The following is a 144,179-nucleotide window of genomic DNA, read 5'->3' as shown; positions in this document are numbered from 1 at the left end:
CAGTAGTATTGCCGTGCCAACAACTGTAGCACGTTTTATATTTTATATTTCCAAAGTCCCTGATTCTTGAAGTTACAGGAGAATGCAGAAATGTCTATTTCCTTGCAGAGGTTCGGGTTACACAAGCTCTTGGGTATGTAAGCTGTCTGAGAGGTCAAATCCAGCCAAATGCTTGTGTGGCTTATCTTGTATTAAATATTGCAGTAGTCATCTTATCTATCTGAGAAAGGTGAAGGGTTCAGTGACCTCAAGACTTGAATCTGTGGTGCCAGGGAGTCGGGGAATTTTTCAAACTTGGTGTATTATGCTTATCCTCTTAAAGTCAGACTTTTTTAAAAGGTGATGTAAAAGATTCCAATACAGTTAAAAAAGCACTGTTAAAAAAAATATATCTGTGATTGTATTAATTCGTAAGCTTTACTTGTGCTCTGATCCTACAAAGCACCAAGCACCTCAGGTAAAGGGGATTTTAACTTCTGCTGGCTTCAGTGGGAATTTTTGTGCTCTATGCTCAGTCAGGGTTCAGAAATGTCTTTGGAGTTCACTCATGGCAACACTCACACCCTTATCACAAGGTCAAGACTTTTAAGAGCTTCTGCAGCTCTCGGCTCCCATAGCTGTGGTAACACAAGGATATTTGCTATCATTATACAAACAAACAAATGTCTAACCTTTGTGGCTGAGAAAAATGTAAAAACATTGAATCTATTTATCTCATCACCAGCAGACAAGCGAGACAACTGAAATATCACAGGGCCCTGAAGTAATTCTGAAAACAAGCTCACGGTGCTTTTAATGTGTTGAGGGTTAGCAATCTTGGGATTTTTCAGGCTTATTTCCTATTTCACTATTGTGCTTTTTATTTCAAGTTTTGGACAACAAAGTTCCTACATCTGTGCACATGGGAGTAAGTTAATCCTCTTAAAAACTTCTGAGACCAAAACTGTTTGTTTTAATATAGTTTCTAGTGGACAGGCTGCTGGGTGCCTACTGGCCCGCTCAGAGGTGATACTAACACCTGCTGTGAAAGGGCTTTCACTGATTGAACAAGCCCTGCTATGTGTTACAATATGTTGATGTTTTCTCTACCTCTTCTGAAACCAACAAAATCATTTCACAAGCGGTATCTGCAAACAGTGGGATTGGGTTAATGTAAGAAGCAGCACCTTCCCTGAGAGCCCTTAGCTACTATTTCATCCACGTTCTTTATATGCTTAAATGACTAGCAGTATTTTTTAATAGCTCTTGGCTATTCTTTTTGGATGGAAGCATGCTAATTCCTCAAAACTTTTCCAAGCAGCTACTCTAAATGACACTGATACACAGAAAATGCTTTTCTGATTGCTTGCCCAGATCGTGTAATCTCATATCTGAACAATGTAATTTATTATCAATATCTGAAGCGGATTGCTGCATCTTTCCCTATACATTAATAGTTCTATCCATTATTTTTGAAGAAGAATCTCTTAGGACTTTATTTTGATATAGGCATTACTGCTAACTGGGTAGCTGGCTTGAAAGGATGCTGGTGTCCCCTGCTACTATAAATCTAGTGAGCTCACCTTTAAATGTCTATCTTTATTCTCCCCTTTGGGCATTGCTCCAGTCACTTTTTGGCCTTTTAAATAAAAATCCTGTTCATATGGTTGAAGGAGGAGGTATACATGCCCTCAGATGCAATTAACTCATACATGTTCTATACATTTTGGAATCAGACTGCCACTGTGCAGGAGGAAAAAGAAAAAGAGCTGTCTTCAATGCAAAACTAAATTAGTAGCCTGCATGCTTCAAACAAGAATAAAAGTTTGTGCTAGAGGATACAGTAGATCTAAATATGCATGCTCTCGTTCATGTAGACGACCAAACTCTTTCAAACAGAAACATAAATTGACCTATGAAGTAATTAATGCCACGATTACGGGGAGGGAAGACACCACAGTTCAGGCTGCAGCCAGACTGCTTTCCATTAATAGAAAGCTTTATTACCCCCTCCCCCAACACACATACTTGTCTCAGCTTTAAAAATTATGTTGCCTACAAAATTTCTCTGTTTTCTCTGAAGGCATAGCAGACTGCTTCTGCAAAATTTCAATAAAGTTACTGTGAGTTTTTCAAGTTACCTGTTTCTAGGTTTTCCCTCCATTATTTGAAAAAGGTTGCTTGCTTTTTCAGTCTTGCCATGTAAATCCCTTTTACTAGATCTTTGAGGGAGATAGATTGGCTTCAATTAAAACATATGCTTTTTTTTGTTTGTTTTGTTCTAGGTAGTTTTGAGACCAATCTCCCACACACCAGTATCAATGCCTTTTTTTTTTTTTTCCTGCTGGATTTAGCAGGGAGAGGAATAGCGGCACATACTGCATTATTTGAGGGGATACTGTGTCAGATCAAGAACCAGAAGATGACTGATATACTTTTTTTCCTAAGCACTTCCTATCTCTTTGTATTGCTGAAAATTATACTACTGTAGATTAAAATGCAAGACATCCATAAAGAGGCAAGGATAGTGATTTTTTAAGAAGTTGTGGTTATTTTTATAAGTAGATGTCTCTTAATTTGTGCAAAACTGGTGGAAAAGGATAGGGGATTTTCTTGTGGTTTTAAGCTCAGCTGTTCTCTCTTTTTTTTTAAAAAAAAAAGCAAACCTGTTCTAAAAATACCTGTGAAAACTCAAAGAGACCTCTAGGATATAATCAATGGCCATCCACTTCCAAAATGTTCCTGGCCAGGAACAGTCCGTGGCCAGGGCCAGGACTAATGCCTCCGTTCTTCCACTGAAATTCTCCATCCTCCGTAGGCCTTGCAAGGACTGTATTCATATCATTTCCAAAAGGTCAGACCTGTTCCATTATCTCCATTTTCCTGTGAGGTAACTGAACATCTTTCCAAGGGTCACTAGAGAAGCCTGCTGCAGTGCCAGGAATGGAAAACTAGTATCATAGGGTACACCTACATCCTTGATAAAGCCTCATTTGTAAACGGTCCCTATCTCTCCACTTAGGACAGCTATAAAATCAAGCTAATAACATTTATACTTAGTTTTGGAAGGAGCTTTGAGAGTTGGAAATAAATGCTTGCTCTGCAAACACGAAGATTTATTTTTCACATGGAGTAATTGCAACTGAGTAAAAATGGGAAGATGATCAAAAACATTTAGAGGACTTGAGATCACCAATGACTGCCACTGACACTTGGGGTTTTTTTGTATCTTCTAGACCGGCTAATCTACGTCCAAGAAAAGCTTTGGCATTACATTACCTAACTCTTTGATGTCTGGCCCTAATGTGCAGTTCAAAACCTTATGTTAGGCACAGCATTTCTGGCTGTATGAATATTGAATAACTTTGGCCAACAGGAGAGCAATGGAGCTGCATCAGAACACTGAGCTTGGAGGCAAAGGCCTTCCGCTCGGTGGAAATTAATTTTTAAAAGGAGCAAAGTGTCTACTCTTACACAGATTTTGTTGGGACTTGAAGATACTAATTCTTTCAGGCAGCTACTTCTTCATTTAGGGAAGAACTATCCCAAATGCCTCAGACACAAGACAATTAAGATCCCCATTTTATAATAAGCCCTGTAGAGTAACTACTGGCTCTGGCCAATAGCATAATTTATTGCTAAAGTTTAAGACTATTTTCCTTGAAGGTGTCCAGAGCATAAGCTGGGCATCTTCAAGCTATGACAGGGCAGAGATGAAGGAGGAGAATGCTGGCTGTCAACCACCAAAGATGACCACAGAAAGAGAGAAGTATGATGCATTATACCTTGGCCAGCTCGCACTGTCCTCACTGCAGGCCACTCTACAAAAGATATGTAAGGACAAACTCATGATTTGGAAAAAGCCAAGGCACTGAAACACAGCAGCCCAGGACCACCCGTAAATTAAATGCCATCCTCTGAGGAGGAACAAGCTTAGCTAGACACAAAATCAATCTGTAGTTAAAAATCCATGATATTTTCAAAGTTTTTTAAGCCAAACATAATAGTGGAGTCCAAGAGCTGGCTCTGAGAATGTAATGCTTTAACACAGGGGTCCAGTCTCTGTACCCTGGAAGCAAAGCACTGGCTTACAGCATGGTTAATCCATCTTCCCTCTCTGTCTCCGCTGTCTATAGTTTCTGCTCTTTTGAACTGTCGTATCCTTCCTCCATTATGTAATAGCCTAGAGGTCACATATGTTCCTCTGCTTTGAATAATACATCTCTATGAAGCCTTAGTATCTCTGTTTGAAAATTTATTTCTTTCATTTTAATATTTTATCAATTTTGTCCTAAATGGATGACCTTAACTGGTTGCAGTTCATTTCATTTCTTCTCTGCTTAAATATTTTAAAGGTTCCAGAGTACAAACATAATTCATGCAGCGTGTAACAAAAATGCTCAGCTTGAGCTTTGGATTATTTAATTGTAACTGTCAAGCTATTATTAAAATTGATTATTTTTTCTTTTTGCAATTTATTCCCCTTACTCCTTCTCCCCATTTCTAAGTTTCTCTGTCACATCCTTTGTGCTGGTATTTAGCTACACTTCCCAGTGCTCAAAGAAGACTTACACAATCCATTAGTACCCTTACTTGCAAACAACAGACAGTCAAGAGTCAAAATCACTGCTCAATGGGAACAAGCATTGTATTCAGAAAGTACCTCAGTAAAATAATTAATCCAGTACAGAATACAGTATTTGGTGTTAGGTACAAGTAGAGTCTCTTGCCCTTTATTTGAAGAAAAAAGAACCAAAGTTATATTTTATAAGTTTCAGTATCAGTTGGCTGTGGCATTCGTGCTTGCTGTCCTGAGCAGCTTAGTATCACTACATGCAGCTTCACACTGACATTTGCTGAGTTCCGGGTCTTACTGACCCTTCTGATGTATAAAATGCTTTGGGTTATTTAGAAATGAAAGGCAATAAAAGCTAGAAAGCACAATTTAATTTCATGATTATTATTCTGCACTTATGCTATGAGAAAGCAAAACTAAGATATATGCAATTCTCATGGTGGCATTTTTATTAAAAACTGGTATGATGACAATTTGAAGGGATCTGACTTATGTCCTTCAGTGCTTTTAAAAGAAATATACCTGTTCTGTGTTTGCAAAATATAAAAATCAGTATACAATGCATTTTTTATATTGAAAGGATTTGATTATTTGGGATGGCTCTGTATTTGTGCTGATTTTTACCTTTCTCATTTTCTTCTATCATTCTAGTCTTGCATAACTCTATCTGTATCTGCAGTATTCGTAAGATGTGGATGCATGTATCATTTCTGACATCTCTGTGTCTTGTTACAGTGTCATAACCTGTGTTCTGATTTGGTTATGCAGTATTCCACACCAGAAAGTCACATGAAATCTTTTTCTTTCCCTCTATATCTATAACTATCTTATTAAGGAAGGCATAAAGGAAATGTTACCAATTCTCCTGCACTGGCTGTAGGATTTTGTTTTACCTTGTATCATGTCACCACAAGAACTGTCATTCAGGCCATCAAAAGCAGGCATCTCTGTGCCTCCATGTGAGTAAATGGAGACGTCTTGTTTTCAAGGGAGTCCTGGGCTGTACACAGAGCTGAAAATGAGCTTAAATGAGTGAACGGATAAGCAGGATGCCTCTTGTTTGCTCCTGGAATGGAGATCTGAATCCTTGGGCATCAGCCATTTAGTCCTGTAAGATGTTTTTATGGCAACTCTGTTTTTCCGGAAACTACAGAAAAGGTGTACTAAAACTAGAGTAAATGCTTTGAATGGTTCTTTAAAGAAACTTCAAAGACTTCTTACATATTCTTTGCCCTGTAGAAACAGCTCTCCTAGTTTCTGAAAATGTTGCTGAAGGTAACCACCGTTGCTTCCGTAACTGCAGGGTTTTTCTTATTCAGGCAGCGTGGCAGGTGAGGCTATCTTGCCTCAACAGGGACTACGTTAATATAATCCTTCAGAAAGTTTTTGTGAACACATCCTCCACATCCCTAATTATATAATTAAGAAGTATAAGCATTGAAAATCCTTCTAAACATGTATTTAAGTCCTAAAATATCTCTTTAGTCTGGAGTATTACACTAGATAGAAAGCTTACAAAGGAATTGTTACCAGGGACTGATCCATTACGACAATTATGATCACGCTCTCTTCATTAACTAAATGTCAGTAATGGCACTGAGAGTAGTGCACTTTGTACTTGAATATAAACAGATTTAATACACTTGTAAACTGTATTTCTGGCTAGTAGACAAGCCAGACAAAACATGGGGTGGGGAGCTGGCAGGGTGGTGAGGAGAAGGCTGTACAAGAAGACCAGGATCTGAGGCACAGAGACAAAAACCACTGAGACAGTTCAATCTGACCCTGCTACCTCATGGTCAGTACCCAGGGATAGATACCCAAAAGAACATAAAAGAACTGTGGCATTTTTCCAGAAGCAGATTTCCCTGGGAAATATGTCACTTTAGCCAAAGTGAAAATGCACTGCTACTCTTTACCTCAACAGAGTAAACATGCTCATGAATAGCAGCATTTTCGTGTGACTACAGTTGCTCTTTTTACTCTCTGGATAAAGACCTGAATTTGGGGAGCTAAAGGTTATGAATTCAAATCCCAATTTCCACTTGCAGATGTGTGTGTACATTTGGCTGTAAACAATGCTATCTGTATATATACAGCTATGGATCACTGCAGCAGCACAAGTCAATTAGCCTTTGTGACACTCTGTCGTACTGTGAAATAATTTTATGAATACTTCAGGGGATGTTGTCAGAAGGACAGTGCTGAGAACTACAGGACACAAAGGGTATGGCTAGCAAAATAACCACCTTTGCCACAGGTTACCAAATGCTTCTGTGTTTACATACACCTGAACTTCTCTACTTTTCTTTGGTCTCTCATGGGAAAGACGAAGGATAACAATTAGCCTTTACTTATTACAAAGCACAAAAAGCAATAGGAGAGTCTCTGAGGTGATGTGCTTCATTTGAGCCTTTCCGTTGATGTCTGCATAGATAGATATGACATGGAAGTCAAGATAGGTAGAGCTGATCCTGCTAATTACAATGTATTTTTATAGGACTCATTTTGCTTTTAAAGGCAGCAGTACACAGTAGTCTTCAGCTTTGACCTGCAGTGGAGGAATCAGACCAGTATAAGATAAATCTCCAGTCATTCTTCAGCAGTTCCATTTCACTGGAAGGTATTCTGTGGAATAACAAAAACCTACAGGTAGTTGTTCTCTTTTACCACTAAATTGTTCTGGGTTTGGTTGGAGTTGTTTTACATTTTCTATCTCCATCCCTCTCAGAAAGTCTAAACGAGTCTCTCTTAAGAAACACTAAAATTTTGTAACATTTAAAAAAACATTGCCAGTTACAAATTTAACAGCCATCTTGTCTGGATTTTTGTTCATTTGAGGGTTTTTTGCCTTGTCCTTTTTAAAAAGGAAAAGGTGTATATGAGGAAAACTTCATTTTCCTTGTAACATGACTTGAAAGTTGAAAAAAATCCAAGTTTCTAGTTTTAAATTTTGTGTTTTGAGTTTCTCTCTAATCAAAACATGAGAATTTTTTTTTTAACCCCATTGTTCTGTGTTTTGTTTGGGTTTGCAGCTTTTTCTTCTACTGGAGACATATGAAAAGGCTGTTTTTCTGAATAAAACCAAGTTTAAGTAAAGGAAAGTATCACTTTTTTTTTTTCCAATTATCCCTCCTGCTCAATTTTGAAATATAAAAGAAAGTTTCCATTTTACAGGAAATTATAGTTCTTTTTCTTCCGCTTTATCCACTGTGCTTTCCTTGCCTTTTCAATGTTTTTCACTGAAGACTCTACATGCGACATAGCACATTGTTAGGAGGTGAAATTAATGTAAAGATGAAGTGTTAGACATGTGGGAGGCTTAACAGGGGGCAACAGATGAGAGTAGAAAAAGAAGAAAAGAAAATCATTGAGGGAAAGAGCTAAAGACATAATTGTTTTGTTACTGTTTGACATGTCTTGGAAAGAAATTGGGAAAAAATATAGGATAAAATTAAATGAAAATTTATGCTGAATTGAAAAAAAAATGGGTATTTGATATAAATAAACATCCCCTAGTGTAAAAACTCTGCCTTTTCCCACAGGAGGCTATGAGATGGATGTCAGGCACTGGCCAGCCCCATGCCAGCTGCATCCAGGTCCCCTAGCATCTAACAGAAGTCAAACATTAGACTGGGCTGGAACTGAAGAACCCCAACTTTTGATTAATTCACTTTGTGGCTGCTTACACAGTGGTCCTGTCGACTGCCCTCCCCTGCAGCCTTAGAGCCTCTCAGACCACATCTGGGTGCCAAACTTTCCGCTGTAGCTCTTGCTGTTTGCCACCACTGCTGTGGTTCTGTCCTGCCAGACCTCACTGGAGGTCTCCTTGTTCCTCTCTTCCCCAGGGTTTTGGCATCTCCAGCTTCACAGCCTTGGCATGGCTAGTGCCTGCTGCCTGAACTCTGTATTCCTTCACCAGCTTCATCTCTTGACATTGCTGAAGCAGACAAGTCACGTCTAATCCTGGCCCACATTTCCAACCCCTTGAGATACATAACTTTTCATAGGGAAGTGTTACTGCTACCTCCTCAGCTTTTAAAATTTTACTTAAAGCAAAGGCAAATGATAGGTCTTGCATGCCACAAGCATGACACAGTCTAACCACAAATTAAAAAGGAGACATTGTCGTTAAAAGCCTAATATTATACAAGTTTTGATAATTAATTATACAGAGAGACAAGCAAGGTGATTATTCTATTTGACAGTCCTGTGCAAGCCTCATTTGTAAGGTTTAGTCCAGTTGTGGAGACCAGGTTTGAAAATTACTTCAGGATGTTGGAAAGAGTTCAACTGACAGCAACAAAAATACCAAGAAGTTGAAAAATGAGGCCTATAAAGAGAAGCTAAGAAATTTTGGCATAATCCGGTTAGGAAAAACAAAGCTGGAGGGAAACATAATATTTTTTGAAACAACTAAAAAGGGATGTTATAAGGAAAGAAGGGCTCAGTCTCACCAGTGAAGATGAACAGGACGAGTCCGGTCTAAACTGTAGATTTAGGTGAAATGTAGGTGGTATGTTGAGGCCAGCTCCGTCTGAGGGTTGTGCCAGAGAAAACCAGGTAAAAGGTTGGATATTGGGCTGAGGACTTTTGTGGTGACACAGTCACCTTCTGTCTTTCAACAGAACTTGGTGAAGGAGGGCACAGGGAGTCCAGCTGGTGGGGGACTGGGGGTTGGGATGGAGAGAGGAGGAGAACAACACTCATGCCATGGCTTTTTTGGACTACTACCCCAAAGTTGCCCCTAGCCAGCAAAATTGAGCTAACTAGCTTTCCTTCTTCTGAATCCACAGGAGACTGAGACAGTTTCCAACAGAGCTGGCAGGTATGGTTTGATTCTGGCCCCACTTTAGTTCTGTAGCACTAGAAGAGATTGTCAAGGGAGTGTGGAAATGGGTGTCTTATGTATGGTTGAGGTGAGATTTGCTGTCTTTCTAGTAAGAAGAATTCAGGAATAATGAAATCAACTGCATTCCTTGCAGAAGAATGAAAGTAACCTACTAACAATCCTGCGCCACAATATTGATTTTGTTCTTATATTTTCAGTGCTTTGAAGCTGCTATGGTCTGTTGGTTCATTAAGTTACATTTACAGGTTGTCCCTAAACACTGGCTTTTGCATAGTCTGCATTTTAACACTCTTTAAGTGCATATCGATATGTTCTGTCCTCTGTGCAAACCACAATCAAAGAAATCCCATTTCTGCAATGGCTAATGAGGTACCAAAGTGGTAAAGTAAACAGAAGAAGGACTTACACAGAGTCAGGAAGCTCAACCAAAGAAATGTCACCTTCAGAGAAGCAGCAACTGAGAAATGACCTTTCACATTATTACAGTGTGCCAAATTTGGCTGGATTTAGACAAGAACCTACAATTACTGAATACTTCAAAGTGTGTACTCTTGTTCATGAGGAAGCTGAATAGAACTGGGGGGGCTTATGTCATAGAAGCATATATTATGAAAGATGTGTTTGACACAGTACCATGACTGAAATTACAGTTGAATTACACAATTAGATTTTATTAACTATACATATTATTAAGGATTTTTCATTACGCAGAAAGGGATGTCAGGGTTCTGGTGATTGTACTGACCTCTTGTGCTACTGGGAAAGATGTAGAGAGGCTTCCAAAACAGCAATATAGTTCCTATTTAATCTTTACATAAGAAAAAAAAGTCAAGGAACCGTGGTTTTACTTCTCTCAAATCTTCACCAAGGAGGCATCCCACTTTAATGTGCATTGCCTTAAATTTATACATATTCCTAAAATATAAATCAGTGATGCATTGCATACTTTAGAGTTATACTTACGCTGTATTTATACTAGAATTTACGAAGTCATTGTTAGTAGTATTAGTCGTTCGATGTTAGTTAGCAGTATGCGCGTGTATATCAATCCTCAAAATGATGTAACTAACCTCTGGAGATTTCTCACTTTAATTCACTTTATTTGTGATACAAAAATAAAAATGAGAAAAGAAAAACCTCCAACAGATTACTTAAGATCTTCGTAATATAAGATCTTTGATCATATCCATGCTAATATTCACTTATCGTGCCAAAAGAAGATTAAAAGTTGGCAAATTATACTTACAATGTAGTTTTATTTAAAAATTGTACTAATAATTGAGGAGAAGTAAATTAAGTTAGGCATGCAGAAAACAGTTAGTTCAAGACAGGCAAGAGGGAAAAAAAAGCTGAACAATATTGCAAGCACTGGTGCAATTACAGTATTTTCCTCTCTGCTGCTTGAAGTCCATTAGTTACTCTGCAACTTTGGCAAGAAGTCTAATTGTTCCTTAAAACTTTTACTTCCCTTACAAATGGGGAATAATCCTTTCAGAGTAGCTGCAGCTCAGCTTTTCCAATGCCAGATTGCTCAACAGCAACTAGAGCTGCTCCTTTATCACCATCTTGATCTGGCACATTTCAGTAGGTTGAACAGTACAACCTTACCCTTCTTCAGCCTCCACTGCTGCAACACGCGGAAAGCTATATTAAAAGCATGCTCAATTAGATTCTAGTATTAAGCCTGCAGGGTTTAGGAAGTACTGGTTGCTGTAATACAACCTTATCTCAGTCCCTTGAGCACGTATGCCTTATGATAATCTTAAATGATACAGTTGTTATTTTTTGCAGTGAGATGCAGCAAAGGAGCACCGATATTTCAGTGGAAACACATAAAGCAGTGTTTTTTATTTTTGTGTTTTTTATTTCCAGTGTAGGTGTGTAGAAAATTTAACCTCCTAGAATAAGTTTGCTTCTTTGAATTTCGTTTTGCAGTTCCTTTAGCTCTCTTTGAGTGCTGCAGACCACAGGTTGATAACCAGTGCAGAAAAGGTATCATCTTGGAAATTACCGATTTCTAGATTCTTTCTGTAAAGTGTGAGCAAATCTGCATGGAGACTGAACAGATTATAATACCAATGATCACACTGTAGTAATATTTCCTTTTGTAGAGCTGAGTAATTGTACAATGCAAAGTCTACTTCAGGGCTTAAGTTTTTAGGCAGATGCTCATCTGTTTCGAAAAGCAGGGGGAAGGCTCCAAATGCCACAAATGATCTGCCATGATGGGGCATCTGTTCAGCTCAGACGTGCAAGGCACTGGGTTGTCATCATTCGTGAAAGTGGGTTGCAAACCCAAACAAAATCCTAGATGGTGAAGCTTATGTATCAGGAAGTATCTTGGCAGGGTTTGTTTCTCCAGGGTCTTGTAAGGATAACTATCCTTATCTTTCTTTGTGATTCCTAGGTCCTACTGCACTGAAATAATGAATGCATTTGCTTCCCTTTCTCTGAGAGAGAAATCCAGTTAGGCTATTTTTTCCTCTTAATACCACTGCCTTATCACTTTATAATTCTGAAATTAAAAACTTTTAAGAGAAGCAAAACTTCATTATCCTGAGTCCAATCTGCCCCACCCCTTCTGTAGTAATTTTTGGCCCTGCAAAACTTAATGATGTTAATCTGTTAAAACTCTATACCATCTTTGTATAAGTGTTACTATCCCCACCAAGATAAGATGGTAAAATCATATCCAGTGGGCCCATTTGCTTCTATCACTCATTGAAAAGCATGTGCTCCTGTGTATTGGTGTACACCTATTACTGATACCGTAAAACTTCTGAATATTGAAATCAACATTGTGGCAATTCTGTTTCTTTTTCCTTCTGTCCTTGCCACTCCTACTCTTCTCTTAAATCTTTCGTTTCCTTTCCTTCCATCGCTTTTATATTAATTCTCTTTGCTTATTTTTCTTTTCCTTTTTTCTTTCTACATCATCATCCTGCTCTTATCCCTTAATATTGCAGTTCTTCAATGTTATTTTTTAAATGGCCAATATACTTACTATAACACCTTAAATCGATTTCATTTAGGACCCAATTATGATCACCACTGATCTGAACACTCCCTTGGCTTGTGAAGGCCAAGGTATGCAGCAACAACTCTGTGTGACTAAAGTATTGTAATCTGGACCTTTGCATTTAAACAATTATTTCTCAGACTAACTCATTTATCATTTGAATTGTATTTTGTGTGAGAAAATTTATGGATGGCAAATGGTTAAAACATGAAGGATGACTCTTCAGAGGACTAATTGTTCACAGCCTTTACCTTTTTTTTCATACATCAGCATGCACCTTTTGTAATTAAATATGTGAAATTCCTTTGAAATAACATGGGCCAGGGTGTACATCCCAGATACGCATCCTGGTAAGTGAGATAGTCTGGGACTTCTGGAGGTGTTTTGGGACTTGCTACTGACTCAACTGCTGCTATTTAGCTTCCTGAGCTCTTTTTCAGAGTATGTATTCTTTTATTTGACTCATCCCTAAAAGCACCTTGGTTTTACCTAAGCTTGAATGCAATTCATTGGCCTAAGGCAGGTTGACACACAGGGGCTGGAGCAGAACTGGTCAGTCTTGTGCCTCTTGAGCAGGCAAGTGGCTCTCTAAAAATTTAAGTACAACTCCTATCCTGGCTTGCATGGGAATTGTGGTATAATACTTGCTCTCAGAAGCAGTGAGTCAGCAAGAGCTTCCAAGGCCAATTTTAATGGATTTCCCTGGCCTCTGCCTGTTTGTCTAGCTGAGCCCCAGCCCAGAGTTCCTTATGTGAACTCTGCAAAGCCATAGCATCACCAGCTTCTCTGAACTGTTCCCATAAGCTCATTGCTCCAGAACGGGATAGGCACCTTGAGACTTTCAGCACAGTGGGATTTGTGATGAGGCGTTTGGAAGGCTGAGGAGATCAGATTCTGGGAAAAGACTGTGAAATAGTTGGACAGGTTATGTTCTTAAATTATACCAGAGTAAATTTTTTCCAAACCATATGATCCTCAAATTACCAATACAAATGGGAATACAATTAATAGTGGTGCCATCTCTTCATAGGGAACATCACATTTCTATGCCAGAAAGGTATACCTTTTGTTCTATTAAACTGAGCAAAAGTCTTCTCCTGGGCCTCGTCTTCTCTGTATGGTGCCATCTTTTCAGGAATACATCATCATCAGAGTGCTTTGTCCCAGTAATGTATTACACTAATACATCTGTTGCTCTAATGATATATTAGTGTAATACCTTATCGGAGTGATGCATACCAATGATCTATTACTCAAAAGGTGGTGCCATTCAGAAATGAAAGAATTCATGGATATATTCAGGATAATTATACAGATAAAAGCCAAGGTATATTACTCTGGAAGCTGCTTTCACGTAACCAAGAACACCAGTATTATGCTACCCCATTTGGTGCCATTTTCTACTGCCATTGCACTAGATTTGTAATGCTGAGGTTGTTACATCTCTTTTAAACCTTTTAAATATACCAAGAGCAACTACCATTAACCTTGGGTCACTGTGAAGCAGACTGTATCCAGTTACATTATTTTTACTGTATAGTAGTACAGTACTTACTTATCCATAACCATATGAAACCAAGTAACATTAACCTCCAAATAGTCTGAAGAACATATCATATCTCATTATAATAATCTGGGCTTCATCCTTTGCTTGACTTTAATTATTGTCCATTCTCAAACATTTTTGATTACATGACAGTTGAACTTCAGCCTGTCATTAACTGTAAGCCTCTTTAATCTCAACCTTCATTTTCTTTACCATTACATTTTTTACATTACTTTAGCTACTGAAAAACAGATTAAGTCTGTCTGATTTACATTGTTTTGTGTAGTTTGCTAATTAAACGTTTCTAAACACTATCCAAAGACTGTGGCAAAAAGACAGGGTCTACTTTCTATTTTTTAAACTTCCACTGTGAAGAAGGGTAAAAAAATGTAAACCAATAATATAAAAAGCTTAAAGCTTTTTCACCTCTGCCTTAACATCCTCACTAATTGGGTCCAAGCTAAAAAGAAAGAGAATTAGAATGACATTTTGGCTTGTGGTAATTTAACTCAAGTACAAAGTATTGATTAGCTTATTTACGTTTCCTCTAATGATGCTTTACACCAAAGCACAGAGAATGTTGCTTAGTAGAACACTAAGGCCTCCAACTTGTTTCAGTTCATCAGACTGGGGAAAGATGTGTAGGTATCGCTAGAAATTTTGCCAAATAATCCAAACCAAAACAATTAGTAACACAAATGAGAGAGAAAAGGACAGGCAGAGTACTTATAGTTTGCAAATACTGGATTTGGGGTTTTGGTCTTCACTTTCTCTTCTGTTATCTTCAGCTTCATTGCTACTGACAGGTATTATTTCAATTTGCAGAGAGAGTTGTAAAGCAACTTTCAGGAATGTATTTAGTTGGGTGGCAAACGGAATTCACAGAAGCTGGAAATGGGGATATAGTATGATGGACACAGAACAGCCTACTCTTTACATTCCTGCTCCTCCAAGGTCACTCAGCTGAGCTGTGACCTTTTAGTCTGGCGACTGCTGACCCAGATCTTTCCCCTGCCCTGCTGAGGGGATGAAGGAGAAGCTGCCTTTGTAAGAGTCTGGTGCAAGAAGTAAACTGCTCTCAGAGGCAGAGCAAGACAGAGTAGAAGCTTGTGTTAAGTGTTATGGAACGCCTAAAGCAGAAGGTGGCGTAACAGGTTACAGCAGAGGGTGAGGTCTGTGGCGGTGCAATAGTGGCAGCAAGATACAGATCTGTGCAGAGTTTCTGGGGCAGCAAGAGGCAGTGGCGCCCTTTCTATCAGAAGGCTTATCAGAGCCAAACAAAGCCTTGCCTCATAAAGCATCAGGGTCTGACAGGAGGTTCCAGTCATATAGCTGAAGGTTCCAGTCATTATCATATGAAAAAAAAAATTAGAGGTTTTCTTTCCTTTTGTACTATAATCTCATTTATAATCTGGGAATTCATGAGTGAGGCTATGTTATCTGATTTCTGTTAGAGATGGAAGCAGCCTGCTAGTACAGCAATGGCTGCAGTGAGAAGTGGGTACTTCAGCAAGAAATAGTGACAAGTTTATCCTCATCAAGAGACCTGCAAGTTACCTAATTGCATCCGGAGGGAAGGGCTGGAGGGAAGGCATCCTCTTTACCTGGCCTGAGAAACCCTAAACCTCAGTAAAACTCACCTCCAGGGCCAGGCTAGAAATTAATATTTCACCTGAAAGCATACTTGCTAAAGTCATTGTACTAGGATATTCACAACCTTTCCTGTTCCTCTTATATGAGGAAACTGGTTGTTTCACTGATTATTTACTAGAATCCATCAGTCCTGTAAATCTACTAGATCTGGCAGCTGAAGTTTCTATAGTGTTGGCCTCCTGGCCGAGGTGGGGCCGCTACGTTCCTTGTAGAAGTCTGATCTATGACAGAAGCCTTCAAAAGCATTATTAGCAAACACAGTAACTGTTAATTCTGATAAACTGCAAGTGAACAAATGGACCTTTGTGTAACTTGCCTCGTGTGCTGAGCAATTGGAAGGGATGGATTAGGTATGTGAAAAGAGACTAGCAGGTGGGCTTCTGATACTGTTGCTTTTCTTGTGTACGTACTTACAGAGCTTATGCAAGAACATACACATTAACAGCTCACGATATGTAATATACTTAGGGTCAGAACAGCCTAGTAAGGTAGGGGGAGTGTTAGTCTTTTTTTAAGAGATAGAGATCTGCATGGAGAAAGAGAATAGAGTGAAATGCTTAATAGGGTACAGCAGCCTAGGGGACTGCAGGCAAAGTGTGTGGTCTTACCCGACCTGGCTTTAATAGCCATTCACTCGTAGGCAGCCCTTGCTTTCTGCTTTAGAGGTACAGTTTGTGGGGTCTTTGGGAACCCGCCTGAATGAGGAGTGACTTTGGGTTTTTGTTTTTCTGAGTTAATTTTAGCAGCATCTGTTGTCCAATCTTGTTCACTGTGTGCTACACAAATGCTTTTGCTAGTGTGGTGCAGAAAAGGAGGTATGATAGGCAAGGTGGGTGGCAATTGCTTACATTTGCTCAAAATGTACTGCCACTGAATGTCAAACCACGCTATGTAGCTAGGCTGTGTCAGATCATGTGTGATGGCTTAGGACACAGCACTCCTGTTAGTTCAATGGCATTCCTTTTAGTTAAATGAATGATTAAATTGCAAGTGATTTGTAAGAGTTTTGGTTTGAAGCAGTCTTTCAGTTCCCTCTGTAGTCCATGGAGAGAGTAAGGCTTCTCCAGAGAAATTCATCCTACCTTCCACAGGATGGGGAACAATTGCTAACTGCTATTACTTTAACTCTCTTGATAACAAGTAAACAGAAATCTAAGTTACTTTAAATTACTGTCTCTCTATCCCAGTGAAGGCTAGCAGAATTTCCATTTGGTATCTAGCACCTAAAACTTCCCAAGGCCAGTATCTTCCATTAATTTCAGAGAGCTTTGAAACAAAACTTGACACTGCTGGCTGTCTGAAACTCTGTCAACAACAAAGTGGCTAGATTAACTGGAACTAGTTTGAGAGGGAACAATTGTGAGGTGACACAACCTCTGACAGCTTACCCCTTTTTCCTCTGGTACAGGCTGTTATCTACATAGCACAGTCCCTGGAAAAAGCTTAGTATATCACACTATGTTTTGTGTTTCTTAAAATAGGGGGGGAAAAAAGCCCCTAAAACAATAAGATTGCAAATCTAAACTGGAAAAAGGTAAGGCAGAAAGTGAAATCAACAGAACAGAAGCAGAAGGAAGGGTGCCAGGGCATCAGAAATGGGTCAGCAATCACTTAATATGGAGCAGCTAGCTGAGTTTGCCTGTGTCTTAACATCTGGACTGCAAAATGTAGTGGCTAAGGTGAAGGTATATGATTAATTCTGCTGACTCTCTTATGGGAAAATTGACTTCTGGCAAAGGGATGGAAAGAGCAGTTGGGGCAGTAAAGCAGCTCAAGCCTTGGGACAACTTGCTTTGGTTCATGAAAGCCAGAATCATTAGCTTCTACAAGCAAAACCCCAGCCACGAGCAGATCATTGAGGATTTTGTCATTGATTGAATTGGGATTTCACTGTAATTACTAATTATGGCAAATGTGCAACAGTTGTGCTGCCACTTAGAGCTGAGCCATTTACTTCTGGTTGTTTCTGGTTTTTTCATTGATAGAAGCTGGTCCCTTCCCTCTCTCAGCTTTTCAGCACGGGAAGCAGGGCTCATAAATCCCTGGGCCACTTCCTCTTAAAATGTGTGGCTTAAAAAGAAGGAGTTGGTTGGTGAGGACAGATGCGTGGAGGACCATTCAAGGAAAAGAACGGTGACTTCTTTCTTCTTCAGCCCCTTAGGCACTGCTTTCTGACCTAAATGTGTTAAATAATTGCATAAAATATTTGTGGATGTGCATTCAGGTACGATAGAAAAATCTGATTTGGTTTTTTTTTTCTGTTTTCAAGGAGGAACTCGTAGCAGAAAAGGGTCTTTCTGTAAAATGCAGGTCCTATGTCAGTGATATTGCAAGCATTCTCATCTCATGTTTAGAGATACTTCTTGGGGAGAATTTTTTTTAAGAACAGCTCTCTTCTGATTCTATTCTAGAGGGTCTCAAGAGAGCTGTGACAGTCAGTAAAAGACATCTAAGCCTAGAAAACAAGTTCACAGAACTGGTGGCTTCATCAGGACTGTTGAAAAGACACTGATGAAAGTTGAGGTTATGCCTATTAAGAAGGCTGAGGAAAAGCTGGTTTTCATTTGGACAAAAAATACTGTTTGGGAAAAGGGGGTAGAGGACTATTGACTTATCAAATGTCAGTTTTCTCTATCGGCATAGTCTTAGCTGATCAGCTGAATACTCCAAACCATTTTTGAACAAATATAAGGTGCAGACCCGAGGAAATCATTCCTAGTTTTCAGTAGTAAAAGTAGCAATTTCCTAGATGCTCAGCAAATGGTCATCAAAAAGGTGAGAAAAATGGTAGAACTAAAAAGGTTAGTAGTGATAACTGAAAACCTGGCTCTTGAATCCAGGATGAGCCGGCACATTCAGAGTGACTCCTTTATTTCCAGTATGTGTCCTCAAATTCAGAACTTTAAAAACCCACTGGTTTAGGATTGTACTGACTATTGCAAGCTATTGAGTTCCAATTGCATAATGAGATAGCTGACTGCACACTTTTCTCATCTCTGGCACGTTTGAAGTGAAACAAAGGTATTTTGGTCTAACACGCTGTACCTGCCATTATAACAGTCTAAGAGGGTGCACAAGAGCAGTTAGGGAAGCTCAGCTGGTGAGCAGCAACTTATTAAACCACAGTAACTTACCACATGGGATTGTCTATATCCTAAATTTTATGTCTAATTCTTTCTCTGATGCTACTACTGAGTATGTGTGTTTTAGCAGCAGTTGTTCTGTGCTTTCCTGGTGGATAGTAACATTCATAAATACCTTGTAAAGAAAGGTCTGAGGTAGAAATTGCAGTACTAGAAAATGTTTTTGCAAGTTGAATGGTTAACAGCTTCAGTATTTGCACAGTTGACTGGTTTGAGATAAATGAGTGAAATTCATACCCCCTCTAGAGTCTCATTTGCATCTTCTGTGTTACTTCACTTCTCCTGCATTAATAACAAGCAGTTCCACAGTTAAACCCACGTGAAAATGGCCCAAATGAAAGCTGCTACTTAAGTCCAATGGCAGATGCGATATGATAACAGACTGGGGAAGCCTGCAAGGTGGGGAGGTGTTAAGGGACAGAGACAACAGCTTTGGTTCACCAGGAATCTAGTGGAGTGTATGGAAGACTTTAAAAGTGCAGGTGGATGTGCTGTTCTACTATGTCATTTTCTTTCAAACATTGCTACTCATTTTGTATTTTTAATTAAGCAAAAGGGAAAAGTTGGCTGCTAAATAGAGCATCTTTCAGCACATGGAGAGGCACAAATTGAGCCATGCAAACTACCAGCCAGCTTGAGTTATTTTTGAGATGGCATTGACAAATTCTTCTCAGCTGGGTTGTTGTTGTTTTGGGGTTTTGTGTTTGTTTTCTTTAATTCTTGTGTTAATTTACTCAAAGCTGACATTACTACAGTTTCCACAACATGGTAGCTAAAGGCCTGCCTGAAATGTTTCTTGAATCATGGAATCATAAAATAGGGTTGGAAGGGATCTTAAAGATCATCTAGTTCCAACCCCCCTGCCATGGGCAGGGACACCTCGCACCAGATCAGGCTGCCTGAGGCCCTGTCCAACCTGGCCTCGAACACCTCCAAGGATGCCGCAGCCACAGCTTCCCTGGGCAGCCTGTGCCAGTGCCTCATCATGAAGAAATTCCTCCTTATGTCTAGTCTAAATCTGCCCCTCTCCAATTTATACCCATTGCCCCTAGTCCTGTCACTGCAAGCCTTTGTAAACAGTCCCTCTCCAGCTTTTTTGTAGCCCCTTCAGGTACTGGAGCTTCACTATAAGGTCTCCTCGGAGCCTTCTCTTCTCTAGGCTGAACAACCTCAACTCTCTCAGCCTGTCCTTATATGGGAGGTGCTCCAGCTCTCCAATCATCTTCGTTGTAGCCCTCCTCTGGACCCGTTCCAACAGCTCCTTCTTATATTAAGGATTCCAGAACTGGACACAATATTTGATGAGGTCTCACAAGACAAGAATAGAGGGGCAGAATCACCCGCCTCGACCTGCTGGCCACGCTTCTTTTGATGCAGCCCAGGTTGGCCTTCTGGGCTGTGAGCGCACATTGCCAGTTCACATATAGCTTCTCGTCAATCATCTGATCTTGTTAATCATCTAATTTTCAATGATTCAACATAATTAAGGAGCAGAAATAGTAACATTAACAGACCCTTGCAAGTGTTTCCAGGGGACTTGGTTTTTGTTGTTTGTTTTTTTTTTTTAATGGCACTTTTTTTTATCACAATGGAAACCAAACATTTCCTTTCAATAAGAATGTGTTTCCCCCAAAATCACATTAAGAACCACCCTGTATGACTTGGAGATAAAAAGGAAATGTGAAGTTAGGGCTGGAATCACCCTGACAGCCTCTAATATCACAACACAACAGGGCATATCTTTAACTCATGTCTAAAAAAAACCTGCCTGTCGTGCATGCTGAAGGTACCCGCATCCTGGGCTGATTGAATGATGGGCTTGTCCTCGTTTAGTAAGATGTAAAGTCACTTAAATTGGCATAGGATTTTTATTCCTGCAGCCGTAAATGAGTCACTATCTTATCTTCAGTATTCTTAACCTTATCACTAGGAAGCAAGCATTGGCCTGTAACCTCCATCTTTCTGCATTTATGACTTTGTCATCCTTTGTATATTGACATAGCCTTTTCCCTCAGCAGACTTTCTTCCTTTTGCAAAAAGGATTTTGAATATAGGAGTTAGGATGTTGCCTGTCTTAAAGGACAGTTGAGCGAGGCCTGAAGAGTTGCTTGGTGCTTGGATGTGGGCCAAGAAAGAAGTACTTTCCCCCCGAGTGTCTGGTAGGATAGCTGCCTCGGTCTGAGGTACAGTCCTTTAGGACAGAGCTCTAAAGGCCTTTGAGGTTTCTTCAATATCATAAATATTTTTCATAGAATCATTAAGGTTGGAAAAGATCTCCAAGATCATCCAGTCCAACTATCAGCCCAACACCACTATGCCTACTAAACCATAACAGCAAGTGCCACGTCTCTGTGTTTTTTGAACACTTCCAGGGAAGGAGACTCCACCACTTCCTTGAGCAGCCTGTTTCAATGCTTGACTACTCCTGTGGTAAAGAAATTTTTTCCAATATCCAGTTAAAACCTCAACTTGAGGCCACTTCCTCTAGTGCTATCGCTTGTTACTCGAGAGAAGAGACCAAGAGCCACCTCACTACAACCTCCTTTCAGGTAGTTGTAAAGAGCGATAAAGTCTCCCCTCAGCTTCCTCTTCTCCAGGCTATGCAATTCCAGTTCCCTCAGCTGCTCCTCTTAAGACTTGTGCTCCAGCCCCTCAGCGGCTTTGTTGCCCTCTTCTGGACATGCTCCAGCACCTCAGTGTCTTTCCTGTAATGAGGGGCCCAAAACTGAACACAATATTCGAGGTGCAGCCTCATCAGCACCAAGTACAGGGGGACGATCACTTCCCTGGTCCTGCTGGCCACACCATTTCTGATACAGGCCACGATGCTATTAGCCTCCTTGGCCACCTGAGCACACTGCTGGCTCACATTCAGCCAGCTGTCGATCAGCACCCCTAGGTCCTTTTCTGCTGGACAGCTTTCCAGCTTTCCCCTCCTAACTATGGGGCAAAATCACATTACCGCTTTGTATCCAAGATGGCTTTACTGTGCTGGTTGTACAAGGAACAGCTACGACGAATAAAACACTCAGTATGGGAAGCCTCACTGGGGACAGTGTCACTGAGATAACAGGAGGCTTTAACAAGACCTGGAGATGCGCAGTTTGTCAGAGAAGATCAGTTTTTAAAAGTATAGGCAGCCCATTTTGAAAGACACTGCACAGAGAAGTCTTTGTAATACAGGAAGTAGTGGAAGCCACAACAATTTGGAAATGGGAAAGTTTGATAAAGATCGTTAATTATTAGCAACAAATTAAGGTCTTAGCTTTGAATTAGGTAGGATGGTTGATCATAGGAAGAATACAAAGTTCAGGTGTTCATATAGGTTAGAAGAATGTTCTGAGGCAGATAGAAGGGATGGGTTTTGCCTCGGATGTAAAGACAAGATGGGAGAAACAGAGAAGTGAATAACTGGATGAGGCAATAGTTCAGAGGAAACTTGGAGAAGGGCCCCTGAGTTTAAAATGTTTACAAGTTAGATGTTGTCTCTTATGACATGATGGGTGACAATTTCAGTCAGCTGAATTGTTGGTGCTGTCAAGCCTGAAAGTGTCAAAACTTCCCTTGCAACTTTAAATATCCTCATCTTTTTAGCATGAGGGGTTTGGGTGGTTTGTGGGTAGTGTTTTAATTTTGTTTTTCTTTTTTTTTTTTGTTTTGTAGTTTGGAACCTGGAGTATCTAGCTCCAAGTACCTTGTTGGACTTTATTATTTTTAATAATATATAGGCACTGACAGCATAAAGCAGGACCATGTGTTGTGAAGACCTTCAGTGATGTCAGCAATGGAGGATGACAGTCTGTGTGTTTTTATATTCTCCAGTGAAGTGTGATGAGCTTTCAAACTTATTAATAAGTTGATTAAAAGCTAAGGAAGGGAGAGAAGTAGGTGGGGGTCAGACTTGACCCAGCTTCCTTTATACACAGTTGGGCAGCAGAAGTAATTACATCTGACATGGTATCAAAGCTGTGGGGACTGGCGGGTTGAGTGAATCCTATAAAACTGATAAGTCCTGAACAGGAGAGTTCCTGTCACATTTTTTGTATTACTCTTCTCCACTGAACACTTTTTTTCTTTTTTTAAACACTAGAAGATCGGAAAGATGTTCCGCACTGTCTCTTCCTCATCTCAGCTCCACTGCAGTACCTTCTCCGATGCTGTTTTCTCTTGGAAAGCTACACTTGAATACCTTCTTGGCCCTCTTCCTAATTATTTTGCTACTCTGCTGATGATTTAAAAGCCACAGATTTTACTTGTTTTCCTCATGTAAATGAAAGCATTCCAGTACCTCTCTCCTGAGTTGACTTGATAGGACTGTTGTAGGGTTCATGAGGCATCCAAAATGTTTTGTCTCTGAAGGCTACCATTCTTGGCACTGTGGGTTAGAGGCCACCTAACTTAATGGTTATTGAGACCAAGGAGGCTTGCTTGTGTTCTCATGAGCTGTCATTCAATACATGAATGAATAAGACCTCCCAAATATAATGAAGATTTCCAATAAAACCCCAACAAAAACATCTTAAATCAGACTTGCACAAGTCACCTGCCTTGCTGGACCTCTTCTCTAATAGTAATTCACTTTGATATTTCCCTTTCATCCTCTGCTTGATGACCTTCACAAGACTAAGTGGGAGATCCTTGCCTTTTCTAGTTAGGTAGGGAATACTTACTGTTCAGGCTCCTGCCAGCTTCCATCGATTTGGCTTGTGCAAAATCCTCCCCGCGCAGGAAATATGGAAAAAGTACTCCTCTCTTTAAGAGCACTTCAGCTTCACTTTTCCCCGCTTTCTCCTTTACTACAGAATTGTGAGCGCTTTTTTGTGGGACATACCCAAAAAGACCAACAGATTCTCTCAACTGCTTTCTAGTATAGTCTTCCAATTTCTTACCCTCAGTTCTTCATTCATACGGTTCCTTTTCAAGGAGGGAAGCACACAGAGGGGCAAAACCCCTGTCCCACAACTCCTTCATTTTGTTTGTTTGTTTGTTGCTCCAGCTGGGGGAAAGAGGTGTGCAGGAACGCGTTGCGTGGGAGCGTCACTCCCTCTGCAGGCAAGAGAACTTAGGCTTTGCCGAGAGCCGCCTTCACCTCGATGAAGTGTTGAAGCGCTTTGGGTCTTGAATAGAGCTGCTGGGGTCAACGGGTGTTTCTCAGTGTACAGCAGTAACCGCATCATCCCCAAATCCAAACGAGAGTAAGAGTAACAAGAAGCCAGATTATACGTGTGCCTCATGAATTTTACTTCCATGAAATAGGAACCTTTAGGGCAAGCAGCCAACATATATAAGGGGCTATCCAAGTAAACTCTATGCTTACTGATAAAAGAAGAGAATTGCACAAGGAAACAGAGGTGCAGGCTAGCAAGAAAAGCAATTAAACCCTGTGGCCACATCAGGTATGTGTTGGTGATAATGGTTTGCTGGGAACAGTCTACATTTAGCATTGTTGGTGAACTACCGTGTGCATGCCCTCAGATGAAAAGTGGAGGTAGTGATGCTTTGTAAATGTCTAAGTAAAAAAACCAGCAAACTTCCAGTGCATGCATGTTAGAAGGGTTAAAAATACAGTCTGTCTTCCACCTGCTCTGCCATTATCTTACAGCTTCACTTAGTTTGTAAAGTTTTGGGGCTAGGAATTATATTGGGTGTGGAAGAGTGAGGGAGTAAAACAGCAGCCGTGGCTTTGGAATGATTAGTGAGCTTCTATTAGGAGGTAGCTCACAAACCAGTAGGAATTTTAAAATTAAGTATTTGGACATTAAAGAATCCTGGATATCATAAGGGGGTTGTCAGTGAAGTGTCCTAGTAACTAATAAAGCAGAGTGGAATACTTGCATTCTGTAAACAACTGCCCTGACACTAGGCATGGATACCATGTTTAGGAAACAGTAAATGATCACGTTGCGATACTTCCACAGGACAATTTAAGTTGAGAGGGTCCTCTTGAGATCATCTAGTCCAACCTCACTGCTCAAACAGGGTCAGCTAGAGCAGGCTGTTCAGGCAACCTATAGCAGTGTTTGGCCTACCTATCAATAAAAAAATGTTTTCTTGGGTCCAGATTGAATTTTCTGGGATTGCAGGGGTTTTGGGGGTGTGTGGTATGTGTTTGTTGTTTTTTTGGTTTGTGCGAATTGCCTCTTATCCTGTCAATGACCACTGCTGAGAAGAGTGTGTCTTCTTCAACTTCACTCCCACCCATCAGACACTTGTGCTAACAGATAAGATCCTGAGCCTTCTCTTCTCCAGGCTAGACAGTCTCAGCTCTTTCAACCTTATATGACAGATTCTCCAGTCCCTTAATCATCTCTGTGGCCCTGTACTGGACTTGCTCCAGTAAGTCCAGATCTCTCTGTGCCAGGGAGCCCTGTATGAGATGCAGCACTCCAGATGCAGCCTCACCAGTGCTGAGGAGAGCTGCAGGCTTTCCTCCCTAGACCTGCTGGTGACAGCCTTCCTAATGTTGCCCACCTTGGTTGCAAGGGTGCATTGCTGGCTTGTGGTCAGCTTGTTGTCTACCAGGATCCCGAAGTCCTTCTTGGCAAAGCCGCTTTCCAGGTGGTGGGCCCCCAGCATGTGCTAGGGGCTATTCCTCCCCAGATGCTGGACTTCGCATTTCCCCTTTTGAACTTAATGAGATTTCCTTCTGCCCACTTCTTCAGCTTGTCAAGCTCATAATTCTTGAAAGGGGGCATAACCATCTATTGTATCAGCCACTCCTTACAGTTTCATATAATCTCCAAACTTGTTGAGGGTGAGCTCCTCAGCTTTTTTTTTGTGTGGAATTGCAAGCTGCTTCCTTTCAGGCACTACCTCTTCTCTTTTCTTCCTGCTCATGACGTTTTATACTACTGTGTTATTTTTCACTATTATTAGTCTACTTCTTATGGACAAATAATTTGCATCTTACTGTAAGCTACAGACGTGAAAACACTGAGTGGTCTTAATGTTGCTGAAAAGCAGGGACTAAAACCAGTATTTTCGTGCAACTGCGTCAGCAGGAGTTGAAGTGACTAGACTTTATCCCTAGTATCTCAAAAAACAAATAACCTTTTCCTCTGTGCTGTTTGGTGCAATGGGAAAGTGCCAATGCAAGGAGATATTCCCTACAGGAGCGGACTGGCCACATGACTTCATGCTCGGCAGGCAGTGGTGACAGCAGGCTGACTTGCAGCCCAAACCCTTCTGCCTGCCAGTTGGTGAGGGCTGATTACTGAGGACATGCAGTATGGCGAAGCATAGCTGAATGCCACGTGAAATTCATCACACCAGGCAGGTGAAGCCTGCTAGAAGTTTGATCTCCATGTACTCCTCCTGTCCCTTACCTTGATGTGTTTCTTTTCCCACTGAACGTAAGATCTCAACACCATCATGTTTTCTTGTTTCGTGTTTGCCCTTCTACTCCATCTCACCTTTCTTTAAGCTGTTAATGGATCGCAAAGAGGGCATAGTTGGCATCAGGACCACTAATGTCCACTTCTGTGCCTGCCTTCCTCCTGCTGTATTTCTGGTAGTGTGCTGTGTCAGAGAGAGAAGCGAGTTTGGTGTGCACTGTCCTACATGAGCTTCGTGGGATCTTGCCAGTTCTCGGGGTCCAGAGCAGTCTTGGTAGTTTACTTACTCTAGTGCTTTAACAGAAAACCAGCTACTGAACTGAGAAACCAAAATTGATTTCCCTGAGGAATTTGCCACCTCGCTGGTGCAGTAGAGACTCTTCCTCTCAAGGTATATGTAACAAGGTGTTTAAGAACTTAGACACACTTTCATTTAGCAAACAGCTGTGGCTTAAAATGCTGTTGCCTTGCTACTTAACTAAGCTGTGAGACTTCACACTGACAAAACAGATGAGAAGGCCAAACGCGTTCTGTCTTGGGGGTGGAAGCAGTTAGCTTCTCCAGGAGGATGGTAACATCTTAAACCATGGCAGGTGTTTGCTAATGAACATGTGCCTAAACCTTCAATTAACCAGTGACTAACAATGTTAAGGGGAAGCAAACTCAGAGGGAGCACTCTGGGTCTCGCTTTGATTTAACTTAAACCATTCTTAGGATGGGGTAAAGTGATTTCAATGGATTTAAATGGAAAATAAAAAATGGTGCAAAAAGATCAGGATTGGAGCAGATATTTATCCTTTTTTATCTCCGTATTCATAACTGTAATAGCCCTGAGCTAAGTGGTTCCAGTCCCTAGTTGACTAAAGAAATTATTCTCATCAGTTCAGAAGTTGCTTAGTATTTTATGTTGTAAATTATTAATTTATTTTTCTATATTTAATCTATGCTGGGTAAAGTGTTGCCTGGTCAGATTTGGGGGAGAAATTCTGCATTTCAAGTATCTGTAGAGTTAAATCTATGACTATTAGACTCAAGTGAGGTTTTTTGCCAGATGAGCTTACAGCAAAGGGGTGTGAAGAGGTGATATAGTAAATTATGGAATTGTTTAGAATCATGAGACCTCCTGGGTAAATGTGAAGAAACATCCCATAGTATTTGAGTAGCAACAAAAAGATATAGGCACTAATATAATCCTTCTCCAAACCTACAGGAAATGTATTTCTGGTTTAAGGCTATGCAGTTTTAAGTATTGTGGCTTTGGGTTTTTTTTTCCACTGAAATTAGGAGCTGTATCACCTTTCCCTGGGTAGTGTGCTGTACTAATAGCTGGGAAATATAAACACTGGTTCTTCTGAAGTATTAACATGTAAATTTGCATTTCAACTAAAAGCATCTTATGTTGACATTATTATAAAATGATTATGGCTAGTTTGTTTGTCAGGATTTAGACAAGATTCTAAGCAAACCAGTTGTGGTTTAGCAAAGACATGCAGGACATACTGCATCTTCTTCCTTGATGCCTCTCCACTCTGAGGCTTCACGAGTGTAGTGGAATTCATGAGAATCCTGGTCTTGAAGAACATTCGTGATTCAGTTTGCTCTCCGTTCATAAGCACGACATAGGCAGCTGAAGATGTGGGAGAGCACTGCTAGTGATTTCAAGGACTGCAAAAAGAGTTCTAGTCTAGGTTGCTGTGATAGTGCACTGACTGTGGCTCCTTCGTTTTAAGAAGGAAGATGTTAAAAACTTTGGAGAAGGAGAACTCGGTTGCCTTTTAGAAAAGCCAGAGCCTCTCTGCCCTTTAGGATTGACTGGTTGTGTGATTCAGCCTCCCACTTTGTAATTGTTTATTATCTGTCCCAAGGTAATAATCATCAGATAATCATGACTTCTGATCGTTGTTTCTTGGCCATTGTGAAAGTGGTTGGTGGCCTTGCCAGTCACTAACTTGTCATTATTTATTATTATTACAAATCTGTTTCTTACTGTTATTTGTTTACAGAGTATTTGCAAACATGGGTGATGGCATCCATAAGCTGTTACCCTATGGATTTGTTCATTCTCCTGTGTTTGCTTCTCAAATGCTTTAGAGCAAAGATAAGTTAGTAATCAAATCTTGTTTGCAGGGTTTAGTCATAGTTATTGCTGAATGTAGAAATCGTGACATCAATTAAAATAGAGGAGTAGTTTAGGCCATTCAGGGTATCCTTCCAAGAGGTAGGGGGGAAGGGGGTAATTCTGATGAAAAACAGTGTGCTTCATATTAGATACTGAAGATTCAGAGGCCATAGGCAAATATCTTCTCTGTTCAACAGGAAATTAATCTAAAAATAGGAGTACCATTAAAGAGCGTCCATGGAGCCTGAGTAGCTCCCCTTTGCATGCTCAGGGACAGGCAGCTGACCCAACTATCACTTCGGTTACGCAAAGATAGTGTAGAACCATAATTTGGGTTTGAAGCCCAAGAACTGGTTAAAATGGTCCCATTTTTCCCCTCAGTATGTTCTTTTAAAACATCTGAGCCTGGGAAAAGGAACTCTTTACAGTTTCAAAGAATAAAGCAAGGATGTCAGCTAAATCTAAAATTTCTGTTTAGCAACCTTTTCAAGTATTTGTTACATTATCTAAAGATAGTTTGGATGCCAGACACTCTGCAAAGGTTTTAAGAATGTTTCATCATTTATTACTGTGTAAAATCTTATTTACTCAATTTGTTTCATTTTTCTCATGTGTAAGTGAAGAAAATATTTACTTTGTTCGAAAGTGGTTTCTGAGGCTGAACTTAATTCATATGTGTAACTAGGTTTGGTGTTTGGAAGGTGCCATACAATCATTACTTATTAATAGCAGGACCTGCAGAAGCAATGCATTATTTATATTATGTTATCTGTGGGAGACTTGCAACCATTTTCTTGTGTTTGGACTAGAAATGTTCAAACGTACGGTCAGCTGACAATTCTTTTTCATACTGTACCAGCAAACATCAAACGGAAGATAATTTTTTGAATGGCGTTACGCCCTTTGTCATCTTCCTTAAACCAATGTATAGAAGAATGTAAAGTCAGGACTGATGTGTCTTTGATTTCAACGTGATGGCTGGATATGATCTATTGACTAGGACAATATGTGGAGTAATGCAATTAGCCAGGATAGATACGAAGAATCAGGTTGTTCCCGTACAGAGTATTTCCAGGTGTGGAGTTAGGAACTCTTCAAAGCTAGAGTATATAAAGTTTCTCCCTGATAATTCGCTCAGCTACTGGGATTTCTTTCACTGCAGAACAGGCTTAAGACTTGGCCAACAACAAACTGTTAGGCAAAGTGTTGGGATGTCTATTGAAGCCAAGGTCACCCTCAGAGAGATTTAGTGCTGCTCTATTGCTTGCCAGTCCCTGTGGCCCTTTCAAAGAGCTATGTTCCCATAGTGTCTTTGCTGCAGCCACCTCAAGTCCCCTAAAGGGGGTTTCAAATGATGGAGGGAAAAAAAACATACACAGCATATTGTAAATTAATGCTGACAATGTCAACATTAATTTCTGCCAGAAATGCATGAGGATTAGAGGATGGAAAGAGTGATGATGCAGAATGCAGTATTTGCTACATGCTGTTCTCCTAGAGCACCTGAAGAAGGGATGCCACAGCAGCAGTGGATGATAGCACAGAGGCAGTACCCTTTCCCTTTCTGAAACGGCTACTTGGTGGCCTCCTGCACATACAGGATTGTTGGGACAGACAGAAAGCCGCTGCTCACAAAGCTGGCTTAGTTCAACACAGTTTCCAATAGAGATGTAACAAAAATACTGAAGAAGGGTTTAGCACTGCAACTCTTACTGGGGAAAAAGTTCTGTTGCTCGTCCCAGGCATGTCAAAATTGAGGTTTGTGAACAATAGCAAAGAACATTTCTGATATTTTTGGTTATCATTATTAATGCTATTACAAATCTCCCAAACCAGCATAATGTGGAGAACTGAAGGAAAATACAAGACCTAAATATTCTGAGGGAATTCTGACTCTGGTACTCTCAATGCAGAGTAAGTGTAAGGTAGCTGTTTGGATTAATCTCCAGCCCTGTCTCTGTCAGTTGTACATTTTGGGTTCTATTTCTGGATGAAAAATAAGTAAATCTCTCCATGAAAAAGAAGTATTTTGGCTGTATTGTGACATAATAAACTGGCTGAGTCAGGAGGAGTCTCTTTTGTCTTGGTAGAAATGTGCTCTCTACACGTGGTTTTAAATGTCAGAATTGCACACACATGCTAGTGAACCTGAGATTCTCATATATATCATCTTTAAAATCTTATTCAGGTGTTTTCCCTGTAGAAAAGATAATTGTGGCTGTAAAATGAGCGTAATATTATTGGAAACTGTTCTAACTTGGGGTAATTAAGGGTGTAAATTTAAAAGATATTGGTTGTAAATCTGCTGGTTTGTGTTTTCCTTGACAGTTGTTCCATTAAAAATATATACATTTTCAAGTGAGGATAAAAAATGATGAGTCAAGTTGTTAAAAGCAAAAAATTCTAACACGGTATATATGCTAGAATAAAGCATTTTTTAATTTCTGCAACATCTGACTCATGATTTTGATGATGTATTCTGCCAAGTTCAAAGTTTCCTTGCGCAAAGAGAGAGTTATATGAAACAACCGTACTTCAACCCATTTCACTTCAATTGTAGTAACAGGTTTTAGAGTTTAAATCATTAACAACCTCGGTGTGAACTTTTATCCAAATGACTGCAAGTCACAAAGAGAGCACTTCTCTTTCACGAAGTACCTTTTGTGCTTTAGTGAGACCCAATCCCTCTTCTGTGTTTTTTTTTCCCTACCTTCATGTCTGTCTTTGAAGAAAGATGTGTGATTTGTGAAGTAATGAAAGTATGAGTCGGTTAATGAAAACTGCTATCCTGGCGTCCTAATGCACGCTGGAATTGCTTCAGAATAAAGCTTCATATACGTGCATTACAGCAGGAAAAAAAAGCAAATTCTAGAAGTCCAGGTTGCTGTGAGCACTGTAAGAGTAACATGTAGCAGTGAAATCAACCATTTGGGGTGACCTAATCTTGATTCCCCCTCAGCCCCCCATCTCAAGGAGCTGTGATTTTCATACTGCTTGTATGCTTTCCCCTTCTTACAGCTTGTGCTAGAAATGGTCAACGCTGGATACTGGAACAGTGTATCCACATACTAACTTGCCCACTTCCTTTCTTATTTATTCCATAGACTTAATTTGGCCCAGAAGGAGTTGTGTCTAATCACCGTCCCCCTGGTACCGAAGTTCAGTTCCCATGAGCCCCTGTCCTGTGGGAGGGAATAGCTCAACACATCCAAGGAATTCTGTGGGGTGAGCTCTGCACTGGTACAACTTTTTATTTTCTAACATGGGAAGGATCAGGGCAGCCTGATCCAGTGGGATGGGCCCCTGCCCATCGCGGGGCAGTTGGAACTGGATGATCTTTAAGGTCCCTTCCAACCCAAACTAGTCTATCATTCTAGGACAAAACATCTTAATTTTTTTTTTAAAAAAGGGGCAGTTGTTATTAAAAGAGTGGTTGTTATTTTCTTTCCCCACCAGAAATGAGGGGATTACAGCATGAGATTCACCAATTGCCCCATCTCAAGGAGTTGTGACTTCATGCTGCTTGTATTCTTTCCACTTTTTTAAAACCTGCACTAGAAATAGTCAAAACTGGATACTGGGACAGCGTATCCACATACAGACTTGCCCCCATTCCTTTCTTGCTTATTAGTTAATTTGGCCCAGAAGGAGTTGTATCTAATCACCGTCCCCCTGCTACCGAAGTTCAGTTCCAATGAGAACCCTGTCCTTCGGAAAGGAATAGCTCAACACATCCAAGCAAGTCTGTGGAGTGAGCTTTGTGCCGGTACAGTTTTTATTTTCTAAGACAGGATGGATCAGGGCAGCCTGATCTAGTAGGATGTGTCCCTGCCCATGGCAAGGCGGTTGGATGTGGATGATCTTTAAGGTCCCTTCCAACCCAAACTAGTCTATAATTTTGTGATTCTAAGACAAAACGTCCTATTTTTTTTTAAAAAGGGTAGTTGTTATTAAAAGAGTGGTCGTTATTATTTTCTTTCCCCCACCTGAAACAAGGGGATGACAGCACGAGACCCACAAATCCCCCCATCTCAGGGAGCTGTGATTTCATGCTGCTTGTATACTTTGCAGTTTTTAAAACCTACACTAGAAATTGTCAAAACTGGATACTGGGACAGCATATCCACATACTGACTTGTTCACCTTCCTTTCTTGCTTTTTACTTGATTTCGACCAGGAGGAGATGTATCTAATCACCGTCCCCCCTCGTACCGAAGCTCAGTTCCAGTGAGCCCCTGTCTTTTGGAAAGGAATAGCTCAATACATCTAAGGAATTCTGTGAGGTGAGCTTTGCACTGGTACACTTTTTCTTTTCTAACATGGGAAGGATCAGGGCAGCCTGATCTAGTGGGATGTGTCTGTGGCCGTCACAAGGGGCTTGGATCTAGATGATTAAGGTCCCTTCTAACCCAAACTTAATTTGGCTCAGAAGGAGTTTTACCTAATCATCCCCCACCCTGCTGATGCTGAAGTTCAATTCCAATGAAACCCTGTGTTTTAGGAAGAAATAGCTCAACACAGCCAAGGAATTCTGTGGGGTGAGATTTGCACTGGTACAGTTTTTATTTTTTAAGACAGGACGGATCAGGGCAGCCTGATCTAGTAGGACGTGTCCCTGCCCATCGCAGGGGGGTTGGATGTGGATGATCTTTAAGGTCCCTTCCAACCCAAACTAGTCTATGATTTTGTGATTCTAAGACAAAACGTCCTATTTTTTTTTAAAAAGGGTAGGTGTTATTAAAAGAGTGGTCATTATTATTTTCTTTCCCCCACCTGAAACGAGGGAATGACAGCACGAGACCCACAAATCCCCCCATCTCAGGGAGCTGTGATTTCATGCTGCTTGTATACTTTGAAGCTTTTAAAACCTACACTAGAAATTGTCAAAACTGGATACTGGGACAGCGTATCCGCATCCTGACTTGCCCACCTTCCCTTCTTGCTTGGCCCAGGAGGAGATGTATCTAATCACTGTCCCCCTGGTACCGAAGTTCAGTTCCAATAAGCCCCTAGGTGTTTTAGGAAGTGTTTTAGGAACACTCATTGGTGTTTTAGGAAGCAATAGCTCAACACATCCAAGGAACTCTGTGGGGTGAGCTTTGCACCAGTGCAGTTTTTCTTTTCTAACACGGGAAGACAAAAGGTCTTAATTTAAAAAAAAAAAAAAAGAGTAGATGTTTTGAAAAGAGCGATTGTTGTTATTTTCTTTCCCCCACTATAAACGAGGGAATTACAGCGTGAGACCCACAAATCCACATGCACACACACACCCTCTTTTTCCTTTTCCTTTTTTTTTTTTCGCTTCCAGGAGCCGGGGCAGCGCATCCTCCGCCCGAGCGCAGCGGGGACACCTTCCCCTTTGCTCTGCCCGGGCGTGTGCGCGCTGTGTGTGTGCTCCGTGCTCCCTGCGGGTGTCCGTGTGTCTGTCTGTGTGTGTGTGTGCGTGTGTCTGTGTGTCCCTGCCTCGCCTCTCGCCGCCTGCCGCCCGCGGGCGAGCCGTGAGCGCCGCCGCCGCTGCCCTTTGATCCCGGCGTTAGTGTTAGTTAAGGAGGAGGAGGAGGAGGAGGAGAAGGGGGGGGTTGGGGAACGGGGACAACCGGGATCCGCAGCCCTCGGGCACCGGCAGCCCCTTCGCCCCGGCACGGTGCCCGCCGGGAACAGCATCCCCGGGCGCTCCAGGGATAACTGCGACCGGGGGGACAAGCCAGGTGCACGACCGGGTTGGAGGGGGCGGGGGGGGGGGGGGGTGGATGGGAAAGGGAGGGAGAGGTGAGGGGGAAGAGAGAGAGAGAGAGAGAGAGGGGGAGGAAAAAGGAAAGAGAGAAGGGGGAGAGGGAGCCACGGTGAAGCCGGGAGAACCGGCTTCAGCCCCCTTTCCCCCCTGGCGAAGAGGGACAAGCCGCCCCGGTTCGCGGACTCCCCCGGGGGCCCCGGCTCTTGTGCCTGGCTGTGCCCCCCCGCCCCAATCCCTCCTCCCTCCCCATCCCGGTCTTATTTGATCTCCCGTTAAACCAAGGAGGAGAATGTGAAAAAAAAAAAAAAAAAAAAAAAGGGGGAAAATGCCCAGGAGGAAGCAGGAGCAGCCCAAGCGCCTCTCTTCACGTAAGTGCCCCCTCTTTTTGCCATTTTCTCCTTCCTCCTCTCCCCCGTCTCCTTCCCCCTCGGCAGCCGCCTCCGTCGTTTCGTGCGTTAGTTTAGGGTTACAGAGGTGAAGCTGACAAAGACACAGCCCGGGTTATTCCTCTTTTAGGTCTGAGCTAAGGCAGCCATGTTGGTGATGAACAGCCTTGTGCCCTTTTAATTTTTCTCTCCCTCTCCTTCCCCCCCCCCCCCATAACCCCCCCTCCCTCCTTCTTTCTTCGCGTCTCTCGCCCTTTCCTCCCTTCTCCCTCCCCTCGCCCGTGATTGTGCATTTGGGGGGGGGGGGGGGTGTTTCTTTTTGGGGCTGGAATGGGAAGGAAAAAGGGGGTGGGGGGGTGTTTTATTGGGGTTGGGAAAAGGGAAGGGGGGGGGGGGAAGCGGCTGCTGGCGTCTTGTGCGGAACCAGCCCAGAGGTCCGTCCCCGGCTAAAGGTTGCGGCGGGGCTCGGGCAGCCCGGGAGAGGCGGAGGGGGAGGAAAATAAAAAGGAAGAAGAAGCGAGGAGGGGGGGGATACAGGGCAAGGATGGAGCGCGGGGGATGCGCCCCGCACCGAGCCTACCGGCTCGGTGCGGGGCGCATCCCCCCCGCTCCATCCTTGTCGTGAGGGGGTGAAAAGGCAAGAGCGTGGCAGGCGAGGTCCCTGCAGAGCAGGGAGAGGCGGCGGGTCCCTCGTGGCCGCAGCGAAGCCGAAGGGTCAGGGCGAACCGAGCGAAGACTCCGGCGCTGCCGCTGCCCGAGCCGAGAGAGCATCGCGCCCCCTGCCCCGCTCCTTCTCCTTCCCTCCCCGCCTCGTTTTTCACCCTCTCTGCTTATTTCTTTGCAAAACAGTTAACTTTTTTTTTGGTTTGGTGGCTTTGGTGGGGTTTTTTTTTCCCTCCCCAACCACCACCACCTCCCGCTCGCTCGGCGGCTCATTGAGAGCCAGGCGGGGAGGGGAGGGGAAAGGGACCTAAAAATACCCTGCCCCTGCTTGGCCCCAGGGTTGGTTTAAGGAGAGAGAGAGAGAGAGAGGGAGGAGGGGAGGGGGCGAATGGTGGAGGGGAAGGGTCATTTGTCTGCCTCCGGCGCAGCTGCTCGGAGCGTCCCCGCAGCGAGACCGGAGCCGGGCTCGGTCACCGGGAGTTCACCGGGGCGGCCCCTGCCCTGCTCGGGGAAGGACCGGGGGGGGTGGGGTGGGGGGGGGCTGCGGGCGGAGCTCAGACCCCCGTGTCGTGTGTCACCCCCCTCCCCCGCGTGTCGTATGCCCCCCCCCGCTGTGTCGTGTCCCCCCCTTCCAGCCACGGGGGCGGAGGGGCTGGGGCAGCGCTGCCAGCACCCGCTGGGATGGGATTGGGGAAGGAAGGGGGGGGGGGGCGGCGAGTGGGGGGGCACTTGCCGCCCCCCTTAGACGTTTCACCCCAACGGAAAGGACGCGGAGAGAGGAGTCAAAGGCTGGGGTTGTGGCAGGGTGGGCTTTTTTTAATTTATTTATTTATTTAATTATTTTTTTTTTCATTCCCCGCTGGCGGGTGGCACGGGGGGAGGGCCCGCCTCTGCAGGGCCCGGCCTGGCCGTGAGGGGCGGGCGGAGGGGCGAGCCCCGCTTTGAATGGGAGGCGAGGAGAAAGGAGGGGGGAGAGGCGGCGGCGGGGCCGGGCTGACCTTGCCCTCGCCCCCGCCCCGGTGCGGCTGCCCTCTCCGCCTGCCTCTCGGGCTGACGGCGAACCTGGGCTCCATTTTAGCTCCATTTCAGCTCGCCGGGGCCTCCCCGCCGCTGCCCCTGCCCCCGGGGGGCGGCCAGGGCTCCCCCCGGCCCAGCAACCGCCTGCTTTGTGCCAACACCCCCCCCCCTTACAATTTTCATTTTTTTTTTCCTAAACACCCGGCCTGATTTGCGGTTCTTTCTGATTAATTCTTTTTTTTTTTTTTAGTTCGATTCCTGGGAGTTTTTCTCCTGATGCGTCCCGCGTGGATGCTACTTTTTTAAATGGGATTTATTTATTTTAATTCCTTTTACGACTAGATCGCGCTGCACCAAAAGCTATTATTTGACAATAGTTATAATAACATGTTAGATAATTTGAAAATATAAACATTAGACGTTATATCCCAGCCTGCAGTCCTGCAGAAAACACTCTGGAATCCATTGCATTCAGTGTGCAAATGCCATAAATAGTGATTTATGGTTTTTTTTTTTTTAGCAACGTGTTGCTCTCATGGGTACTTGGTGTAAAATACATTTTTATTCTACTATTCATGCTGGATTTAGCAATACGTTTCTTAGTGTGTGTTTTTCTTAGTGTGTGCATTTCATTTTGAAGTATTAATGACGGCAGTAGAATGTAAAGTGCACCATGTGCATCTAGAAGGAAGATGGCTAATACTCTCTTCAACCTTAACTCTGCTCCATTGCGGGGATTACACTGTGTTTCACTCCTAAATTCTGGTTCAGGGCGCTGCTGGTGCGTGAATGCTCTCCAGGACACCTAAGGGATGTAGCATCTTGCTGTACCTCTCTCTGGTGTTTCGGCTCCTCTTGCTATCACAGTTTTCTGAGAACTCCTGAAAAGTCTGTTTCCTCTGAACCGCGCAAATGTGCCTTGGAAGAGTTCAGCCTGAAAAGAAAAAGTTTTGAGGCGCTCCAGTAAATGTTTAAGATCTAGACCGCTACGTTGCTTCGAGTGTAGCAATCGATACTCCTTGGGGTTTGATTCTATCTCAAAGGCTTGTAAGCAATGCAGTTTGTGAATGAATGCCACAGTACCGCTCATAGGAAGCTTACATTTGTTACAGAGTGTAGAGCAGAATTAGATGCTACATTGAGAAGTTTGAACTTGTACTAGTTCCTCAAAAACGTGATTAATTCATTGTTGACAAGAGGATCCATGTAGGGAAAATTATTAGTCTGGGTATGATTAGGTTATTAATTTCATTACTATAATGATGGTTGTCCTGGTGGTGCTGTAATGCACCTTGCAAGTGAACAGCAGACTTTTGGTGGATGGAGTAGCATTGCTCCTCCTGAAAACACTGTTCTTATTTTGTCCCCCTTGTGAAAATGAAGTTGTCATAAACTTTTCAGAAATACTGTATACGTTTATGGGGATTCTTTCTGACGTGTAAAGTCTCTGTCTCTTTAAATCTTTATGCTTTTTTTTTTTCCATTATACCTAACAAATCACTTGTACGAAATCATTCAATGATCAACGTCTGAAAGACACACGTTGGTTTAAGACTATGTCTTTGTGTTTCCTAATAGTACAAAATATGAGTAAATCATACTGGAGTGTAAACTGAACTACCAAAGAGCCAGTGTTGTGCTCATTAAGCTTTAGGCTTTTATGAGATAGGGGGGCAGGGGAACAAAACCACAAACTTTTTAGTTGACCAAACAGGAAAACCTGCAAGTAGAGCAGTGGAATGGGAAATGTAAGGACATGCAGATGGACTGCAGTTTTACTTCTAAATTTAAAAAAAAAAAAAAGTTGTTACTTAAAGACAACAATCACTCTGTTAGAAATATTTTCATGTACTAGAAGGCAGGAGTAGAAGGAATTAAGTTTAGGGAAAAAAAAAAAAAAAGAAGAGGAGCCAGGAGGAGCTGGCTGTTCAAAGTGAAGTATTAGTAATTTCCTATAATTTAATCAGACCAGATCCCAGAGCAAGATAATGAGAGCATGACCTACAAAAGAGGACTTTTTGGAAGTTAAAAGGGTTTCTAACATGAAGCTTCACAAGGCGTGTGATTTGTCATGAAGCACTGTATAGAGGACTTTTTTCTTTCACATTGCAAAGAAATCGTAATATAAACATTAGTTCAGATGGTTAGAGAGAGCTAATATGGCTTATGCCTGGAATCCTGTTACTGTTACAGCTGTTACACTCCTCAAGCATGACTCTGGAGTAGTTTATCTTCTAAATAATATTTTGTCCTGGTTTCTAGTATGCTTTTTCGTTGTTGTTGTTGCCTAGTTTGCCATTGGTGGTATGAGATTTGTATCATCTAGGTTTACAAATACAAAACTCTTCAGGATGTATGGAGGTTGAAGTATTGTGTGTTTTATAAAAATAATAATATGCCAAAAATCTGGACTACAGAGTAAGTAGCAGTATATGATAGAATTCACTTTTCAAAGTGTATGTGTGAATTCTATTCATCTGGCTTTCTGCCCCCCGAAGTAAAAATTTTTATTTTTGTGCCATTTCAAAAAAAAGTGTTTCCTATGAAGAATAGTAAATTATATTGAACTGAAGGAAGAAAAACCCTCAAAAAGGTGGATAATACCCCCTTTTTTTTCCAAATTTAGTTAAATAATAGAACACAAACTTGACCTATACTTGAGTTGAAAGGCTGCATGGTGCAGTCAGCGTTGGTTCTGCACATGCATGTTACCTTGTGTAGACTTGAATGAAGGATTCAGCTACGTGTATCTGTAACCTCACCTCAGAGCTTATCTTTCAGTTTTCCTTTTTTTACATCCCAACTTCAGGTTACAATTATGAAAGCATTATGTGTCCAAAGACAACCTCTCTTTTCCTCACATAGATGAGCATTTACAGGCTGGTATCCTCTTTGGTCTAGACTCCAAATATTTTCCATACTTAGTCTGAACCGTTTGGCTTAGTAGTTAGTTCTGTTCCTTAAAGTTTCTCCTGCCTTCCAAGGGATTTCCTGCTTGTGGTGTAATTACGCTGAGTAGTGGAATCCCAAGTTAAGCCTAACAGTAAGACAAACCTGTTCCGTTTTGCAGGCTAAGAATTCACCCAGAATCCAAATTTGATTAATTTGGAATCCTGGAAGAGTTATGGGTTTTTTTTCTTTTCTTTTTTTTTTTTGAGAAATGTGTAGTAAGGCAAGAAAAATCGGGCTGCATAAATAGTCCTTTCCCTTGTTCTTTTCAGTACTTAGGCAGTAGATGGGAGGCTGGGGGGGAAGGAACGACTAGTGCTGATAGTACAGTAGATTGAAAGAGAAGTTTTTATGGAAGACTGATGAATTAGCTGCTGTTTAGAATAAGTTACATTAAAAATGAAAGGATTACCAAGTGGTAGAGGTCTTGTAATGAATGGTTTAATCGGGAGGTTCAGAAAGTGAAATTAGGTTCCAGATATCTGCACCGTTCCATTTCCTTTATTTGGGATGCTCTCTCACTAGTGTAGAAATAAAATTTTTGAAGCAACTCAAAGCAAGCTGCTGTCATCATCTCTTTGAATTCTACGTGGCCCAACCTCTAGGGATTCCCTTCCTCAAAAAGGGTTTATAGCTCTGCTGGCCTTCATCTGGGGTTTGCTGCTTGGCTGCATTTTTTCCTCTGTTGCCAGGCTTTCTATGCAGGTACAAAGAATTCTTCCCTGCATGGTCTTAAGTTTTATCTGAAAGTTTCTGTAAGGGAAAAGATTTGGCACAAGCTTACTTTAAAATTAAAACTTCCTATTTTAAGTGAGTGTTTTGAGTGTATCCTGGATCTTGGTGCTTGTTAGAATTTGCAAAATGCTGTATCAGGGCAAAAATGAGAACCACAGTGAATTTTTAAAAATAAATGCCACATAACTTATAGAAAAATGCGTTGAAAGAATTGATGGCTTTAACAAGTGTGTATTTAGCGCAATGGGTGATCCCCATGCATGACTGTTAATGAACGTGAATTCTTGGCAAGCTACTTCTAGACTTCACTTTCACTTGTGTAGTAATACAAATAATTACTTACCTAAAAAAAATTTTAAAATCTCAAAAAATAAAATAAGAACACATCTTCCACATCTAGATGATCACGTGGTGAAAAGTGAGTAAGGAACAGAGAGGGTGGTAGGCAAGTGGATTTAGGTAGCAGCTGGTGGTGTAGCTGTGTTTACTCGCTTTCCTGAAGCACAGCCAGTGTCTCTCCCCTTACAGACCACCATGCAAAGTCTAGACCTGGCAGCTAGGGACTGAGGACCTATTTCTTTATCTGTGTTTGGAGCAGAATTTCTTGTTATCTACCTCTGTATTTCTAACACTCTGAGGCCATGAAGAGCCCTTCGTGGGCATGCTGTAAGTGTAACAGCCTAGAGCTGCTCTGATTTCTGCTGCTCCCAGGCTCTAGCCCTGCTCCTTGATTTGGAAGGGAAGGGCTGACAAAATCCTTTTGTCAATTCTGTGCTGCTGAGGGGAGTTCTTTGCACAGCAAATAACTGTGAAGGGGGCTCTTCTCTCCACCTTGAGGTACTTTTACATTGCCCATAAGGTCTAAATAGACTTCACCGTAATTGTTTATATTGTCTTCCTGCACAGTGCTATGCCACATTGAGATAACAAAGCAAGCTCTAAATAAGCTACCTTGTGTACGGGAGGCAGTTATCTCAGCAGTCTACCCAGGTTAATTCAGCTATAATACTTGTGGGCATACTCAAGCTGGCTCAGATATCACTACGTAGTGCTGTGTTATTTAGTATAGATAGACTCTCATGAGAATCACAGTTGTTGTCTTTGAAGGCACTTACTGGCCTGCGTAAAAAGTGTTGTTAAAGCCCACAGAGTTTTCAGCCAAAATTGCACTTTGAAAAAATCAAATCAAATCCCAGTGCCATTGGCACACGTGTGTGTGTGTGTTTGCTCAGGAATAAAGCCAGCCATGGAATGGACATAAATGTGAAACTTCCCTTTTGCTTCTAGCTCTTCCTCTGCAGCTGAATTTTAGGTGGAGTTTTAGGCAGAAGGTAGAAATGTGTTGCTGCCATTTATGCTGTGGTTGTGCCCTAAGTAGCCATAGCACTAGTTTCTTGCACCAGGAGCTTGGCACAGAATCCTAAATCTCCTTAAAATAAGATAAGTTTTGAGGAATGTCCACTTTTTATTCAGCGCTTACACATTAATTATATGACTTCTTACTTTTCTTGAGGCTGAAAGCTGAGGCAGTGCCTTAAACTGTGTCTAGGAGTGAGGGGTGCCTGTTTCCCCAGAAAGGTCTGCTTCTGTGTGATCGCCTACCAATACCAGTAGCTTCCTAATCCTCTCTTACTTGGCTTTGCTTGTTAACCCCAAGCAATCCTCTCAGGGACAGAGAAAGCAGCTGTCTTTGGTAGCAAACACAGCACGACAAAACAAACACTCCTTGAAGCTTCCCTTAGATATGTTACCATAACATCATCATTGTGGGAGGAATCAGAAATACAGGGAATATAATTTGTCATGTCCTAATCTGACTTTGGGAGAGAGGGAAAAACACCCTAAATTATAGGGAACGAGATTCCTGTGACACTTAGAAGAAGGAACGATTTCAGTATCTGAAACCTAAACCTTTTGTTTCTGCACCAGTTGGAAAGCTAATGTGCATAAAGCACCTCAGGTGACTAATGGGGCAGAGTAAAATGGTAAATTAGGAGCACATTGTTTGCAAAAAATAGAGCAGAAGAAGCTACATGTAACAAAAATAAACTAGTTAAAAACAAGGGAGGTCTTTGGTAAAGTGGGTACACCTGATTGGGTCACCCGCTATGTTGAATACTGCCTTATATATATATGATTTGTAAACACAATAGTAACAATTAAGAGCACTGCAGCAGCTTGAGCTGAGGCCTCCCTTGTTTTGTTTAATGCAGACTACACGTTAAGGTGATGTAGGGATTTCTAGTTGGTTTTGTTGTTCCTTTACTGTATTGATCGCTGGATCGCAGCAATTCCATAACTTTTAAAGGTCTTTTTTTCTAGAAGAGTCAATGTTTTGAGTGGTTAGTGTGTTGTTTTCTCTTTCTGTGTTTCAATAAAAGGGAAAGAAAGTTCACAGTAGTTGCTGTCACTGTCTTTCTGACTTCAATATTTAAAATAATATAAGATTACCAAGTTCCAGTTAACATTATTTTTAAACTAGGACTTGATGTGTATCATCAGCAATGGTCCAGCTTTACAGCCTTCCTCTCATCTCCCTCGTGATTGCGCCGGCTTTCCCAGATGAGGATTCTCATTGCACGGGGATGTCCCTTGGAGAGAAATTACACTCTTGTTTCATACATCTTTGTATCACCGCAACTTAGAATAGACAGTGAATCAGAGATGAAGCTGCAGCTGGAATGCACTCACATCTACTTATTGCTAGTTAACAGCCATTTCCAGCTGCTGTTGACAAGCCTCCTAGGTTCCAGGCTGAGTCAAGGTTAGAAAACACAAGGGAGAATTGGAGCACAGTAAAGGCTCACTGTCATGAGAGAACCTGGCCGTAAGTGTAAGCTGAACAGAAGTGTGTGGGTTGTTGAATACGAAGCGGTAGCGATTCTTCCAGATTGAGTGGAATGAATAGGAATGGTTGGACTCGATGATCCAGTGGGTCCTTTCCAACCTAGTGATTCTGTGATTGTGTGAATTGCCTTTGCCAGAGTGCCACTGGGGGTGTTGGGAAGTTGAGATGTCTTATTCGTGCTCAGAGAAGGAGATAATGAACTGACCAAAAAAGTCAAAGTAAGCATAGGTCAGAATGTACGATAGTACATTGTATCATCAAGACAGACGAATGTGACTGCCTCTTGGACAGTTTTTCAGAGTCCGATATGTCCTTTAAATAAAGAGCAGCCAGCCAGCCTCCTGCAGCAGTAAAGAGGCTAGAGAGATAGAGAGAGGGGCTATGCTCTTCGTCCTTCCATAGAAGCTGGCTGGCTTAACTTTGTGTTCAGGAGATGAAAACCTGTCTTTGGCAAGCATGGATTTTTCCTCTTGCTATTTTACCAGTGCTGTAACTTGTAACTATGCTCCTTGCAACTGTTTCTGGGCCCAGGGCTTCTAGACTGCAATGACAGAGCTGTTGGGGCTGTGTGTTGTTTGTGGGGGTGTTTGGAGGCTCAGCAGGACAGTTTACAGACATGAAATCTCCAGCTATTTTTTTTGAGTTCTGGCTTTTTTTTTTTTTCCTGTGGCTCAACAGGAAGCTCTCCTTAGAGATTCTTCACACCTTTTGGGAGAGACAGGGGTTTTTTTCAGCTTTAATCCTTGTGTAGTAATACTACACTGATAAGGACTGGTTTTCTTCGTTTTTCTCTTTCTCCAGACCCGCTTATGATATAATCACTGCTTTTATTACTGGTAGTTCTTCTGTTTTTTTTCAACCTTTGTCAGTCAATATTTATGGTAAGTTTTCTAGACCAGTTGGAGAAGATTGGTCAGGAAAGGTATGAAAGCAGAGAAATATCCATTTTTCATTTTGGTAATATCAGTACTTCATCAGTGTCGCTCCCTGAAGACTACTGGCAGACTTAGAAGTTAATAGAATGAGGAGTTATTTGGAACTGGTTCAAGAGAAGTCACAGCATGCCTTTAATCCGTTGGAGAGAAGAGGAAAATTGAAGGTTGCCATTTGTATTATCCCCAACACTGTTGGCCTGGATTGGCAAATTAAAGCCGGTAGTCGTGGAGAAAGCAGACCAGAAATACCATGCTCTTCTGTAGGACTTCTGATTACTCTTTCAACTGAGTGTCTCCCAGACTTTCTGTGGTAGCGATTAGACATCAGAAAGTACTCTGAAGGATTACTTTATGCATGAAAGAGACAGGACAATATTATTTCCTTCTTTGTCATTTTTATGTAGTGCATAGGAGTACAAAACAGGGAAGTTAACCTGCTATCCTAGACATGTGCTCCTTGAAATGACTAGATATGTTCTGGATGTTGCCGTGTGTTTTCACAGTGCTACTGAGATCTTCTAAAGAGCTTTCCTTAAGTTCTGAAGCTATGCTGGGCTTACATTAGTCTGTCCCTGTACAAACTCTGGTGGGAGTTCTGTGCTTCTTAGTTCCAAAATTTAATTGTGCTTTTTAAGAGACACAGGAAGCCTGATCTTATTGCATGGTCGTTTGTATTTAACATGTGTGTAGAGGAAGAAAGATAGTGCATCGTTATTCTTTAGGTTTCAGCTTCTTTGTCCCTAGTCAGGTATTTTCTGTTCCCCTTTTCTGGAAATCTGTTGCTTTTACTAGTGAGAGGAGAAGTATGGAAAGGGAAATTTTACCTGAGGTCATGCACGTCTGCCTTGCTGTAGATTAAATGCTGAATTTTGAGCTCAAACCAACACTGGCAAGGACAATGACCTTCTGTGGTTTTCCAGTTCTCTCCTGGCACTGGTGAGGATTGGACTGTTCTTTAGATTCCCACCAGGGGCAGTGAAGCTTCTCTGCCTTGAAGATTGAGTCAGTAACTGCAGTTCTTCGATAGTATTTGCTTGTCTTTGCCTTCCTCTGCATGTTATTGATTTCTTCCTATTTTCTAGGGGTGGAGCAAGTGTGTGGCTTGGGGAGGAACATGGTCTGGACTTCCCCAGAAGAGCTGGGGGAGACTGGGAAGTTCATGCCGTGTGTTTATGCTCGGCCGTGCAGGGGGTATCGGTAGAAAGGCAGCAGGTTCTCCTGCTGTGGCGGTCAGATGGGCTGAGGGAGCACTGAGGGGCTTGCGCAGGGCAAGACTAAACGTGGAGGCAGTGGTCTCGAATAATAAAAGCAATGGAGCTTCATTTTTCTGGAGCTATCACTCAGTGTTTAAAAAGCCTTTTTTTAAATAAGCCTGTTGTAATCTTGTTTATAGTAATTAAGGATTTGCTAGTAATTTAAACAGTTGGTTTTGGCAGTATGCATATGGTCTTCTCACAGGTACTGGTAATGTAAAGATGAAAACATTTACACGAGAATAAAAGTCAAGGAAGCAGGTAATTGACCGATTTATCAACCTTAGCAGACGATGTTTTCTGAGACATCATGGTAGCTATGGTAAATTTACTCTGGATTGCTTAAGGGCATGATCCTATATGGCGCGTACAACACATGAGGGCAACTCCTTGAACTGAATGGGTGAAGGAGCAGGTAATCAGCCAGTGTGGTTTCAGTGCCTCGATTAGCGTTTTGGTCAGTGGGTTGTCCCCTAGGAAAGTTGGAATTGCCCTGCACAGCACAGCTCAGAGCACAGGTGATTTACAGCTTTTGCCTGGAGATTTTAGATCAACTTTTGTCTTTCAGACATTGTGAGATCTTCTTGTAAACTGATGGCTGTTCTCAGACCCTAATGCTAAATTGCAATTGTGATCAGTGAGTTATATGCTTTCATTGCAAATTGTTTGTATGCAACAAAGTGGTGTGTTCGAACACTTCCCTTACTTCAGCCAGCCCCTTTTGCCAGCTGAATTGACACTTAGAACTTCTCATCTGCTTCTTTTCCAGCTGCAAGGGTGACTAAAATCATGTTGCTGTGGTGACCCTGTCAGTTTTAAATGACTAACCACACCGAAATGAGTTGCGTGTATTGAGGGTAAATCAGTGTTATAATAATCTATAGCATAAACAGATCGCTTTAGTCTCAGCTGCTGTAGATTGTCAGAAAGGTGAGGATTCTTGTGCCTGCTCTTTACTGTTGGGCTTGCGACTGTGCTGAGGCTTGCATTGCATTTCAGGCGATGAAGATGTGTTTTGTCGCAGTAAAGAGTTGAGACAGCTATCACCGCAGCCAGTTCTTGGGTAGGTGGCAGGTCAGGTGCAGGCCTTAATTAAGATGAATTGTTAGCTGATGAAGGCACTGAGTAAGAGCAGGCAGTTTATAGGTATATCTCAAAAGCAGAGCATACGTATGCAGAATGGAGCGGACCACTAATTTTATTTGTTACCAAGTTAAATGAAGATTAGAAAGCAAGGCTTTCTTGCCTTTTTGGGGAATCTAGATCATAAAATATACAATATAAGAAACAGTACTATTCATGCTTAATACCTTATGTCAGTTTTGCTATGGTGGATTATTTTCTTGGGACGTTCTTGCTACGTAAAACTGATGCTGTTAGGGGTGCTTCTCCGAATTTTCTTCTGGTGTTTGCCAAAGCCTTGTTGATATCACTGACGGCCAAGAAGAATATAATCACTTTAAAATGCCTTGAGCTATCCAGTCAGCAGATAGATTCTCTAAACAGTGTCTCATGCTTAGTCTTTGTCTTGGAGACTGATCACCACCGCATCAAAAAGCACTGTAGGGTATGCAGAAAGAAATTCTACTGGTCTTACTTGAGCTGTTCAAGGCAGAGCTTTACCTGTCTGAAAGTGGGTGCATCTTCTTTGTTTCTGAGCCTTTTATTCCAGGTCATAGGTCAAGTTTTTGTCCAGTTCCATGATCATTCACATGGGCCCACCTTCTTGAAAGCCATCGCCTTTTAAGGGTTGAAAGGTATAAAGAACTGATGTTGTTCTGCTTTTTTCTTTTAGGTATCTTAATAACATATTGTGATCTTTCCATTTTCTCAAGCAGAATTGTCCAAATGAATGGATCTTGTCTTCTATAACACCTGAATAGAACTGTATGATAATAGATTGAGAATGCCGAGTTACCACACTACTTGAGCTCATAGTGGTTTTCTAGTCTGACTATGGTTTTCCTTCATTCTTTTTCTTTTGTAAGTCAGGGAAAACTGCAGCCTGAGATATCATCAGAAAAATAAAGATCTGTATTTTCATGTTTTCTACCTCAAATACACAATAGAAGACTGACCTAGAATCAAACTACTACAAAGCAAGTAGCCATTTGGAAATGAGTAACCGAGCTTCTAGTTTGCAGGTAGACTGTGTTTAAGATAAGGCAGTTTTGTGTTTCTGCTTAGAATTTCCTAACAGAGACACTACTCCTGTGTTCCATAATCCACTTTTCAAAGAAGATTTCATTAATGGCATGCCAAAGGAATAAAATCTCTTTTCATTTAAGGAGTTAAGGATGGTTTTAAAACATTATAAATTCCTATATTGACCATATGGCATTCATGTGATTATCTCCCACAATCATTTGATCTAGAGTGGAAACTTAAGTTTCCTCATTTAGAGATCTCCTGGTTGTAGCCAGCTTTTCCATATTGTTTGCTGGAATTGTTTGGTGTTTCATCTCTAATGAATGCCCATGGAGGAAAATACTAAAACATTTCCCTCCTTCATGAAGTAACCTGAGATGATAGGTCTTGTCTCTGTATGCTAAGGGTAATAGAAGGCTTGGGAATAATTTTTAACTCTTCTTATTTTTGAGGTACCAGCATCCCTATTACCTTTTGGTATTTGATACTTTCTCACTGCAACAGTCTGTTGTCATAGTCGCTTATCTAGAGCAAAACAAATGAACAAGCAAGTGAATTTTGGCTAACTAGGAATAATTTTAAGGTGTTTTTGAAGCTTCCTTATAGCTAAGAAAATGCAGGATTCTAACCACTGTACTGAACTTAACATGCAAGTGAGTGCACAATGGTAAATGTGCATTCATGTAAATGATGCACTGCCACTCCAGGTGCAGGGAATCTCTCTAGGTAGGCTTGCACTTGGAAGACTTGAACCATCAAAGATTGTTAAAGCTGATTCCCATTTCAAATAAAGCCGTGAGAGTAACAGCTGATCTCCTGCATATTTGGTTTGTCCTCAAATTTGTAATACTCTGTCAGAGTCTTAATCTGATAACATAGCTGGTTTTAAAAGACCAAGGGAAGCCTGAAATTCCTGGTAAGGGATATGGCTGAGAAGCTACTGCCTAAAAAAGTGTTTTGTTTTATAGCAAATGGCTTACCATATTATCTATTTTTATCTGGCCCAAGAGGTGTCGTTCTTTGATATGTTAATATACAGACTTCAGGTTTTCGGCTGGTCATATTCCTTTAGTATATAAATGAGACTGATCACTGTCTTGTGTTTTATGAAAGGTGAGTCCAAACTCAGCTATAGGTTATTATAGAATGTTCATGGTGGGTTTCAAAAGTAACTTTCAATAAGGCCAACAGTGATATTTCGCTCAGTCTCCATCAGTGTTAAAAGAAGAGCATGTTTTGTAAGGAACATGATTTTCTGTTGTACTGACACTTTTTGTGCTTTATGAATCTGTCTTGGGGCTACCAGCCAGCCTTTTCAGTGTAAGCTGACTTTTTTATTCTGAGAATTGCAATCATAAAAAAACAACTGTCTTTTGTCTACCTTCTTTCCAGGAGTTCTAGTTATTGGTCAAGTCAGCCAATTAAAGCTTTTTGTGTAGCATGCTCTTAACGTGGTGTACTGCTTGAGAAATGGTCTTTAAAAATGTTCCCCTCCTCTAAGTCTGTGCGTTCTGTTCTGTTTCATGCACACACCTTGAGTACTTCAGCTCACTGGCAAGATCCACCTAGAACAAAATAATTCTAACTTGTGGTGAGAAAGATACGATACGTATATTATTATACACATAGGCTATATATATGTACGTATGTATGTACCATCGTTATACCTCTATATTACACTATAACACATAGTGCTCTGCCCAGTGGCTTTTCAGGGCTGCTGATTAATGAACCTCACTTAAGATATTATTTCTGGATCTTTAGGACTTTTCTTCTCCCAGGAAGGTGCTGCCAAAACATTTTAGAAAAAAAGATGTTTAAATTAGTGTCAGAAGAGTCAGTGGTGGCCAATGCAGCTGTAGATGTCCCAGAAAAGGCTTCTAAAGCAGCCTTCATACTACTGGCTGCTGTGGCCACACTGGCTGCATGGGCCAGCTCTTCCCTGAGGAATGTAGTACATTGTTGAGCTCTGAGATGGGAGGGAGTATCCTCTGGTGTTTTTCACTGGCAAGATGTGATATGCTTTGCATCCCATAAGACCTGTGGAGATAGGTGGCTCAGATTGTTGACTTATTCTGCTTCCACATTCTTTCTTCTTCTTTGCATCAGTTTTGTTTTGATATCTTGGCAGAGTGAGTAGTTTTCTGCCAGTTTAGTGAGTTGAAACAGTCAAACAGAGTAAAAGAGGGCATGACACCACCACTTCTGTTGATCTTGAGCTTTTGCCACCTTGATAGTTTCTTCTAACTGCACTCTAATGCAATGCCTCTTTGTTTGGTGCTTCAAGTCTGTGAGTCCCAATGGAAGCAACACTCCTCAAACACTGATCCCACAGCTACTAACTATAACCCCTTGCAAAGAACAAAAGAATAGTTAATCTTTCTTGGAGGCAAGATGTCAGACATCCATTGTACTAGGAGTTATCTTCCGAAGACCTTGTTTTGGGGGAGATCAGACTTGTTGCTCTAAGGCCCTGTCTTGTGGTCTGTCAACTGCCCTGAGAACTCTCATTGAGTTGTGACAGTTCACCTCAGGTGAACCATATATTTCTGTCCTCTTCCATGGATACTCAGCTAGTAAAAGAAGGATCTTTTTGGCACATAATGAAACCCACTTGACACATTTATTCTGGGGCTTGTGGCTAAAAATAAAAGGCCACTGTCTCTGTTTCCCATCTACCATAAAATTCTTATTTGAGGGAAAGGAAATGAAGGCAATTGTATGTTCTCTGTGACAAGCTTTTTCAGTAATCCATACAGCTTCACTTCTTCCTCAGAAGAGTCCATCGCACCTGTATTCTGCCATTTAGAGGACAGTGAGGTGCTGTACGTGCATTTTGACCTTCCATGGTTTTCTCTCTACATGAATGTGCACTTCTGCATGTTTGCTATTGTTTGCTATGTTTGCATATGGGCAAAGCATCCTGAAGATTTCCAGTTAATACAAGTTAATGAACTTTCTCTAATCTTGTTCATCTTGGAGCCCTGTTTTAAAAAAGTGGTACTAGAGAAGTTGCTAAGTGCATTTTCTGGCTTTTCCTTGGAAGTGGGTTTTTTTCAAAGCCACTTTAAGTTAAGGATAAAAGTAGAGGGTACATACTTCATCTTTAAAAGCTGTGCCTTTCTTTTCCCCACTCCTCCCTCCCTCTGATTAGGAAAATCATTATTTTAGGAGATGTGGAGAAGCAATAGAAAGTCCTACCTAGGGCTTCTTTTCCTGCCTAATTGTGTCAGTATTTTCACACATCTTAAGCACAGGGGAGAAGAACAGAACATGAGAGCTATGGCTTTTTGACAGTTCCTTCTTGCAGCTGTGCTGCTCCCTCTAGGTCAGCCTGCAGTAGAGAGATTTGGTTCAAGCACCAGCAACACTGCTAAACCATTTTGTGATGAGGTCAAGAGTTGAATAATCATACCGTTGATAAGTGAGCGAGCCAGAAATTCCATTCAAAGAGGACAGTGACTTCCTGTGTTACTTACCTATTATAGGTCACAGAAATCATGAAGGGAAAATGGGGGACTGAGGGCACTCTAGCACATGACTGTTTATGTAACTGTGTCTTTTAAGTTTTATTTGCTGCTGTTGCTATAATAAAAAGAGTTAAGACAGGCCTTTTTTGTCGTTATTAAAATCATGATTTTCTTGCAAGCATCCCTATGGGAAAATCAACATAGCTGCTGTTCTGGATGTATAGTCTAATCAGAAGTGGCTGTAAGTGCTTTTTAGAGGTGGAGCCTGGGGGGTGTCAGTGCTCAGTGCCAGCTCCTCTGATGCAGTCCTACAGCTCACGCATCCACATGGTCTGGTGGGTGTGGGGACCCACAAAGGTTGTTCAACTCAAAGAAATGACATTCTGTTTGAAATGCTGCTAAAACAGCCTGAATATAAAAAGCAAAGTTTTTAGGTAGCTTGACTGAGCAATTTATATAGGATACCATAGAATAGACTTCCCAGATATGTCTGAAATCTATGTGAAATCAGCGAGGGTTTATGTGCAGCTGACACCCAGAGACAATGTGAATTGGGAGGTGATATTAGTAAATGATCTCTTGTAATTAATTCTTACCATTACTAAAATGATGTATTTACTTTTAGGCGAACTGTAGCTTTTGTATCTACTGCATTCAGTCCTTAGCTCCTTCATTCTTTTCTCTTCTGCATTATCTGGTTTGCACTAGATTTTTGATGCGATACTTTTGTGGCTGGTAGTACTTACTGAATGTGCTGTTTGCAGTTAAGACTTCAAGTTCCTCTCTAATTTCAACCTGGACCTTCTCCAGTATGGCTTCTACTTTCCTTGTTCCAATAAATCTGTTCTGCCCAGAGTGGCCAGTAACCGGTCTCTGGCAAATTCCAGGGCTTCTGTGCCAGTGGTTTTTACTGGGTTTGGCTGAAGGAAGTGAGCATCCTTCTGTATTCCAGTTTTAAAGGGCATATGCTGGCTAACTGTCAAAGAACTAAGATGGAGCCATAGTGAGCCTGCATTCTCTTGAGTGTGCAGCCATCATGTGATGGGAAATTCATCTTATTTGCATAGGATGCTGATGGTGACAGTCACGATAGAACCCAAGTTACAGCATTTCTGAGGAGAGGGTATTCTGAAAGGAACTGCCAGAAGAGCAAATTTTGGCCTGTGGCCTGATCCCTAAACCTTATCTGAGCATTCTAAGAAAGCAGACAGGAGGGAATAGGACATGGAAAGCCATCCTAGAGGCCAAATATGAGCACATCAGTATACTGTCTCCAGTCTTCCTTGTCAATGACTAGTTAAACACCTTTACAGTTGTCCATGCCTTCTTGGTTGTCAGATGTTGCATCTCCATTCACCTACCTTTTCTTGCTGTTCTTGATAAGAGTCACATGAAGCTAGGTTCTAGGTTGTTTGGTTGTTGTCTCTGCCTTATTTTTGATGCATCTGCCTGCTTACTTGGCCTTAAAATGATTGCTCATCTCGATCAGTCAGTGTTTCCTCAAAACCCCTTACGGATGGCTTACTTCTTCATTTAATTTTAATGCATCCTTTAAAATTCTTTAGGTATCTTTGCTGAACTCCTTAGTTCCCTAGTGTAAACCTATCACTTAATCCTTGCTCTTTCAGTAGGCCTAGGCATAGTGTTTAGTATAATACAGAGAACGGTTTATGATGGGTGTTAGAGATGGAATAAGATAAGCTGTTGGGGCAGCAAATTAGGAAGATTACCTGGGTGCCGAGTAGCCAACAAATGCAGTTGTAACTTTATTTCGATTGACACCAACTTGAATGTTCATATCTGAAATCCTTCTATAGATCAAGATATTTGATACCAAGGTAATAAAACTTAGTTTTGCTACCCTACCTCTTTCAGTGCTGATCCTATAGATTCCCACATTTTTCTTGAAATTAAGGCAATTTTACCTAATTTATCTCATCAGCATTTTTCCTGTGTGCATTTCTTTGAAATTATTTGGCTTCTACCTACATTTACATTTTCTTTAATTTTCATTCTGTAATCCCATAATTATAATTTTATATGCTTTATATCACTGTAGCGTTTGGATTTGCAATGTTAATTCTGTGTTGACGTTCTTTAACTTACTCATTGCACTGAATGATTAAAGTGAAATTTTGTTCTCCTTAGCATGAAATTCAGTCTCTTTGAGGTGGGTTCCTTAGCTTTAGCTTCTTCTTGGATAATCTCTGGTGGTCCAAATGGTGTTCTTTCAGTCGTGTTTTTACTGCCCGTGTCTGTCACTCAGTACCACAGCTTGGGGACTCTTTTCCATGTGCTGCACAGGCTGTTTCTAGATCTTGCCTGCTACATTCGTATTTTTTGACTCTGAGTCCAACAAGGTGGAACTGTAGATCATCTCCCACTTGCCACTTTCAGTGTGTACATCACATTGGGTGCACTTAAAGTTTCAATTGTTTGAATTGGTGGCTTAGTGTATACATCAACAAACATGTTTGTCAGTTTTCACATCTAAATAGTTTGGGCAAGTTAATATTTACATTTATATTGATAGCAGGGTCAAATGCCAAGCACCACTCAAGGAAAAGGGCGGATGCTCACAAAGTGATTGGGATCAATAAGATTTATCTGTCAAACTGATCTCTTGTAGAGGAAACAGAACTTCTCTCTATTTGAAAATGAGCAGATGAGTGAATGAGCAAGGGAAACTGGCACTTCTTCAAACAGTGCTTCTGCACACATTTGTGGCTTTGCCAGAGATTGTTTGATATTGGGGCTACATCAATGGCAGCCACTGCCCAACAGTACTTTGCCTTTTGTCATCGGTGACCGGAGTGGGAGGTACTTGTGTGAGCCTCCTGAGTACTGTGTGATGGGGTAGTCCTGAAGCATGCCGGACACACTTCCACTAGCCTCTGCCAGTGACAAATGGCTTGGGAAGCGGTTTTACTTCCAGAACTGCCATGGAAATCAGGAAAGAGAAGCATTGGCAGGTCTTGACTCTTGAATCGTGTTGAGAAGAGGCAATCTACAAGTGTTCAAGGCCAGGTTGGATGGGGCCTTGGGCAGCCTGATCTGGTGGGAGGTGTCCCTGCCCATGGCAGGGGTGTTGGAACTGGGTGATCTTTATGGTACTCAGACCATTCTGTGATTCTGTGAATCTGAGGAGCAGTTACTCAGGAAAATTTCGTGAGGTTCCCAGCCAGGTATTGTTCCAGTTGAAGTCAGGGAGAATTCGCCTCTATCTCTGAAGTTACCTTTTCCTGCTTTGCAACTTCCGTGCTTTTTCTTACATTCCGCATTTCAGGCTGCGATAGAAATGAAATGCCAGTAGTTTAATGTTCATAAGTAATTCTGTAATAATAAACTATATGTTTATGGTGGAGAGAAGAAATTTAAACATGTTATGATATTGCTATTCCCAGCTCTCAAGGACTTCTCACTGGAGTTTCTTAGCTGTGCTGTGAGAGAAAGGGAAGACATGTGGTGCAGATCTTCTGCCACGGATAGGAAATACAGCTGAAGTTTCTCAACAGCCACATGGAGGTTGGCTCCTGTTTCAGACAGACCTGCTCTGGGTGTCCCAGGAACGCTCCGAGTTGTGAGGGAAGGTTTACTTTAATTTGAAATCATTGGAAAGTTGGTGGATTGGGCTGATTTCCCCTGGAGTTCTCAAGTTTGTTCAAACTCTCAGGCTCGCAAATCAATGCAAATTAAAATCCTGCCCTGAAGGCCTTGAATGGCAACCTGGCTTAGAAATGAGATGGCCAAGCTTCACTGTCATGCTCTGAAACCAGTTATCTACTGTTTAAAGGAGTCTTGACTGAGCTCTTGATAAGGCAGGGCTGCTGGCTTTTTCAGCATTGACCTTACAGCCTTAAAATACAGTGGACTCGATGCTGCAGCAACTGAGGAAATTGCTGAGAAGAGGAAAATTAGAACTGTGTCAGTAGTTACAGGTCTGGGTACAGAAAGAAACTGCGCTGGTTGGAAAAAAGAAAATCCAGCTGGGTTTTGGGATAGAGATGCTGCAAAGGAAATTTGTCTTTTGTTATGGAGACCGCTTGGAGATGGAGCGTTTAAGTGGTTATAGGTAGATTAGCAACAGGAGGGGGAGCTCTCACTGCTTTACCCCAAAATGAAGGAGATTCTGCACTTGGTGGCAAGCCTTTAAATGAAGAGTACTGCAGTCTGCGTCTTCCCTGTGAATGAAGGCAAGACTCGTGGACAATGTATGTGTCTGGAAAAAGCAAGGCAATCCATATCATGTTCCTATGACTCCTGCTATTGCCTTCTTATTCTTTTTTTGCTTCCAGTCATGGTGTGGTTGTGTTACTGTCAAAGAAAAATGTGTTGCAGCTGTGCCATAGCAGACATAGTTCCTTTCCCCCATCCATACAATCAGGTTTGAATGCCAGAATCCTGTTCCTCAGGTACTGTGAGTGTCCACTGAGATGTCAGCTTTAGAGAGGAGGGATATGTAGTAGAGTGAATATACATGCGGGACACTACTTTTGCAGTAAGAGCAAAACCTGGTACAGGTGAGAAGAAATAATTCATTTCCAGTGCAAGTAGGATGAACAAGATTGAGAGATTTGTAAAACAGTGTTGTTTAAGTGGTATTTTAAAGGCTGATTGTGATGAAGAAACAGATAAACATTAAGAAATTGGGGTCCCAAGCAAGGAACAGAGAAGTTTGGAGGTTTAGTAAGCTGGAGATTTTTCTGAAACAGAAACCCACTTCCTCTTATAACTATTTACACTCAAATTTTTCTCAAACTGTAATTTTTGGATGACTTCCTAAGTGAAGGGAAATGCAATTGTCCCTGCACATTTGTGGCTGGGGAGCAGAGGCATGATGAGAGTAGGGTTTACAGAGGAGAAGAGAGATTCTAACACAGACAATTGTACGAGATGAGGAGACGTATGGATGTAAGTGGAAGGATAGAAGCTAGATGTTTCAGACGCTATGTAGTGGTGTCAACTCTAGGCTGTGTCCCAGAGGATATGCCATGCCCTTGGTGTGTCGGTTCAGTGCCAGTAAGATACTTCTGTGGCTTCCAATCCAGAACATGCTGCATCTGGGATGAGTGAACAGATATCTCATCTGACTGCCCCTAACTGTACAGACATACCTCAAGTTACTTTTTAATGTTCGCAGGGTGAAAAGGGAATACATTCAGTTCTCTAGCCTGCATAAATGCTAGTTCACCTGTTTAGCATCTATTTTCTTTATTTGAATGTGCATGGTATTTGCTTTTATGTGCATGTCACTGTCAATCTTGCTGTGCCTGTTATGTTAACTTTAATAATATCAAAATAATTTTAGGTAAGTACTTGGGATTTTGCTTCACTTTTTTTTGTTTTGAATAGGAAAGATGCTAGCCTTCTTCTCCTTGAATTGGTTGTCTAAAGTGATGGAGTGGTTTTATTGAGGACTCTTAAAATGTTGAGGTTTTTTCCAACAGGTTTCAAGTAAAAGGAACTTACTGTGAGACACTATTCCTCATATTCTATATAAAACAAAAAAAAAGAAAGTCTTTTATTTCAGAGTGTGTCTTTGTATCCCTCCACTCATGATACAGTTGGCTGGGGTTTTCCTCCTTAAATTTATTGAATCAAAGCAGTAATATAAATCTAAGTTTTTATTCATCAACTTCTCTCCAAGTTTTGTAATTTGTTGGAATTAAATAGGGAATCTGGGAATAATACATGATCATAGATACAGTATATATCATACAGGCTTATTTCCAGAATGTCAGTGGAGGGTTATATTAAATCCTTTTGTTTTGCTGTAGTATGATTACAAAGGTTCTTTTGTAGCTTGGGACTTGAGTCTAAAAGCAAGAAATGTGAGAGGTATCTGGCAAGAGAAGATAACATGAATTTAATTCTAGCATTGCTGTTGTTCTTAGCTGCATTCTGATTGGCCAGCAAGATCTGCAAAAAAAGTCTTGGTCATGTCTGTATGACTTTGAATACCTATCGGGAGGAAGAGCAAGCCAGGGTCACAGTGCTTTAAACACTGCTGGTTAGGTCTCAGGAGAGGCCAGATGCCTTGCAGTTACTGGAGAGGAGAAAATTTAAATAACTGCATTGAGACCAACGCTTTTTTTTTTCTCCTTTCTTTTTTTTCTTTTCAGCTAAAGCAAGTTCAGTTTAGGATGGTCTGTAAAACTTTAATGAAGAGTGACAAGTGAATGATAAGCAAGTAGTGTCTATATGAGAAGAAAAATACCCAAAGATTAGTTTTATGTGTATGATGTTCCTTCCTCATATAGTTGGAGAGATGAGAGCTTTAGCCTGCATTCATGGATTAGTCATTTCAGCTCTTCAGGAATTAATTATGTGTTATGGGTACAAATTTTATTTTATTTTAGATAGGGATCACTGCAGGATTGGGCTGAGATTTAAAGTCACTACTTTAGGCAGATGCACACCTGATCTGCCTTTGAAAGACACACCTGTGCTAGCTGTATAAAGACACAAATATCCAGTAATTCCTGTTTCAGGATATGTTAAATTCCTGCTCTATACCACAGAGTAAGTAGTATTTTGCAGGATGTACAGACTGTACCAATAACAAAATATTTGCAATAAATGTATATAGTGTATATTTGTAATTGTTGCATTTTTAGCTGTTTTAGTTACGTTGACTGGGAGATGACAGGCTTTGATTTTGTCTTCAAAAAAAGCTTATTCATTTAAAAAAACCCAAAACTTCTTGGTCACTCATTCGAGGCTGATTTCAAGCCCGTGCTCTTTAGTGGGGGATGTTAGGTGACTCCTCAGGAGGGCTGTGCAGAGCATACTTCATGCTATGAAGTTGTTTTTATGCAGATTTGGGAATAATACAGTTGGTTTTGGTTCCACACAGATGGTACCAGACAGGAAGAAGTGGAAGGTGAACTCAGTGAAGAAGAACACTGGTTTGGAAATTCTTCAGAGACTCCTTCAGAAGCATCATATGGAGAAGTCCAGGAGAACTTTAAGTTGTCTCTTGAGGACAGGATCCAAGAACAGTCCACTTCCCCAGATACCTCTTTGGGAAGTGCAACTCCTAGCAGCAACACAGCGGAGCTGGGATCCATTGAAAATGAGGCACTAAGAGACACATTACAAAGCAAAGGGCACCTTTCTCCTGATGTGCCATCTCTGTGTGAAGAAGAACCTCCTGGTCCAAATAAGCCACTGAGTAGTAACCTGAGGCGGCTACTGGAGGCTGGCTCCCTCAAGCTGGATGCTGCTGTTACAGTCAATGGCAGAGTTGAGTCCCCGACAAATCTCGGCTCAAATCTCTCCTTCTCTCCACCTGCTCATCATGCCCAGCAGCTAAGTGTTCTTGCCAGAAAGCTTGCTGAGAAACAGGAGCAAAGTGACCAATACAATGCAGGTAGTAACTTTATATGGAATCAAGGTAAGTGGTTGCCAAACTCAACCACCACCTGTGGTTTGTCCCCTGATTCAGCTATCCTGAAACTGAAAGCTGCAGCCAATGCCGTCCTGCAGGACAAATCTCTTTCAAGGACTGAAGACCCGATAAGATTCGAATCCTTTTCCTCACCTTTTAGTTCTCAGTCAGCCAGCTCTACGTTAGCAGCTTTATCTAAGAAAGTGAGTGAAAGAAGTATGACTCCTGGGCAGGAGCACCCGCCTCCGGCTAGTTCTTTCCTTTCTCTGGCTTCCATGACCTCTTCGGCTGCCCTTCTCAAGGAGGTTGCTGCAAGGGCTGCAGGCACCCTCTTGGCTGAGAAGAAGAAATCACTGGTTGCTGAGGATCCCCTGCAGCTTTCAGAGATGAAGCAAGAGAAAGCAACTCCACCACAGTCTTTGGAATTATTGTTACTGCCAGTCCCTAAGGGAAGAGCATCCAAGCCCACTAGTACAGGTATGAATACAGTTTGCGTCACTGAGTAGAATGTATCTGCTTTGCTCTCTCTCCAGTGGGACTGGATTTGATTTCATTCCATGTGTTATGAGAGTAAGAAATAGGTACTTTAGGTAGACGATAGATAAGCTTTTTAAAGTATCACTTGAAGACCAGACTGTCACAAATGTTTCTGTATAGCAGTGTACAGTTCAGTACTTTTATTTTTTTATCCTATACAATGGTATTGCCCTCTCTAACCAAGTTCAGAATAAGTCCACCAAAATATTTAATGGAGAAGATCAAAGAATCCCTGTTAGGGAGCTCACGGTATCAGTGAGCATGTACAAAACTACTGCTTTTGAAATACTGGACAAGGGAGAATTCTCCCTCCTGCTGTCTCTGTCACAAGTGGACTTTTGTATAATCACTTACGATGCTGTCCTAATTTACCAGAGTATGTTATTATGTTGCCACTTTTCATTAACATTTTTTTGCAGCAGTTTGGTATTTTACAGTCCTTTGTCATTAAATAAAAATAAAGTGAACTGCATTTCTCTAATTTGCTCAATAAGAACCATTTTACACTTCTTGCTTCCCTCTACCAGTTCCAGCTGTCAGTAGTCAAGGAATCAGGCTTACAGGGAATAAGAAGAAACAGTCTTGGTAACAAAAGATTTCAAGAACTGGTAAGCCATGCAAGGAAATTTAAATGATGTCATTTAAAGGAGATAAAATGATTTCACAAATAAGGAGAAATAAGGTTTCTTTCATCTCTTTCTGTGAAAAGTTCACATCGTGGATTCATACTTCTGGTAGAATGTACAGCTTCAGGTGTCATCAGTGTTATCCCTGAAGCAGCATTCAGCTGCAGAGGGGAGGGAAGCAAGACAGCTGCCTTCACAAGATGCACAAAGTGCATCAGAGTTTTACCAGGCTGAGCTTTGTCAGGAACAGTAGTTTAACTGTACAAATGTAGCAAGCCAGTTTACAGGCATGAAGCCTGAGATGGACGCTGTATAATTACACTGCCGTCTTTCTGACCTAACCTTTTTCTTCAGGGGCATTATGAGGTCTGATTTTTCCCTGTACAGCTCCTGGTAAAAACTCATAGGGTAGAAGCGATTGGACAGACAGCAATGCCCATTACTTACTTTAGAGTAAGTCCTTTTTTGGAGTAACGTAAGCTAAACCAAGAAAAGGTCCTTTTTTTTATTGTGGGAATAGGAGTACTCACATTGGCTACACCAGTGTGATTGAGGGCATTAATTTAATGTAACTTTTCCCATGAAGACTGACTTTCATGTAAGAAAGACAGCAATGTGTAGAAAGGAATAAAGTTAAAACTTATTTAAAGTTACTAGTTTATTTCCTGCTGGAGATAAAGCTGTTCACGTCCAAAGTTTTTACTGGGGGAGAGGAAATGGTTGTGGTAAAATCCAGGTTCTGTGTTCGACCAATGAACTGTGGGATTTTTCTGGGCAGCTTATACTAGGGGAGTGCTCTGTCCCAGCGCATGAGTGTGCTGGTACTGCTGACACTTAAAAACTAGTTATGATGCAGCAAATTCCTAGCAACTACGCTCTTTGCTGAAGGCCCAAGTACAAATAGATAACAATGGGGGCCAACTGCCTCAGTCCTTGGTAACCAAGGAATAAGTATTCATTTTTTTTGTATATGGGACTAGTATCCCAAGAGGAAGGGTGTTTCCTTTCAGTTCATATGCACTGGGCCAATGCCAGTTTGCATTCAAGTGAACTTTGTAGTGCAGTGTTCATAAGAAAAGTTCTTTATAAGTCCATTTTCTGATATGCTATTAAGTTTTCCCTTTGTAAATAATTAATGGACTGAAAATAGAAACCAAGTGGTTGGTTAGCCTATGTTGATTGTGGACAGCCAGTCCACTCCTTGATTCCTTCTGCCATGAAGAAATGCAGCTGGCAAAAAGAGGTCACTGTTTAGTGACCTTTGGTTGAAGACTTCACTTCTGCTAAAGCTGAGTGGGGCAGCTGAGCCTGTGTATTAGTAATGAAAATAAATGTCACACATTCCTGATCCCTTTTGCACCTACAATTGTATGGCACTAAAAGCAAAAAGGAATATTTAATTTTTATGTTTTATTTTTTCCAGTCTGCTCCGTGAGGCATGGAGGTTTTTATGTCTTGTTCCCAGAGAGATGTCTTTTTCCCATTAGGCATAGTTTGGGAGGTGGTTTTTTTTCCCCTCTCATGCTTTGAACATTTAAGGCACTTGTGGGTTGGCTTTGCTGTTATCAATCTGATTCACTTACCCATCAGCAACATCTAGCTTTGGCTGTGAGATCAATACTCAGTGAGATTAATTAGATGTCGACAAGTAAGGAACAGCAAAAATGGAGGCTGTTTAGAAAGGATTATGTTAATAACAAGAGTCTGCCTGCTACTCTTCCGTTCACCATGTTGAGCTATTTGCTCAGAATTCTAGCTGGCTAAGAAGCTAGAGCCGTGGCTTATCGGAGCATAGTCAGTTTTGAAACTGCATGTCAGGTTTGGTGAACATGGTACAGAGATGCCTAACTTTTCTATCAATCAGCTAATATTGACGATTTTATAAATTGCTCATGTGTTTGGGATGAAATTTAAAAGGAAGCCTGGAATCTCTGTTAAAGTTCTGATGACCTTTTTGGGAGTGTCAGTGGCAGACCCTTGTTTTACTGGCCGGATGCTTGTTTGGTGCAACTTTTTGCCTGCAATACTTGCAGTTTTGTTCCTGAAGCTTCTTTGTGAAGCGCTGTCTGATTGCTCACTCTTTCTAACTAATTGACACTCTGTGACCTGAAATGGACATCAATATAAACGAGGGAAAGCTGAACCCCGTGGTTATTTTTTGTCTGCTGAGGTTTATGTAGTAAAGAGCTAGCATGGTTCAGCTTTGCAGAACATAGACATAATTCCTGTGTTCCATTAATTGTCATCGTTATAGATGCTCACAAGCATTCAGTTTTTTATGTATTTTGTAACGTGCTAGATTTCTGTTGATCCATCTTGTTTGCAGATTTGTTTTTGATGGGGTGGAAAACAGGTAATAGCTCGTTACACATTTCTTTTGTGGATCCTTTGTGATGATAACCAGAGACTGGAGAAAAGATCTGATAGAAGGAAGAGAAATGATAAGTAAAACTGGTACCAATATATTTTTTTAATGGTTTGTCTTTTCCTGCCTCTTGCGAAGAAGCAAGTAAAGCTATTAAACAACTTGAAACACGAGAAATTATAGGATTGGTTTTGACTTACTCTTTAGAGGTGCGGAGAGGAACAATTTGCTAATATGTTGAGCATGATAGAATATTTCACAAGGAGAATTTTTCTCCTTGTAGAAGTGCGTGCTTTGACAATGTGGCCTTTTCTGTTAGTATGTAATGACTACCTAATCAGTTGAATTAGTGGTTTTGTTTCCTACCTAACAGCAAGAATTATATTTTAGGATGCGACAAATCTTTCTGGACGTTTTTATCATTTAGTTCCTCATCAAGAGAATTTCATTTTTGCTATATCCTTATCAGCAGGAAATAACTGATAATAATGAGGTTAAATATTCTGAGAGAAATTCCAAATAGCATGATGTGCATTGCTGAGCTCTGGGTGTTTGAAAATAGTCTGGTTTTTAGAGTGAGAAAATATACTTCCAATTCCACAGTAATATTAGGCCTTTCTTTATAATAAACAGAAGAAGACATGTTAAAAAGATGAGTGGATGGTTGCTGTGTCAGCAGCAGGAATTTCTCATTCCTCCAAACTTGAGATGGTTTTGCACTCAGTGGACTAACCATATTTGCCTGATGAGAAGAGGATTTGGTGGCATTTATCATAGGTGAATTGGGCAGTAGAGCAGAGTGCAGGTATTTAGGAAGGCAGTAGATGTAGAGCCCTGGCAACTAGGGAAGCAGAAGGAAGTCCACAACCCAAAGACCCCTGATGGCTGAAGTTGCAGCAGCATCTGCTCGAGCCATAATTAAACAAGTTCGATGGCAGGGGTTCTGAAGTCATCCACTTCTGGAGTTAAATATGTTGGATATGTGATACCACTATGCTTTTCAGTTAAGAGCTGGTTTGTTCTGTGCTTTATATCCTGCTCTTCTGATGGCTAACTATCAGATATAGAAATAGAACATTTTTTAACAGTTAAGCCTATTTTCAAACTGGTCTTTGATAGGAAATGAAGCTGCAAAGCAGTGATTGTGAGAAACATCTATCTCAGTTCAGTTCAATTATAAGGAACATTAGGACCAGGTGAGATAGAGTAGCATCCCCTGCTGATTAGCCAAAGGATGTTTGGGACATTAACCTTTATAAATTATGGTGACCTTTCTTAGAGGGAGAATAACTAGATTAAGGGGAAAAGAGATATGAAGGGGGGAGGAACTGAAATTTCTGGTACATTTTGTTGTTTAACTGATGTGTCTCTTTGCAGATGAAATTCTAGCATTGAAAAATGGTATCTTGAGTATGTTTGCAAGGGAAAAGTATCCAACAAGTGGCTGTAAAGGAATCCTCTCTTTTTCTTCCCCCTTCTGCTAAGCCTCAGAAGAAGAAGGAGGAAAACCTTTCCAGTGTCCTATCTGTGGTTTGGTTATCAAGAGGAAGAGTTACTGGAAACGGCACATGGTGATTCATACAGGTTTGAAAAGTCATCAGTGTCCGCTCTGTCCATTTCGCTGTGCACGCAAGGACAATCTCAAATCACACATGAAGGTAAGGGAAATGTTTACTGCCAATGAAAACACTTGAATCATCAATTAAGCCTGTTTCAATTGCGTTTGCAAGAGCAAATTTCTCTAGCTGTACTGCTAATTATTTAATTACAGAGACCATGAAAAGAGAAAGAAATAACTTTTTTTCCCTTTGCTTGTCTTTCCATTTATTTTTTTTACGCTGTGGACACTGCCTTGCACTATGCCAACTTGGTATAGCACAAGCTGTCCGTGACGGATTTAGTTGTGGACCTGGAACCACCAGAAGCAGGGATTTTAGATGAGATGTGATCCCATGCAAACACAGCAGTGCTGCTTTTCAGGGTGCTAGCTAGTATCTCCTCTGTCGTTGCATCACACTAAGCGGGAATGCCAGCTTGGCCAGCACTGCGAGAGTTCTCCCCATTACTTTCTGTTGACAGGCATGAAGTTCTAACGTTTTTCTGGATGTAGTTTTTACCTGCTGGTGTTTCAGAAGTGAGTGATCTGAAACAAAATGAATGACGTGCTATACTGTAATATTTTGTATTCAAATGTTTCCATTAAGTTTAAAGTGTGTTTTTAACACCTAAGTTTAGACTGAAACTGAAGATGACCTTTTGAAGAAAGTGACATCTGTGTTAATATAGAAAAACATAAAAATGTCAAGAAACTTCGTGTCTGCTTAGGTGAAGTACTACACAGTTGCAATATACGAAGTGACTTGTCTTGCCAGGTGTAGAACATGCATGGTGAAGTAAAAATGGTACCTGTCCCACTAGCCTGTGGAAGAAGCTGAAGTGCATAAAGTTTCCCTTGTTAATGCAGTTGGGTTTTATAACAATGGTGAAATGCTTTATGAAAGTTATTATTTTTTTCTGGTTTAGACAAATGTGTGTAGCAGAGTACCAGGCTGCTGTGGAGCGGGACAGAAATGCCAATTGAGCTCTTTATATGTACAGTATTGCTGGATCTGAGATTGCTAGGCAGGAGTCTAACCTTGCTTGCACCCAAGTAACTGTTCACTTCAGTGTAAATGATTAAGATGATTCCACTGTTCACAACAGCAGATCTTGCTGTATTTCAGGTTCTTGCTAGGTCTGAAATCATCCCCCTGTAGTCTGAAGGTTCATCCCTCGACTCTTCAACTGTGGATTATGCACTGTTCCCTGGCATCCTTGGTGTATCATGCTAATCGTTATCAAGTACAAGTAGATTTGGTGTTTACATCTCTTTCTTTTAGGACTCGGTGTTCCATGTTGACTAGAGGGCTCAGGTGGCCATCCAAGTAGAAGATGAGCAGAAAGAATGGGAGAACAGCATGATAAAGGATTTTTATTTTCAGTTGTTAACAATCTGCACAGAAGCTTGCTGTTCTTTGGCAAAGACCTGTTGTTGTCTCCTCCTTTTTGTAAAGGACATCCTTATTGTTCCTTGCAGAAGTTCTTGTTCTCTGCTTTTTTTTTTGCCTTTTTGAAATTATTATTTCCAGGGCCTGTGTTATTGAGGGCCCGTCCCTTTTTTTTTGGCGTGGTGATTTCAGTAGGGGTTCATAGGTAGCATGTTGATGAATAACAGCAACTTTTTCACTGCATCTGTGTGCTGTCAAGTCAGTGGCTGTCTGAAGCCTTTGTGCTCTTTTCTGCCCCCGACCTAACACAAACCCCTTCATTAACTGAGCCCTTAAAACAGACTGGTTGTATAAATGTGACGTGTAGTGTTAATTATTTGGTAACGTAGTAATTATTGCCAAGTAATGCTCGTTTAGACATCATCGAGGTCAGAGTCAGGCCCAGAGCTGCTTTGGACCAGTCTAAAAGATTACAGCCTCCTTTAGCTTTACTATGGAGGTAAGATCTGAAGTCTCCTCAGTGAAAGCAGTGCAGTCATGAAGATCGTGATGGACCCAGTGGTCTTTGCTGGTAAAAATGCTCCCTATTTGAGATTAAGGCGATTGTCTTGGAAAACTAGATAGCCTGTACTTGGTCTTTTGTCCTTGTCACAGTCTTATGAGTAGGTATAAAGAATCACAAGTACAAGAATCTGGAAGATAATATTTTACTCCCATTTCAGTGGGTTTCATACACTTTTCTCAGCTGAGTTTCTATCACAGAAAAATTAAAGCAGGTGGGGAGGTAGGGCTGTGTTAGTCACGTGTCCAACAGTGTCATACATAATTTGAATTACCTTTGGTGAAAATATAAATTGATAAAAAGAATAAAAATTAAAACCAACAGATTTCTCATGAAAAAGTGTTGCTTTTAAATGTCTGTGTAAATAAGATGATAGTAACTGACGCATATATATGCCAACAGTGTTCAAAGTGGAGTGAATACACGTCAGAAATGATACAGCACAGCTAGGAGCTACTTGGGATACAACATGCTGGTTTTGCCAGTCGGATGTTTCAGTTGTCTTCATTGTTCTAGGATCCTTTGGGAGCTACCTGGTCTTATCTCTTTCCTGACAGGCAACCCATGAAGTCAGAGCTGCCTCTAGCTCTCCATCCTTCTTTCCCTCCCCAGGAGTCAGCTGTGGCAGCCGGTGAAGACACATTTTTCCAAACCAAAAAGGCTACTCAGATTTAGGGTACTAGATTGGTGTTCATCATTCATTATTAGCCAGTTTTTAGTCTGAGAAGCTATCACAAGCCAAGCATTCTTCGTTTATGCTGCTCTTCAGTTTTCAGGTTTGATGTTCTGTTGATAAGGATGACAGGCAAAACCTGTTGGGTTTTTCTGTCCAGCTGCAGTCTTTAGCATCTAATAGTGTTGTCTTTGTTTCCTCCTAGGCAGTATAGCCCTGAGCTGAAGCACCTCTTCTTTTTTTCCATGTTCTTGTAGGCATTTTCCATTGAAACTGGTCATTTAGAGATGTGATATCCATGAGTGGTTTGTGTGTATCTCCATATGGGCATTCCTTATGTTGTGTATCTTTAGGTTAATCAATAATAACTGTATAATAGAAATAGTTTGTAATTTTATTGTAATTATAACATGTCAGACTGATTGTCCCAGAATACAACAGTGCCAAGACTTTTGGTGTCTTATCTCCTGCTAGAGAAAACCTTGAGAGCTGGATTGATTCCAGCCCTGACCATATTCAGATCTACATATGCTACCCATCGTGTTGATGAAGTGTTCTTACAGTAAGGGCACTGTGCCAGGACCAACTCACAACTGGAGGCGAGGACGTCAAAAGCAAGAGGGGAAACAGAAAGTAAGTTTCCAAACAGACAGACAGTGTACAAGGGAGGCTGAGTAGACTGCGTTTTAAGGCACACAGTGTTATCTGTGATTGTTATATGGTATTTAGGTTCCGCAGCGACTGGCACCTTAGAAAAATCCTAAAATAGACACAATATGGAATTTTATTGTGTGTTTTGGAGACAAATTGTGGTATATTCACAACCACAAGCTTTGGTCTTTATTCCCAGGAATTTGGGGGTAGTGTCATGGGACTTGATTCCGGTACCATAGTGTGGTTTCCAAGGTGCCAAGAATACTTGAAATGAAGCTGGACATAACAAATGCATTAACTGAGAGAGGTGTCTTGTCTAAGCAGGGAGAAAGGATTGTGCTTGAGTCGTCCTCTGAGTTTATTTAAACATGTATTCAGTTGGAATATGATGTTTTCTTCTTGAGAGAATCTTACGTACTACTTCTGCAGAAAGCAATGGAAAGGGGTGGTGTAATTCAGCAAGATATATTTAGGCTTTTATGTTTTTCCTGGTAGGGAAGTAGGGATTAAATTTGCCTCAGAGCAATAGCACAAGTATCAGTCAGACTTTGGCCAATTGATGTCTTTGGATCATGTACATATCTTCCTCAGCAATTGGTGGACAGATAGGCTGTGAGATCATACAGATATGTTCCAAGAAAGCAACAGGATATTAGCATTGAGCACTTGGAATGCGGAATGAGGAAGGGAAGCATATGGCCAAAAATAATATCTATAAATGTTCCTTATGCTGCAATATAGACATAAGGCAGAAATGGGTGAGCCAGCTCTTCTAGCAGTGGAAAAGAAGGTTAGCATTGTGAACGCATGCTGAAACATGATGGTGTGACAGAAAATGAGGAAAGGGTAGGTTAAGCTTAACAGGAAAGTTGGGTGCAATGCAGGCAGGTCATCTGATGCTCAACCATGGGATCTTCCTGCTTCTGATGCTTATGAAGAGGGACCGTGTAGCGAGATCTCAGATTAATATTCCTGTGTAATATGAAGAGGGTTATAATCGGCATCCTGGTTAGGGAGAGGCTACTATTTACATCATGGTGGGAATAAATGAAGGCCTTGAATAATGTATCCAGGTACTCATTACCCCTTAGCGATTTGCTTTTTCCTCTTTCTTCCTCAGCTAAGGTCAGACAACTGAATTAGCATTCCTAATCCATTTTGGTGAAGTGTAGGACGAGTTACTTTACAGCGTCTTCACCAGATTGGGAAATGGAGGTTGATCATGTTTTATGGGAGAGGTTTTTCCTTAGTTTGGTTTTAGCTAACCTTGAAGAACCCTGGGGGGTGCCTGTGATTCCATTACCTCCCTTTGGCTGAGAGGAGGTAATGCAAACATGCACAGCTTTTCAGCAAGTGCTGGCTGTGCCCTCTGTCTCTGACAGGTACCGCAAGTGACTTCAAACATCTGCCTGTTAATCTTGTCGCTTTTTGCATATGAGACAAGAGTAAGTTGGGAAATACATTGATATCTTAAATCTTAAAGAAAAAACGGAGAAAAAAAAAGTAGTTTTTTTTGAAAACCTGGTCCAGTCCAGCCCTGCAGAGAGGCTTTTTATTTCCTTTGCTTTCAAGCAAAGCAAGGAAATAGTTTCAAAAAGAAATACTATATAAATAATGTATGTGTCCTAGGGGGAAGGTTCATATCAAACCCAGCACCATAGCACTAACTTTTGAAAGTGCAGTATTTAAAAAATGAGACAACTCGTGAGAAAAGAGCATGAAATAAAAAACCAGAGGGTACATGATAGATGCAAAATGGAGACCTCTCAAGTGTGCTCAAATACAGCTGCATAAGTGGAAAGGGACAACTCTAGACCCCTGCAGAAGGAGGCATTTTACCAAAAGAGATTTTTAAAACAAGCCAACAAACAAACCCAAACAGAAAAAACCAGTGGGTCAGCAGGTGTGGCTAAATGGCCAGGTTGTGGTAGTTTTTGATTGAAGTAATTGCTTAAACAGCGGCCCCTCATGAAAATGTTAATACACTTGAAAGCTGGTGAGAAAATAAAACCTGTCGTTGGCCAAAAAAAAAAGTTGATTATATCACAGAAAGTAAGTAAAGACTGAGTGGTGAGAAGCAAATATAGTAGTGAATAGATTAAGACCTCAAGCCCCTTATGTTCTGATTTTGCTTGGGAATGAAGATTCTCAGGAAAAATATTTCATCTTGTTTACAGCTTTTTTTGGTTATTATTTTTTAAAGTCCCACAAAGGAAAGATGAATGTCAATTCTTCTGTTCCTGTGCCTCATAACTTGAAGGGAGAGTTTGTGCAAAGCACTACGCTGACTTTAAGGAAGAAGTAAAGAAAACATCTACTTCACCAGTACTATGAAATTGCAGGATGTGTCTGTGTCACTGTATTCCTCACCCCTACTCCCCGTTGTACCCTGTTAGGTGTAACAAACGTGTGTTTGTAACTGTGGTACGCGTATATGAGCCGTTGTGTACTAGCCATGACTTAAATTGGCTGGTAAATCAGCAGGAGTGTCGCTTCTAAGTATGAAAAGATGATTTAAGAAACTACTTATGATACCAGAAATGTTATTATGTCAACAAAAACTAGTAGAAAAAAATACAGCATAATGAATGATGTGATGTGATAGGGACTTGTGGTTTCTGTAAAAGAAGATAATGTGTTCTTCTACTAAGATGTTTTGAGCATGTCAGGAAAATCATGGACTTAAGAATCAGTTGAAATTTATTTGGTCTTTAAAAAAGCCTTTGGCAAAGCTTCTCACTGAGAAGCTGCCAAATAAATTAAGCAGTGTGATGTACTATGGCAAATTAGAAATTCACCAAGAGACAGTAAAACAAAGAGTAGGAAGGAATTAGCAGTTTTAAGCATGACAAAAGGCTAACAGAGGAGTGTTCCACTACTAGGAGTGGAATTGTGTATATTTTAGCAGATGTGATCTGCACAACATGATGACTGTGAATAGGAGAATTGTAGACAATACAACCTTATGTTCATGAATCAAGACTGGAAAAGGTAAAGCTTGAAAGGGAATAAAAAGAGGGTGGCTGACAGATAAACAAATGAAGTTATTGTTGACAAATACAAGGTGTTGTATCTTGGAAACAAGAGTCTAATCATGCACCTGGCTGTCTGATAATAGTGCACTGTAACTAGTCAGGGCAAATATCTGAGCATCGCTGTAGACGGTTCATTGAAAACCTTTTCCTGGCATGCACAGCAGTGGTTAAAAAGTACATTAGACATTTGAATGTCTGTAGAATAAAATGGAAATATCACTGAAAATATTACAATACCGCTATTAACATACGGTATGCTGCCACTTACAGTATCCACTTTTGGTCACTCCATCAAAAAGACGTTTCAGAAAATGAAGTGATGTAAAAGCTGGCAATGAAAATGATTAGTGGGATTGCAAGAGCTTCCTTGAAAGGAAGAAGCTGAAAAGAATGAGACTGCCAGTTACAGAAAGGAGGTGTGATCAAAATAATGCATGTGACAGAGTATATAAGTTGAATGGCTTCTTTTATTTTTTCTTTCTATTCGTTCTTTCTTGGGACAATGGGGAGGCAGCAAGAGAGACTGAAAGAAACACTTAAAAAAGGAAAGATGACCTATAGATAATTTGTACCCAAGTCCTCAAACCAGACCTAAAGGTTGTAAGGAGCCTACAGTTCTGTTCAAAATTATTCTGTATGTCATATCAAGCACACTGGAAAAAAAATGTTGAACCATGAAATATCTTTTGAGACTTGGAGGACTAAAGGGTTAAAATAAAGATGATACAAGCATTTTGCATGGTCAAGGAGAATACTCATGGTTAAATGAAATAAACTCGGCAGGTAGAAGAGTTTAAGTGTTTCTGACATAACTCAAACAGCAGTTTTGTAGGTTTTGGAAGAACCATTCTCTATGAGCAGGTTGTGCACTGTGCTTTGGTGGCAGCCTAATTCAGAGGTCCAAATCTGGCAGCAGCTGGCCCTAGAGTGGGACTTTATGGAACACCTGTTAGCCGCCGTCTTGTCTCTTCCTGCCTGTGGTTCTTGCAGCAGCAGCCTAGTTGAGTCTGAAGAGGAGATCTCATGGTTTGGGTAGTGTTAACACAGTGTAAGGGCCATCCCTTGTCTCATGGAGGGAGAAAGCAGCTTTTTTTGGACTATAGCATTGCATGACTTCTATCTCCCCTGTGGCTTCCTGTGTAAGCTCTACAGGGTTTCTTGTTTCTTATTCTTCAGCAAGTAGTTGCTGCCTTGACTTTTCCCTCTGAATGGCATAGAATGGCAATTCTTGGCTCTTTCAGCTACTGTCGAGTGAGAAAATAAGGGCTAGCTTTTGCTTTAAAGGAACTTTAATTCATAACTTCTGTTGCTAACAGTGTTCAAATAGTGTTCAGTCTTAAATAACTATTATTAATTAGTTTTGAGAATTCAAGTTAAAAAAGTTTATATGGTGGGACTGGACCCAGGACTTTGGGAGGTGAATATTTGGCTTGATGATGTTTCATGTATGATTTTTGTAGATCTAAAATTCTCCTTTCAGTACTCCAAATATTTGGGTTTGAATTCTGTCATTCCTTTGCTGCAAGTTACAAATGTACTTTGTTTTATGAGAAATCCATTGGTGATGCTGCTGTTGTCTTTAGCCAGGAGAAAAATCCAAGTTAGATGAATCAGTCTCCTCTGTTCTCATCCTTTCTCAAAAGATATTGCAGGGGTGGCATGCCACGCTCCTCGGAAGAGAAGGTGGGCTCCCACACACTTTGCCATGCAACTGCTGCAGTGACAGCCTTCAGAAGGCATCAAATTGATGATTGTGATAAGGGACCTCTGGAAGAAGTGGTTAAATATGTAGGCAGGGAAATGTTGATTGAAGGGGATCCTGGAGAGAAACCCTAGCACTCAGAATCTCAGTGGGTGTAAGAGATAAAGTTGCCATGGTGAGAGTGCTTGCTACCATTAGTGTATCTCAGATGCTCTTCATGTCGAAGATTACTTGCATACTGCTGCGCTCACACACCATCCTGTTTCCAGTAGTGTAGACTGGCAATCTAGTTGGCATTTACATTGTAGCCTGTTAATATTTAGGATTTATTGTGCTGCTATTGTTCTACAGGATTGGTCCTTTAAAACTGTGTTAGATTAGCATTAACTTCTAATTTTTTTTTTTTGTTCTCAGGTGTATTTTTGAGATCCCAGAATTAATTTGTCTGTAAATGCCATGTTTCTGCAATACTGAGAATGTAATTCTGTAAAGCAGCTGGACAAGCGTAGTTCTCTCTTACTATCTGTTTGTTTAGTTCCTAATCTCTGGAGCCCTTGAAAAACTGTTATGCAGCACTAATGAAATGTGTCTCCACTGAAAGCAAAAAGGGCTAAAAGAGGGATGTCTCCCACCTTCACATTTTGGCAGACCCAAATTCAGGTCCTGTGCATGTAGAGCTGGGAATGCTAGATAGGGAGCTAGTGACTGAATTCCTCTTACTGTGTAGAAAATTAATCAGGCCAAATTTACAACCATGGGGAACTCCAACCTGAATTTTGACAGCTGTATTTGGGAAATGCTGCTGTTAACTCTGAGCTCTGTGGTGTCTGCAGCAGGACTCTTGGGATCTAGATCTCAGCCCTGCAGGAAGCTGGAAACTGCTGAAGCCCTAGCTAAAACTAGGTTTTCCAGGTTTCCCTGGTGTGAAGCTGAGTTTTCATTAGAGCTAAAGCTCTCAGGACTTTTGGACTCCAAGGCTACTGCAGTGAGCCTTGGATCCCTGGTAGAGCTGACTGCTTCTGAACCAAGCCCAAGAAGTGGAGGGTACGTTGCCACTGAGTAGGGTGTGGGAATCACGCCTCATTTGCCAAAAGTTCATAAAACCTCTCCACGTTGCAGGTGAAATATTTTGCGTTCAACAAATTGCCATTTTCTAAGAAAAATCTGTCACACTGAAATGTTTCCAACCAACTCCAGTCGCAAGTGAAAATGAATGTGTGTCCCAATCACATGTTCGTCAATTAGTGAGGAAGAAATGTATGTGCTCGCTAGTCTTTCTGTAGACAATAGCCCAGAGTGTTACTGTCAGGATTTAAAATTTATTTATGAAGATATAGGGGGAAAAAAACTTTTCAATATACTTGCCGCTGTAGTGCTGGGCTCAGTTATTCCTTCCCTTTCATGCATATTGTGTTAAAACAAGAATTTGTATAATTATAGGTATGTAGTTTCTATTAATGAGTGTCTGTTCAAGTAAAATATAAAATATTACATAGGGATGGATGGATGGATGGATGGATGGATGGATGGATGGATGGATGGATGGATGGATGGATGGATGGATGGAGTTCTCTAAAAGGTAATCAGGATTGGGCCTGAGGATAGTAGGCATTGTAGTCATATTGGGGCATGCAGCCTCTACGAGAAAGAGCCTGCAGTCAAAATATGAGGACAGTGAAATTAACTGTGATCGTTAATTGGCTGATAAAGTAGAATAAATGGCAAACTCCATCTCTCATATTTGTATTTTGTCAAAACAGAGCTGTTTATTTTCTGGTAGAATTAATTTGCAACACTTTCAGGGGTGCCTTGGTATTGCCAGGGTGCTGTGTTTTTACGGTAATGATACGTGAATCGATGATGGATATTGCTATGCAGGTTGATGTTTTGCTGGGTGGCTCTGAACAGTTGCTGTTTATGAGACTGCACAGAATGATCATGCTTAGCTGAACATGTAATAGATAGGGGGGGGTTTATTGTTTGTTTGGGGTTTTTTAATCAAGAAGGCTACTATTTATAGTTTACAAGTCTTTTTATGCACCGACAGGTCATCAGGATCCAGTTGTAAGGCCTGTTTGATCCAAAGCAGACTTCATAATTTCCATGCTATAGAAACAGATGCTCCTGGGTTGGTTTTTTTTTTTCAGTTGACTGTGATGTTTATGTTCTTTGACCTATGTGTGAAAGAATCCAACCGCTCTTAGTGCGTGACCTCTTTCCAAGTGCTCAGAATGAAGAGTTCACCCATTAGTTAACTTTCCTTTTTTTGTTTTTTTTTAAATGGTGTGAGAAGTGTGGATTTGAGATTTCTGTAATGCTAGTAAGCTGTTTTGCTTAATACATGCTTTTATCTTTCACCTCTTGAACCAGGTTCATCAGCACCAAGACAGGGGTGAGACATTTCAGTGCCAGCTATGCCCTTTTACCTCCTCCCGCCACTTCAGCCTGAAACTCCATATGCGTTGCCATCAACATTTCCTCAGGACAGAATCCAAAGTGAAGGAGGAAATACCAGAAACTGAGGTGAAGGGGTCACCACAGCTAAATAGTGACTCCTGCCCGGGACCACAGAGGGAAGGAGGTGGACCTGACCTTACGGGATCAGCATCTGTATCTAAAACACTGGATGTGTCTGGGCAGCCTAGTGGAGGTATTCCACCTTTACTGGTGAAAGAAGAGCCCAAAGATGACAATGGCATCTCAGCTGCACCTTTTGCTCTTAGCACTGTTGACAGAGGCCCCAACAATACAAAGCTGAAAGACTCCTCAGATTTTGTGGCTAATACAGCATCAGCACTATTCAGCCAAGACATCTCTGTCAAGATGGCATCAGATTTTCTTATGAAGCTGTCAGGTAATTGAGCAGCAAGTGGCAGCATCAGCTGCTCCATTATGGGCTAAGAAACGCTTTGCCTTGATTTGCTAAGTCGTGAAATTGCAGAGAGTGAAGCACTACAACTTCTTAACACAGAATTTTTTTGTTTCTTCTGATAAGGAGAGGTGCGTGATGGAGAGGAGAGGGGAAACGGTGGGAGAAGAGAGGGATTTTGCTTTCTAATTGCTGAGATTGGGAGTGAGAACTGATTATCCTGGCTTTCGTGTTCACTGGCAATTAGCTTGGCAAATCTAATTCGGTGTGTTTTTCAGGCAGGCTGAATACCTGTAGATCTGGTTTGAAATCATGAGAGTCACAAGTGCCCAGTGCGCTAGAAAACTCAGCTCTTAGGTTCTCTGCCTTCACCCATCTGTTAAATACAACCAATAAAGCCTTCCTTTTCAGAGTAGTACTTGAGGTCTAACTAGTAAATACATGTGAAGTATGAATGTTGCTGCATTTTTTCATTATTAACATTTTAAAAAAAGACAGTGCTAGAGATTATTAAATAGCTTTTAACATTTTTTACTCTTTTAATTGAAGTCTATATCTAATGCAAAACTTGTGTTTATTGTGTTTTCTTTAGCTTTCGGATTATTACTGTAAGAATGGTATTATATGAGACTCTGAAGTGGAGAATGTGGATCTATTCTATTTTATGTGCTCCTCTATTCATTTGACTGAATGCTTCGGAATTGTGGACATGCTAGGGGAATGTTCTGTACTAAATGTTTTCAAAATTCGGCTTTAATTTCTAAAGAGAAAGAAGTCAGGAAAAATGTCACTTAAGAAACTTACGTTTCACAAGGAAACGGCAGTCCCTATGGCAAGTTTTAGATTTTGGAGGCAGAAAGTACATCTTTCAGTAGAGAAAACTTAGAATCATAGAATCATAGAATAACCAGGTTGGAAGAGACCCACCGGATCATCGAGTCCAACCGTTCCTATCCTTGGTTACCTTTTTCCCTTAAATGGAATGTAAGTTGCATTTTAGCAAATTTTATTGTCAGGAGAACTAAGGAATTAACTCTATCCCAATGCCATTGCCTTGCTGAAACCACAGCCATTTATTTTGAAAAGGCTTGCCGTCCTCATCTCTCCAGACCGTGGTACCTCCAGGACTGCAGTTCTGTGGGGAATTGTGTTGAATGGGTAAACATAAGCAATCAAGCATAAGGCTTCATGGAGCCAACCAGGAAAATGGAAAAGAGCTGAGGAGAAACAGGAGGTGAAATTAGGTTGGCAGAAATGGTTTGCTATGTGGGTTGAAGAAGTCACGGAAACCTCACCTCCCCTTTAAAATAAAAATCTGTTCATATAATTTATTATTATTATGACCAAAACAGAAAGAGTGAGGATGAGTTTGGTTTTATTTGCTTATACATTTTTTACTTGTACACTTTTTTAATCAAGTTCCAGATTTAGACGCTGTATGAAATCCATTTTTTATGTTGTCTGACAGCTGTCCCATACATTTTGTCATTCTGATGTTGGTCTTAAGTCTGTGTTGCTGTGCACTAAGTGGCTCTACCAAGCAACTGTACTGACCTGTGGATGATAGTGCTCATGATGGCTGCGCGTAGTAAGAATGAAAGCAGAAAGCAGGAGGGGGGGGAAGCCTGAAAGCTGGCAAAACATACATTTCTATGTGTTGTTTTTCATGTAGCAGTTGATGGAGAGCTGTTTACACTTTGGCAGACAGTCTTGTTTTCGATGTCTGATCTATTGGCATCAGAAAAAGGATACAAATGCACATTACTAATGCAAAAGGCCTATGCAGTTATTTTATGGTGACTTACTAAAGGTCTTGAAACCTGACTTGTATGCACTGTTACCTAGCAACATGTTATAAAGTCACTGGGGGAGTGAGATGTATCTGTAATTTTGTATGTGTGCATATCTGGATGAAAATGTACTGCCAGTCACCAAGTTTACTACACAAGAAGAGCGATGTTGGAAGGAAAGGAATTTCTTTTCTCCTGAGATTTATGTTGTGTTATATACGTTTAGCTTATTCTTTCCTCCATACAGCATGCGTAAATTTAGAATTGAAGTAGAAGTAGTTCTCTTTTAGCAAGTTGGCTAAGTATTAGCTGCATTTTTTTGACTGCTTGCTGTGCTGAACGAAGTTCTTTTGAGTGATTTCTTTATTACAGCACTCTTGTTAGGCCTATCAAAACTTCAATTATTGGCCCTACCTTTTCAATGATGTAAGTCTTTTGACATCTCAAATTGTATATGCCAGTTTTAACAGCCAACACAGATTTGTCGAGACCAAATTATGTCAAAACAATTTAATTTTCTTCTCTGACAGGCCTTGTGGCTAAGAAGAAGCAGTAGAATTTGGCATTTAATCTTGTTGAATATTGATGGTTTAAATGAACATGTATTTTTCATTTGCCAGTGTTTATTACTCCTTTTCTTCTTGGTTCGTGTCAGTTTGTGTGCCTCCAGTTTCATGTGAGACCTCAGTGCCTGTTGGTTTTCATTTCTGTGCAGGTTTAAGCCTCTTCTTATTCCAAGCGTGTGACTTGGAGTTCTTGTCTCCTTTCAGCCCTAGGAGTTAAACTTCTGGAGTTATAGAAGTCTAACTGGTGTACGTGGGGTAAAAGATGGTACAAATTTTATGTTTCTTGACTATTATGAATTTTAAAATTGAGTCTTAATACGCACATATATGACTTGACTCAATGTTATTTCTGGTTGTACAATCCAGAACCTTTCTAGTCTGGATGAAGTGGACATTGAATGGCTGGAAAACAGTACGTTGAACAGTTCATGGAAGAGTCGCAGTCAAAAGAGGTCTGTGAAAAACATGCAGCTGTTCAACAAACAGTTGCAGAAATACAGACCCAGGAACAACTAGCTAGGTGACAGTTCTGTGGGAAAAGGAGTTAACAATGTCACACTGGTGCTAAAAAGGCAGTCGTGGTATGGGGTTGTATACAGAAACAGCTTCAAAGACAAGAGAAACGGTCTTCTCAGTCTCACTGAAGCCCGAAGTTTTGGCACTGTAGTTTATGAAGGGTGCATACAGTTGGAAAGGCTTCAAAGGAGAGCAGGAGAAATGACTGGAGGTTTAGAAACTTCTCCAGTGAGGATGGATGAAAGGGAGTGAGTTTGTGAAACCTGTAGAGAAGACTAAAGGGAGTCATTAACAAACCTTCAGTGTTTCTGAGGAGAAGCAAATACTCTGTTGGTGATTCATCATAATTAGGACAAAAAGTTAACAGATTTATATTGCTGTTTAAGTTGGCATTAGGTAAATCTTTCCAAAACTTAAGGTAGTTAAACGTCTGAGATGATTTGGCTGAAGAGATTGTGGCATCTCTGCCACTGGAGAATTTAAAAAACGGGTTAGATAACTATATGTCAGATGTGGTTCATCGTGTATTGGGCAGTAGAATGGACTAGGTCTGTGTATCTCAGTCAGTGAACCACAGGACATCAGAAGAAGTTGCAAGGAATTTTAGCTGAGCAAAAACAAGCAGCAAGCTTGTGGAGAAAAAACTTAAGCATTCGAAGTTAGACCTGATTTCAAGTAGGCCAGAAATGAATTGTGATGACACTGCTCAAAATGTCTTCTGATTTTTTTTCAGAAGGGCTTAGAGGAGCTTTAGATTAAAAGAGGTTGAGAAATATTGGTGCAGGTGATCTTTTGAGATCCCTCCAGCCCTAATTCTGCACCATTGCTTGGCAGAAGGATTTTTAGTTACATGTATAATGAAATAAGGCATACCACAAATTGCCAAATGTGAATCTAAAAATATGAACAAATCTTGAATATTTTTTTCGAGATTCCATTCTCTAGGTCCTACTTTAAAGCAGGAGAAGCTTTTAGATTCATAATAAATTTAAGTGTTCTTTGAAATTTTATTTAAATTTTGAAAGGGTTATTGTTTGTAAAGACAATTAGCAGATGACTCAACATATAAATAGAGGAATATTTAAGAACGGGCATGTGTTTACCTTCAAATCTTCCTCCTCTTATTTCAGTAGGACTGCTTGTATGCTTTAAGTTGCTGAGGTGCTTTGCTGGGGGTCAGTGCTTTGCCAAAATGCTTTCTGCCCCCAGTCCACTCATTCCACTTGAGACTGTAACTACATCGTATCTTAATTTACAGAGTACTTGCTTTTCCTGTTTTGAAGGTTTCAGTGGTAGACGCTGTACAACGCATCTCTTTAAATACTCATGTCCGTCCACCCACTTCTACGGCTTATTTTCTTTTGTAATAAAAAATGACTTTCACAGTGATCCAAATTACAATGGCCAGTGTACTCTAGTGAAGTTATTACTGTGCCTATATTATGTGCCTCAGTTACTTTTCATAACGTTAAAAAATAAATGAATCCCATCAAAATGAATGGGTTTCTTCCACTATTGGTCTCAAAGGAATTCTGTGTGGAAACAGTAATTGTAAAGCATACTTCATTGCTGCCTCTCTCCACCAGCTCTCTGTGTTCACCAAGTGCATTGCTCTGGAAAGCATGTCTCTTCATCTTGTGGTGATGTGTATTATGAAGTACATCTGCTTCTGCAGTTCTTTTTATGTTCCCCAAGCTACTCGCATGGAAAAACTTCAAAATAGTGAGGAAGGAGAGATAACACATTGAGGGTTTGGGAGTGGCCATATTAAGCAAATGAGAAACTCTTTTTTTTCTCACAGTTAAGTTACATTTGCTGTCACTATCGTGTAAGGAGTCAAGTCTTTTTGTTTGGAAAATAATGCTTCCATGGGATTTTGGTGACCGACCAAAGTACTTGGACTTGACATTGATGTTTTATTAGCCGATTCCATTAATGGAATAATGAAATACTAAATCATCAGACAGCTGCATACAAAATATTAGTAGATTAGCTAAGTAATTGCTTAGATTATTTGTTCTGTTTGGCTCTTGAAAATTTCTGCATTCCTTAAAAGGTAACACAAGTAATTTGAAATGTTTTAGTATTTGCCATTGGCGGTACTGAACCTACTGGCTTGAACTCTTCATACAGCTACTTTTAATAAAATAAAAGCATATCCAATTAAATTGTCATAATTTATGTATTTGGGTAGCAAGTTCCAAATTAAAGAACCATGCTGCCTATATTTAGGATTCAGAGTTTTTACCAGAATGTAAAATTTCAATTAGAATATGTAAGTGCACAGGACTGGCAATAATTGAGCCATATCCTTAATTTAAAAATACAGTGAATTCCAGAATGATGCTGTCAGTGTAAATACCCCTGATGTCATCAAGATCTCTCTTTGAAGTGTCTCTCTAGATTGGCATTTTCATATTTCCGTATAGACCTTTAATTTAAAATAGAACTGAAAGAGGGCAATAGCATGGCTAATTAAAACTTGGACAAATAAAAGCTTGCACTGATCTTTAATACTGATATACCACCACCCTTATAATCTCTATTCAGCAATTGCTAGTTTTACATGCACAATTTCCAGACATCTTTAAAATCATACTCATCGTGGCTACACCTTAAAGGAATGTATGGAATTTAGCAAGATAAAGCAGCGTAGGCTCTTGTTCTAATTCAGTCATTTAAACTGCAAGACAGCAAATTGCTTTTTTTTTGTACACAGCCGTATACAACTTAAAAGAAGACATGAATATAATTGTGAACCAGCTCTGCTTACAATTTAGCTTTAATATCAACACAAACTCCCATACTTGGAGTATGAGAGTAGACTAGACTGATGGCTCTTTTGTTTTACTGATTACACCATTACTGTGGGCAGAAGTCCTAGCTCATGAGCCTTTCTGTCACATCTGTCCAAAATGGGAATTGAAGACATTGTTAGTTCAGTCATCTCTGATTGTTTGGTTTGGTTTTTGTTTTCTTAAACAAATACAGAAGTCAGTCTGGTGTTTTTCCCCTTCTCTGTTCCTTTGTAGAGGGAAGAAATTTCCATACTGCAAACAATTCTTTCCTGTCAGCAACAAATTTCTCTTTGCTCCTTTCAGTCTTCTCCCCTCTGTTCTCCAGCTTCCCTAGAATTTTACGTATTCTGCTGATATTTTGATTTTTACTCAGGAAGGCAAAGATGGTCTTGGCAGATATTATGCCCATGTTCAGCAGGTGGGACTTTGGCTGTATGAGACATCATGGGCCGTGGGGGTGTGTGGTTCTACAGGTGCCTTAGCAGTTTGCTGAATTCTTCTATTCCACGTGGACTAGAATATTGTGAAATTCTGAGGGGACAGTAACAGGGCTGGTTGTTCTCCAGAGCTGTGTCTCATTTTGGTTGACTACGGCTTCTTAAATGCAAAGCAGCTTCAGAGAAAACCAGGATAGTTAGCCGGCCTTTTCTTAACTACTGCTTACTTTTTACATACTTAAGCAAGAGGAAGTCCTTGTATTTGAAGCGATCTCTGGAAGCCCAGTGGTGGCAAGTTTTGGCGTAATACTTCTCGTGATTGTCTGTTCTGCCTTTCTGCTGTTTTGATAAAAAGTAATGTTTTAATGCTGAACACCCTTGAGTCATAAATAGCTTTTTCATTGATAATTCCCATCCTCTTCCTTTGAGCCCTATTGGTTAGTTTATTTGGCTGAGGGCAGAGTAGAGAGCTTTGAAAATGAAATGTAGTTGACTTAGCACTCCCAAGAGGGTTGGGTAACACGAGGTGCTCTGAGACAGATTAATACTTAAGGGCAGAAGCCACTGAAAGGAAATGAGAGACCAGCTAGGCTGTCCTGCCAGAAGAACAAACACTATTTCTCCTTTTGGGCCACTTACAGTGTAGACAGCTTCTATGTTTAATAAGTTGAAGATAATTTATCAGCCCAATTGGATTTTTGTCTGGAGATTCTCTAGCAGGTTCCAATTGCACAGATTTATCTTGTAAAGCAATTAGCTAACCAGTGGCTTCTTCTGCAGTGTTTGTACCCCCTTACTCTGTTCTTGAATGTCATCAAATGTAAACCATAGTTTCCATGCAGAATGTCAACACCTACCTGCAAATTACAATTGGAGCAAAAATAGTTGAAGCAAGTCATACCTTTTATTGACCACAGCTGCCTCCAGGACGATGATGCCGAGTGTCAAGAAAATCTGTCTTCCAAATACTGCAGAACCTATCTGTCAAAGTTCCTTGGTTTTTTTGAACCACAGCAGCTCACAACTTGCCCCTGGAAAGGAAGGCTGGCTGTCATTCGGATGCTCTAGCTCCAGTAGGACATGGATAAAATGCTGTCCTTCCTTCCTCAGTTAAAAGTCATGCCATGTTCTCTTGCCATGGTGGCTCTGGGGAGATTCACAAAAGGAAGTTTTCTTGTAAGATCTTAAGGAGACCAGTTCAATTTGCAGTGCCTTTTGGAAAGTTTCCTCGCTTTCCTCTTTTCCCTTAGCTGTGACTGTCCTGCTCACTCTCCTCTTTGTAACTGTAGTCAGGCATCTCTTTTAAAACAACATGATGGTGCAGTGGAGTTTTCATCACAGTTCCTTTCGAACCAGACTCTGTAGGTGCTTTTTCTCATGGCCTCTTTTGTGGCAGCATTTTTGTTGTGGATTCTTTTCTCTTTCTCATGTTCTTTGTGCCAACCGATGGAACAGTCACCAACTTCTTGCTGATTGTGACTTGTAACATTAGGCTTGGCTTGAAGTAATCAACCCATTTTTCCTCTTTCAATTATAAACATTTTGAGCGCTTAGAAATCCTCATAACTGGACTGATGCATCAGAGTGTTTCAGATTAGTGGCAGATGCCCAAGGCTTTTCTCATGGTATTTGGCAGTTTGAGGGAAGTGTTATAACTTTCATCATCCACTTTTGCCAAATGGATCAAATAATTCCTGTTGCCAGAAAGATCAAAATCATCAGTCTGGAATATTCTTTGATCTGGTTTTTTTCTGCCTATGGAATGGAACAAATGGATAATTATCAACCCTACTTGAGAGATTGCTGCCTATGCCACTGCATTTGCTAGGTGGGTTGTTTTTTTTACTCAGTGTGTATTTGAAAATTTAATTGCTGAGGTTTTTGGATTCAGTCTGCAGGCAACACATCCTTCAGTCTGTTCTCATTGTAGTTCAGAATTAATGTAAATTAAATACAAATCAAGTATAAGGATGTGTATCTATTTTTGTATGTAGTTGGAAGATGTTATTCCTTCTGGTGAGTAATAACTGTTGTTCGAATATACTTTATTAGACTTCAACGTCATCTTTTTAATTCTTGTCTAGTTCTGATTTTTAAAAGATTCCTCAATCAGATTTTTTTTAAAACCGATCTCAGCCAACTTTTATTTCCCTTATTTGTAATGCATTTTCTTATATATGTTTATTGTTTTCCCTCCTATGACTAGTTGATGCATCACAGTTGCTATTTCCTATGTGTTAGCAGTTTTGACCATAAATGTGGATCCACAATGGAACAGAGGCAAGAGTACTGGGGATTTTTGTTGGTTTTGGGGTAATTTGGGGTTTTTTGGCTTAGGTGGATTTTTCCCCTCTTGTTTTAACATGTGTGGATCTGATAGACTGGACAACCTCTCCTTTTTTTTTTCCTTTGTCTTTCTATTTACACTTTTTTAGTATATTTCAGGAAAGAGCGAAAGCCCCATTAATTGAAGCAAAAGCATTGAAACCAACCCAATAGTTGTCTGATTTTATTTGTTTTTGTTTTCTAGGGAAAGGAAAATGAAGTAAATAATTATTCTATTTTTGTGATTTGTCAACATTTCAAATGTCTGATTTTTGGAAAGTGTAGTCAGTTCAAGAAATGTTCTGTCAGATAATTAAAGAAATAAAACCCTATTTCTTTCCTAATTTATTAATTCTGTCTTCTGTCTTGGGCAGAGCAAACTCTGCTACTCCAGCAGAGAAGCTAGAGTAGGCCAAACCAGCAACACAGATAAGAACAATAGTCTGTTTTTCTTTTCCTCTTCACTAAATACTGCCAAATGCACATCATCAGGACTTCCTCTGGATTTTGGGACCCTGATCATGTTTTATGTTTCTCATAAGTGATGTAGACTGACAGGGAGAAACTGAGCATGCAGGTATCATAAAGACCTTGTTTATATTACGGCTGATGTTGTGCTGGTAGATTTGTTGTGAACATACTTCTAGCACTGTTATCCCAGGTGGTGGCACAGAAACGCAAAGGAGCAGTGGCTTTATAGCAGCGTGTGCTGTCATAGTAGGAGAGCTCACTTGTGTGGTATGAAGAGGAAAGTGAGACATAGGAGAGTAGGGAAACTTGACGTATGACCTGTTCAAGTCATTCTGTGTGTGTCACGATGATGAAACTGCTTAAACTGCAATGTGACCGACCTTGAATTTTTGTTTCTCTGAGCTACTTGGCTTCATGCTAGTAGAGTTTCAAAATACCCTGGGATAAAAAGCATAGCGGTAACACTTGACACCTGTTCTTGGATTGGATCAAAACGGCTGCTAAGCTTTGGCTTGGCGATAAGAGGGTTTAATCATAGAGTAGTTTGAGTTGGAAGTGACCTGAAAGGTCATCCAGTTCCACCTCCCTGCCATGGGCAGGGACACCTTCCACTAGACCAGGTTATTCATAGCCTCATCCAGCCTGGCCTTTAATATCTCTGGGGATGGGGCATCCACTACTTCGCTGGTCAACATGTTCCAGTGCGTCACCACCCTCACAGGAAAACGTTTCTTCCCAATATCTAATCCAAATCTCGCCCTTTTCAGCTAAAAACCATTACCCCTCATCCTGTCACTGTGCTTCCTGATAAAAAGCCCCTCCCCAGCTTTCCTGTAGGCCCCCTTTAGGTACTGGAAGGCTGCTATAAGGTGTCCCCAGAGCCTTCTCTTTAGGCTGAATAAATGCTAATTTCTTCTAAAAGCACCCCCTTTGATCCTCCTCCTCCTTGTGGTAAAGGAATCCATAAGGCACTTGCCACCGCATGCTGTAGCACGTGACTCTGAAAAACGTTCCTTGTTCAAGGCTGTGATTTTATATGAATTCTGTTGCGGTGCTTCTATTGGTGTATTGATGTTTTTACACTGTTCTTAACCTGGCTTGTATTGGACCACAGTATATAGTTGCAAACTTAACACTGATCTGTGTATGTGATCTTAAAATCACCTCTGTATTTTAAATTGTAGAAGTGTATGCTGACCTGATCTATAGCGCTGCCTCTGCCTGGTTCATTTTCTGCCCTGCGTCTTGGGGAGAAAATGGCCAGCTACGTAGCTGGCTTCGCACGTTAATGATTGTTCTCAGTAAGTCATCTTTACCTCTTTGCTCAGACTCATGTTTCCTTTATTTTCTGGGACAATTTGGATTAATACTTTCTTGAGATGAATAAAATAGAAAAAAAACCAGATTTGTTTTCTCCGAAGTTCTCCAAAAGTTCAGGCAGGATGCTCTTTATCAATTGCGCTCAGTTTCTGGTGGAGGTATTTTTCATGTCGGTAGCAGCTAGAGTGGCATGTTTTAGAAGAGAAGGAATGCAGAAGGTAGTGCGGCATAGAAGGTTCATGTCTTTACTTTTTTTTTTTTTATGGTGGTGACCGTTCATCACCCCAGATCAAATCACAGAACAGACTGAGCTAGAAAGATGTAGGCCTGGATAAAGATGATAGATGAATTTTTTTGGTAAGTACCTTGGTAAAGTTAAGATTAGCTTGAGGGCTATAACGTGTATTTTGATGAATTAAAGTGTGCTTTAATGTTTCATACTTTCACTTTTTCTCCTTTTTTAAAAAAAAAGAAAAAGCAATTCCTTATTCCTTAAAATAAGCTATTAAAAGTGACATGTGTAAGGTAATTTTATTTCCTTCGTGTGTGTACATGCTGTATGTGTACACTATACTGTTGACTTTAAGTTTGTTCTTTGGTAATGGAGAAAAAATCAAACAAACCTGGAACATAAACTGCAAAGATAAGTGTTGTGTTACAGGATAATGTAGTAACTTTAAAAATAAAATAAGACCCAAACAAAGAAAACTGCAGCAGAATGGACTGTAACAATGAACAAAGCTCGAAGTAGTGAATGGAAGTGTCTGTTTGCAATAAAGATGGCAATTGTACCTCATATTTTAGGGCTGAAGTCCCTGGGAGATGGTGAGCACTTCACAGTGGGTTGCAGGAATTCAAATTCTCTAGGAGTCAGATTTTGGGGAAAGTGCTGAGAAGGAGAATAACTGAGGAAATAAGACAGGAAGCTGAGGAGCCAGAGCGTTGGTAAAAAGCAGTGAAGTGGAGGAGAGAGTAGACCAAGGGCTTAAGCGGGTGAATGTTGCCAGATTTTGTTGGGTTGATTTGACCTATTAATATTGTGCCCCTTCAGCTGGTTATTAACGTCCCTATGCTATGCCAGTTCCTCAGCTCTTCTTGTTCGTGTGATGAGTTTGTGTAGCAGCAACTCTGCAGCAGAGTGATGCACATTGGCTTCTAAATGCCCTGCTGCAGCCTGTGAAAGGGATGAAGAAGTACATCCTTCTTACATGGTCTGAGTGAGATGTGACAGAGCTTGTCTGCAGGTGTCATGAGGGTAGGCAGAGGATTGTCTTATGGAAGGAGGAAAATATGTAGGAGAGGTAGTGAGGTAAATCATGAGAGAGCTTATTAAAAAACAAAACGGGGACAGTGCTCTTTGATATTTGCAGAGACAGAGGTTTATAGAGGTGAGAAAAATGTAAACTCATCAAAGTTTGGGGCACTGAACAAGGCATCTGCTGTACATTGCTGGGAACTTAAAGTGAAATTTTGAGCAAGAAAAAAACACTAAGAAGCAGGGAAGGAAGTATCTCTTAATGGTCAAACATAAAGAATTAAAAGAATAGCTGCTGAAAAATAGTGCAACTTCTTTAGCCTCCCATTTGTCATGCAGTTTGCTTGTGAATTTATATTGCTTGGGTTTGGAAGTATTGTTTAAGAGGTGCTCTTGATTTTTATCCCGTCAACTAAATGCAGTCCAAAGTATCTGCTGCTTTCTGGGGGTATCAGAAAGACCTCTTCAAGAACAGCGATGTTCACTGAGCAGATTTTAAGCAGTCCCAAGGTCTCTGTACCCTTTTCTGAGACTCTGCAGCTGATTACATGGAGTATTTGAAAGGATTGTTCTGAACTTGCTTTCGTTTTCATGGATGTAGAATCTGGAACAGTGCTTTTATAGCATATTCTGGTACAGAGCTGTCTTCTGGAAGTCCCTCTGTTCTCTTTCTTAGCACATACCAAATGTTAGGACCTAAGAATTTGCTGTTCATTTCCCTCTCTTTCTACTGTTTGTCTCTTCTTTCTTCCGTGCTGTAGGAACTCAATATGCAGTACCCAGGGACTTTGACAAAGTTGCCCTTATGTGGAATGATGTTTTAAACTTCCATCAAGCCTATAGAAGACGTATAAGCTGGGGGGATGCTTTTAGGAGGAGTAGGGGCAAGAAAGTAAGAGGACAAGGATGGTTTCTCGAGCTCTGGTACACGCAGGCTTTGTGTTTCGAAACTGTCACCTTCTACAAAAGATGCAGAAGTTTGTTTAACACTTGAAGCATGTTTGAACACTGCTTGACATGGTTGCTTCCAGTACCTGCTCTAGCATTTCTCAGGTTATGATTTCTTCCTGTTACTAGCTGCTCTATGATTACATAACTCGTTAAGTCTCACGTCTTTCCTTCTCTTGACAGCTGCAAATCAAAAAGAGCCCCTGACTCCTCAATTTAAAGTGAAAGAGGAGCCTAAGGATGAAGAAACTGCAAGTTCAACCTTGTCTCAGTCCAGTTGTGTGTTCAGCCAGGAATCCGAAGCCTCAGCTCCAAATGTCCCTGAGGAGAAACTCAAGCCACAGGAAGCGCAGGCAAACGTGATGAGGCCAGACATGTCAGTCAAGGCAGCATCTGAGCTTCTCATGAAGCTTTCAGGTAGATACTTAATTTAATAATATTCAATGTAGTTGGGTTTGTTTAATGTATGCTGGCAGATTACCTTGCAGAAGGAATATTTAGCTTTAGTAGCAAGTGAAGGAACAGCTGAAAAAGTCTGTCAGCGCAGGTTCATTTACGTAAGGCATCTCAGTTTGGTCTGTCGCCACAGTATCTCATTGTCTGTGCTCTGGTTTACAAATTAATGACTATGGGATAAGTCTAAAGAAATGATGCCTTAATGCTTTTAGATGTTGTAATTTTTAAAATGTACCGAAATATTTTAATAACAATTTATTCATGTCACTTCATTAACATCATAAGAATGCGTCTGTACTGAACTATACCTTATATAGCTTAAAGTCTTTTGTTTTTTCTCGCAGTATCTTGTTCTCAAGATTACAAGATACTCTGTTAAAAAAAGATGTTAACTGAGCCAGCTTATTGCTGTAGGGAGACCACTCGAACTTGCCTGTGTTGCCTTAGTGATACATCCTTCTGCCAGACAAGCAGACTGTATGCATGTGTGTACACACATGAACTGTTATTGCTGGAGGGAGTCAAATAAAAATGTATGTTTTGTTAACTATGCTTTGCCTACTGTCAGAATCAAGGTTTAAGTTTAAGGGACAGTAGAAGGGTTGGATTCCCCCCTGCTGGGAACAGGTTAAGTGAATGACAAAAAGGCTTTGAACTTCTAATAGACTTCAATTTGTAGGACCAAGATGTTAAAGTTATTCTGGAAGGCTTGATTTCGTATTTCTGCACCTAAACTGGATGAGTTCATTTTTAAGTCTTCTTCAAAACTGGACAAGACTTTTTATGTGTGCTAAAATCACACGAGGTGCTAGTGGAAATGCTTACAAGTTTAGTAACTTCTGAGATCCCTACCCAACCTATCTGAAGTTATTTGGCTTAACTGGATACTGTCAGCATTGAATTTGAACTCAAATTTATATCTGAAAGACTTTGACTAGCATCTCCCTCATAAATTGTAACGTGTAATTAATTCACTTCTGTTCATACCTGCACACTTTAATTTGGAGAAGAGTTTGAATCATAGATTTGCAAGCCTTCCTTGTTAACAGCGCAAAAAGTGCTTCCCAGGTATAGAAGTTAGTCCGAGCAGAAGTTTCAGAGTTTTTCACAGCCTCCCACTTAGTAAACGTTTGATTATTGATGTAGTGCACTGTTGCTGCTGATAACTGATTTGAGTATGATATTCTAGTAACGGAACTTCATAGCCTAATGAATGTTAACTTGTGACTTTAGTTTTCTTGGTGCATATGAATCTATATAACTATTTTCATAAAGAAAGAGCTCTGCAACTCAATGATTTCTCAAGTACTTTGGAAACACTAGGTTTCTTGATTGTGAATCTTGAATTCAGCACTAGCAGGCTGTGTTTAAATAGTTTTATTACAGGCTATTATATTAGAATATTTGTGCCTTAAATATGTGTTTATATGAACAATATCTTGACCAAGTCTTCTGTTGGGGACTCCTAGTCTTTAAAGGCTGTAGTAAAATATACACCAATTTTAACATTTGTCTTATGACCTCCTAGAAATTGAGAAGTTTTTGCTGATAGTGGTCTTTTTGATTAAGCCGTAGATTAGAAGGTAATGAATTACTCTAGGATTTATTCAGTGTTGCTGCAGTTGGTATTCCTGAATCAGCCAGTGGGTGGGGTTATCCAGGTTTATCACTTGAGCTCTTCTCAACGTGTACTTCTCTCTGAATTACTGTCTAGGACAGAGACTGTAAAGAAAGAAAACACTAAGATACAGTTTAATATAGGGCAAATATATTGAAGATCAGTACTGTCTTTAGTGAGTTTTTAATACTTTATGTAGAATATTCTGAGATCACTGATGGCTTCCCAGCTTATTGTAAGCAATTCTGCACTCTGGTTTTGGTGAGTTTAGAAATGAAACAATTAAGCCACTTCTTCAGGGTAAAGTGGAAACAAAACCAAAGTACTTGCTTTTTTCTGGCGCTGGAAGGAGCAGAAAAAGATGGGGCAGGGTGGGGAGGGGAGGAAGAATAGGTATATCTGGATGTTCTACTGTCTGTGAGAAATCTTCAGTCAAGTGCTGTTATTAGATTTAATATATTATATAATTGTGTTTAAGCCACATCCTTCCGGGCTCTATATATTCTTGCTAAAGACTGAATGGATTACATCCTTGGATTTCTTTTTTCTTTTCACTTTCTTCTGTGTAACACTAATTACCAAAACCTGCACTGCATATAAATTCATCAAGGGATTTCAGAAATAATAGTATTTTGCTTTCTGTATTCCTGACATACATGCTTCTGTTATCCCTTGAGCAATAATATTGCCGATTTTTGAAGCCTTGTGGGTGCCTCTTGGGGTTTAAGCATAGACCTTGGTGACTCTTTTCATGTGAAGTATACACTGGTTTATATTTTTCACTGGGGCATCTATTTCCCAGAGATGCTGGGTTGTTAGCTCTTAGCTGAGCTTGTACAGTTTAGCAGCAGGCCTTTCCAGCTGTGGAACCTGGTTTGGACAGGTAAGAGTGATTGCAGATCACCAGCCCCTATGATGGAGGGACTTGCCAGCCATTCAGAAACTACTGTAAAGTGAGGAAAAGTTAGAAGAATAAATTTATTTTACTGTAGCAGTAACAGTTTTACTGTTGTGTAGAAGTAGATGTACAGACACAAGACAAAATCACAAGCAGCTGTCTGTTTTAGTTCTACACAAGGCACTCTCTTTTCTCATTAAGCTAAAGCTATCAGGACACTTGCATGCTTCTAGCAGCACACAACCAGTATTTAAGATCAGGCCCGTGCTGCTTATTACTTCTGTGGAATTGGACCTTACCTGCAGATGACCTGCCCTTTTATACCAGTTTTTTTCTCCACCGTATCCTACTTAGATTCAGATCTTCTACTTCACAGTTTAAAAACTTGTTACTTAGTCGCTTGATATGTAGTCACACTTCTTCCAAAGGATTATTCAAGCTAAGAAAGCTAACGTCTCCTGGGCATGTCTAGGCAGAACCCGTTTTCATCCAGAGAGTCTAAAGAAAACTTCTTGGCAACTGAATTGCTATTTAAAAGTAGACAAAATCTGTTTAGCCTGGCGAAGAGGAGGCTGAGGGGAGACCTCATTGCTCTCTACAACTACCTGAAAGGAGGTTGTGGAGAGGAGGGTGCTGGCCTCTTCTCCCAAGTGACAGGGGACAGGACAAGAGGAAATGGCCTCAGGCTCCACCAGGAGAGGTTTAGGCTGAACGTTAGGAAAAAATTTTTCACGGAAAGGGTCATTGGGCACTGGAAGAGGCTGCCCAGGGAGGTGGTTGAGTCACCTTCCCTGGAGGTGTTTAAGGGATGGGTGGGCGAGGTGCTGAGGGACATGGTTTAGTGATTGATGGGAATGGTTGGACTCGATGATCCGGTGGGTCTTTTCCAACCTGCTGACTCTATGATTCTACGAAATGCCCATTTGGAAGAAATGGTCTTTAGGGGTGTTAACAGGTAAAATTGGAGCCTCAGTACAGACTTTCAACCTAAGTTTTACAGAAGAACATAAAACTACTGCAATTTATACAAATGTACAAAGGTTGGTGGTGAACTCTGTCCATTACTAGGTCTTGGCAGAGACTAGATCCAATGATAAGCAGACAGATTTGAGGAGGTAGTGGAGTGGGGCAAATTGCTCTTGTCTCCGTTTGGAAGGGTGCCATTCCTAGATTTTAGATCCTATTAAATGTTGCAAAGATCACTTATAAGAAAGGAAATGGTACATCTTAAACCAGTTTTCAGCAGTCTTGCTAGTTCTTTTTTGTGGAAAAGCTAATTTATTTCTCAAAATGTTTAATGAAGTGGTACAGCTCAGTGGTCCCTGGTCAGTTTTATACACTAAGTTTTATAAATTGAAAGGTAGGTTCCAGAGGAGGCTGAAATTTAAAATAAATGTTAGCATTTACATGCTAATGTTTGAGTCTAAAAACTCATTTTTCTGTTGAAATAGTCATTCTGCTAATATGTTCTGGACATGTATTATCTTTCAGAAGCATACAGTGTTTTGACTTCTTGTCCAAAAATGAATGAATAGCTGGATGTGTATAAAATCTTTCCCAGGTCCCAGCATTTTATAAGTAATATTTCACCCACGTGCCTCTAACTATGGCATTAGTATGTTCCCATCTTTCCTAGAAATGTTGTCGGAATCACATTTGCCTTTATTTCAGCTGTATCGTATTTGTGAAATGTACTAATTTTGCATTTCAGTAGTAACTCAGGTTGTTCTCCTCTGTCTTTTATTTCAGTGGATCAATTTCCCATGTACTGCACAATTGCAGGTATCCTTGTTCTCACTAGCAAATGCGTGACCTTTGTACTATTCAGTTCCTTTAGATTTTTTTGCGCTCCAGTCTTCGGGTCACACAGTGCTTCTTATAATACACCAATTCCCCAGTACCAACAATGTGTCATAATTTTGGGTTATCAGCAGACGCAATTAGTGCATGCGTACTTTCTGTGCCAAGGTCATGAAGCAAAATGGTGCATACAATTGATTCCAAAAGTGTTCTTGATCAACTCCATTTATTATCACATAATTACATGACAGTTCCTCTTTCAGCACAGCTGGTTATTGCAGGGGGTTGGTGGTGTTTTTCCATTTTTTAATTGTCTTTATCTGCTTGAAAATGTTTATGTCAATTCCCTATTTCATGCCCTGCAGTTAATTTTTTTTTATACTAGCTTACATTTAACTGAAAGCACATGGATTAGAACTTCTATTTTAAAAGAGGAATGAAAAGAAAAAAGAATGATAATACAATTCTAGCGTTAGATGAAGGCTAGAACATCTCGATGTTACTCTCATTCCAAACATGACTAATAGTGCATTATGGCACAGCAAGGTGAAGGGCTGTTGGAGAAGGCTTTAAATTAGCTTATCCCAAACTAGTCCAGTAACAACAGCACAAACTTCCAGAGGAACTAAATAACAATATTAGTTTAAAAAGTTTGCTAACTAGGAGCACTTTTGATGCGTGTGTGGCTGGACAACTGGTATCAGAATTACCGTATTTTAAGGTTTGGGTGGCTTATGTTTGGTTGTCATCAACAATGTGAATTGACAATAAAACCAAGTCCATGGCTAGTACACTATTATTCTTAGGAGTCATAAAATCTTTCCAGGTTTAGTGTGTTATGTTGACAGTCTTCTGGTTTATTGTTACTATGACGAAGAAAAAGTACTTTAATATGTTGTTTGGGTGAGGGTAGGGGACAGAGTAACTAACCTTCCTCTACATTTCTTTCTTATAACTTCATGGCCTGCTCTTGGAAGCACTTGTATGGAGCTAAGCTGCTGTCTTTGGAGGGAGAGCTGTTGGCAGGACCTCCTAAGCATCTCCATACATAGATTGCAGGGGAGCTGTCAAGAGTACTTTCATCCCTTAGAGGGCCTCAATAATGGACAGAGGAGTGAGAATACAGTGAAGTCTTTTGTTCCTTGGTCTCTAAGTAGCTCATTAGAAAGGTCTGGCCAGCAGCAGGTGCTTCTCTTGAAGCCCACAAAAGTAAATGGGGAAGTCTATGACCCATAATAAGAATTTCTTTTGATGGGATCTAGAGAGATGGTAAGTCATAGCAATTCATATCACCAGATTAAGTCCCACTCCCACCTAAATGTATTGTGTTGTGTTTGTTTTTTGGGTTTTGGGTTTTTTTAACCAACGGGAGTGTGAAATTGATTGTGTATGGTTAAAGTGTAGCTGTATTTTAATTACAGTATAGAAAAAGATAAAAGTTTCTAGATAGCTAGATATACGATAACAATGTGTCAGATTCCAGACTGGTGTTTTTTCAAGATTTTGAGACTCTCAGGACAGTGCTATACTACCTGAAGTTTGTATCCAGCCATGGTATGTTTATTCAGTTTAATAAGCTTTTTCATGATATCTGCATAATAACATAATCCCAAAGAAGCTCACCTAGCAGTTTGTTCTTACCTGTTGATAGCGGTTGCTGTGTTTCATGACAATATTAATATCTAAACACAAAAGAAGGAAAAATATGAAAAAATTCTGCCCATTTTCAGGAGAATTCTAGCGTGGGAAGTATGCAAAGTCTAAGGTTCCCCCCCACAGATCTTTAAAAACCTCACAAAGCAACAAAAGTCACAAAAAAACCCCAAACATCTTTTAACAGAGCCTAGCTTTCAGTTCAGTAGGTGCTACACCGTACCTTTAAGTTATTGCACTTCATCTTCTTCCTTTTCTCCATGTCAGGGTAATCTTGACAATCAATGAAAACCATGTTCATTCAAAAGGTTAGATAATTTGGAATAATAAGAAATTCTAATGTCTGTGTTACAAATGTGTTTCTTTTGATGCTCTGGATTTTATTTTAATTTGGTTTGGGGGCTTTTGTGTTTTATTTATTTTTTTATTTGGGGTTTGTTTTGTTTTGTGTTATTTTTTAGGGTTTGTCACTAATGGGTTTAAACAACCATCCTGATCCTTTGCTTTACTGCTATTCCTTGATGGTGTTCAGCCAGGTGGGAGTGATCACAAAGCTACAGGAGGTGGGCATGTCAGCTCTTTTTCAGAGCATCAGGGGATTGTGGATGTGCTGTATTTACAGAAGGGCCTCTTGCAGTCCCCCTTGCCTTTGGAGAGTCAGCTTATAAAGACAGGAGAACTGGAGCCAGGCTTCTTGCAAAGGGACACCTTGCTGCAGAAATACTAGGCTAGAATTTTCTTGAATTGGGAGACTTGCAGAGATTGGAATATGTTGTAAAATAACAATTCGCTGCACATGTAGACTTTTTATCAAATTCTTCTTGATCTAGGTTTTCAGGGGTTGGGTGTATTCTGCAAGTAGAATCTTTCAGGTAGACGACATAACCCTACCTTTTAGATGGAAGGAGCAGCTGATGTGTATCACAACTGGAATTAGCCTGTTGCTTTAATTTGCTCCTTTTTTTTTTCTTGCATCATTGTGAAAGTAAGCCTGTAGTTGCAAAGTTCTATAGCATAGGAGTTCAGAGATTTTACTTGAACAAATGTGAGCCATTTTATGATTATTTTTTTTTTTTAATGCAGGCTCCTCTGACATTAATTCAAGGCCCATTGACATTGTCTTATATAAAACAGCAGTTTGAAAAAAATACTAGCAAAATAAAGCATCAAGCACAGCGCCCTAGGGAATGTCAGATGTTACTTGTTGTGTCTCTGTAGTGGAACCTTCAGGGCTCACCAACTGTTCCCTACCTCTGAGGTTTTATCTAAGCTGTTTTAGTGCATGTTTATTTCTAGCAAATCAGAACAATTAGCATAACAAAATACCTGATTCTCCCTACTGGAAGATTTTGAAGTTGGTACAAGTTGACCCACTAGTTACCCCTGTCTTTTTGATTGTCAAAACTAGTACACAAGTTCAATTTATAAGACATATGGGAGAGGCTTTCTTTTCTAAGTTGATTCATGAAGTTGATTTATAAAAGCTGATGGGCATTTCAGCAAATATGAGCAACTTGGAATTGTAGTTGTAGGATGAGGTTTTAAATAAAAAGGTGGGAAGAAGCATGAATGATTTAACGAGGATTCATTTGATTTCAGCTGTGGAAAGTTTTTGGACACTTATTGTATCAGCAAAAGCAATATTTACTATGTGACTTGTGTTTTTTATTAAATCTGCACTTGATTTTGACTTTCGTCTCAAAAGTGAAAAGAACATTGTGCTGCATTAGAAGAGCATGTCAGTGTGTCCCCTCTAGAGCAAGGTAGTGCTGCATGGAATGATAGAATAGTTTGGATTGGAAGGGACCATGAAGGTCATCTAGTTCAACCCCCCTACAATGAGCAGGGACATCTTCAACTAGATCAGGTTGCTCAGAGTGCTCCGTCCAACCTGACCTTGAATGTTTCCACCTACCACCAAAGTGGGCAACCTAATATCTAATCTAAAGTTTCCTTCTTTTAGCTTAAAACTGTCACCACTTGTCTTATCATAGACCCTGCTAAAAAGTTTGTCCCCATATTTCCTGTAAGCTCCTTTTAAGTACTAAAAGGCTGTGGGTCTACCCTGAGCCTTCTCTTGTCCATGCTGAACAACCCTAACTTTCTCATCAGGTCCCATAGGCTTATGTGTGTATTCAGGTTTCAAAGGTGGTCACAAATCTGATCTTCTCTTACAGTGTGAGGGTCTTTGCTCCCCCAGTCACTGTGTTCTGATCCATCCACTCAAGAGGTGTGGGAAGAGTGGTTGTCAGTGAAGACTGAGGCAAAAAAGTTATTGATTATCTGTCCTGGTTTTAGCCCCAGCTGGTAACAAAGCCCCACTTGCCTGCTTGCTCATTCGTTCCCTGCTGCCCCCTCCTTCCCTCCCTCCAATGGTACGGGGAGGAGAATTTCAAAGAAGGGGTAAAACTCATCGATTGGGTTAAAGACAGTTTAGTATAGAACAGCAAAGGAAGGGAAAAATGACAGTAACAATAAAAGAATCTACAAAGCAAATGATACACAGCTCAGCCACTTACTGTAGAGAAAAATCAACGCTTGCCCTGGTCTTGAGCAGTGATACCTCCCCGCAGCCAGCTCCCCCCTGTTAAATACTGAGCATGACATCGTATGGTGTTGAATATCGCTTTGGCCGGTTTGGATTGGCTCTCCAAACTGTGTCACCTTCCAGCTTCTTGTGCACTTCCTGTCTTACTAGGGAGAAAGTAAACTCTGCCCCAGCCAAAAGCAGCTTAGTACCTCAGCCTTCTCCTCGTATGTTGTTACCGGTTTGCCAGTCTTGTTCATCAGGGGGTACACTTCCATTGACCTTCCTTTTCTGGCTGACATCTCTAATAGAAGCCTTTCTTATTATTCTTTGCATCCCTTGCGAAGTTCACCTCCAGCTGTGGCTTGCCCTTCCTGACCCCATCCCTACACAACCAGGCAGCATCCCTATACTCTTCGCAGGGTACCTGTCCTTGCTTCCTCCGCCTATGCATTTCCTTCTTGCCCCTTAGTCTGGCTAGCAGATCTCCACTTGCCCATGCCGGTGCCTTGCTTTTCTTTCCTGATTTCTTACACCTGGGTACTGAGACCTCTTGCACTCTATGGAAAGCATCCTTAAGGATAAGCCAGCGCTCTTCTACTTTCTTGTCCCTGGGGGGGCAGTTTCCTAGGGGGTCCTATTGAATATCTTCTTGAAGAGATGGAAATTTACTTTCCTGAAATTCAGGGTCCTGACTTCACTGTTTGCCTGACCAATATCTCTCAGGATTGTGCACTCTACCAGTGCGTATCTCTCTTCCCCTTCAAGTCTAGTTTAAAGCTTTGTCAATGAGCCCTGCTATCTCGTGAGCAAAGACCCTCTTGTCCCTTTGAGAAAAGAGAATCCCATCTGATGCCAACAAGCCTGGTGTTGTGCAGGCCATGCCATTATTAAAAATGCCAAGGTTGTGGTGATGACACCAGCCATGGAGCCGTGTATTAATGGACTGGGTGCATCTGTTTCTTCCAATGTCACTGCCCACAACTGGAACGAGAGACAAAAAAAAGTAACCTGTGCTCCATACTCCCTTACCATCCATCCCAAGGCCCCAGAGTCTCTTTTGGTTGCTCTTAGACTGTGCATTGTGGCTTCATGACCATCTACGTGGAAGAGCAATAGCAGGAAAGAGTGTGAGGGCTATAGCAGCCTAGGAAGTTCCCTAGTCATGTCCTTAACAGGGGACCCAGGGCAACACTAGACTTCCCTAAGAGCAGGGTCTGTCTGGCATATTGGACCCTCTCCATTTTTGCAGCATTTTTGATGCTTGATGATAGTATGCAATAATGTTCTTTTAGCTTGTTAAACTGTTTCCACATCACCAGGTTAACATCAGAAAAAGATGTATTAGGTGATTTAGTTCATCTCTGTCAGATAAGCAGTATTCACTGCTATGGTCTTATTCTGAGTTTCATCCAGGTTAGTTTTGAATGAATTGCAGACCGTACCTAGGACATCACAGTCTGGGTACTTCAAAGTTATGACTTTTTGCTAGAAATCAGATATCTGTACTTTTGTAAAAAAATGGCATGAAGAAAATTACTCTTGTATACTAACTTTGGATTCTGATACATTACAGATCATTTAACCTAGCCCATCTACTCAAGGAGAAATGTGAAAGGCTAAAAAAGCCAAAGCTATCATGGTTTTAATTATTTTAACCAGGAGACCTTTGGATGTATCAGTCCTTGAAAAACTTGAGCTGTGCTATATGCGATACCTATGTAAGGAAATAAGGGATATCACCTTACTCCACAAATAAACTATAGCACAGAAGAGAAAATAATCCTAAAAAAGTTATTTTGACTGCCTTTATGATGAGATGGATACGGGCATAACCTTAATTACAGTCTTTTGCCCTCACAAGATATCTAACGCTCTTTGTGTGTGATTGCTGCTCATGGGACAGAGTGACTGTTTCTCTTTCATTAGCTCTTGTAGACTTACCATAGAGATCCTCCTTCAGTCTTCTACGTGGGGTTGCATTTGGGAATTGGAGTATGACAGGATTCACGTTTGGCAGGGACATTCTGTCAGATCAAAAGAGTGCAGCTGGGAAGATAAAGGTCAAAGGAAATGATAAAATATGCAAATTTAGGTAGGGCATTTTGAGTGCTAGCTGGTTGTGAGGGAGAGAAGGTCATTGGTATTGCTTGGCTCCTGCCTTAGTTGGGGTCAAATTGGTTTGTCTGATTCAAAAGCGGGGCAAGGAATTAAACTGTGTGGAGCAGGAACAGAAATAGAAAGAATATTTTAAAAGTAGAGAGAGCAGCAAAGGTCACTTAGACTCCGCACCTAAATTTGGCAGCTGGGTGCAGAGCTTGGTCTGTCAGACATCTGAAGAACTCATTTGTTTGTGGGGTTACCTGAGCTTTTGATTGACAGTGTTACCTGATGCATTTCTTTGCTGTTCTGTGTTCACTTTTAATGCACAGCATGCTATTTTTACACTTTTCAACACAGATGCAATGTTCTGTGGTTTTATAATAAGAAGCTAATGGAAGCTTTAAATAAAAAGAAAAACAAACAACATACTACTTAACAGGACAAAAAAGGCATCATATGGTACTTCTAACTTGTCTTCAGTTGAGAATTCACTATGAAAATTTCTGAAGTCTGAAATGGATCTGGTGAATAGGAGAAGGTAAAGATTTTTAAAAACGTTTATATGTTTCTTTTAAAGGTCAAGAAATATCATAAGAGAAGATTGAAATCACTTCATGTGAATTGTTCCTGTAACACATCCAAGTGGCTTTTATATCTTTGTTTTGATATTATTTTTTTTTACAGAGCTGTAGGCAGTCAAGATACTTTTTTTGCCACTTAAGAACAACAGGAATATGGGGACAAGGAGAAACCAGAACAGTGAAAAAGGACTTGGTAACACACATCAGCTTAATTTTAGGCAGAATGCGTATGCCTTCACACTAAAGGGATTCTGTTTGTCCTTGGCTAGAGACTACAAAATGACACCAAACAGAGGATCAGCTTGAGGATGTTATCAGGAATGACCAAAAAAGTCAGTTTAAACAGTTTTGGTACCTCTGAGATTCATTGTAGTATTAAATAATTGAAAACAAAAGGCTTGTTGGTGTTTTGAAACATTCATGTTTGGAATAAAATCAGAGGCTGACACAGTCAGATGTGAGTTAGAAAGGAGGGGAAAAACAGAGAGAGTAGCAGCACATTAATTTATCAAGTGAAGGTAGTGGATTCTGCTCCCCTTCCCCTGTCTTTTCTTCTCTTTGACTCAAAGCTTGTTTGGGCTTTTTCTTAGGAATTGGTATTAATTAATTTTATTTTCTTTTAATATCAGAGCCTTCTAAGTAGTAAACTTGACAGATGACAAGGTAACTTCCATGGGAGGAAACTCGTGGTGCATAGTGCCTCCATTAGTGACCTGATGCTATCGTCAGGTCGGCCAGCCCTGTCTGCACCAGTTAACGTGCTGGCCCACAGTCACAGAACTGCTCACGTCCCCCTAGTCTGGACAAGGGCCAGACTACTCTCTCAAGTTCTAATCCACTCAGCATCTGAGCCCTCTGCTTCTATGGCTCGGTGTGCTGCAGTGTGCGAGGGTTGCGTTGTTCTTCTTCAGCTCATGCAGTCTGAGGAATTCAAACTCATGTTTTCCTTCGACTCCAGTTTGGAGGCTACATAGGCAACAATTTAGGGCATGTGCTAACAATGAGTTAACAGAAACAGATTTTTCTTAAGGTTTTCAGTATCTTGGCTAGTACCAGAAGTACCATGCACAGGTTTAGGCAAAATAAATAATCCCATGTACATTTTGCTGTTGGAATGATTCCTTACCTGGATGAGGGCATTGAGGCACTGGCCCAGGGAGGCTGTGGATTTTCCCTCCCTGGAGGTGTTCACGGCCAGGTTGGATGGGGCCTTGGGCAGCCTGGTCTGGTGGGAGGTGTCCCTGCCCATGGCAGGGGGGTTGGAACTGGATGACATTTAAAGGTCTCTTCCAACTCAAACCATTCTATGATTCTGATATTTAACTGTGTTCATGCATTTATTTTCTTGATTCTCCCGTCTTAGACAGCTGCCTGTTTCTGGAGAGTCTGGTCAGCATGTAGTCAGCAAAGGCAACACCTCGTTGGGCAGTTCTGCCATGATACCAGTGTCCTTTTGGGAACACTCTGAATGAAGATCATTAAAAAAAAATCATCTTTCTCTGAAACTAAATTGAAAATAAATTCTACAGGCCATCTAAAGGCCACTTTCTCTATCCCTGCTGAAAGTATGAATCAGAAGGGCTGTAAAGGTATTTGGGTTGTGGTAGGCAAATTACCTTGTAGCATTGATTTTGAGATTTCAGAGCTTTTATTCTGAAGAAAAAATGATCACTTGCCTTGCAGCCAAACCTGAGCATTCGGCAACACTCAGGAAGTCTCAAGTGTAGAAAGTGAACTATAAATTGGCTTCTAGACTATGGGGTTTTTTTGCTAGGCCAAGGACACTGGAGAAGGCAGCAAGGAGGGAAGGATATGAGCTTATGGAAACAGGTCATTAAGGTTATTGGATCTTGTAATGTATGTTACTTGTTACAAAACCAGACTTTAGAAAATCATGGGCCCCAGAATACTCCTCTCGTCTTGAAAGCATATGCAGATATAACAAACCGGAGGAGCAGATGAGGTTTTCTCCTCCATCTCTGTCCCAGTTCTTTTGACTGACTCTGCTGCTATTTCCAATAAAGAGTAATTTAGACCTCTTGGTGTTCAGCGCCCGCTTTTGGAGAGCTGGTGTGTAGCTGCAGCTTCATTTAATAAATGAAACCAAAACTTCACGAACTGGTGTGTGATCACACAGTATTCATAGAAAGTGGTGTAACTCTCATATTTACAAATACGCAACTGTTTTCTGCTCTGTAGTTTGAAAAATTATTTTCAAGAGTTTGCTTCTACTTATAACGTGCAGAAGAATACTGTAGACAGCTGCTTGCTTCTTTTACTATTTGCAGTGATATGGTATACAAAATTATAACTTTGCAATTGTGATTCCTGCTTTGAGTACTCTGAAAAATTGTAGCCTAATTAAATAATTGTGGCAGCTGTTTATTTTTTTTTTTAAATACGTATTTGCAGCCGAGAGTTACAAGGAAACCCAGATGGTAAAGATAAAGGAAGAACCAATGGAAGTTGACATTCATGATTCACAGGCTTCAGTGTCACCCAGCCAACCCAACCAAACTGTTGGCTACAGCACTTTATTAGGGCGAGACATTAGTGAACACATACAGAAGGCACCAGAAGGTCGTGTGCTCCCAGAAAGAAATCTGTTCAGCCAAGATATATCAGTGAAGATGGCATCTGAGCTGCTCTTCCAGTTATCAGGTAAAAGCAGTGGAACTAGTCCATAGTTGAATGAAGGAGCGTAAAGAGATTGTGTACAACCATGAAGGTGCTATGGAAGTGTGAAATGGCTAAGGCTGAAAAACAGTAAGAGTTAGAGCCTTTCTGCCCTCACATTTGGAATGCATAAGCCTTGCCAAATGTCCCCCATAGTTAGCATATGCTTTAGAGCACTGTGACAGTCAGGTCAAGTTCACGATATTTGAACTGAATTGGAAAAGCTGGAGTTCAGCTCCTGTGTTTTTGAAAGCTAATTAAATAATTCATGACAACTGGTTGATCCAGGCCTTTGAGTACAGGGGAACCTATAGATGGCAGTCACTGGCATAAGGGGCCGTGGCTGCTGCACGCGGTGCTCCTGGGGCCGCACTGGCCATTTCTCTTGACAAAGAAGTTAAACCTCAGCTATTGCATAAAGGCAGTGATCTCAGCACTGTGTTTAATGTTTGTATTGCATGCTTTGCATGGACCACTAACACTGAAATATGAAGCTGAAAAAAGCGTGTTGGAAATTCGTTTAAATAAAGTCATGCCCATTCTCTAATCATGCCGTAACCATTTACCCTAAATTACTCTGGATTATGCTGTTATCAGAAAGCATTAAAATAGTTCTGCTGAAAAAAACTGACAGGGAAAATATGATACATGCTAATTGCAAAAAAACCGTGTATGTTCCTCTGCAGAAAAGGTGAGCAAAGAGCACAACCACAATAAAGATAATGCCATCAGAACTACAGCCAGGTAAGTACAGTACCCTGTTATCTGCAAGCTATAGTGTAAATGGCCTTGCTTCATTTTGTTTTGTGAACAAATGTATCTGTCTCCTGCAAATGTGACCTGATATTACAAGCGTAAGATATTTACATTATACCTGTAATCTGAAAAATTGCACCTATAGAGCTGATTGCTTAGAGTTCATGAGACTAAAGCCGTTTGGTCCAATTTGACTGTTCTCTGATGAAGTATTCGCACATCATTTTAAGAATTATTTTTTCTACTTTTTTCTACAAAACCTGAAACTTAAACAAAACTGCATTGTACATGTAGCACTTGAGGGCAGAGCAGGCTGACTACTGAATGAGCAGGCTGGCAACTGAATTTTAAGACATGGACCAGTGTAAGAAGAGGTGATTTTCATGCTTCTGTGTCAAACTTGGATTTCTTTAATAAAATTTCAGTTTAGCGTTTGTATTATCTCAATACCTACTAGAGATGGATTTTTAAAAGTCAGACTGTTAAACAATGCTAATGAAACATTTGTTAACGATTGCAGTCACATTGATACAATAAATGAAATTATTCAGAATACAGAGACATGAACCAATTATAGCACGTGATGCTAAAGAACTTCACAGTATTGTGGCTGGGAGCCATAAGTTGTTTACATATGCATGAGCAGCGAAGTGAGGTATCCCTATGGGAAAATTGAAAGCTCTTACATAATAAGTGGTAGCTAGAATTGGTAAAAACTTAGGAGCCCATGGTGAGAAGTAGGCAGGAGTTGGCAAGGGTATGTTTATTTCCTCCATGAAAGTTCCCTAATCAATGTGGATGGTTTGGAGACTGAGCACACTGAAGCAACAAAGAGTTCCTTCAAAGCAAGAGTAAGACCTCTGTGCCTCTGCAGCCTTTTCTACAGAAGTTCCCAACATGTTCAGTGCCGGCTAGGACAACTTTGTCCAGACAGAAATTAAAACACATTTCAGTTTCAGAAGAAATAATATGTTGTTCTTAAGTTCTTACGCCTATCCCAGTCATTCATGGTGACAAATAAATAATGTGTTTTTAATAAATTGACCAGCTTAGTATATGCATGTTAGGGACTTTCTGATGTTACGAGTTGAAAGAAAATTAAATTGAGCTTTTAACTTCTGGCTGCTGTGAATGCTTCCCATATTTGCTAGTTTGAGAATTTGTGGGATATGCAGCCTGAATAGCCTTCCTGTGACTACTTAAAAAGCATAAACCTGAGAGATACCTACGCAGACAAATGTAATGTTGTCCAAGCTTTCATTAACCATCCAGCATGCCTTGCAGTGAGGGGGTGAAATAGATTTCAGTGTCTCCTGATGTTAGCGGCAGGACTGGTGTGAGAATCCAGAGCTACTTTTGGATCTATCAAAGATAATGCAAACTGGAAAAGCTGGGGACAGTTCAAAGATAACTTCCCCTTCTTCTAGCTGCCGTCTTTTAAGGAGGTAGCATGGTTGGCTGTGGTGAAACTTGCACTGAGTTTTGCTGAGAAGTCCTAATAGTGGCTGCTACCCATCAGGGCGTGGAATGCTGAGTGCTTGATGCAGTTCTGGGTGCTTTTCTTATCTTCCCTGTCTATCAACAGAAGATGACATGAATGAGAAGAGCTTCTTAAGGGGAATTGAGTTCAAAGAGACTGACTTGAAAGACGTTGCCAAAAAAAAAAACCCCACCCAGAACCAAACAAACAGCTGGAAGTCTTTTCCGGTAAGGTATGATGCCTTCTCAAAACCAGAATATGCTGGAGCAGACAGTGGAGGGTACAGGGACTCGGACTGCATTAAGGAAACATGTGGTGTTGCAGTTTGGCTCGCTAGCCTGCATCTGGAGAAGTGACAGAAAGGCATTTGAATCACAGTTATGAGAAGTTTGCTGACAGCTGCAGAGAGCCAAGGTGGGGTCAGTGTTGTCCACCTGTGAGTAGCTGGGGAGCAGAGAGATTAATCTGCATCGTTGGTGAGTGTCTTGAATCGGCAAAGCCCAGCAAGATGGGGTATACAAGCACTTTTTGCTGTCTTGTTCCACATTAACATTTCTAACTATCACCTATCTGTTGCTATTCCTTCTGTGAGTATTCCTGGACTTTGTGAGCTTCCATATGACTTTGCTTAAGCAGCTGAAACTGGCAAGGATTCCTCACAGTTCAATGACTGAGTGAGATAGTAGAGCCTGCCATCTGTGATACGAAGACAGAAAGTGGAGAAGCAAATGATCTCGAAGTGAGTACACCAGCGTAAGATGCCAAGATAAGTTTCTTTCATCTAGAGAACTGTGTAGCCATAAAACTGGAAAAGTACAGCCCGGAAAAAAAAACCTCCTAAAACTTAAACTTCATCAGAAGTGACTTCATGATTGAGAACAGTTGATGTAGTTTTTTACTATGAAGCAGGAGCCTCTCACTCCATACTTCACACTGGGAATTGAAGGGCATATCTGCTGAAGCAAAAATAATAATAGGGGCAGCGCTGAAGAGACTCAGCTGCCGTTCTAGAGGAAGGCAGAAGAAGGGATCCAAGGATGGTTCTGTAATTCACTGGCAGCCCATGGTGGAGAAGGAAGTCCTTGGGACAGAACACGATGCAATCTTCAACAGCAACCTGCTCATTATATGTAGCCTAGCTTGCAATAGATAGGCTCTGCATCATCTCATGTTGCTTAGAACTAGCAATAAGCAGTGTCCCAGTGACTGAATCTGAGGCACAAGCCGGCAGGCCAGTGTGGAAACCTTAATGGATTACAAAATTGAAGAGTTGCAACAGTAATAATACAGGGATTTTTTTTGTTAGTGGTTTTCTTTCAAATCATTATTAAAGCAGTGAGAGGAATGTTGCAATAAATGATGCCATATTTTTATACGCGTCAGTCTGGTTTATATTACAGCACCCCTGAATGGGAGTGTGAGTCTTGGAAAAAGTTAAGTTTTGCATGCATGAGCTGAAGCTGTTCTGCTTTATCTTGATCACTTGTTTTCTTGAGTATGATGGATTGTTTAGCTATCTGCATACACTGAACTGCTCAAGTTCAGGGCAGGTTCGTGCCTTACTTTTCAGCACAACCTAATGTTGACCGTGTTTATGGTTATATTCAAATTTCTGTAGAAATACCAAAATATCCTATTAACTGTCACTTATGGAAAAGCATAAAATGAGTAATGGCCAAAAAAACTTAATGAGAAAGTAAATAGCATGATTGCTGCAAGTATTACATGGTCAAGTTAACCATTTACCAACAAGTTGCCCAAAAGCTGAAGGGATCTGACTAAGAATACAAGTGTCTTATTGGAGAACACCTTGTTCCCTCTTTGCAGAGAAACTGTATCAGGGGAAAATTATGTTAAGTCCCATTGTTCAGATTGACACCTTGGGGATCTGGACTGGTGGGGTCAACTGGGTTGGTGCTGCTGGCACACTTTCTGGGTCTGGACTAGCTGCTGTGCCACACTTTGTAAGACCTCATAATACGTTCTTTCTCCTGAAAAGGTTCTTGGATTTTATTACTGAATAAGAACAGGCTGCAGAAATGAGCTGATCTCCTGTCTTGTACCTTTAAAACACCTACTTTATGACAGCCTGTTAAGGATTCTCAACGTGAGAGAGATCAGATTTAATGTAACTCTTATTTTGCTTAGAAGAAATTGATAGTTTGCGTGCAGGTGCAATACACTACCATGGAAAGCAGTTTTCCAAGAAAGACTGTCCTTTTCCATTTTTTATTTCTCTGATGTACCTGTTACTGACGTCTGTGCTGTAGACAAGGAATCCTTGTTTCTGTTATGATCTTTAACTGAGAAGAAAACAAAATACTTCTGACAGAAATGCCAATTTACTATTAAAACTAACTTTCTACTGCCTGTTAATTAAAACCAAAGCATGCTATGTTTTTTGGATTCAAGTAGCTGATAATTTTTGCACTTAATACTCTTCGGGAAGTATCCATTCAGTTGGTTTATACGAATTGTTTCCTGCTTTAAAAGTCAAACGCATGGACATAATTTCATTCATGGAATGTTGTCTTAAAAGAGAGCTATTCAGCATTGCAACCTAAAATTTGAAAAGTTTTGGTTTAAAAATAATTACTTTATACCCGAGATTATTAAATAACAGTATTTCCCACATCTCCTAATTGTCCTCTGCAGGTTTGACAGTGGAATACAAATTTTTGAAACATTAATTTAAGTGATCCATATGTTATTGTGATATAGTAAATCTGAGATGTTGAAGTATAGTTAAAATCTTTTGGGAGGACCTCAGTTTTTCCTCTGGGATGCAATTTTATTAAAGCATGCCTCTTCTCCACACCTTGTATCACAGTCTGCATATTTTTCAGCATGAATTCTGCAAATAAAACAAGTCTTTTAACAAGATGGTATTTGTTAGAATATTAAGGTGTTAGGGTCAAAAATAACGTTTATTTCTTCTATTAACTGCTATTTTGTTTACAAAAAGACATCTCCTTTTTTCCTATAGCCCTTTCTTTTCTGAAGACACATTTAGACAATCACCATTCACTTCCAACTCAAAAGATCTCCTGCCTAATGAAACTACTCTTCATGGAAGGACATCTGCACCAGGTCAGATATGTTTTTCTTTCATTGCTTCTAGTTAATACATCTTTTTAAAATTTTCTTACTGTGAACTCCACCACCTGATGTCGTTTGCTTTGTCAAAAGGCAGTGATCTCTCTGTCACAATAAGTGCTTATTATTATATTAAGAAGGAAAAAAGCTAAATATTGCTGAAGCATTTATATTACGAGACTTTAAACTATTTCTGTGAACTCTGCAAAAGTCTACAACATACTAAACTCTGCAGTATTAATGGGGTGGGGGTTGCGTGTGTTTCCTATATGTAAATTAACTTCACCAGTGTCAGATGACTGTCTCCTATTCTCCTGTTACTGGCCGTTTCCATCTTCATCTCTCAGAGTACAAATGAAACGTATGGAGTACATATATCAGAGTAGCCGAGTTTGGCAATACAATTTTCCTGCCTTTAACGGTAGTTTAGAAACCTTTTTGGAAGGATTTTGTGTTCTTAAAACGTGCTGAAAGGCCTGAATATCTGTGGGTACGTTCCCACTGATCTTCTGAACTAGCTGACAGGGATTTTATGTCCAGATATAACTTGGGCTATATTCCTGCATTAGAATGGAAAATAGAAGCATGTAACAATACTATTCACGGTGACACTGAACACATGCAAGAACTTGATACGTGCCTTTGCTGTCCTGTTGCCAAATAACTCATTTGCTAGTTCACTGCTATCTGTTCTTAAATTAATTGCTCTTGGGTTCTAAAGGTCAGTAATTACACTGCCAGCCATAGTGGGGGTTATTCACCTTTTCTTAGCAATCAATAAAGTTTTGGGCACGTTACTGCTAATTTTCAGCTATAGACTGTCATTTAATTTACAACTTAACAGACCCTTCATTTTTTTTAATGCTTGAATAGTCATTTGACAGCTTGTGAAGTGGCAGATGAGGTTAGGAGGTAGACATTGTCTAAGGGTAAATATGCATAGCAGGAAGAAGAAAATTTGTAGACAAGGTCTTCAGGCTAGCCTCAACTGCACTTTTGCAAGGAACTAGTGGATTTTGTAACTTGAGGTGAGGAGAACCAGATCAGGTGTGGTGCTTTTAAGTATTAAAATGTAAACCAGATTAGCACTTCAGTCCTGGCTTTTGACCTTGGCATAACATGGAATATTCATATACCCAGGTGAAAGACGAGAACTCTTTGACTCCTCAGGCAGTGCTTGATACCTCAGAGGACATGGCCTTTAGCAGCAATACTCTTGCATCATACCAAGGTGAATGTATAAGAATTTCAATTCTCTGTAAGACTTTATTTTAAGTGAGGCCACTAAAATTGTGGATTGATTTTAGTGACAGGTTTAATCTTCTGCTTAAAAGATACATATTATCTAGCTGGGTAGGACCTCCTAAAGTTTTAGAACGTCTTCTGAGGAACTGGGTATTATATGTTTATGCTGCTCCATATTCTGCCTTATGGAATATAAGTATTACTTTGATAGGTCTGTGCATTATAAGACACTGATATGTAATAGCAACATGTAAGTGAAAATCAAAAATGCCAGTTTCTGCTTCATTTTTATTTTTGGAACAACCGTGTCATTCCAAATCTCTTGATTTTTCTCAGCTTCATAAGAAATTCTTGGACCTGAAGTGCAACTTTACAGTAGCACCAGGAATGTGATTTAATTTTTTAATTAATTACAAATGTGTGGTACTCATGTAAAAGAATAGCAGAATACCCACAGGTAGCTTTCCTACTAGCTTCAGCCTTGGAAGAAGAAATAGTCTGAATAGTGCTATGGATGGCTCAGAAGAAACTTTATTCCTGCAGAGATTAGCATAAAGGAATAGTAATAAATCCTTGGAAAGGCCAATAGAGTGCAACAGAAAATGCTGTGGAAATGTGTGTGTGGTGTCCCATGGATAAGCTGTGTGCCCTCACTTGAGGTTTGGTGTGGGTTACTTCGTCCCTGAAACAGCATAGTAAGAAGCAGAAAAGAACAGCATAAGAAAATGACAGGAAATTCCCAGTCCAGTGTCATCTTAAAGGCATCAAATAAAATCCAAGCCGGCTAACTGTTGATGGCCAAGAGTGTTCATTAAGCAGTGCCCATACCCAAAAATGTGACTCAGTGCTGACTCTCTGTGACCAGGCTTGACGCAGGCAGTCAGGGTGGCATGAGGAAGCCTTCACTGCCGCTTGGCCTGGGTGGTCTCTGTGGAACCACATGTACATAGTGCGTCCTTCCAAGAAAGCACCAATATGGGCGGTTATATCCCCAGGCTCCTGCCAACTTTCTGTCTGCAGACTTCTTGGCACCCTTGCTGAAGAGGAATTGGGAAAAGTGACAGGAACATAGGACAGTAAAATCTGTCATGTGTCAAATTCAGTACTTTTCTAAAATAGGTAACAACATTATGTAATCTTATTCATTATCAAGATCCATCTTAAACCTGTCATCCTTATTATTTGTATGAGGACACTGTTTCAGAAGCTCTCCCCATTGAAGGGCTAGAACACTCTTTTCAGCCTGGATTTATTCACCGCATGTTCTACTTTTGTTGTTTTACCAATGCTGCCCTTCAACTTTGATAATTCTTCTCCCTCATGATGTTCGCCATCCAATGTGCCATCTTACATCACCCTAATCCTGTCTTAATTTTGGAAAAGTAAGCCAGACAATATCTTTTAGTCTTCTTTAGTATGATAGGGTTTCTTTTTCCTGACTGATATCATAGCTTTTTTCTGCCTGTGTTTAGGGAAATTAATTTCTGCAAATACGAGTATTCGGAACTATATATGCTATTTTACAGGAGGATTTCCCAATAACATTTTTGGTGGCGTGCAGTCTTCTATATGTATATTGGAAATGCCTCTCCTGATTAATCACAGTCTTTGTAATTATAACATGCTGATGACTCTCGGTACATTTGCAAATCCAATAGTAACATGTTTTTCTTTTTACTTTGCAATTTCAGTTGATGATTTCAGCATGCAGCACAATTTCTTGCTCCTGCTTCATGGGCATATGACCTTGTAATTTGAATTGTTTCACTTATTGCTGTAGCTCTCAAGATTATTTCTTTAATACTCTGACATTTCTGAATATTGATGATATTCCTTTCATTCGTGCTATGCTGGGGGTTTTATGTTACAGCTATTAAAAAGTATTTTAAAATACAGTTGGTCCAAAGTTCAGTTCTTGAGACTTCAGCTTATTGGCCTCTTCAACGCAAACCACTTCTCTTCTGACAGTAAAAGTAGTAGCCAGTTTATAAGAAAATTGCCAGATCAGGTATTTAAGAGGAAGAGCACCCTTTGTGGGGCACTGAGTATATAAGATCCCCAAGGAGAATGAAATAATTAGGAAAGACGTATTAAAAGATGTGTGAGCACAATACACTGATCAGGGTATTTACTGGAGGGAAAAAAAAAAAAACCTAAATAAATAATTACGTAGTAGTGGATTTGGCCTGAAATAAAGGTGAAGTAATCCTGATCAGCAGCAGTATTGCAGGTGGGAGAAGTGGTTCTTGGGCAGCAGCTCTTAAGTCTGGTAGCCAAAGAAATGACAATGAAATCTCCAACAGCTGTCAGAAGGGAGCTCAACAGCCCTGCAGAAGTCGTGGTAACTCCCTGATAATCTGTGGTGAATTCTTAATATTCTGAGAAGGAAAGAAAGTAGTTACTTATAGTGTGTAGTTCAAAAGTATTGGATAGATCTGGGGAAATACTTCACTTCCGTCTTAAGGTATTTCATATGTTAATAACCAAAGTAAGTTGTAGTTACAGGACACTTTTCTGTACTAGAGTTCCTGACCAAATAAGATAATTTTTACTAAAAATGGAAATAAAATAAAATATCATTGATGTCCGTATCAACCACTTCACTCAAAATTTACCATAGTATCAAAGTCATATGTAATGCAAAGTTGAATCCAAAACAATTCAATAATTACAGCTTTCCCCTAAAAGAATAGCAAAATGACCTTTTTTGGCCTAGCAAATGGGAGGGAGGAGAAATGAAAATTTTCATTTCTAACAGTTGCTTTAAAAGGCATTTTTATCTGTTTTATAAGACTTGTCTTTTGACAGAATAGAGTTTAATTTTATGTCAGACTATATAGTTCAGACCAGATCACTAGATTAATCAAAAACTTGATCTTATGCTGGTGTTCATGACCCTTGGCCAATCTTTAATGTGTTTTAATAGTTTTACACTATCTCACTGACTCATTCTGTAAATGAAACCTGCCTTCATGAAATCCAGATGAGTGATATTCACTATTCCTTTTCTGATCAGTTCATTAATATTGGCAAGGGCTCCATCCCTGGGTTTTTGGGAGTATTTTTTCTTCCATGTGTGTCTGAGTGTAATATAATAATATTTCATTATTTTGTCTCCTATTCACCAAGGACCCGGTATTCTCCTTCATTTACTTTTACAGTGCCAAATATTGAAACTATCTCATCTGTAGAGGATTAAATTTAAAAAAAACCAAACCTTTTGTGAAAATTCACTACTTCTTGCAAAACTGTAGTTTTGAGTGTGGTAAGAGAATTTCATACGACTAAAATAGATTTTTGAGACTAGATAAGGTAGGTTTTGGGGAGTTGGAGGCCATAAAGAACCCTGTTTTTTTAAATTTTGTCCATTGGTGCCAGAGCTAAATTTGCTAGTGTTATTTATTTTAATGAAATGAAGCCAATAATGTTCCTCCAATACCTTTTTGAAAATGCATCAGAGCCTCTTCTGTGACTGTGTCTCCAGACACATCCTTTACTGACCTGTAAGATGACAGATAGGCCGTGCTTCCTCTGCAGAAATGTCCAGAAGCCAATACTGAATCAGTGGTGTGATACATAGTTCAGGAGAAAATTGGAAATACAGGGCAAAAATTTTGGATTTTGATACTGTCAGTGGTATTTTTATTGATGATGCAATTAGTGGCATTATCCCATACTTATGTTTATTGAATAAAATAATATGTGTAACAAAGGTTACCATATGTTTGGAACTACGGGACTATTCAGGAGATGTACACGTTTCTGTTGTTATTGTTCATACTCACACCCTCCCACTATTTCTTTTCCCTAAAACAGTAATTCTGCTGAAACTTTAATACACTTAAAGGGAAAATCTGCCTGCTCCCTGAGGCTCATCTTTGCACAAGCAGTGCTAACATTTGTATGGCCACATTGTAAGCTAGATCAGGGGATGCAGGGAACTAATCTGCTTTTTTTTTCCTAATAGTTTGTGGGAATGTTGGGATGTGAGCAGTGTGAAAGCAAAGCCGTATCTTTCAGCCGTGTGAAATTTCAGCATTTGTGTGAGAATGATGTGGCTGTGACCACACTTAATCTTGTTGACTTTCTTCTGTGACTGCAGTTGAAAAATACCTCCTGTGGATTTAGAATTTTAACTTGAACGTGATAAATAATCGATCTGTTCATGTTGAACAGATAACACTTCTTTTACTATGAATTATTTTACATTGTGTCTACCTACCTAATCCCTTTTAAAATACACTTCAAGGTCAATATACCTCTTGATGTTGTAATTTTGCGTGGCTTAAAGAGTCTAGAAAGCAGATAGCAAGAGTTCTTTTGGTCCAACCTGCAAACTTGCTCATTCATGTATACTGTTCTCCAGCGGTATTTGTGCTTGATTCTGATCTCCTGGGCTCTGGAGCAAACTAAACTTCTGCAGCCATCTACAGCAGCCAGCTCTGAATTTTGCGTCATCTGTAGGTTAGTTAAGAAAATCAGGACCTCAGTAAACTGAATATGAGGTTAGAGCAAATCCTGGTGTTGTTTCCATTTCTTCACAAGTTACCAGTGGCAGTTTTCCTTCTTGGTCTGTTTGTGCCTGCTGCCAGACTTCCCACTTTTACCTTACGTTGTCCCCGAGACCACTGTAACGGCACTGCAGAAATAAAGAACACCTGGAGGGTTTGATTTTGTGTAGGGGACTTCTGGGACTTTGGACTTTTGGACACACGCTGGAAAGTGTCCTTGAGCCATAGGGGACTGCGAAACCCACAAGCCCTGAGGATTTCTGCTAGTGATCGACAGGGCTCTCTCAGGCTGTCCTTGTATGACAGATGCTCCAGTCCCTTAATCATATTTGCCAAAGTTCAGACTTCTTTGAAAGACTAAAAGAATTTTTCAAGATCCTAGCAGTGGTTTCTGCCCTGTGATGGAACAGCAATTTTTATTGCTAGTATAGTTGCAGAGGGAGAGCACACGCACGTGAATTGACTTACGTAGTGCGTGTGGGGTTTTTTCCTGCTTTATCCCGTTATTTGCGCTTTTGGTCATTTTATTTGCTTTCAGTTTTGGTCTGAGTTATGGCAGGTCTGCTGCCTGTGTCTGCCCAGGACATTAGGTATCCGCTTCAGTTTCTTGATGATGAGAGTGCCTGACCCCTATTGGCTTCCTGGCAGGGTGGAAAAGTGTAGAGTGGCACTTAATTCACTGCGCAAGACATGCTCCATCAGGCACTCGGTCCTGTTGTTCATTTCTATCTCGGTATTTCTGTGAAATGTGCTTCTTGAAAGCAGCGTTGGAGGTGGATGCCACGCTGCTGTCATTGCTGCCTGCAGAACACAATGGTGGGTACTCACTGAGCCTTGCAAAGTCACTCCTTGCAGTCCTCGAAAGCACCCATTTAATTTTATTCCTCTTCTGGAGCTTGTCTGGGGCAAGATTCAACAAGGTATTCTGCTTTTTGTGTACGTGTACGCATGTGTGTGCAAGTGTATGTTTGTGTAAAAATCCATGCAGATGTATGAAAGCGAGTACTGGAGAGATCCCTCTGACAAATCCAACCTGTACGACAGCTTCAGAGCTTCTAGGAAAGTTTTTCTGACAGAGTGGCGGATTGATTTGAGTAACTGATTTTAGTTCAGCTCCAACGCGCATTTTACTTTCATCCTTCACACAAAAAGAATGTCTTTGGAGGGCATATTGACTGGTGTACACTCTCTGTCTTTGCACTTTCTAGAAGGCTTGGGACTGTCAGGCATTGTGGTTACTCTCTGAAGTCTGATAGCAAGAGACAGATAGCTGGCAAGTCATGGGAGTGATTCAAGGAAGGTGAGATAGTTGAACTGCTATAGAAGTGGGCTGCGCTTGGCACAGTTCTCCAAAGCAAGACAGATTTTGCAGAATTTGTTCAACATAATTCAGTGCTATACTGTGCGACAGTGGTTCTGGCTCTAGCGTGGTTTTGATCTGTCGCATCCTGTCTTCAGATTCCCATGATTGTCTGCCTGGGTGCAGCCTTCTTTCACTATGCACCCAACTGCCTTGACAACCGCTTTGCACTACAGTCATCGAGCAGAGGGTTCCAAATTTCTGGTCCGTTTAATGGGATCATAACCGAGGCGGCTGCAACTGATTACAGCGTTACGTTTTCCTTGCAGCTTTTTCTGGCTCTGCTGCCGAACAAGTTTGCATCTAGTGGATGTGTGTAGCAGCTCTGTGGTACGGTGACAGCGACTGTGTCCTGAGCAGCCATCGCAGTCTTCGTAACCAACAAAATCCCTTTCAGAACTGAAAATACTCTAATGACAAACAGGCTGTTTAATATCAGCAAATCACCTCTTGCTCAAACCTGCCTGGTGCATTCTTTGGCTAAAATAGGAAAAGGTTTAGGCTGAACATTAGGAAAAAATTTTTCACGGAAGGGGTGATTGGGCACTGGCAGAGGCTGCCCAGGGAGGGGGTTGAGTCACCTTCCCTGGAGGGGTTTAAGCGATGGGTGGACAAGGCACTGAGGGACATGGTTTAGTGTTAGATAGGAGTGGTTGGACTCGATGATCCGGTGGGTCTCTTCCAACCTGGTGATTCTATGATTCTGTAAGTGAGGTGTACAGCATGTGCATAGGTTGTACATGTGTTTATTTTTCTCAGCAATCAGTATTTATTGGCTATTCTCACAGCAACTGAGGGGAATGTGTTCAGATGCTTCCAAGGAACACATGAAACTCCTGGTGAATTGACCAGTCTCTCTTTTAGTACCGCACATGCTAAACAGGAGGACTTTGCATGAATTAGGCAGACAGAGTGCACTTCTTTTCCTTGTGAAGTCACTGCACTAATTATTTTCCCAATTATTTACAGGACCTTCAAGATGATTAAAACAGGCTGGCTGTCTTGAAAGGCACTGGACATCTATTTGAAAGTTTGTGATCCTTGTTTTATTATGGGCTGCCTTTATACGGGGTAACTTTTTTCCCCTCCATTACTATGCAGTCTTCTCATTGAGGCAAAAATATTTTTATTTCAATTCCCTTTTATGGTTGTTCCTCCTAAAGCAGGATCAGTCCCATGATAAAGGACAGAAGAACAAAGTAATTTTACTCAGAACAAATACCGTCTGGTTTCATTCAAAATAAACATGAACTAAACCTCATTCATTAAACCTGGCAAACTAAAAGCTGTTAAAAAATATCACCAACATCAAATCCAAAGCAAAATGGCCAAAGATAACTGTTTCATCCCACATGAAAAAATAAATCTTGGTAACTGGATTTTTTACTGTTTCACAGCAGGGCGGATTTTGGCATCTCTTATAATTTTTTAATATGTTTTCTGAATCTCTAACAGTTTTTCAAGAGCAAGGTTTTTTTTAAAAAGTAAAAAAAATTATCATTGTCAATAATTTTAAATAAGTACATAACACACGTGGAGGTAAAATTTGAGAAGGGCTTCCTGAGCAGCTGTAGTCACCCAAAGTACAGAATGAAAAACATAGGATTTTGCCCACCTTCTCTTCTGCTGGCAAGTGAATTTAGGACAACATCAGGCTGTCCAGCAAGTCCTAGTCCTGGGGACCTGTGTTTTGATGCAGGTGACAGAAGACAACTTCATGAAGGACAACCATGAAGTGACAGAATGTGGGTTTTAGGAAAGGACGAAGGGAAAACAGTAGATGCCTTCACAACTGTAACCAACTTAGAGATTAATATGGAAAAAAGGCTAACGGCAATTGTTGCCAAGTCCTTGAGGAAATTTGACCTCATGAGTTGAGTGAGGCTTTGGCGCTGCCTCCCACAACATGCGCATAGTAAGCAGAGAAACTGAGAGTCAGTATTACTATAATTAAGTGGGTTTTAAGTAGCTGTCAAACTCCAGGGACCATGGGCTGTTCTACAGGGGTCTGTGCTTACTCTGGTATTTATCAGTCCTTTTATTAACGTTGTGGGTGATGGGAGGGAAAGCTTGTTTATTAAATGCCCTGGTGACACCACGCATGGACGTACTCTAACCTCTTCGGAGGACAGAATTAGAGTTAGTCTTATCTTGGGGAACTGAAGAAACAGTCTAGAAAACAGTAGCCAAATTAATTGAGGACAAAATACTGTGCTTGGGGGAGTTGAGTGCCACAAAGAAATGGGGAGAGGCGGATGCCAAGGCAGTGCAACTTAAGGGAGGGATCTGCAGTAATCTTGGTCAGACACTGCATGCAGAGCTGACGTCGCACGCATTGCAGAAAGGGCAAACATCCAGCTGAGATGTTGGGAATGTTGTCTGTAAGGTATATGTGGTAATTCTGCTCTACAGCTGGAGCCCTAAATTCAGTTTTGGGCGCTGGAATCCAATAGCGATGTGGAGAACAGTGGTGGTCAGAGGTATAAAAAACATGAGCTGTGCTTAAAAGCTGAAGAATTTGTGTTTATTTAGACTGGAGAAGAAAAGAGGGGAGAGACATGATAATGGTATTCAAATACGTAAAATGACAGCTTTGAGAGAAAAAGAATAAACCTTGCCTATGTTCATGTGAGCAGAATAAGAAATAACAGGCTTAAATGAGAGCAGAGGAGATTTGAGGTTAAACATCAAGTAAAACTTTCCAGCAGCAGGGTGGTTTTGCACTGGCACAACTGTCACAGGAGGCTGTGGAAGCTCTGTCACGGGAAGGCTTTTCAAAAAATAAGTTAGACAAGCAGCTGTCGGGACCGACGGGGTGTGTTTGGTGTGTGCCTGCTGTGCCTCCAGGCGAGGGAAAGAAAGCCAGCCTCCTGAGGTCCCTTCCAGCTCTAATTCTGTGATACAAATTCAGTAGCAAAGCTATAATGACGACTAAATAACCTCTTGAAAGAGACTTCATAAAACAGGCTTTTGGTTTATAAACAGTCAGCATGCTGTGTTTTAGACTGCATCTAATTTCAACCCGTCCTCTTTTGTCTTAGTATCAGAATCTTTTGTAAAAGTGAACATCAGCATTGAGTTCATATTTCACTGAATATGAAACTTTTCCAAATAGAAGCTTAACATGAAATAGAAAGGTTTTAAAATCACTTCTCTCGCTCTGCAAAAGGAATTGGGACACATCATTCCTGATATTACTTTGCAGAGTTACCTTAGGTCTCTTCAGTCCTCACCTATCTTATCCTGTACAAGGTTGTCTTCTACAATATTTGTCTGCCTAATATCTGTCTAAACTAAGTAATTTAGTAAACTAAATGCAAAATTCATCAGGCTACCTGGACATCTATATATATACAAAGACCATTATTTAAAAATAATCTAAGCAAAGTTGAGGAGAAGATTTTTTTTCTGCTACAGCGTGATTTCAATCAGGGTACAAATTTGCCTTTCTCGTTGCTGGGTGTTATAGTTACATTTCAGACAGTCATGGTGCCAACTAGTGCCCTGCAAATGCAACTCAAGCAGAAGGCAGATGGAAGGGTAGTGCTGAAGGGAGGACAAGATGCTTTGCAGGTAGAGGCATGTGCTTACGAGAAGAGGGAGAGCAAGGAAAGAGGTAAATCTTTTCAAAGAGTGAGTTAAGGGCTTCAAGGAAGTGGCGGATTCACTGGTTACCACTCAGGGAACCTGCAATAAAAGCAGTAAGAACATTTTCTTTTACAGCGGCAGCCACCTAAGGTGAAGGGTGTTGTTCTTCCCTGGCAGCTTGCTGAAACGTGGAAAGGTGGATCTGGCCAACTGTTTGCAGTTACTTTCATCTAGTTTTGACTCTTGTGTGTTAATTAAGTCAGCTCAGCAAGAGGGACTTAGTCTGCATTTGGGGCTTGATTTTGCATTCCCCCACTGGGATTTCTGGTTACCAGCTTACAGTTTCCTCTAGTACAGCAGCTATTACTTTGCTGAAAAAGATGCAGAAGGCTAAAAAGAAACACGTAGTCTAAAGGCCAGTTTATCTTTACTTGTAGCTGAATTCTGGATGGAGAGCACCAGTGTTAGCCTCTGCAAAATGCCCTAGACGTGCTGTTGCCTTCTCTTTGTGTTAGAAAAGCCCCCATTTCAGGTGGACTTGCAAGTGGAAATTGGCACAGGGACAAAAACAAAAGGGGGAAAAAAACAGAGAATTTGTACATATGCCATAATGGTCTTAAACGTGCACAGATGTCTCTGAGTGATTTTTAAAAGGGTTTCTAGGAAGTATGTCTTAAGCAGAATTGTAGGAAAGAAATTAAAAAGCTAGAAACTTATTGGCATTATGGAAATTAATTAATTGTGGTTTAAAAATAAAAATTGGAGCAAATTGCACTTTCATAAGTTCATACGAACTCAGTGTTGTAGCACCCAAAATAAATGTTACAAGCAGTGTAAATGCTTGAGGTAGAGGTGAGGGCTGCCTGCTTTGGAGTGAATTAGAGAGAGCTTATGCATTATTTTGAAACAGAATATATTGTGCAAGAATAACAGAAAGCACATTATCAGGTTTTTCTCTGGCACCAGATGCAGAATTTAACTTTTATTTACAATAGCTATTATTTCTAAAGAAGCAAAAAAAAGTCAAGTTATGATGGTGGAGCTCTTCACTACAGAAAGGACTGATTGTTGGCCAGCAATGTTCAGGTAAGCTTTTAAAACACTTTTGAGGGAGCAGATTTGTTGGTGCTTCCTATCCCTTTCTTGCAATGTCTCAAGTCCTCTGTGAAAAAAATTAACCCGTTTCCATCTGGGCCATCTTGTATTACCTCATCTGTAGTCATGAAACCAAACTGACCTCCTTCACTGTGATAACTGAATGACTGAAGAACTCCTGGAGCCTGTGTGGTGGGTTAGAGGGGCTCTTCCATCACTGCTATTTTTTGGCCTGTAAATTCATAGTTCAGGGCCTTACTTTGCATATGTCAGGAATTTTACATTGTTCTGTTCTTTCTTATCATGTAAGGAATGAAGCTACCACCAAGACCATCCTGTTTATGCTAAAGCAGTACAATGGGTAATACAAGCTGGGGGGATAGAGGCTGTTGTCCAGTGTTATCCTCAACTTGGTGTCATAGTGTAAAAATAATTTTCAACAAATGACTGCAACATCATTGCAGGTTTAGGGTTCCTTAAAAATCTGCCACTGCAGCCACCTTGCACAGAACTTAGGTAGACTGATTAAAGTTTTGAACTGGGGATTTTCTCTCTTCTTCATTGTTTCTTATCTTTTAAGCGTAATACAGACAATAAAAACAAATCTCAAAGCTTTATAATGCAGATGAAGGCTATCGTAAGGATCACTGTTTACTCATAAGTTTTCTGTTGCAGAAGTGAAGCTAAAATAAGTGTTAGTTTTGACACAAAGGTAGAAGGTGAGGAGTGGTCTTGTGTTCTGAAGTCAGTGTGTCTTTGCCCTGACTCAGATTTTGTTTTTCTCACCCTGCTTCCAACTGTCCATTTTTGAGCAATGGGCTTAGTCTTAGCAGTGAAGTGGTCTTCACTGTTTCCCCATGTTTCTCTATGGATGCATCTTTAAAGTTCATCTTTTATTTGTTTCTATTCTTTTCACAAACCCTGACATCTCTGTCACTTCTCAGTGACCTTTTCGAGTGTAGTTGCCTATCACCGAGCATCTGGAATACTTCTATGCACAATATTAATGTTTCTTTTTGTGGCTCATACAAGCTTTTTATTGAAATATTTCCAGCTTTCATGTTTGATGTTTTTAGAAAGAACACAGCTCCATGCTACTGATAGATAAAATCACTTGAGTTCTATTTTCTTCCATATCAAGGATTTTGAACTATTGCAGTGTTACTGCTTTTTACTGTACACCATAGTTATAGAGCTGCAAAAGCACTTGAGAAGAAAATAAGACCATAGGTTGGTAGTTTTTTATTTAGCAAGGAGATTCCTCTGCTTCCTCTGTGCTGTTATTCTGTCATGTGGATTACATACAGTTTTTCATTACTTATGGAACAAAAAGTACATGTCCTCCTCACAAGTGGAATTAGAGTTCTTTGATTTAAGCAATAATTTTGTGTTAATTTTTTTTCCTTAATAGAGTGTTCCTAAATCCCTCCAAATAACTTTATGTGTGACAGAGGTTGTGACTGACAGCATGGTTACAGAGACCCTTCCTTTCTTCATGCTTGGAACATGCTAGCTGGAGCACAGAGCTCTGCTGCCAGTGCTGGATGGGTTCCAGGCTGGTGCAAGCTCAGCTCTGGCCAGCCCACAACACACACAAAGGGACTTGGCTTTGTCTGAACAGATGCCCCTGAATCGATATTAGAGGGGACCACACTGATTACTTTTAATAGCTACAACAGGGCATTAAAAAAACACCGCAGGGGGGTCAGGCAAACCAGCTTGCAATTTCAGCTGGAGCTTGAGTTGAAAAAAAAAAAAAAGTTTTCTTTTTTTTATTTCTGCGGGGAATACAGAAAATTTTTATGCCAAAAAAGTGGTTGCTTATCTCTGCCTGATAGTGGATGAGTGTGCTCACAGTAAAAGATGCTTCCTAAATTAAAACCAGACAGGTTGCTACGATACTAGTGGTGAAGACTGCAGGACCACTCAGGATCACAGATAGCTTAGACCCAAGTCACAAGATGTATCTTACTTCAGAAATGCAGTATATGGAAGGGCTCCACTGTTTATTTTAACTGACTTATTAGAAAAAAGAACTCTGGTGCTACAAATAAAACCTTTGTGGAAGTAAGTTGGGAAGGGAGCAAGATATATAGTATTTGCTGTGCTCCAATTTCATATAGTCAATATATTTTTGAGCTTGTGAGCCTGTCTGCAGGCTTTTGGCAAACAGGCTTGCAGCAAAGCCTTAGTTACATATTTCACAAAAGGAGTTTTCAGTTTTAAATACAGTGTGCTTGCCAGAGGTAATAGATGAACATGTAAGTGGAAGGCTCTAAAGCAGTAAAATGCATCTTTGATGATGGGGATGCAGCAGAAAGTAGGAAGACATAATAACATAGATGAATGCAGATAGAAGAAGGAAAGAAAATTTCTTTGACCAAATTAATGGTTTTAAAGCAGTGTTTGCATGGTTGCCTGACCTGCACATCTTGTTTCAGAATAAATCTGTCTTGAACTTTTTGTCTTTTTGACCTATCAAAATATAAATAACCTTACAAATGGAACAAGCATTCGTGATATTCATATATCGCTGCATACAATATATTTACCTCTTGGGTGAACGTGGGGTACTTTAAAGATCGCAAAGGACAGCCTAGCAGCAATCCTCTTCAGGCTGGTAGTAAGCAAAAGCTCTGTTTAATGTCTTAAGTCTGTCAAATCAAAAGTGAGATGCCTTGCTGTGGGACATTTGCACTGCTGGTAGTGTTCATCCTTTTGCTATGAATTCAGAAACATGATTACCTTGCCCAGCACTGTTTCTCGGTCAGTTTATTAATTTTCTGGTTTGGTAGAATTTTTTTTTCCCAAACTTTTTTTTTTAATTCTCATCACATTTGACCTGCAAGCAGGATTGATTGAAAGTAGCCTAACCACTACTCTCTAATTTCTACCTTCAGAGGATTTCTGTTCATTTCATTTTCAAAATTACTTACCTGATTTCTTCTTGACCATCTGTGTGGTGTCAAACTGTCAGAAAAACCCAAAGTATAAACATGACATATACCTCCAGAAGAATGGAGAGAGAATACATGTTGATCTTCCTTGTTAAGACTCGTCAGCACCTCTCATTTCCACCTCTTTAAGGAATAGTTATTGCAAAGGGGCTGTCTACTTAATTTATATCTGTAGGATTCCATGTGACCACAAGGACCTGCCCTTGTGGATTTTTTTTGCTTCCAAGGTCTATGGAGGTGTGAAGATGAAACAGAGAGGCAGCTGTTTAAGTGAGTTGTAGGATGTGAGAGCAGACAGTAAACCAGCAAAGGTTATAAATAGGAATTTGTCTTATTCGAGTGGCATTTTGGCATACTTTTTTGATTGGTTTCCTAGCTTTGTCTTTTTCAATTAAATAGTGGTTTCAGTCTTTCAGTTATGAGTATAAAGCTACGAAGGTAGGCATGGCATTGAACAACAGGTTAAAACATGATGTAGTATAAAACACTGAAGCAGTAATTGAAAAATACAAAAGCTAAGTAGAAGAAAATAAGTAGTCAAATTACCACATACCAGAGGCCAAAGCCAGTCCCTGGGGAACAACTTGTGCATGACAGCTACAAGGCTGATTTGGTGACTCTCAGACAGTTACTTATGTATTCAGGTCACACGTTGTTCTCTTCTTCAGTTACAGCCTCAACCAGATATGGGATCCTCTCTCATCACATCTTGACAAAAGTCAGGCTAGAGGCTTTTCAGAAGGTGTGGTTAGTGCACTCTCCATATTGATATTGCCAGTTTGAGGATAAGGTTAATCGCCAAAAGTGAAAGCTGAAAATACCTACACGTTCAGAATTATGCCCGACAGCTTAGGAAAGTCTCTCTCAAGCCACTGACCTTTGTTTGCCAGAAATTAATGTATTTGGAGGGGCAAGAGGAGACACAGAACAATATTTCTGCAGTTGATGTCCAACTTATCCTCACCTCGTGGGAAATACAGATGGTGAAAGTCCCAGTAGTTTCTAGCCCCATCTAGACGATGGGCTGCACGCAGCTACTCTTAAGATAGTTGGCTTGGGATTAGTAGAGAAATGATACCAGGTCATGCAGAAGGGCAGGAAAGGTGTCTGTAAAGATGTGTTTCACTGCGAATCAAGTTTTACATTTACATAGAAGTTTTAACTCTTAAGACTTCTATGCAAAATTATTTCAAAATAATTTGAATTATATTAGTATATAATTCACATGTGAGTATTAATCTTTCTGTTACTTCTTAATGCTGTTCAGGAGAACTTGGAGGCCTTCCATTTTACTAAGTGTATTTTGTTTTAAACTCCAAAACCCATATGGAAATGCTGTCTGTTACTTAATTTCAATATTCTTTTCTAACACGGAAGTTTGGGAATTATGCTGTAGACTATTTGTTTAAAGCTGTAGTTAGGACTCCAGGAGTCAATCTTTAAAGTAAATAGAAGTACTTTCAAAGCACCTGTGGTACCCTCTTTTGCATCAATGAAAATATGCAGCTTCTTTGCAAGAGACTAGTTTTCACCAGCTCAAGATAATCAGAAAAATGATATTTTTCCATCTTCCCATGAGCTTCCTCGAACCAACAGCTATAAATTCACCATAGATATTATATTTCTTCTTAAGAGATAACAGAGGGATGATGACTAATGCTGAAGTGAATTGTTAAGAGACTTATTTACTTAATTGAGTCTGCTTGTTTGGTATATGTCTCAATTAATTCATTTTTATTGTGACCATATTGAAGCAACCTATACTCCTGTGACCTTCTCTTCTAATTATTATCATATTCTTATTTTGAAGTAGTGTTTTGATTATGTACTCAAAAAGCTCTGCTAAAATATCTGTAGGATTAGTACAGAGTCAGATTTTCTCATTGTTCTGAACTCAAGGATAGTAACAAAAAGAATCATTCTTTATTGAAGTTCTTGGAAGTTACGGGTCACTTAAAGCTTTCAGGGGCTGGAGGGAAGAGGGCTTCTTTTTTGAACGGGCAGACTCTAACCATACATTCTTTTAAGGAATTTGTGTTGTTGGGTGGTAGCACTCAGAGGTGCCTCATAATTCCTCTGGCGTGCTGAATATTGTACATATTACAGGGTCACAGTAGAATGCAACAGCAGCTGAAAAGGAGCTGCCTAGTATGACCATCACTAAACTTGCTGGGATTGCTGTGTGGAATCTCTGCCCCGAATAGGACATTGTTTTATTATTGCTACAATATATTATTGCTATTATAACTACAATGAAGCTGCTGGACACCTATCTGTGAAGAAGAGACTTTCAGACAAAGGAGTCAGATTTGCAGTGGCAGGTGACTGTGTCAGTGAGGGGCTGCCCGTACAAGGCAGGAATTTATTCCTCAGTCCTTCATCAGCTGAAGATTTTGCTGGTTTGTGCCAACCTCCGCAATAGTAACGTACACTCAATAAGATGGTTTTGTACTCCTGTCCATAGCTGGTCTCCTCCTGTGTACCTGAAAATCCCAGCCAAACGATTTTGCTCCGTCACGGCACACACTGGTAGAGCTAGTTCTGGGCAGCAATCCCGCAGGCATTGTGGGTTTAGAGAAAGGTCTTTTACCTGCAGTAAGGCTTAAACCAAGCCCCCTTGTCACTAGCTGTTGTATTTGGAAAGCTGCTGAGCACCCTTGCAGTTTTGTGCACCTCTTTTGGTCTCTTCTCCTCAGGAAATGGGACCCTTGCAGAGAATATTTCTTTATGCAAGGCATGCGGATACTGTTTCTCTTCTTGAGCTAAGGAGTATCATCACTGCTCTCCCCATGGCTCTCTGCTCCCTTCAATCCAGATCAAAACTGGCCGTGCTTTTCACTTCTTGAAGCACCATGCATCATTTTTTCTCTTCCTCATTCCCAGTCCTTTTCTCTCTACTATCTTAGAGAGTGCGTTCATGTCTAGGCTTTATGCTGCGGTGTTTTTTTTTTTTGTAAGGCATACTCTGTTCCTGAAACAATTAAAAATATTTCTTTAAAGATAACGGCCAGCTCTGGGTCTCAGTTTTTCACTGGATGGCCCTCTAAGCTGCTGGGGATTTTGCTGCCTGAGGACAGCAGGGCAGAGCTCACCCCGGATGCCACCCACTCGCTGGTGTGCTGTGTACTTTCAGTTTAACTTTTGTCTGAACAATCTTCTGTTCTCCTTCAGTGTCAGACTGCTCATGTAGCAAAACTTCTTGGGTCAGTAGAAATGAAAAGGTTTGGAAATCTTCCTTTAGCCATAAATTATAATCCAATGTAAAATAGACCACCTTCTCAGACCAGGCCTCCTTCGTGCACCAGGCAAAAGTGGGTAATTTGAAAAAGCCAAAGGAGTGGTCTCTCCACAAAAACAGAATCAGAGGTTAATGCTTTGCCCTGCTCACTCTTAACTTTCTCTTTTATGTAACCTGGTTTAACTCTTTGACTATGCCTGAGTCTAGAAAACTTTGAATAAGTGTTACACGTTAGCGTATGTATGAAAGATGCCATATAAAATAGTCATTTCTTTTCCATCACTGCAAGTTTCCTTTCTACATGAACTCGTGCCAGATCACACAGCGTGCAGCCGAGGTGTTGCATTTTATATGACACCTACAGGACCCCACTGAATGAAATCTGCAAGTCTTCAGAGCTCTTAAAATATGACTGTTTATGTGGTTTTTTTGGCATAGAAACGGAAAAGCTGGGGCTGGAGGTGGGAAATGGATTGCCCTCTTGGAAATTTAATGACCAGCTCTTTCCCTGTGACGTGTGTGGAAAAGTCTTTGGTCGACAGCAGACTCTGTCCCGGCATCTCTCGCTGCACACAGGTAAGCTGATACTTTGCGGTTGGTTATTAAAGCACTGAGGAAATCTGTGTTCTCATCATGGTTTGTTTAAGTTGGGGGGGAAGAACGTGAACACGTGTGAGCAATCCTCGGCTCCTTGCACTTAGAACAGAACCGAGTGCAGAAGCAGGACAGAATGTCAGAGTGGTGTTCAGGGATTTGAACTAACATTTCCTTTCTCTGCAGCCTAGTTGTAATTTATCTTTACAAAATGTGTCAATTTAAGTGTGTCCAGGTTCCAGCAGACCAACTTATAGATGTCAGCTGGCTATCCAAGCCTATTAATGGAGTTTTGAAGAGAAGGCAGAGTGTTTCTTACATTCACTTGATGAGCTTTTAAAATATGACTGAACAACAAAAGATTTGACCTGGTGTTTCAGTTCTGGTGAAACTGAAAGGATTTAGTATCTATCATTCATCTTCTGAGAGGAACAGGGGCTGTTTTACCTCATACCAACTTTCTTAAAGGGAATCAACTACAAATCAGCTGAGACTAACAGAGTTACTATACGGAAGATGCAATCTTGCCAGCCTGCTGAGGTGCACTGCACAAAGTAAGGCTTGAAAGCAAGAATTTCTGATGCAGTGCTGGTAAATATTTTTGCTATGATGCCAGCTTATGTTGTACCACTTAGTAGAGTCACACTGAAAAGTTTCAAATGCCCTGTTCCATGGGTTTTTTTCTTAGTCCCAAGCTGCTCCGTTGAATGCCTTTCCCCTAACACTTGTAGTATTATATTTCAAATTCAGAGCAGCAGCCCCTTTGAGTGAAAGTTGTTAAAGCTGATGTAATGTTTGTTTATTTTAATCAACTCCTTGCAAAATAAAGCCTGGCATGTACAAAGAAATGTGCTGCCAGGATTTAGAAATGTTTAATTTAAAAGAAAATAGTTTTTATTTTAAATTGTTTAAGTTGTGAAGCATCAGAAGCTCATGATTAATTTGGTTTATTTCTTCAATTGTTCTTTGAGTGAGTTTTTTTCCCTTGACTTGTGTTCAGAACTGGCCTCATAATAGAGTGTTCCCTTTCCTCGCCACCCTCAGATTTTAATGCAAAATCATCAACCATCAACTTTCTGCAAGTGATTGCAGGGGCAAACCTCAAGAGTAACTGGACCCCAAAATCAAAGAAAAGATGCTATGTAAAGGAAGTAGTACTGACCCGTTTCTATACTAGCTTTACTGCAGGTCTCAGAGCAGCAGTTGCCTCAGTTTTCCAGTTTATAAAGTTTTATGTTATCTGATTACAAATGGTACAGCAAGTTAAAAAACTAACCCTAAATTATCTACAAATTAGGTCTTTTACTGTGAACTCCTATAAGTTTCCGAAATGTTGAGCCTCCAAAGTACTTCGCTCTGAAAGCTGCTTGGAGAAACCCAAAGGAATGCATACTTGGTTATTGGTAGCTTTAAAAATAGCTTGCTTCAAAGTGAAGTATACGTTTAAGGTTTTCTGTTTCTTTTTTTTAGAAGAGAGAAAATACAAATGCCACTTGTGCCCCTATGCTGCTAAGTGCCGTGCTAATCTGAACCAGCACCTGACCGTCCATTCCGTGAAGCTGGTGAGTACAGACACTGAGGACATTGTCAGCGCTGTCACTTCTGAAGGCAGCGATGGAAAGAAGCACCCTTATTACTACAGGTGAGGACCCAGACAAGGGCCGTGCACAAGACGCTGGGGTCTTACCTGCCCGCTAAGGATGCGTTACAGGGCCGCCCCTTTGGTGTTGCAAGGGTGGAAGTGCAATGAAAGTATTGATCTCACCCTTATCTGACTTAGGCTAATGGGTGGACTCGATGATCCCGTGGGTCTTTTCCAACCTGGTGATTCTCTGATTCTAAACAGCAAAACCCAGCTGGCTGCCTCACGCTCTTTGTCTTGGGCAGCCACGGGGAGAGGCTCTGGGGTTTGGTGGGGGGGTGGTTTCTTTAAATGGCTTTGTGAGGCAGATGGGCTCTTAGAAGCCTCTAACTTTTTACGCAGCGTTCATTTAAGTTTTGTGTTTGGAAACTTCCTGTCATGTACCCAGATTCATGGCAAATCTAAAGCACTTGTTTCCAGTGCCTCTGACAGCTCCATTGTTTTCAGCCAAATCTATGAAATCGAATAGTGAAGTATAATAAGAATTTTTATATCGATATACACATTTCCTCCATTTGCTAGAGTTATATACATTCAGTTACCAACATGATGGAAGAAAGAGAGCCTTTAGGAGAATTTGCCTGAAAAAGTAAAAGGAATCACCCAGATAAAATGGATATTTGGACATTCTCCTTGTTATACGCACTGTTGTGTGCTCTGCAAACTGTGATACGCCCTGTAGTGGCCAAGCAGATTACCAGATCTCTCTTATTCAAAGCGCCAAGAGCAGATTTAATTACAAAATCATAGAACTAAGAAATAAATGAGACCTGCTGGATTAGATTATCTAGTCCATCCCCTTGGGAAAGCAAAATAGTGCCCCAGAGTATATGTCTTTTTAAATGTTTTTGGCTTGATTTAATGGCCTAATCAAAGCAAGAGGAGGACTCTGCAAAGAAAGTTAAATTAAAGGGTCCTTTCCACTGCCTCTCAATATCACTCTGTGCACTGGCTGTGAAATCTGTATCCCTGCTAATTTTTTGCGTAGCTGATGACTGCTCTTTTCCAGTCAAGCACAAGAAATGTTTGAACCCATTTTTACTTGCTTACACTGAAACTGCCAAGCAGTTTCACACAAGATCCCAGTTTGGCATGGGAACCATTCCAGAGCTTGAAAATAACTCCTGGAGTGTGCAGCAAGCTCTCTGTTTGCCAGTGTATCAACCGTACTAAACATCTTGGCAAAGCTGCAGTGCCTCTATATTGCCCAAAGGAATCAGCTAGGTGATGCGTAGCATCTGGAATCTGTAGTTTTTAATTAACTTTGATTATTTAGCATCATTATAGCATGTACAGGATTGTTGCATTGTGCCTGCCCTTAATCACATTGGCATGGCCATCGGTTCAAAGGCAGCCCAGCAGACAAAAGAATTTTGCAGTGAACATTCAACAGTGAGGAAGAGAAGAAATCTGTGCAGTGATTTTTTTTCTTGCAAATTCAGGGAAAGGCAATATGCTTATGTTTGTGGTTTGTTTTATAATGTTTCTTACTCTTGAATTCCCTTCTGCCTGCAGCTGTCATGTCTGTGGGTTCGAGACAGAGATGAATGTCCAGTTTGTCAGTCATATGTCCCTCCATGTGGATAAAGAGCAGTGGATGTTCTCCATTTGCTGCACAGCATGCGACTTTGTCACTATGGAAGAGGCAGATATGAAGGCTCATGTCAACAGCAAGCACACAGGTGATGATCCCTCTCTCCCAGCTGCCGTGATCTCTCTCTTCTTTGCTTTTTAGGTGCAACCTTCACACTTCCCATTCGCACTCTACTTTCACTGAATCACTTGCTAATTAAGGCCTGATCTCTCAAAGTTGAAGTGAATTGGACTCCAGCCAGGCAAATAATCTGGTAGTGCAGATCAATTTTCAAGCTTAGCAAAATAAATGAAGGACTACTTAGCCCTCCTTCTTCCTATTCCCCTTATCCCCCAGATCCTCTCCCCTGTTGAGGTCAGCATACTTCCTTTGTTTTTCTGACTGGTTTACTATTTCATCAAAATCCTGGTTTGACTTCAGTGATGATAAGGTGACGTTGAGCGCTAACTGTGCATACCTGGCTGTAGGTTTGAAACACACAATATGCTGAGCTTCGCTCTCCCATGTGTTTGCCTCCACAGGCTCTCAGTTTTGAATTTCACACTGATATTTAGTTGACACTGTGATTCAGCGATACCATAAATGTTCTGTTCTTTAATATAAAGTTACAAGTCATGTGTTCTCTCCCTGGTCTTGTTCACTTAAAAGCTAAAGATAAGAGCAGCAGCAGTTTTCAGACAAGCTCCATATGCTTAGTTCAACTAATGAAGCCTGGAATAATTTAAGGAGAAGAAAATTACAATCCTTTAAATTAATTTCTCTTACAACACCAGGCAGAAGCAGTTTGTTGCCACAAACTACTAACAGTTGTATTGCCAATACTGAACCTGAATTGCATCCAGCACAATTTTTTTGCTATATTGCTTTTCCTACTAGGAAAAAAATTGGGGGAAAAAAGGAGGTGTGGGGAAGGGAGAGAAAAATGCAGTTGTCTGCTCACATATACATAAGTTAAATGCCAAAACAGAAATACAAACCACTGGAAAGGCCTCGAGGGATTTTATGCTAGCATAGCTCTCAGCAGTACTCCCTGCGACCTGAGGTGGTTGCATCTCGCGCCACACCATACATAGGAAGGCAAGGCACATTGGTAATGCCACCCCCAGCCATGTGAAAAGCTTGCTTCAGAGCTCAGAACTGAGCTTTACTGTATCTTCCTCTTGTGGCTAAAAGACTGGAGCTGCTGCTTGTCTTTTAAAGAAAGACAAAACCTCCCTTGTTCTTCCTTCACCCTGTCAAACTGAGCCGTTCGGCTGCCGATCCAGCCACATGCTTACACATATGGCAAATACTGAGAATAAAAAAATAGAATGGATTTTCTGGGTCACTTGACTCCGGGCCCTTATCCTGTGATGTTACCAAGTCATAAAAAGGCTGTTTGGAAGGGTGTTGGCATGTGTCTCAAACAAGTGTAATTGTTTTAAACCAACTACTTCTACAGACTGGCAGCTGAAGATTTTCCTGCGCTAAAGGGAAGGGACCTTTTTAAAATTTCCAGCTTGTTTCTTACTGATAATCAGAACACACATACGTTGTTCTTGTGCCAGAGCTGTCCTTTATCTGAAACAGCAGGTCACCTCTTGCTCCCAGCACCTTTCTTCCCTCCTTCCACAGTATTTATTCCCTTATTATCTTTATGGAGAACAACCCTCTCCCCTCTAAATGTACATTGAACCTTTTCTTATATGAAACAGTTTTCTCGCTGTACCAATCCCTCACTGCACATGTTCTTGTTAGAACACCTGCTCTCAACATATGCAATCACAGCTGTACATGGTGAAATGAAATAGGTAGTGGTGACAGTGTAAAACAGCAGCAGCTACTGGGATTAGCTCACACAATAACATTCTGTGATCATATTCACCTTCCTTGAAGGCTCCCCGAGACTGATCGCTCATATTCCTCCTGTGTTCTGCTCAAATTCTCCTTTTGTTTTCCTTGACTGTTTCCAACTTAAGCACTCCTCATTTGTAGCAAAAATTCTTGTTACTGGCCCTTCAGGTCATAACCTTGTACTCTCTACTATTAAATTTCATTCCATTTCTATTACTCCGGTCCCCAAGGTCAGAGAATATTTCTGTACGATATCCCAGTCATCCTCCCTATTGACAGCTTGGGTCATCAGATTTCATTAGTGCATTCCTACATTTTTATGTTGGACTTAAAGGTGCCGCTCATCAGTTTGAAGCCAGGCACATAGGTACTTGGTGTTTGCAGAGGCCTTGAATTAGGGGCATGCACTTACCACATAAAGAAAATTAAGTTTTAGTAAAGTCTCTTTTTATCACAGCTCTGATTAAACTGAGGCATAGGTGGGAGATAGTTTGCCCATCCTTGCCTCATTGGCTCATGGCAGTTCTCATATGAAAACTCTCACTCCAATTCATTTCTCTGTGTGACAGGGTCGGGGATTTGAACTTCATACATTTATTGCACACATAAGGGAACTGATGGATTTCAGCTCTGAATCCTGTTAAATAATGCTTTTTTAATTAATTATCTTCAATAAGAGGTCCTAATAAAACCAGGTAAATCTTGGATGCTCCTTAGTACATACATGCGTGAAATTATTCTCCTTTGCCTTTCCTCCGAAATTTACCTACTGGAAAGCTGGGGGAAATTTAGTTTGGATCAGTAGGCACTTTTGGTTTTCGCACCCCAAGCCGATTGAAGCTCTTTTTCCTTTCTAAAGGACAAGTTCATCACTTTTGGAACTCTGAGCTAATCAAAATGTTTTCTTGGGATTTTTTTTCAGCCTGGTAATGAGGTAGCAATACGTGCCTCCATCCCACTGCCATTACAGACAGACTCAATTCTAGGATAAACTGAAATGTACTGTTATAAGTGTTCATAAAAAAAGGAAGAAGGTGCAACTGTGATCTCTTAACAGATCGATTAATTTCAGACTTGTTTATAAGCATGTTTGAATTAACTTTAAATATAAATATTTATCCTGAAATTTAAAACAGGATCATTGAGATTCCATCTAATCTACTTATACTAGTTATTGCTCTTTATTCCTGTTTTTCAGCTGAGGAGAGGAAGACACCCAGTGAATCTAACAGTCCATCTTCATCTTCACTGTCGGCACTGAGCGACTCTGCCAACAGCAAGGAAGATGCAGATATAACTCCAAAAAACAAGGGTTCAAACAACCTGCTAGTCATTTCTGTAGTGCCTGGTAGTCAGACCTCAGTGAACACTGAGGAAAAGTCAGAGAAAGGTAAAACACCGATAAACTGCTACAAACTACCGCCTTCTCTGCCGCCAATCTGACCACAATGTAAGGAATATATTTTCCCGGTTTATTTTTCAGGCTTTGAATGTGTTTTCTGTAACTTTGTCTGCAAAACAAAAAATATGTTTGAGCGGCACCTGCAAATCCACCTCATCACACGGATGTTCGAGTGTGATGTGTGCCACAAGTTCATGAAGACACCTGAACAGTTACTGGAGCACAAGAAGTGCCACACTGTCCCCACCGGTGGGCTCAAGTAAGGAAAGCAAGTACCCAAATTTTTACTGCGTTAAGCACATCTAATACTGTGGGGATAGGACAAAAGGAGAACGGGCTAAGTAAATGTCTGATAATCCAGCTTTGGGGCTTCCGTTTATTTAGAGGACCCAAGCCCAGTCCTTTAGTGTAGGCTTGCATCATTCTAGCAGGTGGGTAACCTTGCAGTGGATGTAATATCCACAGGTCTTAGAGCTGTAATGAACTCTGGTCTTCTCCCTTCTCAAGTCAAGTAAGAGACAGTGTGTGATGGGTCCTACAGAGAATGAGGCAGCACTGCAGAGAGGTGTTGGCAAACTAGGAGAGGATTTTTTCAAGGCATCAGAGCAAAGGAGAGCACGCAGCGCAGGCTCTATTCTGCACCTAATAACTAAACCCTGTAGTCTCTGCAATAAAGTTGTAACCTTAAAGGTTGTAACTTTTGTAGACTCTAAGGCAAAGTCAGTCCTCTCCAAGAATGAATAACTTTGATGCTTTCTGCTTTGGTCTGCATGCCCCAGAATGATCACTGTATAAATTAACATGTGACAAGTAATTCGCTCTCTTAAGAAAAAAGCCCTTTAGTTTTGGCTAAGGTGGTGCCCTTTAAAGTCTGTTCGTGCAGAGCAATGTTACTAGAGCATGAGCGTGCCCTTATGTCAAAGTTGGACCCCTGAGGGAAGGAGCGACTGCTGGGGCCATATGCTTGCTCTGAGTGGGCAGGCAATGTGATGTTATGCAAGATGCATGTCCCTGGTCTCTGTTCCAGCTGCTGCAGGAAAAGAGGCAGGAACCACTTTGAGCCCAGCTCGGGTTCAGCACAGGACTTGCTGCTACCATTGCTCTTGCTAAGCAAACTGATGTTTTTGGTGCACTGTAGCTGTCACGTGCTGAGCACACCACGTTTAAGGTTACCAGGAGTCACCCTTATCAGTTTTGCACTGCAGTTTTTTGAAAACTGGTTCTGTTTGCCAGGCAGCGTCTGGTCTCCAGCTCAGTAGTTCCATGAACTGGGATCTGTAGTCACTTGAGATGTGATGACTGAATCTGGGAAGAAGACCAGATTGAGAAGCAAGTAGTGCCAGAAGGATGGGATGTCTCTCTTGGATGTACAGACCAGTTGTCTAATGCACTTTGGGTTTAAGCTGCAAAGAATCTGTTCTATTTACCGAGGAAAAACCGTGACCTATGACTCAGACCTTCCTGACAGAATGGGCTTCCCAGTCTGCATAAGTTATTCCTGCCCAACTCAAGTAATAATTGGGCACCTTGAAAGCTGCATCTAAGAAAAAGCTCTGATTTATTTTTTTTTTTAAGGCATCCAGAAGAGCCTGAAGAGATCTAAGTAAATTGTATTTTTCTGTCTCCTGTTTGCTGTGGGGGAAGAGAAAAAATCATGATTCCTCCAGCTCCAGGTCAATATCTGACATTCTGATCCAGAGAGCACCCAGCCCAGGAGAGGTATGTGTGCATAGACAGCCGAGTCCTCTGTTGCAATAGAGCTAATCACGTTAGCAGCCTCAATGCCAGGCTCCCTCTCTGGATCAGAGTACTTGATGTGCATCTGGAGAAGTGTCCGGATGTTTTAGTATCTGTTTGTCTTCCTGTATTACCAACTGTGCTCAAAAGTCTCTCAATAAGCAGGTAGATTAATACTAAATATTTATGTGCAACCAGTTGTGGCAAGGGAAAGCACACAGACACACAGAGAGAGGATCTCTGCTTAGAAATTATCTGAAATGCTAGAACACAATTGGCAGACCCACTAAACGACCGTGATGCAGACCAGCGGCAGGTAAAAACCTCTGTAAGAGAGTAGCCAGGTGCCTTAGTTGTATCCTTTTACTTACACCTGCTCTTCTAGCTCACCGGTTGGATCTGGAAGGGAGCACGCCTTGTTTAATACAGCAGAGATCCCTGGCAGGTAGCTGTCCTCACCAGCTTCCTCACAGCTACATAAAGCAAAAGCGGGTGTGTTTGGGGTTTGCTGGTTCAGCTCACGCTTCCTTCCAAGCTTTCAAGATTCCCTCCTGCAGCCTTCTCAGCCCTTCCTGGTCCAGGAACCAGGGGTGAGGCCCTTTGCCACATCATCCCGGTCCGGACGCTTGCTGCTGTGAGTAAGCAGAGCCCGCATCCTGTTCCCACACAGGAACAATTCCTGCCGTGGCAGAGGCGGCTGTAGGCAAACAGTGCCAAACACACATCCCGCTTTGAGCGTGGCTACCTCATCTCCCAGAAATGGAAATCCCTACAAATCATTCTAGCAGACTGGCTGCCAGCTGCTTCTAGCAGGATACCCAGCAAGCTCATTGTTCAAGGTCACATAAGAGGAATTTCCTAAACTTTTGCTGTACACGTGGCATTACCAGTTTATTCCATCTTTACTTAAACAGCTGCTTTCATACTCATCTGTAAACACTCACTTTATACCACTTCTTTATGGAAAAAATGGCCCAAGTGACTTCGTGCAAACACTAGAAATGCCATTGCACTAAGTACGGGTGAATCAGTCACCCACTCTGCACTACCTGGCCTGCTTTGCAGAATCTTCCCGTCAAGGTAAGCCAGAAGATTAAAGGGATGCTCCTTCAGAGCGAATCAGTGTTTTCCGAGGAATGTGTGAGCTCTACTGCCATTAAATGGGCAAACCTCCTCTAAGTAGAGGCATGTCAAGGTAAACGAGTTATTCAAAAGACGCTTTACAGGGAGAATTAAGTGCCTTTTTTCCCCTCTTTCGTAGGTCAGAGGGGCTGAGTGACAGGGTTAAACCAGGAATGCGGGTCTTCAAGCTGAGTGATTTCTCTTTTTTCTGTCCCTGCCTCTCCTTGCTGTGTTGCCAGGTGCCCGTTCTGCATCTACTCCACTAACCGCCCCGCAGCGATGGAGTGCCACCTGAAGACTCACTACAAGATGGAGTACAAGTGTCGGATCTGCCAGACAGTGAAAGCCAATCAGCTGGAGCTGGAAATGCACATCCGAGAACACCGCCTTGGCAACCATTACAAGTGTGACCAGTGTGGCTACCTATCCAAGACCGCCAACAAGCTGATTGAACACGTGCGTGTCCACACCGGCGAGCGCCCTTTTCACTGTGACCAGTGCAGCTACAGCTGCAAACGCAAAGACAATCTCAACTTGCACAAGAAACTGAAGCACGCTCCACGCCAGACTTTCAGCTGCGATGAGTGCCTGTTCAAGACTACCCACCCTTTCGTCTTCAGCCGCCACGTGAAGAAGCACCAGAATGGGGACTACTCAGAAGAGGAGAAGAAGGGCCAGTATTCAACCTCCAAGGAAGCCAGTCCACTCCTACCAGTGAATAGCTCCAGAAACCTCCTGTCTCCCCTCTCGGTTATGTCTGCCTCCCAGGCTCTGCAAACAGTGGCTATGTCAGCTGCACAGGGCAGCGGGGCAGAGCCAAGCTTGGCAGTGAAAGCCTTGGCCATCAACGGCACTTCCCTGTGCTTTGATAAATACTGGAACTCAGAGTTTGCCCACCTTATTCCTTTAACAATGTTTTTCCCCAAAAACCACTACGATCTCACATTCCATCCACCCAGACCTCAGATTGCACCAGGAGGTGCCTCTTCACCTAAACACTCCTTCCTTGCCTACCTTGGACTAACAGAAAGGGCAGAAACTGTCTGAGGGCAGTTCCATTCTGTACCAAAAATCCCCCGACAAACCCCGCAGGTATACATTGCTGCAAAACGTAGACCGAAGAGGTAACGAACACTTGTACTATACCATTAGTAAGGTTTAGAAAATGGCTCTGTGTGTATACTTATTGCATTGACATGAAAGCTGCTTTATTAAATCTTCAAGAGGTGACCTACTGCATACTTCTACCTTCAGAGGCATGTTCCCAGTACTCTTATCTAAGAAACTATTTTGTCTTGTTAAGCTGAAAAAGAGTGTCCTTAATGGCAATCAGCACTTGTAAGATTACATATTGCATTTTATTTTGGGGCTTTGTATGCGTGGGGGTGTGTGAAAGAGAGTCTGCCTGTAGCGTGCCATGACATTGCCTTTGCACATCCCTTGTATTGGCTTGTTTAATTATTATTCTTTCCCCTTTTTCACACGCTTGTTCTCCCTCCCTCTCCCCCTGAACTGCCAAGTTGTGGAAGAACTCACCTGTAGTTCAGGGTGTATTATTTCCGTGCTGTTTATTTAGTCGTTTGATGCCTTGTACTCAGTTGTCAAGGTTTGAGGAGCTGGGGTAGAACTGAGGAGGAAAAAGTTGCTTTCAGCACTGCAGGACAAGAGTGTGACAATGAAAAGCGTGTGTGTGTGCTTGCACACGCGTGCAGTATGTGATGCGTGTGCAGTCTACGCACCTACACAGCAGGCCCAGCTCTTAACTGTTACACAGGAGTAACACACACCTGCGCCTGGGCCACAGCATACATCTTTTGTTTTAAAAGGGCATACAAATATTATATATATATAGATATATATACTGTATTATGCAGTGGTTACCTTTTAGTTTGCAGGAACAACTTGTATAACTAGAATTTTATGGTGGAAAAAAATCCAGCAAGGGGATTTAAAAAAGGGTATGGATAAATTCTGGGTATAAATACCCAGACTAAAAAAAAAAAGGCAGTTTTGCACAGTGCTTTAGTCTTGCACTAGTTTGTTTCTCACTCGCAAAAAAAAAAAAAAAAAGAAAAATAATATCTGTGGGCTGAAGGTAAGATGACTGTTTATTTGAAACGGTACCAGTAACAACTTTGAAATATAAAGCTATAAAAAGATGCTGTTTAAACCATGCAGTTCTCTTTTATACCCTCAGTATTTCAATTGTACTTGCAAATTCTACAGTCCTATCAATACTCTCCATGGTATTAGTAATACTTTATTCCTTTTCATTCATGGCGGATAGAGTGTACACTGCTAGGAAGCTAACTTTATACTTATTTAACGCTCCTACTTGTGGTCATTAAAGTGACATGTTATATGTAGCACATTATTGCAGGAAGAAGCAAATATGGATTGGTTGAATAACCTTTATTAATCTCAAAATGCCAAGAGTGATCTTAATTTAAGAGAAGCTAACCGACTGTTAATTGATTTGTGTTTCTTAGACAACTTAATATCCGGGAAGAAAGATCAGGATTAAAAATACTCTGCATTAAAACTGGAAGTATAAAATAGGAAACATTTCAAGAATTATCATGTGACTTACAGGAATGCTTTCTTACTGAATTATTGTTTTCCGTGGTGTCTCTTGGATACAGATCTCGCTGTCTTTTACCAGCTGTTAGAAATGTGTGACCTAGCTTTTCTCAAGAATCCCCTCTTTGTCCAAGCCACTGTAGAAGGTGCCCTGAGTCGCATCTAATGTTCTATTCACCCACCCTCATGGTGTCCTGAAGGAATAACTTCTGCAGGTTATTGTGGGATGGGGGGGGATCCAACAGGCCAGTTGGAGCCAACCCCTTGTTGGTGACAGCACTAAAGCAACGCCCCAGTTCAGGAAGGCATTTCTGGTCCACAAGGGCTCTTAGCCATATGCACAGCTAGAAGAGTAACTCAATCTTCATCAGCTCTTAAATGATGCTTAGGTAGAAATACTTTTTGTGGTGCAAAATTTGCATCATTTAACCTGTTTGCAAGATTCCTACATTTGTTTTGCACTGAGATGGCCAAACATTCTCCATTGTCATGACCAAACTCTTCCTGTTTGGGGAGGACATCCTAATCTGTGCACTCCTGTTAACATACTGGAAGCTATTTACAAGGGGGAAATATCCATAATAGGTTATCACTCGGAATTATTAATTAAAGGACAGAGAAGTCCCACCATTTTGTTTACATTCCAGCAGACAGTTTTGGTTCCAAGGAGCATGTGGCAGTTCTGTCTGTCTACACAGTAAAGAAAAGCCATCTGTTCCAAAGTATATATAAACCTTTGTAAGCAACCTACGTAACTCAGGGCCCTGTTTGCCGTGCTTTACTCCATCAGAACTCCTGGTAACACAGACAGACACTCCACCCCCTTCCACCCCAAGTACAGGCAGAATAGAAGATGCTCAGAACATAAAAAAAGCCCTGAGTATCTCAACAGCATGAAACATGCAATCTGCGTTCAGAAACACTACAAGTTGTTTAAAACACACTCACCATATCTATCTCTGACTGCACCATAGAAGAGCGAGCACTTCCAAATCCAAAGCTTATTTTTCAAACCAACAGGTGAAGTACAGCTGTCGAGGAGAAAGAAGTAGGAACAGGAGTAGGACACTCTATGTAAACCAAACAGCAGTTTAAATAGGGCTGGAACTTTCAAGAATGAGCTGCCAGCATGAGAACGCCACATGTTTGACAATGTTCCACTGTACTGGTATCTGACCTAGTGATGTTTAACGTACCTGGGAAATTTGTTTAGCACTTTGGAAAGGATAAATTAATTCTTTCTGGCAAGTTATAGAAGTTGTAAGGAAAAGTGTGTTAGGAGGTTTTTATTTTTTTAAGGAAAAAAAAAAATACAGTATTTATCAGAGCTCAAGCATATTAAAAAAATTGGTTTGCAGTTCAAGGCTAAAGAAAGGAATGTTCTCCAGAGGTTCCCCATACTGACTAATGACCAACAGTTCTGATAAATTCCCCCCACCATAAAGGTAATTTCATACTGGTTTTCACTATGCATTCTTTAACGAAAGCTAGCGTGGTTTTCCATTTGGTAATTCAGTTCAAGTTCTCAGCACATTTTTCTTTCTCCTGTCTTTTTTTTTTTTACTTGTATTACGTTCAAATATCATTCTGTCAAGGTTTGTGTACATTAATAAAAATTTGTATTGTATAAAGCTTTTTGCATTATGAGGCTGTACAGGGTCATTTTGACAGTAACTGGCATATTCCTTTGCATCTTATGTTGCATTGCCAATTTCTAGTGTATCCAGTTTGGAAGTACAATATACTCTAATTAAAAAGGTTGGCTATATTCTTGTTTCTTTTTGGTTTCCCTTCCTTTCTTTTTTTTTTTTTGCCTTAAATAGATTTAGGCTTGATTTGGGGTGAAAGGATTCTCCTGCAAGACAAGAAGATACGGTGAAATAAAAGGTAAGATGTTATGAATGGTTGAAATTGAAAAGGAAAGCTGTGGTTATTACTACTGATGAAGAAACACAGCAAATACCCCTAGGATTAATACAAGACTTCTCTCTGTGGGCTTTCTACTTGTACCAACCTGCCAGGTCAAGTCTGGATAACGCCTCTTCAGAGGTGCCTGCTCTGTCATAAGGATGATGAAGTCCCTTCCAACCCAAACTATTCTGTGATTCTCAAAGAGGCCTATGCAGCACATAGACACTGTGCATTAGATAGTAGTGGAAATCTGTTTTTTTAATTGTAAAAACACCAATGAACAAGAAAAGATACTGAATATCCTAGAACAAAGTTAAACACTAACCAAGGAAACAAAAAAAACCCTGGGTACTCATTAGATAAAAATTATCTTAAGATAAATTAATGTTAACATTAAATACAAGTGGATCGCCCTTTGGCCTCTACTAGGGCAGTGTTAAGGTCTAATCAACTGAAAAATTCTTATGGTTATTTCTACCAGGGTGTGGATACTAATTTGCAGGGTCTCTATTAGTACCTTGTTGGAGTTCATGGTGCTGTTAGCAGCTTGTGTGTTGAATCCACTGCTCCTCCTGTAGGTGATGACTAGTTAGGTGAAGGAAAGGCATCTCTGGCTTTGACGTAGGGGTGGGAAGTCATGATCAAGAAGAGGTTGCTCTTCCTCTCGCGCAATATCTGTAATAAAAAATATACAATGATATTACATGTGGACTGTTTTCCCACTACACATTAGTCATTATCCCAGCAATTAAAAGAAAATCATGCAAATTCTGTAATTTTGAAAGGTATTTCAGAGACTGATCTACCAAGCCATTATTATACCTTTGATGGTTTTAAAGCAAACCTCTCTGCTCATGCAAATTGCTACAGTTCTGTTCTAAAGTATTATAACTGCTCGTTTAATTGAGACAGCGGTTTAAGATGTAGGTTCAAATGTTTAGTTAAAAGAAGCAGGGAAGGCTCAGGGAGCGAGGGGACAAGGCTGTCTCTAGAAGCAGTATCTTCTGAGCTATTTCAAGTGTCTCAATGTCTCTAGGAGGCGGCTGAGCAAAGGGCTGAATTATCCTGTGTGTGCAAGCAGTCAGCCAGCAGCTAAGTGCAACTCTCTCAATAGCTCGATTTTCCTTTAAAAGCTCAGGCCCAAGCTCAACCAAAACACAGCCCTCCTTTTGCAGTCAGCCTTTCCAGCTTTACCAAAACCGATACCTCTGACAGAGGAACCCCAAATAGGGGTATGAGTATCGTGTGCTGCTGATGATAAAGAACCTCTGTCCTTTGCAGCAGGTGGCTATAATATGCTTGTAGACCCGCACACTTTCAATTAATAAACTCAACTTTCCCTGTCTTTTCTGAAATATACACCAATACACGTGTGGTGATAGAAAACACCCCTGTTTGTGTACTGACCCACTCAGGACAAGCATGAACTGCCCTGTTTTCATTCTGCATCTACATATGTTTTTAATATGCTGCATATGTTAATGAAAAATAATAACAAAAATAATAATAAATGAAATGAAATGAAAATAATAATAAATGAAAAATAATAATAAAAATAATGTTAATGAAAAATAATAGGATACTTTTCAAGCAGAATTATTGCTTGTAATACTACTCTTCCCATAGTTACGAGCCCAGCAGTATAAGGATTAGAAGAGACACTTCAGGGGGAAAAAAAACCCAAAACACTAAAATTTTCTGGAAAGCTTGACTTTTTTTGCTTTTTTTTGCAGGAGATGGCATCATTTATGCAGAGCCATATTTTAAAATATGAGTGTAGTCAAAAATATATCAGTTGTGCTCCTAACAGACAGACATCTGCATTATATCATCCACCATCATATCTGCTGCTAATTGGTCTCCTTGTTGACAAGTCTGGGGAGCAAGGTTAAGTACTGGCTGTAAAAGCAATCCAGCCTCTTGCCCGAGGGGTCAGAGCTCAGGCAGACCCTGCAGCAGCCTCTTCCCTGCTATATGTTTTCTGAGAGCTAATAAAACATTAGCACGAGCACTCCTGCCAGAGATCTGCCAAGCACTACAGTGTCTGGGTTGCTACGGGAAGTGGTTTGTCCTCCTCTCATTGCAGAGGCACCCAAATAATCTGCATGGGAAGAGGGATAGTCTTTTTGCTTCAAAGTTTTAGAAACGACAGCAAAGCACCTGGAAATCTCAGAAGTAACAGCTAACCTTGGATGGGGGGCATCATGGCCTGAGTGTCCAGCAGGAGCCCCTGGAAAAGGGATGGGGGTGGGGTTGGTGCCTCCAAATTCAATGTCCCCAGAAAGGTGAGCGTCTTCATGATTCATCTTGACCAAACAAATCCATCTGCTGCTTTTAAATATTGCAGAATCATCATACAATGGTCTGGGTTGGAAGGGACCTTAAAGGTCATCCAGTACCAAAGCCCCATCCAAACTGACCTTGAACACCTCCAGGGAAGGGGCATCCATGATTTCTCTGGGAAACCTGTTCCAGTGCCTCACAACCCTCATAGTGAAGAATTTCATCCTAATGTCTAATCTCAATCTTCCCTCTTTCCACTTAAAACCATTATCCCTCATCCTACCACCACACTCCCTGAAAAAATCTTGGCCTAAAAATGCTGGTAGGAGGTTGGGAGGAGCAGCCGACTCCCCGCTTCCCCAGGAACACACACCAGCTGGAATACGGCACTGCTGTCATCGAGCCAGTCAAGATGTCACATGTGTCTTGGCAAATCTAGGCTGTATAACAGGCTATATCTCAACCAAAGACCAGAATTTAACTTGGCTTGTGAGCCTGTTGTGTAAGTCTTGGGAATGTCATGGTGCGTATACTAGGAAGCCATCCAGGTGCCGGATACCAGGCAATACACCAGAAATGCAGCTGTTGGGCTTCCACATGTGCACAACAGCTGTCTTTGACAGCAGTGGCTGTAGTTACATGTACGACTCTCTTAAGAGCTCACCATTTCAAAAGAAGAAAATTAATAAAAAAGGAAAATATAATTTACAGCTGGAACTGAGCAGTAGTGGGAGTGGAAAGACACAGGAAATTTTTAATTAAGTTAAAAAAGAGAGAAAAAAAACCCCAAATCCCCCCCAAAACCACAACAACTGTACAGCAGAAGAGCACAAAGTGATATTATAGAACTTCTTTGCAGCCTTATGCAGCCTCTGTGGTCTATTTCCCTACTTTAAGATGGGAGGGAGAGCATTCCATGCTAGGAGATAGCTTTGCTCTGGCTTTTTCTGGTTTGTTTTTTTCAATTGTTCCATTTTCCTCCCCCTCAACCATGATTAAAATGCAACATACGGCACAACTCTGGAAAAACACTGCAAAACCAACAGTTTTTCCAATTTAGGCTATAGTTAATGAAAAAAAGACTTCAAGTTCCTGTAGCATCCTCTAGTTTTTGCGTGTATTTCTGCTCTACTTTACTTTTCAGTCCTCTACTTTCCACCACATACCTTTCCAGCACTTCTCAGACAGCATTTCACTAGAACTGCAAGTTCTGGATTGTTACTCTTCTGGGAAGGTGCCTGTTCAAATAAAGAACAGAAAACTGCTCTCTATCGCTGAGCCCCTAGACCTTCATGCCAATGTTCACAGCAGAGCCTAATGTGACCAAAACCAAAAATAGGCCTCGCTTTCTGGCTGGTCAAAAAAAATACCAAATACTTTCTTGATTCACTCCCTGTTATTTAAGACTGGAATGTTCATTCACGTGCTATACTGAAGAATTTGCTTTTTAACGGATTTTACAGGAAGCCAATTGGGAGGGTCAAAGCCGTAATTAACATGGTCACGCATAGCTGAGTAGGACTTTAGAACCTATTTATGCATAACTGTATCAATGAATATGAGCATATTTTCCCTGGCTTGCTCTCATTGCCTCCTTAACCATTTTGCCACAAATAACCGCATGAGCCTGGTATAGCCCCTACCCAGAAAAGGCTTTGCTGTTCCTCTCTGCTTGAACACCCACAGCAGCAGCACAGTGTCCAACGGTGACTAATTTACCAAAAAGCCAGACCTAAGGGCTGCTGCTAGCCTTGGGCACCTCCACGCCATCGCATATCTAATGCTGTGCAGGCACCGTGCACACAGAGGTTGCCTGGGTACTGAGAGCAAGTCTCGCTTGAGGAGAAAGCAAAAAGTCATTTGGCTTCCTTCCAGGATGAACTTCCCTAAAACTGTGTGGATAGGTTAATGCAGATTTTCTTGCTAGAACCAGCAAAACAAATTATGATAAACTATACATGTCTTGTATCGCAGGGATTAACACCCTCCTGCTATCTAACTCTCCAGTGCACAGCGTACGATTGCATTCCACTACAGTTGGAAGCGGTAGCCATTTTAGCAATAAAATTATAGTATCTTCTTTTCCTTATTTAGAGAAAATATACAGAAATGGCATGGGAACATGACTAAAGATAAATATTTGCAGGAGTGCTCCCTCCATCAGTGTGATTCTGAAATAATATGCATAAATTGGTGACTGTTACTAATGCCAGTGACATTTTTAAAACATACCAGAACGGGTGTTTTCAGAGCACTGCCCACTTGCACTCAGAATATTTAGGAAGCAAGAATTAAGACCTCATTTTTTTTATACCTACCTATCTCTATTTAATGGGATGCACACCTGGAACTTAATGAAAAGATTCAAATACAATGTTAATGTGATTTTAAAATATGCACTGTGTCTTTTACGTCACCTTCCCTGGAGGTGTTTAAGGGACAGGTGGATGAGGTGCTGAGGGGCATGGTTTAGTGATTGATGGAAATGGTTGGACTCGATGATCCGGTGGGTCTTTTCCAACCTGGTGATTCTATGACATATCAATTAAAAATAAATAAGATTCAGTAATATGGTGATACGTGATAAGATTATGTTTTTACCAGTTAAATTTCATTCTCATTCAAAGTGATAGATTTCTTGAAGACAGGAAAATCCAGGAAAAAACAGTCCCTCAAACCAGGAAAATATAATTAAGGGTGCACTTAATCACTTCCCAAAATTGGGATATCATGTTTTATGGATAAACACATTTTGGGATAAATACATTGTTACTTTCCCATGGCTAGTCTATTAAAGCTAATAACTGCATAATAGAATTTAATTCACATCCAAATTTAACAGGAAAACAATGCCGTGTGCACTGTAAAAGGTTATTACATATATTTATATGTGCATACCTATGATCTAAAGCTCTCAGAAGGACCTTATTTAACTTGGTTGCAGCAGCTTTTCTTTATGACTGTGAGCCCAGCAGAGCGTACAGGTTTGGCAGTATCCAGCTCCAGGTGGATGGTCTCGGCACACTCAAGAGCACCACGCTCCGTGTACTGGCCCAATGCTCATGTGGTGCTGAGCTCCAGCTGCTTTGTGGACATGGGACATGCTGCAGTCACGGAAGCACACGTACCTGGCAAGACCTACCTTCCACAGCATTCCCAGTATTCTGGCCCAGCTCAACTCCTGCAACAAGGAATTCAACAGCAAAAAAGAGAATCCACCCATGTTTTCTTCTCCGCTCTGTTTAGGTAACTAAGATCCCTTTGGTGCTGCCCTAGTAAATCACATTTGACGTATTCCTAGCACGACTGCCTGAGACATAAGTAAGTACTTACGGTACAGAGCTGAACAGACCTGTTGGCACCAAACCTGGCCCTTCCTTAAACCTCTTCGTATCTCCAGCACCACATCGTTCCACAAGTTACATGTAGAACCATTAGGTAAAAAAAGTACTTTGTTTGCTGCAGTGATACACTAAATTTCCCCCTTGCTACTTGTGCTACAAAATCAGTTCCTGATTAGCCTTCCCCATGCTATTTTACGGCTGCGTGCTGCAAGCCCACTCTGTTTGCTGTCACTGCAAGCAGAGGCCCCTTCATACCTGTGATCATCACTGATACCTTCCTCTGGCCCTCTCTACTGACATGAAAAGCTCACTCT

General features: G+C 40.8%; 1 protein-coding gene across 5 annotated transcripts; it reads left to right on the top strand.

The window, feature by feature from the left end:
• The first annotated feature begins 34,048 nt into the window (after window positions 1–34,048).
• ZNF827 (zinc finger protein 827) lies at window positions 34,049–138,121 on the top strand. Of its 5 annotated transcripts, none has more exons than XR_011337321.1 (15): window positions 34,049–34,323; window positions 57,216–58,226; window positions 62,763–62,935; window positions 73,261–73,744; window positions 86,369–86,602; window positions 100,234–100,482; window positions 101,184–101,241; window positions 105,720–105,823; window positions 124,262–124,399; window positions 125,888–126,059; window positions 127,575–127,741; window positions 130,685–130,876; window positions 130,970–131,147; window positions 132,464–132,607; window positions 133,987–134,122. XR_011337321.1 is itself a non-coding variant. In XM_069855321.1 (14 exons), exons 1-14 carry the CDS (start codon window positions 34,281–34,283, stop codon window positions 134,792–134,794), a joined length of 4,005 nt encoding a protein of 1,334 aa, XP_069711422.1. In that variant the 5' UTR covers window positions 34,053–34,280; the 3' UTR covers window positions 134,795–138,121. The 5 variants fall into 5 exon arrangements, 2 of the variants coding, with proteins under 2 accessions (XP_069711422.1, XP_069711421.1); XR_011337320.1 differs by having other exon boundaries at window positions 132,122–132,607; XR_011337322.1 differs by having other exon boundaries at window positions 130,970–131,160; window positions 132,126–132,607.
• The last annotated feature ends 6,058 nt before the right edge of the window (window positions 138,122–144,179 follow it).

Source organism: Phaenicophaeus curvirostris, chromosome 4, assembly GCF_032191515.1.
Source record: "Phaenicophaeus curvirostris isolate KB17595 chromosome 4, BPBGC_Pcur_1.0, whole genome shotgun sequence".
NCBI lineage: Eukaryota > Metazoa > Chordata > Aves > Cuculiformes > Cuculidae > Phaenicophaeus > Phaenicophaeus curvirostris.
This window is presented reverse-complemented; position numbering and strand designations above follow the sequence as displayed.

Excerpts from the sequence above, each read along its gene's own strand:
- ZNF827 (XM_069855320.1), top strand. The coding sequence starts at position 34,281 with ATGCCCAGGAGGAAGCAGGAGCAGCCCAAGCGCCTCTCTTCAC. Across the intron at positions 100,483-101,183 it reads GCTGCTCTTCCAGTTATCAG|AAAAGGTGAGCAAAGAGCAC; the intron begins GTAAAAGCAGTG and ends GTTCCTCTGCAG. Across the intron at positions 101,242-105,719 it reads GCCATCAGAACTACAGCCAG|CCCTTTCTTTTCTGAAGACA; the intron begins GTAAGTACAGTA and ends TTTTTCCTATAG.